This window comes from Podarcis liolepis (assembly GCF_965112155.1).
Source record: "Podarcis liolepis genome assembly, chromosome: 1".
Lineage (NCBI taxonomy): Eukaryota > Metazoa > Chordata > Lepidosauria > Squamata > Lacertidae > Podarcis > Podarcis liolepis.
The window spans coordinates 120,970,836-121,115,014 of NC_139554.1; the positions used below are offsets into that span (position 1 = coordinate 120,970,836).

Consider the following 144,179-nt stretch of genomic DNA (forward strand, 5'->3'; position numbering starts at 1 on the left):
TTTCCAGGGACAGTCCCCGATTTACAAAAACCATCCCGGTTTCTTTTCCTTAGGGCACCCGTAGTTCCATTGGATTAATGTTGGAGGGTATGGAGTTCTGCAACCCCTGAGCCAAGGAGATAAGTGAATATACAAACTTAAGGCAACCCTGTATAGGGAAGTTTTTAAATATTTTTATAAAGAAGGCTGATCGCCAAAGAATTAATGCTTTTGAATTATGGTGCTGGAGGAGACTCTTGAGAGTCCCATGGACTGCAAGAAGATCAAACCTATCCATTCTTAAGGAAATCAGCTCTGAGTGCTCACTGGAAGGACAGATCCTGAAGCTGAGACTCCAATACTTTGGCCACCTCATGAGAAGAAGAAGACTCCCTGGAAAAGACCCTGATGTTGGGAAAGATTGAGGGCACAAGGAGAAAGGGACGACAGAGGACGAGATGGTTGGACAGTGTTCTCGAAGCTACCAGCATGAGTTTGACCAAACTGCGGGAGGCAGTGGAGGACAGGAGTGCCTGGTGTGCTCTGGTCCGTGGGGTCATGAAGAGTCGGACACGACTAAACAACAACAAATATATGCTGGAAGCCACCCAGAGTGGCTGGGGCAACCCAATCAGATGATGGGGTATTATTATTATTAAATAAGACGTCCCTATTTTTGTCAGAGAAATGTTGGAGGGTATGCTGTAATAGGGGAGAGGAGAAACCAGGAAAGTCCCTCTACAAGACCTGAGTTTGCCTCCTGCGTTCTGTGGATCCAGCCCACTGATTTACCACATAATTTGCCGTTGCAGCTGTAGTTTGGCGATACATTGAGCATTTTCTCTTAAAAGATCCCTCACTCGTCTTTCCCCCAGCGCAAACTACAGTCGCCAAGGTTCCCTGGGAAGAGATAATAGCTTTTAAACTAGTTTTAAATATGTCATGTGGAGCAACACCCCCATTTCTCACTTGGGAAATGGGCTAAGTGGCATTCGTTTCGCAGTTCTGTCTTCTGCTTTGCATGGCTCTGCATCTGAGGAGTAAGGAGGGGAAACGCTTAGCTAGATGCCTGCAACAGCGTCTCTTGGGATAGTTATTTCAGCTGAAGGCAGGTTGCTCTATCAGGAGAAGGTAAAAGCTGTTTAAGCATTATGGATTGCAGAATCCCATTTCTCCAAGGGAGAAACAAAAACACAGTTTGAAAGAGACTGCAGTGGGCATTGATCCTCCAGGTTATCTGGAGATTATACATTATAATATTTTGTGATGCATGTATGTTTGTATGCTGAATATTGCTGAGTTTTAAATGCAATTTTTATCAGCTCTAACGAAATGTGTGTGCTTTTGTCTGGCTGGAATGTGTATGTGAACTCCAACCATTCCTCTTAACTTGCCTGAAAGGGGATGGAGGTGTGCATGTTTTGAACCCTTGACTTTTGTGTGGCTTGGAGGAGGCATAAGGTCCTGTTTTGTTGCTCTGGCCACACAGCCGTCGTTAGCCTGCAACCTTTGGAAGGTATCGCATGAGACAAAGTGGTTCTTGGCTTGAGAAAAGTTTCCCAACCTCTGTTTGAAAAGTGTTGGCTTTCCCTGGAGAGATGGCATACCCGCTAACATTTCTTAGATGAAAATAGGGACCTTCTCTTCAAAACTGGGAAGCTTCTCCTGTGTTTGATCTGCCACGTAGGTATACGTCATATATAGAATAGAATAGACTAGACTAGACTAGACTAGACTAGACTAGACTAGACTAGACTAGAATAGAATAGAATAGAATAGAATAGAATCATATCTTTATTGTCATTGCCCCCATCGGGGACAACGAAATTACTTGACTGCTCCATAAAAACACTAATTAAACAATACAGTATAATACAGCAAGGGAGATTAGATGACTTTCAAAGTCCAGGCTTCCCATTCAGGGCCGAGATCGCTCTGGAGAAGAAGCTGTTCTTAACACGGCTCGTTCTTGTCTTCATCGTCCTGTATCTCTGTCCCGACGGCAAGAGCTCGAAGAGACAGTGACCAGGATGCGATGGATCTTTTACTGTGTCCAGTGCCTTCCTATGGCACCTTGTGGCATAAATCTGCTCTAAGGTGGAGAGTGGGCAGCCAACAATGCTCTCTGCTGCCTTAACAACCCTGCACAACCCCATCCTGTCCTGGGTAGTACAGCTTCCGTACCACACACATAAGCCACATATACATATGAGGCTCTCTGACCAGAGTGGTGGGAGTCTGATCTTTCCACCACTTTTAATTGTTCTCTGAGATGAGGAGAGCAGGAAAAAGGAAAAGCGGAACATTCCAGGATCAAATCCGACACTGGGATGGTTTCTGCAATTCAGGGCTGCCCTGGAAAATTGTGAAGTTATGAGATGGCACAGGTATTGTGGTAGAATCAACCCTAATGACAATTTAGACTTTCAACCGGTGGGGTGGGGAGGGATGTTTGGCTTTGTACAGTCAAACCTCAGTTCCTGAACGCCTCTGTTTTGGAACATTTCAGCTCCCGAATGCCAAAAACCCAGAAGTAACTGCTCTGGTTTCCGAACAGTTTTTGGAAGCTGAACAGATTAAGATCGAAAATCGATGTTCCACTGTACAATTGTACCTTGGAAGTCAAACGGAATCTGTTCCCGAAGTCCATTCGACTTCCAAAACGTTCGGAAACCAAAGCACGGCTTCTGACTGGCTGCAGGAAGCCCCATCATACGTCCGGCTTCCAAAAATAGTTCGCAAACTGGCGTTCGGGAGCCAAAATGTTCAAGAACTAAGCTGCTCGAAAACCAAGGTAGTACTGTACTGCCTAGTTTGCTCTGTCCAGTGTAACCCATCACCATGGTCTCGCTGCCCTTAAGGAGGCATTCTGAAAATGCATGGAAGTTGGTCAAGATGAAGGAGCTTTTGAGAATCAGGAGTGGTGAGGAGGAACTAGAATAAATAGCAGTTTACACCTGCTATTTTTCTTTTTTCTTCTGTTATGGGGGGGGGGATAAGACACTCTTATGCGTTATGGAATTGTTTGCTCTTTCCTCCCCACCCCCCCCCGCTTGATTGGCATGAGATTTAATTTGAGCTAATCAGCTTGAGCAGGCAAAGTGAATGTGCAGCTCTTGCCTGATTGCAGCCTCGAATGTGGTTTGATTGTGAAGCACGGCAATATCTGCATTTTATGCACTTTTACAGTAGGATTTCAGGAAAGCAAACCAGCGGGGTCTGGGGGAGGAAAAACCTGCAACCCAAGGACCCAACTTTCATGTGCAACCCTCTGCAAGCAGTCAGTTGGGGTGGAAAATGGCAACATGGACAGGGAGATAGAGGGAGGGGAGATGGAGTAGCTCAGTGGCATAGCGTGGGTTGTCAGCACCCGGGGCAAGGCTAGTAATTTGCGCCCCCTAACCCATGGATTTGCGCCCCCTAACCCGTGGATTTGCGCCCCCTAACCCTAACCCCCAGATGTTGCGCCCGGTGCGGCCGGCCCCCCTGCACCCCCCACGCTACGCCACTGGAGTAGCTCAGAGAGAGAAAACTATGCAGAGGACTCATCTATATAGCTGCAAATAAAACGTTTTAAGTGTGTTTTACATGCAGTATACAATGTGACTCTAGATGGCGATGGTGAGCTTTATGGGAAATTCAATTTTAAAAAAAAAAGGTTAAGAAGCATTTTCAGGGCAGTTTTTATATGTGTCTATATTCCACCTCTGTCTACAATTTGGTTGTGAGACTTCTCATCATCTAATACACCCCTGGCTGACTTTCACCATGAGTCAACAGCCCTATGCTGGAAGTAGCTAGCTTGACTTTGCAAATTGATCCAAGAAGGAGTGCCAGGGACAGACAACAAGGAGCGGTTACTGCCTTCATGCTGTGATTGTAGGCATTGCCGAGTTTCCTGGCTGGACAATGCTGGACTGAGTGGAGCCTTTGGTCTAATAGGAGGGACGCAGGTGGCGCTGTGGTCTAAGCCACTGTGCCTCTTGCGCTTGCTGATCAGAAGGTCAGCGGTTCAAATCCCCGTGATGGGGTGAGCTCCTGTTGCTTTGTCCCAGCTCCTGCCAACCTAGCAGTTCAAAAGCTCACCAGCGCAAGTAAATAAATAGGTACTGCTGTGGCAGGAAGGTAAACGGCATTTCCGTGTGCTCTGGTTTCTGTCACGGTGTTCTGTTGCACCAGAAGCTGTTTGATCATGTTGGCCACATGACCCGGAAAGCTGTCTGTGGACAAACGCCGGCTCCCTCGGCCTGAAAGCGAGATGAGCGCCGCAGCCCATGAGTTGCCTTTGAATGGACTTAACCATCCAGGGGTCCTTTATCTTTAAAGGTAAAGGGACCCCTGACCATTAGGTACAGTCGTGGCCGACTCTGGGGTTGTGGCGTTCATATCGCTTTATTGGCCGAGGGAGCTGGCATACAGCTTCCGGGTCATGTGGCCAGCATGACTAAGCCGCTTCTGGCGAACCAGAGCAGCACACGGAAATACCGTTTACCTTCCCGCTGGAGCAGTACCTATTTATCTACTTGCACTTTGACGTGCTTTTGAACTGCTATGTTGGCAGGAGCTGGGACTGAGCAATGGGAGCTCACCCTGTCAAGGGGATTCGAACCGCCGACCTTCTGATCGGCAAGTCCTAGGCTCTGTGGTTTAACCCACAGCACCACCCGCGTCCTCCCTTTATCTTTACCTTTAGTCTAATAAAGAAAGGCAGTTCTGATGAGCAATGCTGATGTTCTGCTATGGTAGGTTTGGGAAACCATTCTCCCTCCAGATGTTGCCAAACTCCCATTAGCCCCAGCAAGCATGGCCAAAATAGTCAGGGATGATGGGAGCTGTAGTTCGGGAACAAAGGTTCCCCACGCCTGCCCTATGCAAAAAACCAACTTTTACAATATGATCGTTGATGGAATCATCAGCTTATTCAGGGACCAGTTTTATGTCATTTGTAACCAGAGTCCTTGGGGACTGCAATGGAATTCCGGTCTTTAAAACTATGGTGCTAAAGAACAGAAGTGTGTTTTCCCTGCTCTCCAACTTGTACAGAAGGTGGCAGTGGTTAGGAAACATTTTCTTTTTCCCTGGAACTCTGCCTGCATTTCTAGAACAGAAGAGAGATATCACACAGAACGTTTGATGTTTATTTTGAAAGCTAGGGGAGAAGGAGCCTGTTGCATAGCATAAGGAAGGCGCTTCTATCACACCCAGTGCTATTTTTCTACAAAAAGGGGTGCCGGAACTCACCACGAACACCTCCCTCCTTCTCCTACAGTGGCAATGGTGCCCACTAGAGAGGTGTTTCGGTGTGTTCCAGCTGAAAAAAAGCCCTGCCCACACCATACATTTAATGCACATTTAAATCACCTGGCTTTCCTATGTCGGGCTACCTTTGAAGGTGACCTGGAAACTGCAATTAATCCAGAATGTGGCAGCTAGACTGGTGGCTGGGAGTGGCTGCTGGGACCACATAACACCGGTCCTGAGAGATCTGCATTGGCTCCCAGCACGTTTCTGAGCACAATTCAAAGTGTTGGTGCTGACCTTGAAAGCCCTAAACAGCCTCGGTCCTGTATACCTGAAGGAGCGTCTCCACTCCCATCGTTCAGCCCGGACACTGGGGTCCAGCGCCGAGGGCCTTCTGGCGGTTCCCTCATCGTGAGAAGTGAGGTTACAGGGAACCAGACAGAGGGCCTTCTTGGTAGTGGTGCCCACCCTGTGGAACACCCTCCCTTCAATGTGAAGGAAATAAGCAGCTATCCTATCTTTGAAAGACATCTGAAGGCAGCCCTGTTTAGGGAAGTTTTTAATATTTAATGCTGTATTGTTTTTAACACTTGATTGAGAGCCGCCCAGAGTGGCTGGGGAAACTCAGCCAGATGGGCAGGGTATAAATAATAAATTATTATTATATTCCTCCCAAAGCATCCTGGGAACTGTAGTTTGTAACAGGTGCTGAGCATTGCCACTCTGTGGTGTAAACAAAAGATCCCAGCATTTTTTATTTTTTTATTTGGAGGGAAGTCATGTGCTTTAAATGTGCTGCAAATGTGCAGTGTGCTTTAGATTTAAATGTTGGTTTTGTGGCTGTAACATTTCAGTAGGAACATTCTCCCCGTCAGGAGTTCAGCCTACACACGAGTAGGACCCTGGTAGAGACACATGCCCAACTGGCATGTTCTCCCCCTCCTGGTCAATTGTTCGGGAGCTTCAAAAGCTTTCTTCAGCCTGAACATCACAGCGACCGATGCCCACCGACACTGGCGCACTTAGGAATCCGCAGAGTTTGTGTTTCATGCGTGACAGACCTCAGTAGCTCAGCATTTTGGCTAATCTACTTTATTTACATATAAACACACACGGAGCACTGCAACAGGGCTTCCTCTCTCTCTCTAGCGTCAGACAGCAAAGAGAAAAAGAACAAAGAACAATAGTCCCACTTCACGGAACACAGTAACACAAACATCCTGTCTTCTCCGTCACTTCCCACTTTGTGGAGTCAAAACATATACTGTCATGTGATAGACAAAAATCCCATGACTGCAATCATGGAGCAGGAATTCTAACACTCCCATGCGGAAGAGGTTTCGCTAGCTGGGAAGGAGAATGATACAGAGCACCGTACATTCCATCAAACTCTCCGCCCCCACATTTATAGCTTTTTTTTAATGATAAAAATGGTTGAAACAGAATCCCCTCAACCTCCAGGAGCCATCTGTTCAACATTGACCTTAATTTTCCGGATGAGTGCTTCAAACATTTTAAAGCCATGTCTACATTTCATTTAGCAGGAACCTCAGGTGCTGAGGAGTAAAAGAGTCTGGAGCGTTCTGAAGGCACACACACCATTATCCAGTAAATTGTTCTCTTCATATAATTTAGTGAATGGCTTGGTAAATATTTGACAGTTCTCTACTGGCTAGTTTAGCTTTAATCCTCTAATACATAGCACAGCACAAGCCCCCAGCATTCAGACGTTTCCTCCCATTTCAGGTTATAGCTTGACTTGTTCACATTTATGCAAGTGAGTTATATCAGTGATACGCCTCTTTTAGAGTACAATCCTAGCCATGTCTGATCAGAAGTAAGTGCTACTAAATTCAGTGGGGCTTACTGCTGGATACACAGGGTTAGGATTGCAGCCTTACTCTCTGTTTTATAGTGTCCATAAAATACGTGCCGTTAATATCAATCAAAATCTGACCTTGCCTTCTCAGGAAGCGCTTCCTCTCACACATTGAAGCACCCGATTCTCACTGTTCCTATATCTTGTATGTGGGAGGAAATTAAATATATGAATCCCTGTAGACCCACGTGTGTGGGTGAACAGCAAAAGAATCAGCTGGGTACCTGGATTTAAAATGCAGAGCTAGCACACAGAGAACTCCAGTAGCAAAAATAAGCAGCACAGTATGGTGTTTGGAATATAGGTTGCTAGACCTTTTTCTCCTGTTCAGCTGCACATAGCAGCTTCCCTCTTTCTACCCCTTTTGCAGTGAGCAAACTGCACACTGCTATGTAAGTTTAAAATGATTTACTTACAGATTCAAAGTCTCTGTCATGCATTGTTCCACACCGCAGTAAGGATAACACAGGTAAAATACTCTTGGGTATTTTAGTTCCAAACATGTGCTGTAAGCTTGGGAGCATGCTCTCACACATCCATCTTGTTACATGGTGCACAGAGAGAGAGAGGAAGGAAGGAAGGAAGGAAGAAGTTTTCACTTTCACTCCAGAAGAAAGTGTGACCTAGCTGAGTCTATCTAGCAATACAACTCTGTGGTTCTTTACCCCTTCATGCTCTAACAAGCAGTCGTGCATGTTTGACTGCAATCTCCCACACTGCAGTCCTCTGTGCCGTTTCCCATCATAGCTGTCAACCGTCTCTTATTTAGCGGGAAACTCCCTTATCCCAGCGCCGTTTCCCCCTGCTGTCCCTTATTGATGATGTCCCTTAAATTTCCTGGGTTTCAAAGGAAGCAGCTCCTCTCCCTCCCTCCTTGCCGGCCAGGGAGGAGGGAGGCTCCAACTGTGTTGCTTGGCTGCGTTGCTCACCCAATAAGGAGTCTAAGAATGACTGGGGGGTGGAGCTTGCATGCCTTGTGCCCGGCTGCATTGCCTGGGGACTCGCCTTTGCTCAGCACTTCCCAGCGGAGAGGTGACGGTAGTTTTCCTTGCTGCATCCCCTTTGCCAGGTTGCTGCGCTGTGGGAACCACCGCTTGAGGCTTTGTTTGGCTGCTGGCTGGGCTTTCTGCCTTTGGCTCGGAGGGGCTCAGAAGTTGAAAATACCTGTGCTTGGAATCGGATGGATATGTCATCGACGGCCCACTCACCCTTGCTGGGAAAAGGTCTGTCTGGAGCGGGGGCACATGGTGGGGGGAAAGGAAAGGAGCTGGTTGAGCACAATGGCGGGCGGCGATCTCATGGGAGGGGGGGCTTTTGGATTTGTTTTGGAGGCTCCTTCGATTGACTGTTATGGGGGAAAGGAAAGGAGCTGGTTGGCTAAAATCCCTTATTTTGGCTGCTGATCCCTTATTTTCGAGGCTGCTGGTCCCTTATTTTCAAATCTGTAAGTTGACAGCTGTTTCCCACCCTGTCCTCCTACCCTAAAGAGCAAAATTTTCAAGGGTAGTAGGGGGCTTAAGTGGATAGAGAAGTTTGGCAAAAACTGGCTGCTCCGATTGTGTGAGCGGAAGTACTTTTCTTTCCACTACAGAGGAGCTTCTCAAACCATTCTGGTCTGTGAGCTCCATTCAGAAAGTCTACCGAAAGATTGCAGAACTGTTGAGAATAATCTGAACTTGCCTTGCCTTCATGTTTTCTGATAACACAGATTGAGACCATGTTGTTTGAGTCTGTATTACTGAACAGGCTAACAAGGCCCTGGCTTTGTCGCTGTAATTTCCGTAATAATGGTGTTGTGATACCAGGAGACGGAGACAAAATGCTGTCTGAAATATATATCATTTTGCTGACTGAGGACAACTTCTTCGGTCTAGAATTAATAATGAGGGGAAGCAGGAAAGAACATTGCAAGCTTCTTTATCAGAGCAATAATGCTTGTTTATATTTACGAAAGGTCCTACTTCATCTGTATAAATATAAGAGAAAAATCACTCTCTGCTTCTTTATATGATTCCAGCGAGGTCTCGAGCAATGTCTATAAAACCAGAACTGATCACTGTTTGCAGGAGGGAAAAGCATTCTCCCCCACCTCCCACATTTGGTGGTCCTGCTCTAAAATATCTTCGTTCTGGGAAAAGCTTTGTTATGCAATGATTCATTGTTCCTTTGAATCCTTTAATTATATTGTTAGGATTTTAGAAGCAACGGCATACAAGGAACATTATGAGCTTGCTTAGAACTTATTGCCAGCGGCAAAAAAATCCCTGTTGACAGTATTTGCTGGAAGAAGAAGAAGAAGAAGAGTTTGGATTTGATATCCCGCCTTTCACTCCCCTTCAGGAGTCTCAAAGCGGCTAACATTCTCCTTTCCCTTCCTCCCCCACAACAAACACTCTGTGAGGTGAGTGGGGCTGAGAGACTTCACAGAAGTGTGACTGGCCCAAGGTCACCCAGCAGCTGCATGTGGAGGAGTGGAGACGCGAACCTGGTTTCCCAGATTACGTGACTACCGCTCTTAACCACTACACCACACTGTTGGTTGGCCAACATGTGACATATAGGGAGGAAAGAGTTGTCAAATGCACTAGACACCCCCACCCCCTTAACTTCAGTGTGCTCTAAGGCGGCAATGTGAACACACTTGAGGACTCTTTTCTCCTCCCAGCCCTAGATAGCATGGGCAAGGGGGTGGGACAATGGGAGGCGAAGAGACAATGGGGATCCAACAAATGGAAGGTCACAAGAAGATGTAGGGGAGCATGACCAATTTGGTTCACTGGGTGCCTAGCCTTGGGGGCGCTGCAGTGACATCACAATTAATATTTAGAATGGAGCACAAGAGGCAGGGCGGCGGCAAATTTGGGTGTTGTGCAGGGTGCCACTGAAATTGGAGACACAAGAGTGACTAAGTCAGTGATGGCAAAGCTTTTAGGGACCGAGTGTCCAAACTGCAACCCAAAACCCACTTATTTATCGCAAAGTGCCAAACGGCATTTTAACCTGAATTGGTGCATAATCTGCAGTAGCTGTCACTGCTCTGACTCCTATTTAGCCCTAAAGAAAGAAGTACAGTGGTATCGCAGGTTACAGATAGAATCATAGAATCATAGAGTTGGAAGAGACCACAAGGGCCATCGAGTCCAACCCCCTGCCAAGCAGGAAACACCATCAGAGCACTCCTGACATATGGTTGTCAAGCCTCTGCTTAAAGACCTCCAAAGTAGGAGACTCCACCACACTCCTTGGCAGCAAATTCCACTGTCAAACAGCTCTTACTGTCAGGAAGTTCTTCCTAATGTTTAGGTGGAATCTTCTTTCTTGTAGTTTGGATCCATTGCTCCGTGTCCGCTTCTCTGGAGCAGCAGAAAACAACCTTTCTCCCTCCTCTATGTGACATCCTTTTATATATTTGAACATGGCTATCATATCACCCCTTAACCTCCTCTTCTCCAGGCTAAACATGCCCAGCTCCTTTAGCCGTTCCTCATAAGGCATCGTTTCCAGGCCTTTGACCATTTTGGTTGCCCTCCTCTGGACACGTTCCAGTTTGTCAGTGTCCTTCTTGAACTGTGGTGCCCAGAACTGGACACAGTACTCCAGGTGAGGTCTGACCAGAGCAGAATACAGTGGCAGATGCTTCAGGTTGCAGACGCTTCAGGTTACAGACTCTTCTAACCCAGAAATTGTACCTCGGGTTAAGAACTTTGCTTCAGGATGAGAACAGAAATCGCACAGCGGTGGCAGCAGGAGGCCCCATTAGCTAAAGTGGTACTGTAATAAATTAAAATCTGCCCTTATTCCCTTATAGAGCCCTTTGTAGGTTCTCCATCGGTCGGAGGAAAAAACAGAGGCCAAACAGAGAGTATTGAGAAGCAAAGCAGCTTGTAAGCCTGATCTTTATTGGACTGTTGCAACAGGGTGCTCCTCTCGCACTCAGGAAAGGAGGAGGACCCAGAACCAAGGTGTCTCCGCCCTTATATAGACATTTTAAATTGCCCACCTTGGAGTCAAAGACCACCCCCAGAAATATCATGCCTACATCACAGAAAAGGCTGTCTGAAACAGAAATTTGAATGTTGTTTTTCTCCTGTCGTTGTTTATCTCCTGTCTGGCAGGTTACTTGATTGGATACCCTTCTTACTAGATTGGATTGCCTGGGGAACCTGGCCAGTCTTTTGTAATGATAAATACTTAGTTCCTGGGCCATGTCACACCCTATTCAAACACAGACATACCCTTAAGACAGGATTTGTGAAGGCACAGACAATGGGGAGGCTTTTCCATTTCCCTTGACTTTGCAGAGAAAACGTTTGGTCAGTTTGGGACAGTTTGGGAATCAAAAATGGTTCCAGGTCGGTCTTCCTGTGCTTATCTATGTACGTGCTTGGTTAGTACACTTATGAACATTTAACATATATCTAAGACCACAAAATTCCTATCACAGTACCTCAGGTTAAGAACAGTTTCAGGTTAAGAATGGACCTCCAGAACGAATTAAGTTCTTAACCCGAGGTACCACTGTACCTGGTTACCATATTGCATTGTATCTGGGGAATTTGTGTGAAGTCTAGGCAAGCTCTCTCAGTGTTCGCATTGAAAGAGAAGATGTACCATATTTTTCACTCCATAGGGCACACCGGACCATAGGGCGCGCCTAGTTTTTAGGGGGGGAAATAAAGGGAAAAAAATTATTTCACCCCCCCGCCCCAAAGACCAAAGAAGCCAAGACAGCGAGCGGGATCCATCCCGCCGTGCTCAGAAGGCTTGCGGAGAACAGGCTGCGTGAACATGGATTACTGTATTTTAATGTTTTGTTGAAAGCCGCCCAGAATGGCTGGGGAAGCCCAGCCAGATGGGCGGGGTATAAATAATAAATTATTATTATTATTATTATTATTATTATTATTATTATTATTGGATCAGAGTTTTCCTTCTCCTAGATGGACTATCTTCCCAGCTTGATATGCCCCTTATTTCTCTCTACAGCACGTGCAGAGACTGCCTTTTTGACCGTTGGACCCACCACTAGTCCTGGTCTCTCAACCCACCGGAGCCTGTCATCTCATGCAATGGAAACCCCTCACTCATTGAGGGTTTGAGACCCATCAGCTACCCTCACCAAGTTTAGCCAGCCGATTTATGCCATTTCTCAGAGTGTGTCCACTGTTACATGCTGATAACTTCTAGGAGCCACAGGTAAGAGCTGCGTGCAGAGTGGGGACCATAGATGGACGAACTATCACAGAAGGAGCATAACGTGCCCCCACCAGAGGTACTAACCCTCCTCTAACAACATCTGGAGGGCCCAAGTTTCACCAGCCCTGATCTAGATCTTTTAGCAAAGAGTACTACGTACAACTGAGTAAGATGGCAATCTTTTTACCTGTACATATCAAGTTTTCACTGCATTAATTGTGGTACCTTTTCTTTGCATCTTCCTTTTACAGTCCTTTTAAGTGGAGCAAAGAAAGGGGTTAATAGGAAGGTAATACCATAAAAGCATGAGTTTAGCATGACTGTGCTAAAGCGAATGTGACTTCAACGTTGATTAACAGCTGATAACAAAGTGTTCTCTCAGCACAAAAGAGTCAAGGTTTTAATATTCAGAATAGGAACAATAAATGTTAATAACTTAATAAGCTTCCCCATCCCCTTGCAGTAATATTAATTCCTCTTTTTCCCAGCATGCCGCCTGCAATACTTCAGTTACAGAAAAGGGGTCAACTTTTACTCAAAGTGTTAATTAAAACTAGCATGCTTTTCTCCTGTACGAAGCACTTGAAAGCAGCCACCAGAGAATCCCTCTTAAAAGCAGAATCGTCTCGTAGCAAATTGGAAGCTTTGTAGCAGAAATTTGCTTTGTAGCAGGCAGTGCGCGAGACATCCTTGCCACCAGGTATAGGGCTTGCATTCCACTCGGAGACCAAATCCTCAGTCTGTCAAGAAGAAGAATAGTAATGCACTTGTGAGTGAACACAGTGTCCAAAGATACATTTTTATTAAAGGAAACAGCTTTGGAAAAAATGTCTCTTGTGCAAAACTGAACACAAATATGTGCACAGTGGCACCTTGGTTCTCAAACGCCTTGGTACTCAAACAACTTGGAACCCAAACACTGCAAACCTGGAAATAAGTGTTCCGGTTTGCGAACTTTTTTCGGAAGCCGAACGTGCTCCGTTTTGAGTGTTATGCTTCCGTTTTGAGTGTTACGCTGAGGTCTGTCTGTTTTTGCTATTTATTTTATATATTGTTTTTCGTTTTTGCGGATCTTTTTTGTGTGACTGTGTGAAACCCAGTTCAGCTACTGATTGATTGATTGATTGTGTGATTGCAGTACATTGTTTATTGCTTTCATTTTATGAATCAATGGTCTCATTGGATAGTAAAATTCATGTTAAATTGTCATATCAGGGGTTGTTTTTAGAAGTCTGGAATGGATTAATCTGTTTGCATTACTTTCTATGGGAAAGTGTGCCTTGGTTTTGGAATGCTTTGGTTTTGGAATGGACTTCCGGAACGGATTAAGTTTGAGAACCAGGGTACCACTGTATATTTAAAAGAAGGGTGAATTTACACGAGCACTTAAAAGCCAAAAGCTCATATGGAAATGTGGGTAATTGAATTAGGAGCGGAAAAATGAGAAACCCAAATTGACAGGTTTGCCAACCCCCAGCTGCAGCCCTGCACTTTGTCTTGAACGACAACTCCCATCATCCATGACCACTGGTTGGGGCTGATGGAAGCTGGAGTCCACCAACATGGGGAAACCCCCAGGTTCCCATAGCCAGCACTTTGGGTGGTGCTTGGTGGAAAACAAGAAACCAGTGGAACTCTTTAGAATAGCAGAATATGAGCAGAACAAGAAGAATTCCAGTCAGAAAATCTGTCTTCCACATTCCGTACCAAATGGAGCTCCTTAACTACCTTGAAAGGCAGCCCGGCTCACATGTATATATAAATAAAATATTATAAATATATATATGTGTGTGTGTGTGCGTATGTGCGTGCCCACACAAAATGTCCTAGTAGCAAAATGTCCTGGGCTGGACCTGTTTCCAATCATAATCATAATAAATTTATTATTTGTACCCCACCCATCTGACTGGGTTTCCCCAGCCAGACTTGTTGGCTTCCAACAATATAAAAGCATAGTAAAACATCAAGCATTAAAAACTTCCCTAAACAGGGATGTCTTCAGATGTCTTCTAAAAGCCAGATACAGTGGTACCTCGGGTTACATACGCTTCAGGTTACAGACTCCACTAACCCAAAAATAGTGCTTCAGGTTAAGAACTTTGCTTCAGGATGAGAACAGAAATTGTGCTCCGGCAGCGCGGCAGCAGCAGGAGGCCCCATTAGCTAAAGTGGTGCTTCCGGTTAAGAACAGTTTCAGGTTAAGAATGGACCTCTGGAATGAATTAAGTACTTAACCCGAGGTACCACTGTAGTTGTTTATTTCCTTGACATCTGCTGGGAGGGCGTTCCACAGGGCGGGTGCCACTACTGAGAAGGCCCTCGGCCTGGTTCCCTGCAACCTCACTTCTCGCAGTGAGGGAACCACCTGAAGGCCCTCAGAGCTGGACCTCAGTGTCCGGGCTGAACAACGGGAATGGAGACACATTAGAAAACAAGAATCTGCTGGATCAGGTCAGTGGCTCCCCGTTTGTGGAATTTTCTCTCCAGGGAGGCTCTCTTGGCATCTTTATGGCATATCTTTAGGCTCCAGGCAAAAACATTTCTCTATAACCAGGCCTCATTAAACAATCTGTGGCCTTGGATGGGAAGATGACAAAGTCCTGACCAGAGACGAATGGTTGATGAAGATGATGGACTATGCCAAAATGGCGAAACTGACTGGGAAAATCAGAAACCAGGAAGAGAAGAACTTCAAGGAATGGGGGAAAATTATAATGTATTTAAGAGAACACTGTAAACAACTAAAAGATTTGAGTAATGCTTCTAATGTACTAAAAATGATGCTGAAAATGGACTATTTAAAAAGAAATAATAGAGAAAAATAAGAGAAGCAGTTGAATTTTTTTTGTTAATGGTAACCATGGAAGGGCGGAGGGGAGGCGAAGGATTTAGGGAATCCTGTATGATGATGTTGATGTTTAAGGTTTGAATTTTAATTTGCAATGTAAAACTTAATAAAAAATATTTGGAAACACAACAACACAATCTATGGCCTTTGAAATGTGTTTGTTGTATTGGCTTGTGTTTGCTTTTTGTTGTTGCATATTTTGCATTCTCATTTTGTATTTTTAATGTTGTAAACTGCCCTGTGGTCTCTGAATGAAGGGTGGTAGACACATTAAATGAATGAATGAATGAATGAATGAATGCCCAGCATCTTGTTGTGACAGTGGCTAACCAGATTCACATGAGAAGCATGTAGAGAGGACTTCAGAACATCCAGAGGCATGCCTCTCTTCCATCTCAACAGAAGAAGAGAGAAGAGTTTGGATTTGATATCCCGCTTTATCACTACCCTAAGGAGTCTCAAAGCGGCTAACATTCTCCTTTCCCTTCCTCCCCCACAACAAACACTCTGTGAGGTGAGTGGGGCTGAGAGACCTCAGAGAAATGTGACTGGCCCAAGGTCACCCAGCAGCTGCATGTGGAGGAGCAGGGAAGCGAACCCCGTTCACCAGATTACGAGTCCACCACTTTTAACCACTACACCACGCTGGCTCTTTTCAGGTGTGCCCAATTCACCACAGGAGGAAACAAGTGTATCCTTCCTGACAGGCAAGAGGCTTTGCGTGGACAGGCGGAGACCCCCCCCCCCAACCCTGGGTGACACCGTGTTATGTCAAGACAACGTGTTATGGGATTAAAATTTTGGCCACAACTTTATTAAAACTTCAGATGTAGGGAGACCTTGGCTTAGGCATTGGGCGTTTATCCCTCCCAGTCTCGGCCAGGGATCTGGGGAACAGGAAGTTTTGAACTTGTATAGTGCTAGAATTGACCCTGCTTTTTAAAAAAAAACACACAGAGAAAAACCAATCACCCATGCAAGTGTGTTCAGATGCTAGCTCTTCACAGCCCTATATTAAGTCCCTGAATGTAACACCAGGTAATCATTGGATTAGTGCTAATTAATGCAACTCTGAGTAATCACTGGATTAGAATTCATTAACGTTGCTACAGGTAAGCTTGGGCTTATTTTAATGAGAGTTTCAGAGTGAAAGATGAGAATGTAGTTCTCGACACACCACCTTTTCAGAGAAAGTGATTAGGTCTCTTTTCAGGTGTGCCCGATTCACCACAGGAGGAAACAAGTGTATCCTGCTGACAGACAAGAGTCTTTGCGTGGACAGGCGGAGACCCCCCCCCCAACCCCGGGCGACACCGTGTTATGTCAAGACAACGTGTTATGGGATTAAAATTTTGGCCACAACTTTATTAAAACTTCAGATGTAGGGAGACCTTGGCTTAGGCATTGGGCGTTTATCCCTCCCAGTCCCGGCCAGGGATCTGGGGAACTTCAGGGTTATCCAGAATGTGTGGGGATTGGGCTGGCTCTGGACAATGCCTGTTCAAACAGAGAGCCCACCCCCCATTACGCCTCCGTCGCAGGGGAGAGCAATGACAACCAACTGTCATCTGGCCAATGCCTCCCCTCAAAACAAGCCCTTTAACGGGGAACCCTGGGATCGCCGCAGCAGGGGGGTGTTGGTCACGGCTTCACGCCCCCCCCCCCCCGCAATTTAGGGAAGATAGACTAAAGGATTCCGCCCAAGGCCTGAAACCACCAAAGTTGTGACGTTTTGCTATGGGGAAGGCAAAACCTGCCAATGCTGGAAAATTCCTTTCCGGCCCTTCAACAGCGACCATAACGTAGCGGTGCCCGCGTACCTGTGAAGAAGAGGTTAACCTGCGAAAGAAGGCTTAACTGAGGGAGGGCAGGGTGGTGTAATAAAACATTTAATGTCTTATATATATATATTAACTGTTCATAAATGTACCAACCAAGCACGTACATAAATATGTGGACCACATGTTTGGAGCAGCACAGGAAGACAGTCCTGAAACCATTTTGACTCCCAAACTGACCAAATGTTTTCTCTGTAAGGAGAGAGGGGATGAGGGAACCTTCGCATTGTCTCAGGAATTGGGTAATCACCATTTCAAAGGAATGGCCAGACTACCAGGAAAGGCAATCAGATAAGGCATTCTCAGATAACCTGGCAAACAGGAAAAACAAGAACATTCAAATTTCTGTTGTAGACCACCTTTTTTGTGATGTAGGTATGATGTTTGTGGGGGGTGGTCTTGGGTTACATCCCTTCTGTGATGTATGTATGATGTATGGAGGGGTGGTCTTGAGCTCCAGGGCAGGGAATTTAAAATGTCTATATAAGGGCAGGCACACCTTCGTTCTGGGTCCTCCTCCTTCTCCTGCGTGTGAGGGGAGCACCCTGTTGCAACAGCTTTAATAAAGATCAGGCTTACTAGCTGCTTTGCTTCTCAATATTCTCTGATTGGCCTCTGTTATTTTCTCCTACCGATAGGGAACCCACTTAAGGACTCTATATGGGCTCTTGGATACCCCATAAGGGAAGAAGGGCAGATTTTTGTTTACAACAGAGGGAGAAGCTCTGAAGCTGACTGAGAACTCCCAGGTAAGTTCCGCCCACCATTGTGTGGGCAGGTCGATCCCTCCCCTTACCTGGCCAACGCTCTCCTGGTGCGCGACCACACAAAAGGCACCCCCCCATTTGATGTGGGGAGCGGTCATTCCATTTCTGTTCTATTCCATAGAATGTTCTATGTTGAGAATTTATTGTTCAGTTAGGAAAGGTGTTTCCATCACTGCTGCACACCTGAGCCTCAAATGGCTCCCCCTCCATTATTCCACATGCAAACACTGATCCACCGCCATTACTTTTAGGGTAGCCTTTGGTATATCAAGTTGCCATTGAAAAAGAAAATAAAAACGCTTCCGTTCCTAATTGCAGCAGATGAATGATGGGGCACAAGCCCTTCTTGAAATGACCATGTTGTAAGATCTGGACTCCCTCCCTGCAGACTGAAGGTGTAAATAGGTGAACAAACCATATTTCTTTCTTCCCCCCCCCAATGTTTCAAGAAGAAAAAAAACTTTTTTTTTGGCGCATGCACACACACACTTGTTTACATTAAACCATAGTCTATATCAGTACCTTTATAGAGTTCCCTGAACCCCCGAATTTCCCTCCCTCCCTTGGCTTCCAAAATATATCTTCCTTTTTTAACTGCATCTATTTGCATTTATCCAAATTATTATACTTCATTTTTATCCTTTGTTGTTTTAGAGATCCCGGGCCCTAAGGAAGTCAGAGTATCCTCCACCAGGGCCAGGGCCTTCTCAGTGATGGCTCCGACCTGGTGGAATGCTCTGTCCCATGAGACCAGGGCCCTGCAGGATTTAACTTCCTTCTGCAGGGCCTGTAAGACAAAGCTATTCCACCTGGCTTTCAATTTGAACCTGGCCTGATCTTTTGTTCCCCTTCCTTCCCTCCCCTCCCCTTTTTATGAAGATTACCCACTCTGGGATCCCACAGCTAATTCTCCCCTGGTCTCCTCGCTGGCCCAAATAGGACTAATTTAGCCAGCTAGCTCTGGTAATCATCTAATGTTTATTGGATGGATTTCCCCCCTAAATTTGATTTTTGAATTTATTGTTATTCACGTTTTATATGGTATTTTATGCTGTTTTTTGTTGCATCAATTAAGTGTTTTAAATTTGTTGTTAGCCACCCTGAGTCCGGTTTTTTGAACCGGGAAGCGTGGGGTATAAATAAAATTATTTTTATTTTTATTATTATTAAATTACAAGTGCTACGTCAATCCTGCTAACGTTTTTAGATATTTACAGTGTTCTTTAATATACTCTAGAAAGCTATGCCATTCTCTGTAAAATTTATTATCCTCTTGGGGACTGATCTTCCCGGTCAGCCTTGCCATCTCCTCATAGTCCATCATCTTCGTTACCCATTCTTCTTTTGATGGGGCTCTTTAAGAAACCATACTTCTTAAAGCTATGGCAGTCTCCGCCGTGTCTCAATTCTCCAAAGGACCCCAGACCCCGGGCGGGTGCCTGGAACCCCCCGGGATCTTGCTATCGCTCGGCGAAGAGTGGGGGAGGCACCTAACTTTTGCAACAACTTATATTTCTTTTCCAGTATCTTAAACAAACGGAGGTTTATTCCTTCCATCAATACATTACATCCAAATGGTGTCATTTCATTTCAGAATGGATTCCGGTCTATGGTAGGTTGCGAGGAAAGAACTATGTTAGAGTCGTAATTTTCTTCTTTGCCTTAGTGGGATAAGTGCTGTGTATATACTTGGAGTAAACAGTCCAATTTGGGCAAGGAAACAAGCACTGCTTACCTACCACTTTGACGTCTTAAAGCACTCAAGGAATGCTACCATCTAATCATCTCGCTCCCTCGTCTGGGTATTAAACTGAAGCAAAAAGTGCCTCTTTCCTAGACAATTTATTAACTTTGCCGGGTTTGCAAAAAATTGGGGGTCATGTTTTCTTCACCACTTGAGAGTGCACGTAAAACATTTCTCTTTATGTCTGTCATTAAAGTCATACATATTTGCCAAGGTATAAATAAAGAAACATCTTTTGACTTGCAATAAAACCTAGACTGGTACATTTCAGGAGATTTTTTTTTTTTTTTTGTCAAGACAAACCTTTCCCTCTTTTTCTTTTTTTGGAAAAAAGTTCTGTGTTAATGCCTTCAGTAGCCACAATTTCATTACCGAGGCCTGTATAGATGACTTCTCATGTGTGTTACCTTTAGTTCTGAATGTCCTTAGGGCCTGCAGGAACATTCCACGTTTTTAGGCCAAGTCTTAATTTGTTTTTGAGTTTCTGCAGCTCTCAAAGACGGCAAGGAATCCAGAGCTTAACTAGTGACTCATTGAAGTTAGTTTATCTTTTTCCTTGGAATTAGATATGCTGGTATTTTCGCTCCCAAACCTGCTTTATTAATTATATAGGAATTTAAAAAATGAAACCCAAGAGACACTTGGTGCGTCTGTTGCTGTCTCTTGTGTCATGATGGAGAGCAGATGAGACCTTGCAGCCGGAAATAGATTACAGCATCTCCAGAGAGCTAAAGGTGATCTGAAAAAGACTTCTCTGCTCATCTCCTACAGTTACTGGCAAGCAAGCTCTGTGGGGATCTTGATGTACTTCTGTTCTGTTGGAACAGAGATAATGACCGCTCCCCACATCAAATGGGGGGTGCCTTTTGCGTGGTTGTGTGCAGCCCCCCCCCCCCGATTCCATGTGGCACCTGGCAGTACAGACCTGGATTCGCCCCTTCCCCCGGCTTGACACCTGGAGGTAGCCGCCTACTTCTGCCAGTTACCCAATCCCAGCTGGGGAGGCCTCTCCTGGTATGTCCCACAGAGGACCTTAAGGTCCATATATAGCAACACCCTAGAGATCCTGGGCCCTAAGGAAGTTAGATTAGCCTCAACCAGAGCCAGGGCCTTCTCAACACTGGCTCCAGCCTGGTGGAACGCTCTGTCTCATGAGACCAGGGCCCTGCAGGATCTGATTTATTTCCGCAGGGCCTGTAAGACAGAGTTGTTCCACCTGGCCCTTGACTTAGAATCAGTTTGACTCCCTCCCTCTCTTTCTTTTTCCTTTCTCCTCCTATGAAGAGATTGCACCCTAATGTTTTAATGCTCAGAAGGTTAGGACTGACACAGCGAACCTTAAATAAATAAAGCAAAATCTCCCTGTACATCTTGCAACATGCTTGAGAAAGTCGCCAGCCTTCGGCGGAAAATGTTCCTGTAGCAGGAAGCCATTAAGTTGAAATCCATTTGTGGATTTGACGCTGTGAAACTTGGGTCTCGCTAGGAACTAGGAGTGGCTAGCTGACCGCAGGATGCAACTGTCCCATTGTTTGGTCTTTATGTATACTCTTTTATCTTGTTTTGGTTGTTCTTCCCCACTTGGGAGTGAGCCACATCTACCCTGAACCTCTTACTCTTTTGTTTCACAGAATCCTGTTTACATTTGTGCTCTGCAAAGTAACGCGAGTGACACATCTATCTTTTCCATCGCTGACTTTCCCAGACTTGCTTTGTAATAACACCCGGCACCTGTTTCTTTCTGTACCTGTACCTGTCAGTTGAGAGTAACATTTCATGTATCTGACAAAGTGGACCATCGTCCATGAAAGCTGGCGTCACAGTAAGTCTGTTGATCTTTAAGATGTTGCTTAGTTTGTTGCAGGAAAAACCAATGAAGAAGCTCATTCCACTAGAATTTGAAATATGATTTCATGTTTTAATATCATCTATCTATTGAGACTCCAATACTTTGGCCACCTCATGAGAACAAAAGACTCCCTGGAAAAGACCCTGATGTTGGGAAAGATGGAGGGCACAAGGAGAAGGGGACGACAGAGGACGAGATGGTTGGATAGTGTTCTCGAAGCTACCAGCATGAGTTTGACTAAACTGTGGGAGGCAGTGGAAGACAGAAGTGCCTGGCGTGCTCTGGTCCATGGGGTCACGAAGCGTCAGACACGACTAAATGACTAAACAACATCAACATCTATTGCAGGCATGGCCAAGCTTGGCCCTCCAGATGTTTTGGGACTACAACTCCCATAATCCCTAGCTGACAGGACCAGTGGTCAGGGATGATGGGAATTGCAGTCCCAAAACATCTGGAGGGCCGATGCCTGATCGATTGTCTAGCTATCATGTCTGAGGTCAATCTTTTAGCACATCATCTTTGGAACTCTTGAAATTAGACATTTCCCCTGATTATATTGCTTTAGACCCCTGCTGAAAACTTATTTCTTTCCATTGTCACCAAACCATCAAACTCAACCTCCTCATCAGCTACACCCACCATGACCCTCAAATCTTGTATAGGCGTACCTTGGATCTCGAACGGCTTGGTTGCTGAATGTTTCGGAAGGATCAAATACCAGAAGTGAGTCTTCCGGTTTTCAAACGATTTTCGGAAGCCAAATATCTGGCGCGGCTTCCACGGCTTCCGATTGGCTGCAGAAAGTTCCTGCAGCCAATCGGAAGCTGCGCCTTAGTTATCGAATGGACTTCTGGAACGGATTCCATTCAGCCAAGGTGCGACTGTATTAAAAACAGCTATGTTGCTTCCTATTAAACTGGCCACATCAATTTATGATTCTATTTACATATTGTGGGCTAAACTCTGGAGCCGAATAAAGGGACGGAGGCTTCTTAATGGCTTTTGTTTATTTCAACAAGCCTACCCTGAGATATAATTTAATAAAATGCAAAGGAAAAACATTATCAACAAAACACAGATAAAACCAACAAAAGCTTTTAAAAATGAATATGCATAACTATATTTGCTTTAAAACATTGTAGATTTTATCTTGCTTTTGTTGGTTTTTTTTAAAAAAAATATTGACACTGCTTAGAGTTTTCTGGTTAAGCCATCTAGAGATCTCTCTAAATAAAACAAATGCACCCAGGGCAATGAACCCCCCCCCAGCACTTTTAATTTCCCCCCAGCCTTGAATTATTCAAAAAGGAGGCAGGCGGGGGGGGGGGGGGGGAGATGTTGGAAAGTAAACACATATTCTCTGCAACAATGATACACATTGCATGGTGGCGCATTTGCTTTGCTTAATGTTCTCTTCCAAATTTACCTGATTCTGGCGCATGTGCCTGTAAACATGATAATGAGATGAAATTATAGGAGCTGTCAATTGATGCTGTCTGAATGGCTGCCAAGATGTTTGTTGATTGCTGGTGCACCGCCAGGCCTCTTTAGAAATTAAAGGATTCTTTTAAATCATAAAATTGCTTTGTATTGAGAGTTAATTATGAATGACTGCGAAGCATTTTATATTGAGCAAATAAGCCTATTTTCACTCCCTGCGCTGATTGGCAAAGTGTTTTGCATCTTTCCTGTAGCAATTACCACAGGCCCCATGCATATTAGGCCTTGTCCTCTGCTGTGCCGTGTGTGGAAAGCATCAAACCACTCTTGCTATCTGGCACCAAATTCTGGGAACTTTCTAGTAAAACAAATGTACCTTTAAAAAGTTAACTTTCTTTCCCTCATGCTCGTGAAGACTGACACGAAGCCATTTTTTTTGTGGAACTCTGCAAGAAAAACTGAGAGGCACAAATACAAGATGGGTGACACCTGGCTTGAGAGCAGTACATGTGAAAAGGATCTAGGAGTCTTGGGTTGACCACAAACTTGACATGAGCCAACAGTGTGACGCGGCAGCTAAAAAAGCCAATGCAATTCTGGGCTGCATCAATAGGAGTATAGCATCTAGATCAAGGGAAGTAATAGTGCCACTGTATTCTGCTCTGGTCAGACCTCACCTGGAGTACTGTGTCCAGTTCTGGGCACCACAGTTCAAGAAGGACACTGACAAACTGGAACGTGTTCAGAGGAGGGCAACCAAAATGGTCAAAGGCCTGGAAACGATGCCTTATGAGGAACGGCTAAGGGAGCTGGGCATGTTTAGCCTGGAGAAGAGGAGGTTAAGGGGTGATATGATAGCCATGTTCAAATATATAAAAGGATGTCATATAGAGGAGGGAGAAAGGTTGTTTTCTGCTGCTCCAGAGAAGCGGACGCGGAGCAATGGATCCAAACTACAAGAAAGAAGATTCCACCTAAACATTAGGAAGAACTTCCTGACAGTAAGAGCTGTTTGACAGTGGAATTTGCTGCCAAGGAGTGTGGTGGAGTCTCCTCCTTTGGAGGTCTTTAAGCAGAGGCTTGACAACCATATGTCAGGAGTGCTCTGATTGTGTTTCCTGCTTGGCAGGGGGTTGGAGTCGATGGCCCTTGTGGTCTCTTCCAACTCTTCTATTATTCTATGATTCTAAGATCCACGGAAGTCATGGAATTCTACTCAATATTGATCCAGAGCAGATTCCAATGTATAGTTAGCAGAGTAAAACTTAAAACACATTGCAGGATTCCCAACAAATAGACCAGAGGCAATTGTATTTCATCCAGTAGAGCTTTGCTGCTACTGAAGGCCAATGAGCATAATGGGGACAAATCCAATACAGTGGTATCTCTGGATATGAACTTAATTCGTTCCGGAGGTCCGTTCTTAACCTGAAACTGTTATTAAACTGAGGTACTGCTTTAGCTAATGGGGTCTCCCGCTGCTGCCAAGCCGCCGGCGCACAATTTCTGTTCTCATCCTGAGGTAAAGTTCTTAACCCGAGGTACTACTTCCGGGTTAGCGGAGTCTATAACCCGAAGTGTTTGTAACCTGAGGCGTTTGTAACCCGAGGTACCACTGTACAGTCAGGATTGGCACTGTCCATAAGAAATACAGTTGCAGCAAACTTAACTCAAACTTACAATAACTTATAATACAGTGGTACCTCGGGTTAAGTACTCAATTCGTTCCTGAGGTCCGTTCTTAACCTGAAACTGTTCTTAAGCTGAAGCACCACTTTAGCTAATCGGGCCTCCTGCTGCCGCCGCACTGCCAGAGCATGATTTCTGTTCTTATCCTGAAGCAAAATTCTTAACCTGAAGCACTATTTCTGGGTTAGCGGAGTCTGTAACCTGAAGTGTATGTAACCCGAGGTACCACTGTAAGTCTAAACCTTAACACTATAGCATACTATATACAGAACACCACACCAGAAGGAAAAGAGATAGAAAGAGAAAGTGAAACTTATAGTCAGCATGACCTTGACAGAAAGACATAAGAGAACCAGTTTAAGCCAGCTGAACTCAGTTTATCTGAAGGAATAACCCAAACATCATGAACCTTCTGCTTGCTTGCTTCACACAGAGAAGCTTCCAGAACCCTCTTGAATTAAGTAGAATAAGGGAAAGATCTCTGCACATCAGATCAATACTTTCTGCACTAAGAAATGCAAACTGAGGGACGGGTTCCGAAATGAAGTCAAGAGAGTGGGAGAGAGGCTGCTCCTAGCTCAGTCTTCCTTATTTGCAAGTAATTAATTAACTCCTCCCATAAAATAGATCAGGCTAATGCAGGAACAAGGTGATCTTTACACAAAAGGGAAGAGCTAGTTCAGCCTTTGCCATCTTTGTGTCCTCTAAATGCTTAGGACTCTTTCAGCCCCAGACAGCATGGCTGTGCTAGTCGTGCTGATGGAAAGTTGGAGTTCAAAGGCTGAGCTATAGCTCATTCCATCGTATTTGGCCAGAGCAGGGCTTCTCAAACTTGGGTCTCCAGCTGTTTGGGGGCTACAATTCCCATCATCCCTGACCACTGGTCTTGCAATGATAGTAGTATGAGATGAGGCCCTGATGCAACAGGTTTCTTGCCTGTGATTATTCCCAATAAAGCAACAGAGGGTCAGCTTGGATTGCCATTGGGCTGGACATTTCTGAAGTTCATTTCCAGTTGCAAGACATATCCCGGGGCTTGGAAAGGCTCAAATAGGTTTTTCTCCTTGCTGAAGGCTGCTCACGGTCACTATACACCTTCGATGGTTTCTCTGCTCATGACGGTCCAGCAAACAGCACATAAAGACTCTTCATCACAGGCATAACTCATCTTTCTCTGCCCTGTGTTTGTGAAGTAGTGGTGACAAGAAAAATTCTCACCTGCTCTTGTGGCAAAATATTTGGATGACCTGTTTCTGGGGCCGTGGTTTGCTGCTGCAAGCAGAGAAAGGAAACCACAGAGGAGAGTGGGTCTGAATCAGCTTACAGGGCATTTGAAAACAAAACCCCAGGAGATGCGTTCATCCCAAGAGAAGGTTGATAGCTCAGCCAGCAATGATTTGACTTGGTGCTCAAAGTGTTAGGCAAAAGTCTGGTGCTTCATATGTTATGCAGTCTGATACATCAGATGCTTTCGACTCCCTCTTCACACAGAATATCTGCGGCTACCGGTACTACAGAGAGACAAAAATGAGCCAGACACAATGTAGAGAAATGCTTCTTGGGAGATCCCGCCCCCCCTACCCTGGCACAATAGCATCCCTGCATAAATTTTCAGCAAGAGATTATCTGGATTAGAACTACGAAAGGTGATTCCTCTGTTAGGATGCATGTTGCAGCTGCCTCTGTGCCTTTCCCGTGTCTCAAGTAGGGAGCCTAATCATCTTGCTCTCTTCGATGGAGACACTTCAAAGATGCAAGATATTCATGCACTGACTGCAGCACGCTCTCTGTGATGTCTTCTAAGTCTCAGCCTGTAGTACAAGGGCAGGTCACACTGGGACTTAAGAGCTCATCACGGCACTCATGGTTTTAGCTGCTTTCAAACAGAATTTGATATGGAGCCACCAAATTGGCAGGCACAGAGAGAAACAGAGCTTCTTTCTCCCCCAGGGCAGTGTTGAAAAGGGAATAAATAACAAGACAACAGCTTCTGTTGAGAAAGACAGGATTCCTAGGTGTGGAGATTCTCATCCTTATCCAAGATTACAGTCACATAGAAATGGCCACCAGGAATATCATGTGACTTAGCCAGGTGGGCAGGTGACCCAGACCCTCCAAGTGTCCCTATTATCCAGGGATGGTCCTTGATTTACAGAAGCCATCCCAGTTTCTGATTTGATCCCAGATTGTCCCGCTTTCCCTTAGGGCATCCCTATTTTCATCAGAGAAATGTTGGGGGGGTATGGATTTATGTGACCCCTGAGCCGAGGAGGTAAGTAACTATACAACCTTTAGAAGACATCTGAAGGCAGCTCTATCTAGGGAAGTTTAAAACACTTGTTTTAAACAATGTTTTATTATGTTTTTATATATGTTGGAAGGCACCCGGTGTGGCTGGGGTAACCCAGTCAGATGGGTGGGGAACAAATAACAAAATGGTTGTTGTTGTTATAGAATAGGACGTCCGTATTTTCATTGGAGAAATGTTGGCGGGTATGTTATTTGAAGGCAGCCCTGTATAGGGAAGTTTTTCTTAAATGTTTTATTATGTTTTATATATGTTGGAAGCAACCCAGTCAGATGGTGATGATGATGATGATGATAATAATAGAATAGGATGTTCCTAATTTCATCAGGGAGATATTGGAGGCTATGGCGACCAACTAGTGGCCAGATGATAGCCATCTTCAAATATCTCAAGGGCTGTCACATGGAAGAGGGAACAAGCTTCTTTTCTCCTGCTCTGAAGGGTAGGACTTGAACCGATGGCTTCAAGTTACAAGAAAGGAGATTCTGACTAAACATCAGAAAGAGTTTTCTGACAGTAAGAGCTGTTTAACTGTGAAATAGTCTCTGTCGGGAGATTGTGGACTCTCCTTCCTTGGAGGCTTCTAAGCAGAGGTTGGATGGCCACCTGTCATGGATGCTTTAGCTGGGATTCCTACATTGCAGGGGTTTGGACTAGATGACCCTTGGGGTTCCTTCCATCTCTACAATTCTATGATTCTATGTTCCTATGTTCTAATATTCCAGAAGCATCAAAGTTCTCCTGCATCCAGAAGATGGCAGTATTGTCCTACAGGACAAGGTGCTCAGAGCTTCTCGGTTGTCTGCGAAACTGCCTATGCCAATGACCGTCTGTATATACATCCGGTGGTTTTCAAGAGTCTGAGCGGAATCTGATTTTTAGAGCAGTTTTTATGATGATATCATTATTTCTTTACAGCTACAAATTAACTGTCTGCTTCAATATGCCCTGTGTTCTTCATGCCTTGAGGGATCTCCTTGTCAGTTATGCGAGCTTCCCATTTTATGAGTCTGACATGGCACCAATGAGAATCAAGAACGATTCCATAAAGACATACCATTAGAGACGACAAGCCGGCGTAATACCTTTGGGCAGGAAACCCAGCACGCGCTGCTTTTGCCATTGATTCCCGGCAATTATATTACAGTTGCCTCTATGAACAAACACCCAGCCACGCTTGGCAAAATAAGTTTAGTTATTATGACAGCGTCGTTCGCCTCTGTCGCTGGTATTGTTTTGCTTTAGCTGTTAGACACCTAATGCGGAATGAAGGGGGAAAAGGAGGGGAATGTGTTGGTTGGAGGAGGATAATCTCGCTGATATGAACAGGCTACAAATGATTCTCGTTTTCAAGATGGCATGAGCAGCAGTCGGGATCTGCAGGAACAGATGGACACAGTGCTTCTGCGGTCTTTGAGCCCTATCCGTGGTCCACGTGCACGACCCTCATTTGATGACTGACGCACCAAGGTAAATGGACCACCACCCCACTGGTTGAACCTTCATTTTAACCTCCTATCGCCCTCTGCCAGTCACCAGGAGAGATCCAAATAGGCTTGCCTCATATAGGCATTGGGTGGCGGTTGGCATGGGTGAATGAAGTGCCTAACACTCGGGCCAGAGCATCCCAGTAACCCAGAGCCACTCACCTTGCTGTGCAACTTTGGATATTGAGTAGCCTTGCTGAGTCACCAAGCAACGTTCAAGCACGTATGAACGGGCCTAAAGACCGGTGGGATCAGGGTGAACTGCAGTGCCTACATGTCAGACTTTCCACTGCAGATTACATGCGCTGACAGGAAGGGACAACATGCTCTGGGTGATGCTCAAGAATGATGCTGAAGGCGGAGTGTACTTTGCACCAACTCTCATTTTTGTGTGTGTCGGTGCAACTCAAATCAGCAATGAGAGAAGCCGGATCCTATTAATTTATCCAACGTTTTTGTGTGTGCGGCTATGTTATTTTTATTTTGGAAAACACTTCTTACCAATAGAATGCCACCACAACAACCAGCTCACAGCTGCATGGGTGCCAACTTGAATAAAATATTGGGGGGAGACAGGTAAGCCCCACCCCGCATAATCAATCACACAATGCAGCACGCACAATGGGATGCGGGTGGCGCTGTGGTCTAAACCACAGATCCTAAGGCTTGCTGATCGGAAGGTCGGCGGTTTGAATCCCCGTGATGGGGTGAGCTCCTGTTGTTCAGTCCCAGCTCCTGCCCACCTAGCAGTTCGAAAACATACCAGTGCAAGTAGATAAATAAGTAGCGCTCTGATGGGAAGGTAAACAGTGTTTCCGTGCGATGCTCTGGTTCGCCAGAAGCGGCTTAGTCATGCTGGCCACATGACCCAGAAGCTGTACGCCAGCTCCCTCAGCCAATAAAGTGAGATGAGCACCGCAACCCCAGAGTCGCCCGCGACTGGACCTAATGGTCAGGGGTCCCTTTACCTTTACCTATCAACTGTAGGGCCCCCCGGCCCCCTCAAATATTTTATTTTTTTGGGGGAGGGAGCAAATGGACCTCGCCCCTGGGAGTTGGTTCCTATGCACAGCTGCCACACTTGTTTGATGTTTGCAGGAAGCTTGGCACATGGGCAAGCTATTTAAAACGAACACCACCCCTGCAGTTGAATTTGTATGATCTATTCTGCCCTCATTTTACTGCACATGTTGAGCAGACCTGCTTTTTCTTTTTCTTTTCTTTTGCAGATGAGACCTTCAGGGACTTTCTTACCACCTTACTCTGAGGAAGACACAGATGAGGATGTGATACAGGGAATAAGGTCTCTTCGTAAGCCCTTCTGAGAATGTGGCCCTTTTGCCTCCCTCAGACTCAGAAGCCAAGACCCATGCAACATGCCCCCCACCTCTCAGACAACTGCTGGTTGTGGGAAATTAACAAGGGTCTTTTAAGGAAGCATAGCTAGCTCCTCCAAAGCTAATTTCAGCAGTGTAGGCTTAGCCAGCCTTCTTAAGGTTTCAGATGGCTTCTCCATTGGGAGCTCTCCATGGTCCTGATTTAAGTAGGCCTCACCCATCTCTTCTTTAAAGAGAGGTTACTTACAACAACATCATTAGTTTTTTGTTGTCTTTTTTAAAGTGCAGTGGTACCTCGGGTTACATATGCTTCAGGTTACATGTGCTTCAGGTTACAGACTCCGATAACCCAGAAATAGTTCTTCAAGTTAAGAACTTTTCTTCAGGATGAGAACAGAAATCGCACGGCGATGGTGTGGCACGAGCAGGAGGCCCCATTAGCTAAAGTGGTGCTTCAGGTTAAGAACAGTTTCAGGTTAAGAATGGACCTCCGGAATGGATTAAGTACTTAACCCGAGGTACCACTGTACTGAGTAAAATTCAATGACACGATTAACCATTGTGGAATGATGTGTTATTAATTTCCTGCATAGGCCTGGTGGAGTAGAAAGGTTGTCAACAGGTGTTTAAAAGTTGGCGCAGAAAGCGCCCACTGAATCTCTATTGGCAGAGCATCCCTCAGTTGGGACCATTAGCATGAAAGACTTGGCTTCTTGCTGTTGTCCAATGAGTCTAACCAACTTGAGGAACGACCAGCGATGCTCCTGCGGATGATCTCAGTGGTCAAGTTGGGATAGAAGGATTCAGGCAACCCGAACTCCAGTTATAGTTGAAATACAGTTCCCATAATCTAGAGTTGCCATATTTTAAAAAGTGACAATCTGGACACAATCTGGGGCTCTTTCTTGGGGGCGGGGGGAACAAAGTTGCTGAGCTTTGGCTGACCTTAAAATCTTAAAAATGAGAGTTTTTGAGCTACAGTGGTACCTTGGTCCCACTCCAGTCTCCGGTTTATCAACAAGTGTTATTCTCTGCATGTTACAAAACTGTATAAATCCTTAATTTGTCTGACTAATTATTGTCAATAAAAAGTTTGTGATTGTTTATTCAAAACCTGCCAAGGAGTCCACTTCACTTTGTTGTTTCTTTAAGTACTTTGTAAAAGGTTCCCATTCATCTTTAAAAACACAGTTATCCTTGTCCCGTAGTTTATGTGTCGATTTTGCCAATTCTGCGTAGTCCATCAGTTTCTCTTGCCATAGTTTTTTAGTCGGGATTTCTTTATTCTTCCGTCCTTGTGCTATTAAGACTCTTGCCGCCATTGTCGCAAACATGAAGATATTTTTCAACTTCCTTGGCAGGTCTTTTCCTACAATCCCTAACAAAAATGCTTCAGGTTTCTTAACAAATGTTAGATGGAACATTTTCTTCAATTCATTGTACAATGGTACCTCAGGTTACATACACTTCAGGTTACAGACTCCGCTAACCCAGAAATATTACCTCGCGTTAAGAACTTTGCTTCAGGATGAGAACAGAAATCGTGCTCCAGCGGTGCGGCGGCAGCGGGAGGCCCCATTAGCTAAAGTGGTACTTCAGGTTAAGAACAGTTTCAGGTTAAGAACAGACCTCCGGAACGAATTAAGTACTTAACCCAAGATACCACTGTATATCATTTCCCAAAACTTTTTAATTTCATTACAATCCCACCACATAGGGTAAAATGTCCCCTCCTTTTCCTTACACTTCCAACACATATTTGAAGATTTAAGCGATTTCTGCTTAAATTTAAGCGATTTCCGCCTGGAGGCTGTTTACGAGGGTGAATACCAGCTATGTTCAGGAAATTCCGGACGTCTGGCAACCCTACCATAATCCCCACCATGCTGACTGTGGCTACTGGGAGTTGGAGTCCAACAAGTCACAGATCCACACACTCCCCCCGCTCTGAAACGTAACAGGTGTGCAAGTACCTGTTGCGATTGCTTTACGGAAGAAAATACATGTTTTTCCAAGTGGTGCAGACATTTAATCTGAACGAATCTTATTCTTATGGAGAAAAATGATTACATAGGCAAGCTTCATATCTTGCTTGGTGCATGCTGACATGAAGCCTTCTTTTCCAAATCATTATTTTTCACACATGCTAATCCAGATCTTGAGAAACACATGTTGAAACCAGGGCTGCCGCTGTATAATAAAGGCCCGCTGAGCACCTGAGCTCTTGAGCCCTGATGTGTTCAGGCCCTGACATGTTTGCAAGGGGGGGGGGGGAGGTGATTTTCATAGCTTGCTAGGCTTTGCTTATTGCTGTTGAGATGTCTGGCTGCTGGCTGATTCCTTAATGACAGGCTGGCTTGCGATTTCCCCCAAACGATAGGAATCGCTGGCAGGTCTTGCCCACGTTTTTTTTCTTGCATTCTTATCATTGGCAGTGAGTGACATACCGTGTTTTTCTGTGTATAAGACAGAATATTTTTCCCTAAATTTTTGAAGTTTAAAATAAGGGGTCGTCTTATACACGGATAGTGCATAGTGCATTTTCTTAATTTTGAGTCTCCCAAAATAGGGGGTGTCTTATACACACGGGTGCATTATACACGGAAAAATATGGTAAGCCTCGAATGGCGGCGATTTTGCCTGGACTTGCGGGGATGAACAGGCAGGCAAGGGAGGTGGCTTGTGGAAACTTTAAAATCTCTGCAACACTTTTTCTTAAAATATTTATACTTTTCCGATATTTACATTTCACTGATTTTACAATCATTCTGACATTTTAAAACTTAGTTTGCCTACCAGTGCAATACAACATTAAAAACAGAACAAAACATCAAACATTAAAAACTTCCCTAAGCAGGGCTGCCTTCAGATGTCTTCTAAATGTCAGGTAGTTGCTTATTTCCTTGACATCTGGTGGGAGGGTGTTCCACAGGGAGGGCGCCACTACCAAGAAGGCCCTCTGCCTGGTTTCCTGTAACTTCGCTTCTCGCAGTGAGGGAACCACCAGAAGGCCCTCGGAGCTGGACCTCAGTGTCCGGGCTGAACGATGGGGGTGGAGACGCTCCTTCAGGTATACTGGGCTGAGGCCGTAGGCCATGGGTAGGCAAACTAAGGCCCAGGGGCCAGATCAGGCCCAATCACCGCCTCAATCCGCAGACGGTCTGGGAATCAGCGTGTAAGTAGAATGTGTCTACTCAAATGCATCTTGGTTATTTGTGGGGTTATTTACATGAGTAGAATGTGTGCTTTCATTTAAAATGCACCTTTGTGTTATTTTGGGGGCATTGGAATTTGTTCATTTTCCCCCCTTCCAAAATATAGTCCGCCCCCCCTCCCCAAGGTCTGAGGGACAGTGGACCGGCCCCATGCTGAAAAGGTTTGCTGACCTCTGCAGTAGGCCCTTCTCTATGAAAAAAATGCCTGTGGATGCCCTTACGAACTGGGTGTGTTCGCTCAAAGCTTTTTATGCAGTAGACTTCATTATCTTGAATGGACTGCACCCCTACCCATGAGATGAGTGGACTGGGATCCAGGTTAGTGTGTAGTATTCAGCTCCCATTTCTTCTCAGCTGAGACCTGATTTTGTAGACGTCACATTTAGAAGGGTTTGCTAACGTCTGGTTCACACAGTCAACTTGGGGGGCCTGTTGCAAGAGGACAGATAATCACAAGCACACCCTGTTTGTGGGATGGAGCCACACCTTCTGCTCTCCAAATTTCTTCGCACTTGGACCACACAGGGAGCCAAAATGTGCATGCCGTAGAGTTCACAGAAACCGACAGGCAAGCACAAGCACACTTTGTGAAAGCAGAAAGAGACGGGCACTTTTTCTCGATCCTTTCTATTCATATAAGTTTATACGGAAACAATAAGGCCCAGGGCGTTTATTAAGTGGAGCTTGGATTTGTGCTCCTGTCCCTACACAGCCAGGAACTTGATGTGTGGCAAAACCCAACACTTGCCACCTCAGTTTGCTGTCTGTAAGGGAGATACATTAGCAGCTGTGTTGGAGAAAGAATTGTTTGTGAATGGATGTACACCGTGGCTTATAAAAATGATGGAGGATGCAGAAATGGCAAGGCTAACAGCCCAAAGTAAAGATAAAAATAAAGAAATGTTTTTTGGAGGAAGTATTTTGTAGAATATTTAAAGAAATTTTATAGTATTATGAAAACGCGAGCAGGATTTGAAAAAATGAGTAACAGCTTAGAAATATTAAGATGAATAATTTAGGATGATTAAATCAATAGATTAAGAATAAATATATATATGCAGCATTTAAGGGAATATATAGAACATCATATATAGAACAAGCGGAGTTCAGTGTCATGTCTCTAGAAAAATGTGTAAAATTTGAAAACTCAATAAATAAAATTTATTAAAAAAGAGAAAGAATGGACATCAGATCCACCCCCAAGATTAAAAGTGTTGTAAGAATTCAACAGCCTAAGACACTTGAAATTTAATATTCTGGGTGCCTAAACCGTTGTATTATAACCCCATGTGTTTGTGAACAGCTTGACCCTTCACTAGCCCTTTAATAAGAGACAGTTTTCTTTATTGTAAGTATTCATTAAAGCATTATTTTTAAAATTTTGGCAAATTTATTAAAGGAATACAAAGAAGAGAAAAAAGGCGGGGGAAATCAAACCAAAATTGTCATCTTATATTCACAGTATGATAAACATCAATACACACAATCTTAATTTACACATACAGATAGCTCTATGCCCTTCAAATGTCCCAGCAGGTGTTTATAGAAAGTATATTTAGTGTATTAAGTGCTTCAGGAGGCTTAGTTTGGTCAGAATTGAATATATACTTCCAGAGTTAACACTCAATACAAGACTTCTGGTAAATGAGCCATCATAGTCGCTAGAGGGCCATGAAAATTTGTGACCTGGTCTTTTTATTTTATTTATTTTATATAATTTATTTATTTGATTTTTAAAAAGTATAAACATGTGTCAGGGAACTGACATGGGAGCCAGAGGCGGAGGGAAGGCTCCCAAGTGATGCTGGAGAGGGACCCAGCAGGGAGAGAGGCAGCTCGTCAGCTGGGGAAGGAAATCAGCACAACACCAGGGATAAAGGGGGGCAGATGGGGGAATCGGCGAGAGGGCTCCAGGACTCCTCGCTGGACACCAGTGGGGAGAGCACGGGTCCTCCACTACCCACGCCCTCCCTGCGCAGAAGACTTCCGTGCAGGGAGAGTAGGAGGAGACTTGGCGTCAAACAGCTTTTATGCTGGAAAAGGTTTAAGAAACGCCCACTGACGGATTCTGCTAGCGACTGAGGCAGCCACGAAGTGAAGGGCTGTCCAGACAGAAAAGGTTTAACAAGGCAACATAGCCAGGAGTGGCGGCAACTTACGCACGAGCAACCCCTATATTCATTACAACATGTAACAAAAAACAGTTCTGAATCCCAATATTGATATTACTCTGAATCTCCTGACTCAACCCCCCATCCCTGATAATGATAATATTTACAACTGCATATCAATACTTATCCAAATTTTTATCCTTCTAAATTATCCATGCTTTCTGTTACTTTAAAAGTGTGATTCAAATCCTGCTAATGTTTCAACCTGCTAACAGTGGTCTCGTAAATAAATTACAAACTTTACCAATTCTTTCTTAAAGTTCTTGTCTTCTTGATTTCTGAGCTTCCCAGTTAATTTTGCCATTTCGGCATAGTCCGTCAACTTGGTTTGCCATTCTTCTCTGGTCGGGGTTATCTCTTCCTTCCACCTCTGGGCTAATAGCATCCATGCGGCTGTTGTCGCATACATAAACAATCTTTTCTGGTCCTTTGGATCTCATTACCTATCATTTCTAATAAAAAAATGTCCTGGCTTTTTTAGACTTGTCTACCCATGTACTGGGGGACATGGGTGGCGTTGTGGTCTAAACCACTGAGCCTAGGGCTTGCCGAACGGAAGGTCGGCGGTTCAAATCCCCATGACGGGGTGAGCTCCTGTTGCTCGGTCCCTGCTCCTGCCAACCTAGCAGTTTGAAAGCACATCAAAGTGCAAGTAGATAAATAGGTACCGCTCCGGCGGGAAGGTAAACGGCGATTTTGTGCGCTGCTCTGGTTTCACCAGAAGTGGCTTAGTCATGCTGGCCACATGACCCGGAAGCTGTATGCCGGCTCCCTCGGCCAGTAAAGCGAGATGAGCGCCGCAACCCCAGAGTGCTCTGCGACTGGACCTAATGGTCAGGGGTCCCTTTACCTTTACCTTTACCCATGTACTATCTGAAACCCAATAGGCACATTGGTTGCCAGTTGTGAATAATTCTTTTTTCCAGTTCTCCTTTCCCACTACTTGTCTCAGTCTTTGGTTTTTTCATGGTTCCTCCAGCCTTAAAAATGGGTCTGAAATGTGTACGCTGGGGCAAAGGGAAGCATTAAATTGCATGCATAGGTGAAAATAACATTCAAAGATCATTTCATATCACATTTTGGAGCGATCTTTACCCAAAATTCCTGGAGAGGAGCCTCCAGCACACAGTCTCAGTCTGGCTTTCCTAGGGTTCATATTCCGTATAAAGCCACATCTTAGATGTTTGCTAATACCGGCTAAATCTCTCGCTTTAGCTCAGGCATCCAGTGGCTTCATATCAGAAACTTTCTTTTACAAAGTGAACAATTGTGTAACAATCCCAAGAGGCTGGCAGAAGCTAAAAACAGGAAAGTGAAGGCAGCCCGAGCACCAAATGTTTCTGAATAAATATGTGAGAGTGCAGTTATTCCAGAGGGAGCAGGGAAGAAATTGCTCTAGCAGGCATGGCCTGTATTTCCAGCTACATGTGGCAGGTTGCTCAAGTGAGCTTGTTAGGGAAGTTAGCAGAGAAGGAGTCAGGCTTTCTCCCATCCATATACTGTATGTGTATATGTGTGTGTGTGTGTGTGTGTGTGTGTGTGTGTGTGTGTACACACACACACACACACACACACACACACACACACACACACACACATATTATATATATATATCTCTAATCAAAATCCCACAGGAGTAGTGGAGTAGTATTGTGACAAACCCACCCGCAGCAGGTCCCCAGCCCTCAACATCTATGCAACATCTATGCAACATGAGATGCTATATACAGTGGTACCTCGGGTTACATACGCTTCAGGTTACATACGCTTCAGGTTACAGACTCCGCTAACCCAGAAATAGTGCTTCAGCTTAAGAACTTTGCTTCAGGATGAGAACAGAAATCGTGCTCCGGCGGCTCAGCAGCAGCAGGAGGCCCCATTAGCTAAAGTGGTGCTTCAGGTTAAGAACAGTTTCAGGTTAAGAACGGACCTCCGGAATGAATTAAGTACTTAACCTGAGGTACCACTGTGTGTGTGTGTGTGTGTGTGTGTGTAGAGAGAGAGAGAGAGAGAGAGAGAGAGAGAGAGAATATAATATGCACTCCACACTGCACAGATTAGGAAATGTAGCCTTGTTGAGGGAAGGAATAGTCATACTGCTGTCCCAAACCACCTGAGGAGCAGCAAATTCTCCACCTGCAAAGGAAGTCTCTTTATGGGCTAAGAGTTTGCTGCTTCTCAAATGGTTTGGTTTAGAATCATAGAATTGCAGACCTGGAAGAGACCACAAAAGTCATCTAGTCCAATCCCCTGCAATGCAGGAATCTTTTGCCCAATGTTGCGCTCAGACCCACAACCCCAAGATTAAGAGTCTCATGGTCTACCGACTGAGCAATGCTGGACTATGTTAATAAGCTTCTAAAAGGAAAATGTCCTGGGAACAGAAGCTCTCTGTGGTCTGGGATGTGAAACTGACACAAAAAGGTCTGTTAAAGGGTCTCTAGTCAGTTTCATCTCAGTTCCTTTCAAGTTTGGAGGCAAATCCTGAAGAACCCGGTGGCTGCCTGCAACGATGAAACCGGCAAGCACGCCGTGAGACAAAGTCCCTTCTCAGTTTTCACAGTGGGAGGCGAGTGTTCAGACTTTGCTGCGAGATCAGTCGGCTTCAACGGCGTCTTTTATCCCCAATAATATCAGAGACCCTGTTTGACAGATGTCGGTGACATATCTCGCCATCGATTCCAAACACCACTCCAAAGAAGGACAAGGATGTGGGGGAGCGGCATTTCCACAGCGCGGCTCATGTGCTTGCATCCCTTTCTTGAAGGAACTTCCCCTTTGTGAATTTTAGAAAGCTTGCGTACTTTTTCTAGGAGGGAAAAGAGAACTAAAGGGTCAAACGACACACTCTGTAAATGTGAACTAAAGCCCAGTTCCTTGCCAAGGAAGTGCTTGTTACAAATCTCCTCTTTTTCCTATTGTGCCAACAACAACAACAACTACAGTGGTACCTCAGGTTACATACGCTTCAGGTTACATACGCTTCAGGTTACAGACTCCGCTAACCCAGAAATAATGCTTCAGGTTAAGAACTTTGCTTCAGGATGAGAACTGAAATCGTGCTCCAGTGGCGCGGCGGCAGCAGGAGGCCCCATTAGCTAAAGTGGTGCTTCAGGTTAAGAACAGTTTCAGGTTAAGTACAGACCTCTGGAACGAATTAAGTACTTAACCTGAGGTACCACTGTACTACTACTACTTATTGTTTAGACATCGCCCATTGGGGTGGGTTTCCCCAGCCACTTTGGGCAGCTCCCAATAGAATATTAAAAACACGATAAATACAGTGGACGCTCGGGTCGCGAACGTGATCCGTGCAGGAGGCACATTCGCAACCGGCAGCGCCGCATCTGCGCACGTGTGGGTCGTGATTTAGCGCTTCTGCACATGCACGAGCACCAAAACCCGGAAGTAACCCGTTCCAGTACTTCCGGGTTTGGTGCGGTGCACAACCCAAAAACTCGCAACCTGAAGCATATGTAACCCGAGGTATGACTGTACATCAAACATTAAAAGCTTCCCTAAACAGGGCTGCCTTCGGATGTCTTCTGAAAGTCAGATACAGTGGTACCCCGCAAGACGAACACCTCGGAAGACGAAAAACTCGCTAGACGAAGGAGTTTTTCGTTTTCTTAGCCGCTTCGCAAGACGCATTTCCCTATGGGCTTGCTTCGCAAAACGAAGCTTGCCCCGCAAGCTCCGGGGATAGCGGGGAAGCACAGCGCGTCTTCCCCGCTGTCCCCGGACCTCTTTTGAAGCAAGGGCCGGCAGGGAGAAGATCGCCTCTCCCCGTTGCCAGCCCCGCAATCTCCGGGGACAGACGGGAAGGCGCGCGCGCCTTCCCCTCTCTCCCCGGACCCCTTTTGAACCAAGGGGCGGCAACGGGGAGAAGCAATTCTCCCCGCTGCCCCTTCCCCTGCTTTAAAACAGGTCCGGGGACAGAGGGGAAGGCGCGCGGCGCTTCCCCTCTGTCCCCGGACGGTCTCCATAGGAACACATTGATTGATTTTCAATGCATTCCTATGGGAAACTGTGCTTCGCAAGACGAAAAACTCGCAAGAAGAAAAAACTTGCGGAACGAATTAATTTCGTCTTGCGAGGCACCACTGTAGTTGTTTATTTCCTTGACATCTGATGGGAGGGTGTTCCACAGGGTAGATGCCACTGCCAAGAAGGCCCTCTGCCTGATTCCCTGTAACCTCACTTCTCACAGTGAGGGAACCACCAGAAGGCCCTTGGAGCTGGACCTCAGGGTCCGGGCTGAACGATGGGGGTGGAGAATCACACCTCTTGTTTCCCCCCCTTCTACGTCGGGGCCTGCTCACCACAAAATACATGGCCATTGGACGTTTGTCTATGAGGGAACAGGTCCCAGGGGCTCAAAATGTCCCTATTTATTTATTTATTTTTGCAATCTTCAAAGAGGTCGTCACTCCAACAAGTTTTGCTTACCCTTCGTAGCCTAGAATGACTTTGTATCGTGGCAGAGATAATCAATCTGGCCCCAGATTGAACTCAGGAAAGAAGTACAGCTTCTACGCACTGATTGTGGTCTCTGTCTGGTGACTGCAACAAATAGACCAGGATGCAGTGTCAATAAATCTCTATCACCAAAATACCAACTGAACCATAGGGACCCTGAGAAGCAATTTTTTTTTTAAAGGCGCAAAGTCCCTTTGACTAGCTCTGTGGTTGTTTCTAGGGCTGGGCGATATATCGATAAATTGTCCAAAACTGGTTTGAAGTCCATATTGTGATATTGATTTCATAATTTTTCCTGGCAATATATCACGAATCATGATGTGTTAGGGCTGAGTGATATATTGTCCCAAACTGGTTTGAAGTCCATATTGTGATAGCGGGTTCATACTTTTTGACCTAGCGAATCGTGTGTGTGTGTGTGTGTGTGTGTTTGTGTGTGTGTGAGTGCTATGGAAAAATCACAACGTGGTGAAAACCATGAAGCCAGCCAAAGCTTCTACAGAGCTCCATACTTATTTCAGACATTGTGATATACAGTGGTACCTCGGTTTTCAAATGTCTCTGTTGACAAATGTTTCAGAACTCCAGCACCATAAACTCGGAGGTAAATGCTTCTGTTTTCGAACTTGCCTCAGAAGTCGAATGGCTTCCGCTGAGGTACCACTGTCTTTTTCTCAATTTTCTCTATCAAATTTGCAGACCGTCCTTTGCGCCTCGGTTTTCAAACATTTTGGAACTCGAATGGTCTTCCGGAACTGAGCACGTTTGAAAACCGAGGTACCACTGTATCTATATATTGTGACGTTTAGTTGATGGCATATCGCAATGTGGAAAACCAGATGTTATGTACTGAGTTGAATAGGATCCAAAATGCAGCAGTCCGATTAGTCCTAGAACAAGAGGATTCAGAATGCAGCAGTCTGATTGGTCCTAGAACAATGCAGCAGTATGATTGGTCTGCAGGAGCCACCCAATCCAGCTCCAGGTGGAAGTGAATCTGCAACCTGATTGGCCTACAGGAGAATCCCGGAATTAGCCAATCAGATGCGGCCCATTGTGTAAATAATGTATATAAAGCAGATATTTGGGGGGGAACTTCCATTCCTCCTCACCACTATGAGCTGATTAAAGAGCATGAAATCCACTCTCGACTCCGAGTACAGTGGTGCCCCGCAAGACGAACGCCTCGCAAGATGAAAAACTCGCAAGACGAAAGGTTTTTTCGTTTTCGAGTTGCTTCGCAAGACGAATTTCCCTATGGGCTTGCTTCGCAAGACGAAAACGTCTTGCAAGTTTGTTTCCTTTTTCGTAAAACCGTTAATACCCAGGGTGCATTGCTTGAAGAGGTGCAGTTGCGACTTGACTTTGAGGAGCAACACATTGCACGCGGTGTGGTGGCCTTTTTGAGCTTTTTAAAGAGTTTGCTGAATTTTTGAAGCTTTTCCAAAACTTCTTTTGCAGCTGTTTGGTAAGTTAAACTTTTAAAACTTTTTTGGGGGGTTTTGGATTTTGGGTTGGGGTGTTTAGAATTCAAGGACTTGGTGTTGGGGAGAGGTTTGCAAGAATCTGGGAGCTTGTGTGGTTTTTTTCTGCATTTTTATGATTTTCTGTGACCATTGGGCCATGTTTATTTTTTTTTGAAAAAAAAATCTGGGTTTGAATTTCTTTGTGCTGGGTGGGTGGGGGAACAGCTGGGGAGGGGTTTGCAAGAATCTGGGAGCTTGTGTGGTTTTTTTTTTTTTTGAATTTTTATGGTTTTCTGTGACCATTGGGCCATGTTGTTGTTTTTTGAAAAAAATTCTGGGTTTGAATTATGTTTAGAAACTTAATTTATTGTTCCTTCAGTTTTTGAAATGCTCTTTAAAGTATGTGTGACTTTAAAGAGCAGTTAATAAACTATTGTTGTACCAAATATGGCTTTGATTGGCCTTTTTTTTGACCATAGGAACGCATTAATTGAATTTCAATGCATTCCTATGGGAAACCGTGCTTCGCAAGACGAAAAATTCGCTAGACGAAAAAACTCACGGAACGAATTAATTTCGTCTTGCGAGGCACCACTGTATATTTCACCAGATATTGCCCAGCCCTAGTTGTTTCTTACTCCTGTCTCAGATTGTCTTGAGTTCTCTATCCTTGTTTCTTACTATGTTTCCCAGATGTAAAGACTGTGAATTCTGCACCCTACTGTCTTCCTCCTTCCCAAGGAAAGTGGATTCGTAGGTTACCAAATAACAGCTGCAGCTCTTATTTGAACGCACGCAGCTGCTCTTGGGGATAATCTGATCATCTGAAGAATGGCAACAGTGGGAGGCAAGCAGAGAGATGTCACTGCCGCTGATTCTATAAATTAACCCACACACAGAATGTGTGCAAACCTGCTCTTAATAATACACCCCCCCCCCAAAAAAGGAGACTGGAAGCCCAGGCCATCATCATCATCATCATCATCATTTTTTATTTGTATTCCGCCTTTCCACAGTTAAAAAAACAATGCTCAAGGCGGCTTACAGCATGACAAGATTTACATAATTAAAAAAGCCATAAACAATAAACAAACCACATAAAAAAAAAAATACACAACCAAATGGGAAACAATTTCCACATAAATCGAAATCTAAAAGTAAGAATACAGTATTAATATCACAGTTTAAAATGACATAGGTAAAAAATAACAGCAATTTAAACCAAAAACAAAACAAAACGGAGCCCTCTCTGCCCAGCAGCAGCAGTCCTTTACAGAGCCCATCAGGCCCTGCCCTAGGCCAGGTGGCGAGTGGCAGGATTGGGGCCCTCAGGCGCTGAGCAGGGGAGTCCTCCTGGGTGGGAGCAGCCGCAGCAGTTCTTATAGGCCTCTCTGCCCATTAGATCCTCTACTTTCTGGGATATCTTCTCTTATATACTGAAGTTCGCACCCTGGGCCAGCAGGGGGATACTGTAGATAGTTATGCAAATGAAAGATCGAAAGTGACATTCAGTGATTGGATAGTTTGTATGCAAATGAAGGATCGAAAGTGACGTTCAGTGATTGGATAGTTTTAGAAAGTTGCTACAGTTATGTTGTACTGGAGCTCTATATAAGCAGGCTGACTGAACCCTTCAGTTCAGTTTCTTTCCTGGCCTGTGAATAAACAAGAACTGTTTGAAGAATCGCTGTGTCGTCTGATATGTTCGCCCACAACTTAACATCTTCCTTCTCCTCAGCCTGCCCCAGTGACATGTGGTCAGTGGACTAGGGGAACTAGGCTAGTCACCTAGAAGTTCCCAGCGGGGTCCAAAAGCCCCCCCCAACACCTTCCCAAAGGCCTCCAGCAGGGCTCCAGCATTGCGTCAGAAGCCTGGCACCTGCTTCCCAAAGCCTAGGAAGCTTGTGCTTGGCTTAGGGAGGGAAGCGCAATGCTCACACACGACATCACGATTGTGAGGGACTGGGACTTGGGCTCGGACTCGGAACCAGAGGAGTCTCAGTCTGCACCGGATCTGTTAGGTTGTGGGTGAACATATCAGACGACACAGCAATTCTTCAAACAGCTCTTGTTTATTCACAGGCCAGGACAGAAAGTGAACTGAAGGGTTCAGTCAGCCTGCTTATATAGAGCTCCAGTACAACGTAACTGTAACAACTTTCTAAAACTATCCAATCACTGAACGTCACTTTCGATCCCTTATTTGCATAACTATCTACAGTATCCCCCTGCTGGCCCAGGGTGAGAACTTCAGTACATAACAGGATCCTTTGCCTCAGGCATCATCTGAACCAAGTCTGGGGCCTGACCCTGAAGAGTTCCAGTCTGCACAGGTTCCCCTGCAACAAACACCAGCTGGGCCGAGTCAGGGGCCTGAGCCTGCCCTGGCTCCAGATACAGGGATTACCTCGTTGCCTTCAGCTGGCCATCACTTACAGCTGCTTCACTACCGGTTTGGTCAGGGGAGGCTGAGGCGGCCCCTGGGTCTAGTAACCCACCGACGTCTCCCGAGCTGCAGAGACTAAGGTCTGAGAGAAGGAGAGACCTGAGTACTTGCAGGAGGAGTGCTCGTCTTCGGGCGAAAAAGGGAGGTGAGTCACCGGGGGATCAGGACCAGCCGTTACCCCGACAGAGATAAAAGGCTGTCGGACCCTGCCCCAGGTTGCGGGAGCAGCATTGCTGTATGCCAGATCCTGTACCCATCCTTGCCTGGTTTCCTGCCTTGGCCCTGTCGGACTGACTCCTAGCCGAACCTTCGGATTCTGGACCGGTCCTGGACTACGTTTCACAGGTTACCCCCGGGCCCAGCACAGCGATATCACACGCACAACATTGTGTGTGTCCCCCAGTCTTCCTTGCCCCTGGCTTGCCTCATGGAGCCACTCATGTCCCTAGAATCCCAACCAAACTGACCATTGCCCTTCCCCTCACAGAAGCTGGACTGGAAACACTGAATTCCACCACCGGCTTTGCTAACCAAGTGGTTGGTTGTGAGCATTCCAGCTTTACAGTGGCTCAGCCAATGGATTCCAGAGACTTTATTGCCATTAGACAATATAGTGTCCTGTGCTCTACTGAATCTCATCACCCTACGTATTTGCCATTGCAGAGCCTCATCAGGTATTCCTGGAGGCTTTCTGTCTACTGCAGGTTAGCTCCTGTTCCTTGCACTGAGCCCCCGAATCGGTCTAGCCAGAGGCCCAAATAAATGCAATTTCTAATGAGGGTATAATTGGACCGAGTCCGATCATTTCTGAATGGAGCATCCTACAGCTGCATATAATCTGGCAGGGACCTATAACGTAATGAGGTTTCCTGCAGGGCTGTTATGAATTAGCCCGTGGGGTAGCCTTATTAGGTAGCAAAAATCTGGGAGCTGCTTCAGTCTGCAACTCTCAGCTCCTGAACGTGATGGGCGCGGTCAAATGCCAAAATTAAGGTTCTCCTTCTCCCTCCTTCCACATCAGAGCACTCTTGAGGAGAGGGAGTCAAAAGTGGCTGAAGTCAAAATGATGCAGATCACAAGAATATATTTTGAGATCTCCAGGCTGATCATAATTAGAAAAAAAAAGTCTTCTGCAGAGAAATTGTGACTCATAGTTTATGTTCCCCGGAGTGTTGCTATGGCAAAGGAAGCTTGTGCCAACCGCCGCACAGATATTAATCCTCAATTTGAAAGAAAGATAAATAGACAAACTTTACTTTAGCCAGAAGCCAGCCTAACTTTCTATCAACAGTGGAATGCATCTTGCTGGAACGGGCAACCCAGACGGGCAGAAGAAACTCAAAGCTTTAAATCAAAAGGACTGAAAGTACAAAAGGTTTTTGAAAGGAGAGCTAGTTCCTTTATCCGAAGAGGGTGCACACCCAGAGACTGGCAGGAGGGAGAGGGAGAGTGTGTGTCAGCTGGTCAAGAAATAAATAACTTGTTATGAAAATGATATACAGGTGGTACATGACCCCAGTCAAGCTTGCAAAAATCTATCATTTGCCCGATAATAAATGTTGGAAATGTAAAGAGACTGAAGGTACATTCTTTCACCTTTGGTGGACGTGCCCAAGGATCAAGGCTTTCTGGGAAATGATATATAATGAACTGAAAAAGGTAATTAAATATACCTTCCTGAAGAAACCAGAGGCCTTTCTCCTGGGCATTGTCGGCCAACTGGTGCCAAAGAAGGACAGAACTTTTTTTATGTATGCTACAACAGCAGCAAGAATACTCATTGCAAAGTATTGGAAGACACAAGATTTACCCACTCTGGAAGAATGGCAGATGAAGGTGATCGACTACATGGAATTGGCAGAAATGACTGGCAGAATCCGAGACCAGGGAGAAGAGTTGGTGAAAGAAGACTGGAAGAAATTTAAAGACTATTTACAGAAATATTGTAAAATTAATGAATGTTAGAAGGATGTTGGATAGAAACTAAGGGGTTTCCAGCTGTAATGCTTTAGGAGATACGAAAAAAAGGTTTACAAATGGGTAAAAGCTTAATGGTAAGGATTTGCTGAACTAACAAATTGAAGTGGAATACAAAGAAGGGAGGTATGAGGAGGTCTGGGGAAATAAGCGTAAGGAAGATATGTTATGGAAAATTATTTGTTTTTAAACTGTTTTTATGTTGTATTTTGTATTTTTTTAAATTTTTCATTTTCATTGTTATATCTTAAAAACTTTAATAAATATCTTTTGGGGGAAAAAAAGAAATAAATAACTTGTCAGGTGTTAATACAAAGGCAGAAGGTATATGGCGTTTCTGTGCGCTGCTCTGGTTTTGCCAGAAGCGGCTTAGTCATGCTGGCCACATGACCCGGAAAAACTGTCTGCGGACAAACGCTGGCTCCCTCAGCCAGTAAAGCGAGGTGAGCGCCGCAACCCCAGAGTTGTTCGCGACTGGACTTAACTGCCAGGGGTCCTTTAACTTTTTGAGGGTGTTTCCATATGAGGCTTAATTCACGTTTTGAGCCCCTCTTTGCTCACTATCTGCATTAAAAGCCGATGATAATTGTGGACGAGAAAGCTGGGGAGAGGCTTTGGAGAGGCAAATGAACACCCCAGCCCAATTCATGCTGGGCGGTGGGTTGAAGCAACCTACCTCATGTGAGAAGTTGCACACCTGAAACGACACTGGGAACAGTGAAACTTGTAACAAGCTATGAGCGCATGCACATCCGAGAGAGTCAATTTCATGTACAGTGGTACCTCGGGTTAAGAACTTAATTTGTTCTGGAGGTCCATTCTTAACCTGAAACTGTTCTTAACCTGAGGTACCACTTTAGCTAATGGGGCCTTACACTGCTGCTGCACGATTTCTGTTCTCATCCTGAAGCAAAGTTCTTAACCCGAGGTACTACCGTATTTTTCGTTCTATAACACGCACCCGACCATAACACGCACGTAGTTTTTAGAGGAGGAAAATCCGTAGGCATGCCACCCATAGGCATTCCCTCCATAACACGCACAGACAGTTCCCCTTACTTTTTAGGAGGAAAAAAGTGAGTGTTATGGTGCAAAAAATACGGTATTTCAGGGTTAGTGGAGTCTGTAACCTGAAGTGTCTGTAACCCGAGGTACCACTGTAGTGGCTACAGCACTGGGCTAAGACTACATACACTCCAACATTTCTCTGATGAAAATAGGGAACTTCTATTCAACAACAGCAACAATTTCATTATTCATACCCTGCCCTGACTGGGTTGCCCCAGCCACTCTGGGCAGTTTCCAACACATATAAAAACAGAATAAAGCATTAAACATTTAAAAAAGCTTCCCTGTACAGGTCTGCCTTCAGATGTCTTTGAAAAGTTGCATAGTGCTCAGAAATCAAGATGACAAGAAATTTGAAAAAAAGAATGGAAAATGTTTATTATGAATTTGCAAAAGTTATAAACAGGTTACTACATTGGCAGGATTTTAAGAACACTTGTAATTTTAGAAAGAGTATAAGAAATTTGAGGTAGAAAAAATAATTTGGAGTAGAATGAAATGCACCTGAAAAGGAAAATTAAGAAACCAGGTGAGGGGGAGAAGAGTCGCAGGATTTGGAGAATCCCATTTTATGGATTTGATATTGTTTTTGTGTATATTTTTCTTTGTGTTTGTTGTTGTGTTTGTTGAAAATTTAATAAAAATATTGCATAAAAAATAAATAAAGGTTGCATAGTTACCGTATTTTTTACACCATAACACTCACCTTTTTCCTCCTAAAAAGTAAGGGGAAATGTCTGTGTGTGTTATGGAGGGAATGCCTATGGGTGGCATGCCTACGGATTTTCCTCCTCTAAAAACTACGTGTGTGTTATGGTCAGGTGCATGTTATAGAGCGAAAAATACGGTACTTATTTCTTTGGCTCGGGAGTCACATAAATCTACATTCTCCAACATGTCTCTGATGATAATAGGGACATCCTATTCCACAATCATAATACTAATAATTTCATTATTTATACCCCACCCATCTGACTCCGTTGCCCCAGCCCTTCTGGGTAGCTTCCAACATATATATAAAGTAGGGCCATCCTAAGGAAAAGGGGGACATTCCAGAATCAAATCAGAAACCGGGCGGCTTCTGTAAATTTAGGGCTGTCCCTGTCAAACAGCGATACTTTGAGGATCTGCATTGGGATAAGACTGGGGAGGGTCAGGTTTAAATCCCCATTTATCTGTGAAATTCATTGAGTGACCTTGAGCCGGTCATTAACTCACCACCTAAGCTCCTTCAACAGGGTTATTGTGAGGATAAAAGGAAGCAGGGAAGAGAAAGGAAGCAGGGAACCAAGTCTGACTCTGTACTGCTAAGCAGTGTGAGATGGCACATTAAAAAAGTGTAACTTTTCCTCATACGAAAATCCATTGTGATCTGATAAGTGAGGGTGTGCTGCCCCGGGCTGAATGCATAAAAAGAGCCCTGCTGCTGGGGCATCTAAGTATGACACTCTGTGCCACACAGTGCCTGGGGAAACTGTTCCCAGAAAGCCAGCCAGCGGACAGGAACCAAACAAAAGGCAAAAGTATGGTCCCAGCCCACGCTCTTCAGAAATGTACTCCCTTCCATTTACAAGGCAGGGGATTAGGAAGTGGAGAGGCAAAACCTATGCAGTCTCTGCACAGGTGTTAGTGAATATTGTTGACTAGTGGGTAGACATGGCAGACGACACAGCGATTTCTCCAAAGCAGCTCTTTATTTTGTAAGCTGGAACAGAACTGAACAGCAAACAGCTCAGCCGGCCTGCTTTTATAGGCAGCCGGCTGTCAACACTGTAGCAACAACAACCCAGGGTTTCTTGCCTAAAATAACTGACGTGGACCTGAGTGAAAACTATCTACAGTATCCCCCTGCTGGCTCAGGGTGAGAACTTCAGTACATAACAAATATAGCCAATGCAATCTTCCATGCTTTCAAAGACGCACCGTGATCAGAAAACTGGTTTTTCTAATATGATACCTTCCCATTTCACGCACTCCTTTCCCGCCAGGTCACAGAATGAAGCTTCTATATGTATCAGAAACTGGAATCCACAGATGGCTTTTTAAACCAAAACAGAAAAACCAACCGGTCTCCTCTTTTCAGCGTTGCCAGTAATGGGGCAGAATAAATCCTGTGTTTCCGCAGTAGCGTCTGCTGTGCTTTGCAGACAAAACCAAACCTTTTGATTCCACCCATGAGCTAAGCGTAAAGGATTAGGGAGATGTAATGCAGTGTTGGTTGTCCTGTGTTCTTGCCCAGATCTCCATGATACTGACCGGTGTGAGGGACTTTGCAGAGTCCTGGTCAATGGAAAATCTATGTCGTTGCTGGAAGCTCAGTCACTGACGCCACTGGGTTTAGAAGCGGTCACATTCTGGGGGGACATGTAGGTTAAAACAGGATTTGTTCTCTCGGTGCATTTTTCTGACACTATACATCCATCCTCCTGTTTATTTATTTGCGTGACTTGTAGCAGCCTGCACTTCATGATGTGTTTTCTGCTTGCAAAATACGGCATTAAATGCAGCCTGCAAGGATGTAAAAGTGCTCTTTCATACATGTGTGTGTGTGTTTGAAGACTTTCAAATAAATAAACAGATGCCCCTTCATACAAATACCAGCATCTATTTGCATGGAGAATTAAGAAACGTGAGCATCCATTTGCAGGCTGAAGTGGTAGTATTCAGACACGGGCTTAGCACCTCAGCTAGGCCTCTCTGATGCGCTGCAATTCTCATGTGCTCTGTGGCAAAGCAACCTCTCTTATGTTTTACCTGAGCAAGGTGGTATACACCCTGCTCTGTACATGCCCTCCAACATTTCGCCAAGGAAAATAGGGACATCCTGGCACTGTGGGTTAAACCACAGAGCCTAGGACTTGTCGATCAGAAGGTCGGCGGTTCAAATCCCCGTGACGGCGTGAGCTCCCATTGCTCGGTCCCTGCTCCTGCCAACCTAGCAGTTCGAAAGCACGTCAAAGTGCAAGTAGATAAATAGGTACCGCTCCAGCGGGAAGGTAAACGGCATTTCCGTGCGCTGCTCTGGTTCGCCAGAAGCGGCTTAGTCATGCTGATCGCATGACCTGGAAGCTGTACGCCGGCTCCCTCGGCTAATAAAGTGAGATGAGCACCACAACCCCAGAGTCGTCTGCGACTGGACCTAATGGTCAGGGGTCCCTTTACCCTTTACCTTTATTCAATACTACTACTACTAATTTTATTATTTATACCTTACCCATCTGACTCTGTTGTCCCAGCCACTCTGGGTGGCTTCCAACATATATAAAAACATAATAAACATTAAGTAATTTCCCAATACAGGGCTGCTTTCAGATGCCTTATAAAGGTTGCATAGTTACTTATCTCTTTGGCTCAGGGGTCACATAACTCCATACCCTCCAACATTTCTCCATTGAAAATAGGGATGTCCTAAGGAAAAGTGGGGCATTCTGGGATCAAATCAGAAACTGGGATGGCTTCTGTAAATCCGGGACTGTCCCTGGAAAACAGGGACACTTGGAGAGTCTGGGAGATTTCACATCCTTGAGACGTGCAGAGTGTGTCTCATTCAAGAGTTGACAAAAGCCTGATAAAATAGGCCTGAGGACTCCCATTTCTCTCCCGTAGTACCGTTGTTTGACTTAAAGCTACCAGGAACATAAACAATGCAGGAATAGCTGGGAGTGAAATGCAAACATGATGTTCGATTCCCTCGCAAGTGCTAAAGGGCTGCTGGAAGTTGACAGCTATCCCATGAAGGTTAAACATACATGCTTTGGCCTGTCAGTAAAATTAAGTCTTCTAGTGGCTATGCAGCAATGTGCATGACACAAGTGTCTCTGTCTGAATAAACAGAGCATCCGCTTCAATATGTTTCTGCTGGCGGAGCTCTTTAAAAAGCTACCCTATTAAAAAGTCTTGCACGATACAATAGCAAGTGCAGACAGATCCGTCAAATGCATTGGGGCTGGCAAGGTACAACTCCCTTCGAAACATGGTACTCTGATATCTGGGAGGAATAAGACGAAAGGGAATAGCATACCCTCCAACAATTCTCCAATGAAAATGGGGACGTCCTTAATAATAATAATAATAATAATAATAATAATAATAATAATAATAATATTAATATCCTGCCCTTCTGACAGGGTTGCCCCAGCCACTCTGGGCGGCTCCCAACATATATAAAAACAGAATAAAACATTAAACATTAGACAACTTCCCTGTACTGGGCTGCCTTCAGATGTCTTCTGAAGGTTGTATAGTTACTGATCTCCTTGGCTTGTGGATCACATAACGCCATACCTTCCAACATTTCTCCGATGGAACTAGAGATGTCCTAAGGGAAAGTGGGATGTTCAAGAATCACATCAGAAACCAGGGTGGCTTCTGTAAATCCAGGATATTCCCTGGAAAATAGGGACACTTGGAGGGGTCTGGAATAGAGGCAAATGGACTGTAGGACTGAAGCTGTGGGTAGATGTACCATTGAGCTATGACATTTCTTTTTGAACAAGGAGCTCAAGGTGGCCACCCACCCTTGTATACACAGTAAAACTCTGAGGTAGGTTAGGAGGAGAGATAGCGACTAGTTCAGAGTTATCTAATGGGTGACTGGAGATTTGAACCCAGGTCTCCTTGGCCGTAGTCTGATACCAACCCCCAGTGGCGCCATGTGTGAGGGGACCACAGGGGCAGTTGCCCCGGGTGCAAAATTGTTAGCGGCGGAAAATTTCGACACCCGGAGCAGCCTCAGTACAACCGTGTGCTTGCGTTGCTGGGATCCATTGAAAACGGCTTCTCCATGCGAACCAGGAAGTGACCTCTCCAGACAACAGAATGACTCTTCTTTTCTTATCTCCGTGGCCGAGATCTCCTGGGTGATGCGGCCGCTTTTAGGCAGTTGAACGCGCCTGTGTTCTCCATCCGTTTCCCTCCCTCCGTGTGACCCACACAACATCACTGCCAACCAACTATACTACAATAGCTGTTGTGTAAGGATGGGACGCAGGTGGTGCTGTGGGTAAAACCTCAGCACCTAGGACTTGCCGATCGCATGGTCGGCGGTTCGAATCCCCGCGGCGGGGTGCGCTCCCGCCGTTCGGTCCCAGCGCCTGCCAACCTAGCAGTTCGAAAGCACCTCCGGGTGCAAGTAGATAAATAGGGACCGCTTACCAGCGGGAAGGTAAATGGCGTTCCGTGTGCTGCGCTGGCTTGCCAGATGCAGCTTGTCATGCTGGCCACGTGACCCGGAAGTGTCTGCGGACAGCGCTGGCTCCCGGCCTATAGAGTGAGATGAGCGCACAACCCTAGAGTCTGGCAAGATTGGCCCGTACGGGCAGGGGTACCTTTACCTTTTAAGGATGGGGCGGGGATTCAATTTGGTTCTCATTTAAAGGCAAAACTGTCAGATTTGCACTTTAGCAAACCAAAATGCGAACCATCCTTCAAAATGTGCACTTATCTGAATTTTGCAATGTAGTTCTCCAACCGATATTTACAAACATGCATATCTTACGGGAAAGTGTGCCTAAAAATGAAGATACTGTTGAAAAAAACCACAAATGCATTCTACTAGGGAAAATTGCTTATACATGAGTCAAAACTGTGTACAAAAATGTGTTCTTTGGGAGAAAATGGCATGAAAACCCTGATGAATTTTTATGAGGATTTTTTATTTATTTGCAAATTGTTTTTGAAGGGTGGAGAACTGAATAAGATTGAAAAATGTGAAACTAATGTGAAACTAAGAGAACCGAAATTGCCAGATCCTTCTATCCCTCCTTGCCATAGCTGTCAACTTACACATTTGAAAATAAGGGACCAGCAGCCTCGAAAATAAGGGACCAGCAGCCAAAATAAGGGATTTTCAGGGCACAGGTATGTTCAGCTTCTGAGTCCCTCCGAGCCAAAGGCAGAAAGCCCAGCCAGCAGCCAAACGAAGCCTCAAGCGGTGGTTCCCACAGCACAGCAACCCGGCAAAGGGGATGCAGCAAGGAAAACCACCGTCACCTTTCCGCTGGGAAGCGCTGAACAAAGGCGAGTCCCCAGGCAATGCAGCTGATTTGATCGGCACAAGGCATGCAAGCTCCACCCCCCAGTCGTTCTTAGACTCCTTATTGGGTGAGCAATGCAGCCAAGCAACACAGTTGGAGCCTCCGTCCTCCCTGGCCGGCAGGAAGGGAGGGAGTGGAGCTGCTTCCTTTGAAACCCGGGAAATTTAAGGGACATCATCAATAAGGGACAGCAGCAGGAAACGGCGCTGGGATAAGGGACTTTCCTGCCAAATAAGGGACGGTTGACAGCTATGCTCCTTGCGTGGGCATTTTGTTCCTTCAAAGAAGAACATGAGAGAGGATTTTGAACAGCAAAGCAGCGGGAAGGAGTGCTTCACCCTTTTCCTACTTGCCTGTTGGCTTATTTTCTTTTTTGGCTTATTCCCCATAGGATGAAAACATGCATTTTGAACGTAACAGTGGGAAAAGCCACTGGGCTGAAAGGGTAAATCTTCCAGCCACTTCTCTGCTCAAAACCCTCCCTTCAAAATAATAATAATAATAATAATAATAATAATAATAATAATAATAATAATTTATTTGTACCCAGCCACTCTGGGCGGCTTCCAACAAAGATTAAAAATACATTAACACTTTGAAAACTTCCCTGAACAAGGCTGCCTTCAGATGTCTTCTAAATGTCAGGTAGTTGTTTATCTCTTTGACATCTGATGGGAAGAATAAGAAGTCTTGGCTTCCTATTACATGCATTTGGCCATTAAAACTTTCATAGTACCAGTTTCATGTTCATAGAGTTGGAAGTGACCCTGAGGTTCATCTCATCCAGCTGGCCTATACAGGGATCGAACCTGCAACTTTGGTGTCATCAGCACCGCACACCAACCAACTGAGCTATCCATCCTGAGCTTGTAGTTAGCTCTTCAGTCTCCACCAGCCTCAAAAGGCCCAATCAGGCGAGCTGCTGCAACCCCTTATGGAGAGGCACTTCTAAATATGCATGTTTGCAGCTATGTATGGAGAAGACTGGGACACGGGTGGCGCTGTGGTCTAAACCACTGAGCCTCTTGGGCTTGCCGATCAGAAAGTGGGAGGTTCGAATCCCTGCGACGGGGTGAGCTCCTGTTGCTCTGTCCCAGCTCCTGCCAACCTAGCAGTCTGAAAGCACACCAGTGCAAGTAGATAAATAGGTACTGCTGTGGCGGGAAGCTAAACAGCATTTCCGTGCGCTCTGCTACTCGTCAGGGTGTTCTGTTGTGCCAGAATCGTCCTGCTGGCCACATGACCCGGAAAGCTGTCTGTGGACAAACACCAGCTCCCTCGGCCTGAAAGAGAGATGAGCGCTGCAACCCCATAGTAGCCTTTGACTGGACTTAATTGACCAGGGGTCCTTTACCTTTTTTTTTTAATGGAGAAGACTTTTTCTCTGCATGAATCTCCTTCACTGGACTAAGAGCCAAGCAAATGTTAGTTGCCTCTTAGTATTTAAAGGGCAGGTTTTTTTTGTATTATTATTAATTTTTAAACACAAACAGCATAAAGAAGGAGATTGCTGCCAGTAATCACAAAGGACATGAAGATGGAATGTAACTCCTTCGTTCGCTGTGATTTTGGGGGAAATCCTTCATTTGAAGGTGCTATTTGTATTGGGAGGAAATCCCCCAATGACACCACTTAAAAGCATGCTAATTTGGCTCCACGAATTACATATCAAAGGATTTGTTTGCCCAGCTCTACAATGATTTTGTCCAGACAAGTGTAATTTAATGCAACTTGATTTTTATTTACTTAATCACATCTGTGGTTAGTAACAGGCATTGTTGTTAATTCAAAATAAGATGAATCTGTGTGGATAATATCACAGTTATTTCTACTGATTGCAACTCTCTCGTAATATTGATTTTTTTTTAAAAAAAGTTTAACCATCTATAGCCCTGCTCAAAAAATCAACTCTGATCAAACATCCAGTGACACTTAAAATGATTGCGCGAAGCTCTCCACACGGGATAGCTCACTGCCATCAATAGATTTTCTTAGACTTCTTTAATTTGCATTTCTAAATAATATATTTCAAAAAAGAAGAAGCAACGCTTTAGTGCAATATTATGCAAAAGCAGACTTATCAGTATTAAAAGGGGGAGGGGGAAGATTGCATATAAAACAAAATACAATTGTCAGGCACTAGTTGGTTTACTGCTGGTTTACGTTCGCGATTGTAAAGTGGAATGGAGGATTTGAAAATAAGGTGCAAGAGGAATGCAGTTTCGTTTCTGAAGATGTCCAGATTTTGGTTGAAAAGCGTAACGTTTGCAGGAAATTCAAATGCGGTATCATTGTGAAGTCCACTACATACTTCAAGATGCAAAAGATTGCAGATGTATCTCCGCAACGGTATTAACATTCAGCCTGAACAGAGGAAAATCCCTGGTGGGTTGTGTTCATTGCCATTTATATCTCATTTCACACAATACACAAAACAACACACGCAACAAAATGTAACATCTTTTGACATCACCCGCGGAAAAAGCAAACATTCCACACACTTTTAAAGGACCACATATTACCATCTGAAGACAAATCTTACACATCACAGTGAACGTTCAAAATCTAGGAACTTTCAAAAACGGCAAGGGCGTGTTGACGATCCCTCATGCGTTTGGCTCACGTCCAAAAATATGAAGATGGTCTAAATTCATTAGACTACTACTTAATGGCCCTTATCAGCATTCACTGGGGTCAGTCCATCCTGTTGGACATTTGCCACATGTGTGGAGGTCATCATTTCCTCGTGTTTTCCAACAATCTGCATATTTTGGACGATGGCCAATGCAGCTACGCATACTCAAGTCCCACGAAAATCAAGGGGGTTAAGGTACATGTCATTTTGTGCTGGAATGTAGCCATCTCCTGTACACACACACACATTAAAAAAATAAGTTTTCAAAATAACCTTGCTTGTCATCTGGTGCAGGTGTAGAATGAATATATATATATATATTTCCAGAATGGTTCATGTGTACTACTTAAGTGTGTTCTTCATTAGTCTAGTTTGTATCGACTAGCCCCTGTTTCCCCCATCATGTGCTCTCTTTCCTTTTATCAGATTATATTGCAACATGGCGATCTGTCCCTCACATTGCACTCAGCGATACAGTAGTTGGGTCCATATATATATGAATCTGTTTCATTATCTATTTCCACGATTACAGTCCTACCTCTCCCTTTTGCCATTTCGACGTAGTAGATTGCATTAAGCAAATAGCATCTTTTAATAAAAACAACAACAGTTCTCTCTTAACATAGAACAAAATAATAATAATAATACATATATATGCGTATATACATTCATTACTGAATCAGCATACTTGGAACAAAGGAAGTCAAATAAACTAGGGAACATATGTAGACATTGCTAAGCTTACACATAAAACCAGTTTGTTTTCATGATCATGCCTCACCTCTTAAATATTGCCTGGTCCAACATGTGGTAGCTCTCCTGTGCAACGTGAACAAAATACAAAGGAGTACAACTTTCCCAATGGATAGGTGTGCCCAGGGACAGCATCCCCCCCCCCTGTCTAAATAATCCTAAGGAGTCAAAATATACAAGAGCAAGATCTTATTCCCACTGTACAGGGTGCTTCATCCTAAACCAACCAATGCAGTCTGCCTAAGGTTTAAGGGAACCACAGGCCTGGGGGTCTGAATGCGGTCCTTCAAGCTTTCCGCCAGGACACACCCCTCACTGGCTCTCCTTTGTACCCTCTCAAGTGCTTTTGGCCTGAATGGAATGAGGCCTTGTTCTCATTCCATCATGCTTGTCTGGATGATGGGCTGAGAGGGTGAGTATGTGTACTGAGGTAAACTTTACATATATATATATATTTTGCTCCACTCACTTTTGCATATGGAAGGTAGCTGAAAAGGGGTTCCCCACCCGTCCCTTCAGGTAAGACATGTATCTTGCTGATGTCCATGGGTTTATGTGCAAAAAATGTCATCTCACCAAGCCAAGGCACCATTTTCCATAGAGGGGGAGATCCATGGAATAGATGCTTATTACATCATCTGCCATTACGTTCAGCTAATATACCAGGGCTGCAATGCTATACCTGCTTAAGCGCTACTGAACTCAATGGGACTTACTTCTGAGTAGACACGTCTAGACTTGCACTGTTGCTGTAGGAATGCTAGATATTTTTTCTCCCCTGAGCAGAACAGGGGCGGATCAAATGAAATTCTCAAGAGTAATGAACTCAAAGACAGTTATGGTGTTGATCCTGTTAACAGCCCAACTATTCTGTCTCAGTAGTTACTAACAGTAAAGCAGCTAAGATTCAATTCTCATAGAATAGTAGAGTTGGAAGGGAATCCAAAGTTCCTCAACACCCTGAAATGCCTATTTCCCATATTACTTTTCAATGTGGCAAAACCACCACATGGGAATCTTTTTTTTTAAAACCACCTCAATTTGTACAAGGTCAACACTAAAAAAAAATTAAAATGTGTTGCATCCTGGTGGCTCAGTCGCATCAAATATTAACATGAGGAAACGAACTGAAGTACTTTATCGGGAGGGGAAATAGGTGGAAACTGCACAAACAAAACTACAGGGAGAAAACACACACAGAGGAAACGGCTTTATACAGAATCAGACCACTGGTCCAACTCTTCAGTATTGGGGCAATCCCTCATTAAGCAAACCTGATTCTGCCACCTTCCAAAACCCTACCAGCTTGGGTCGTGGCATCAGCCAAAAGAAAATTAAAAAGTGCTGGGGTTGGAGGAGGAGAAGAAGAAGAAGAGGAAGAAGAAGAAGAAGAGGAGGAGGAGGGGGAGGAGTTTGGATTTGATATCCTGCTTTATCACTACCCAAAGGAGTCTCAAAGCGGCTAACATTCTCCTTTCCCTCCTTCCCCCACAACAAACACTCTGTGAGGTGAGTGGGGCTGAGAGACTTCAGAGAAGTGTGTCTAGCCTAAGGTCACCCAGCAGCTGCATGTGGAGGAGCAGGGAAGCGAACCCGGTTCACCAGATTACGAGTCCACCGCTCTTAACCACCACACCACACTGGAGGAGTCCAGCGCCCTGATGAGGAAACGAATTGCCTTCTACCTGGTCATCAGAGCAGCTATCAGATGAGCAGAGAGGGAGCAATAAGATCAGCTGAAGAGGGGAGGTTTGGGGACTGTGTGTCTCCTTGTATTTGTGCTATGTGTGTGCCTACATTGACCGTTAGTGGCTCTCCAGGGTTTCAGACAGGATTGAACCCGGAGAACATGTGCTCTCTGTCACTGAGCAACAGCCCTTCCCCACAGCTTACCACCCACAGTTCGCAGCTTAAAAAACAGCAAGCGGGGACACACACACACAAACACACACTTCATTAACTCACAAAGAAGGCAATACAAGCACACTCTCCCAGTCAGCAGTTCTGTGGACAAAAGGGCACAGCAAGCAAAGTGGAAGGCAGCTCTCGTCCTCTGCAGTGTAAACTCGCTTTTCCCAAGCAGCGCACGGCTAGGAAAAATCACTGGGGAACGCATTTGAATGAACTTAGCACTTAGGAGAGCTTTTCACCGATGAAAATCGTGCCTACAAGGCAGACCCCCCCCCCCAAAAAAAAAGGTTTAATAGCCTCCCCTTTTTTGTCCTGGGAGTAGAAGTTTCCTTAGGGGAAAAATCTCTGAGAATTCTCAGCACCCTCTCTGAACTACAATTCCCAGATTCTTTGGGTGGAAGTGAAACAGATATCAGCCTGATTCAATCTGTAGGGTAGTGCTGCTTTTAAACCGGTTCACTTAAATATATCTCCATCTGCAATTGATTGCAGCAAATTGAAATCGATAACCAATAGATGTGTGCAATAGAAGTTGGAATGGACTTCAAAATGCAGCAGTTGCCTTTAAATTACCCCATTTCCCATCTAAGTGTATGAAATTAGCCTTTTGTGGAAACCTAACTGTCCAAAAAAGAACCACTCCACCTTAGGTTACCGTTGCCCCTTGTTTATTGTGTAACAGCCCTGTTTTACTGATGTAACTACAAAAAAAAGCATATAGAAACATAAAAGGCGGCTCAGACGATTTATGCAGTTTGGTTGACGTGGAGGACAGCGGCCTGGCTTGATTCTTCGTCGGAGTGCTCCATCTCCCCGCTGGTCGGTTTGCTCCTTTCATCGTAGAGTTCCTGCCTCATTTCGAGCGAAGCCCTATAGTCATCTCCTTCTTCAACGATGGCGAGCTCGATGTTGTTGTTGACCACTGCATCTCCTTCACTCCCGTTTTCTCTTTCCAGGGAGTCAGCAAAGGCTTTCCCTTCCTCCGCCAGAGAACTGGGAGAGGCCAGGTCGGAGTGAATCTCGGTGAAGGATGTCTCCTCATCATTTGCAGTGTGCTCACTGCCGGTAGCCTCTGCCGGCTTGTCTTCCGTTTCTGCGGAGGGATCTCCATCCCGAACTTTCTTCACGTTGAACGTGAGGGGAGAGACCTTGAAAGATGAGCTTTTTGACGAGGAGGACTTTTGGTGGTTAGGGGTGAGGGACTTCTTAATCTTCTCCCTCCTCTCATGAGAGACGATCTTGGTGCTGAACTTGTTCATCTTCTTCTCGATATTTTGGCGGGAAAACGCTTTCTTCAGGCTGTCCACCTTCTTGAGGCTGGACCTCTTGATTTTCTCAGCTCTCGTCTCCCCAGTTTTCTCATCCATGCTATCGTCTGCCCCCTCTTCATCATGGGGTGCTTCATCCTCCGAGGAAAGCTCTACAGTGTGCAAGGTTTCCTCCAAAGTTTTGTTCTCATCAACAGGCTCTTCCTTCCCGTCAGTAATACTGGGAACAGGCTCTTTCACAAACACGCTGGCCGGGATTTCGTTTTCTTCCTGCAAAGAGTTGACATCGTGTTTATTCAGTGTTCACATGGCACAGACTTGATAAACAAGGCACGGCCCTCAACAACATCAATATTTTTCTTTCGAATAAGGCGGTAAAGGAAGTTTGTTTTTTCTGCTGTTGCTGCCACAGTATATTTAACCAGTAACAATCACTCCCCGTGGAATTGTTCGGTTACGTGCTGTAAGAGTAATGGGCTTACGAGCTGTCAACTGCATTGTAGAAGAATTCATTTTGCTCCACGTTTAGGCCAGTGTAGATCTAACCTTGCCAATTTCTTAATGCAGTTGAGAGCAAGATGCAGGATCAATTCCTGTTTCCCCTTCACACCCCCCTCCCTGATGGCCTTAACAGCAATATTAAAGATGGTTATGGCTAACTAGGGCTCCTGGTCACGTTTAACCCATAGTCTGAAATTGGCTCCAAACCACCGTTAAACAATTGGCAGCGGCGTATCTCCACTTGCCTCAGAAAGGCTAACCAGGAGATTGTTCTGAAAGTCCACTTCCCTTCCCGGGGGGCAGCACTGAGGGGAATCAGGACCTACCAGAGACCCAGCTGTGGGTGGAGGGATGCCACCTGCGTCATAGGGACCCCTGGCCTCGTCACCCCCCTGGCTGACCAATCGGGGTAGCCGGGGAGCATGGCCGCTAGCCAGTTAAACAGCGGCACGGCCGGGGGGCAACCTCCTTTCGCCTCCTTGCTGGATTTCCCAGCCCACCGACCCTCTTTTCATGCATTGCTTGACAGCGGTCTTGCTATGGACTAAGGTCAGCCACCATATTGTTGGGGCCAGGTTGGAATTTTTTCCACTTGGCAAACTGGCACCAGCCATTTGGTTTTCGCCTACCTTGTAAGCCTTGTTTATGGGAGGGGAGGTTGTTGCCTCTGTCTGCCCCTCCTCGTTAAGGGTATCTGGGGGGCATGGTTCCTGTCCAAAGCCTGGGCATGGGCCAGGGCCTTAGCCCGACCCCATCAGGTACCCTGGGGGTGCCCCAATTTGATGCATATCATAGGGCTCGCCCAACCAGTGGTTTACCCTTATGAGACTCCCTGCATATGGGCAGGAGTCAAGATATAGTCCGGTTTCACCCAATGCCTAAGCCAAACTGCTCGCATCTGTAACCAATAAAGTTGTGGCCTATTTTATCCCATTAACCTCAACTTTACAGGTATAGGCAAACTCGGCCCTCCAGATGTTTTGAGACGACAACTCACATCATCCCTGACCACTGGTCCTGTTAGCTAGGGATGACGGGAGTTGTAGTCCCAAAACATCTGGAGGGCCAAGTTTGCCTATGCCTGACCTAAACATTCGTGCCCGTGTGTTTATTATCTAAGGGAACTGCGGGGCCCAGAGCCTTGCCATGCAATGCTCTTTACTCGTCATGAATCTGGGAGCTTCAAACATGCAAAGTAAATGCTCTACCAATGTGCTGGTGCACACAAGACACTCGCACATCCTCCACTCATTTTTACTTGCTGCAAAACCAAGCCACAACATGGAACAACGGCGATGTTTTTGTATGTGTCATGGGCCTTAGGGAAAACCAAGTGGGGAAGTGAAATTGGAACTGCCTCCAGTTACAAATCAGGCAGGCACCATCTCCTGTTGTCCTTTTGGCGCCTTTCAAAGACAGTCCTTCTCCGACATGCCTTTCAAGTGGAGATGTTTATCCCAGTTTGAGTATTGGACTCAAAACTGGTTTTCATGCAAGTTTAATCGCTATTGTCCTCTTTATTATCAAATCGCTTTGGGGTGTTTTAAGGTAATCCATTAAAAAATAGTTCAATGACAAAGAATTATCAGAATTGTAGGTGCTTGTCGGGATTTGTACACAGAATTATGAGAGTTTTTATTTATTTATTTTTAAATGCTCGGCCTGGAGCATTAACACTCCCCTGACAATAATATAAAGCAGGACTCATGAAGACATATCCCAGGTTAATTGAGGATAGTTATTTATGGCTGAGGAGAAAGACAATGTTGCATGCAGTGCATGAGATCCGGCCTTGGGGATATGCACATTCTTCTGTGAAATTTGCTTTAGTTGTTGCAATAACTGTATTTCATAAAGGCGCTGGTTTAATGCCATCTGTGCCTTATGCCTCTTGTATCATTCCACCCCCCCCCCCCACTTTGTATATTAAATAAACCTTAAAAAATAAGGAGGGAAATATTCCATGGCCACCAGCTCCGTTGATACCAAACCCACCTTTTTGACTATTTGATGCATCAGACTAAGGCATACTGAAGAGCAGGTCCATTGAACTTAACAGGCTCAACTGTTTCAAGTCTGCTGATTTCAACAGGTACACTCTTAAATATGACAAAGTTGAACACAACCCTCAGTGCCCTAAACAATGAAAGTGGTCTTTCATTGCGCTCTACCTTTGAAGGTGACCAGGAAACTACAACTAATCCAGAATGCGGCAGTTGACTGGTGACTGAGAGTGGCCGCCGAGACCATATAACACTGGTCCTGAAAGACCTACATTGGCTCCCAGTATGTTTCTGAGCACAATTCAAAGTGTTGGTGCAGATCATAAATGGCCTCAGCCCAGTATACCTGAAGGAGCATCTCCACCCCCATCATTCAGCCCAGACACAGAGGTCAAGCTCCGAGGGCCTTCTGGCAGTTCCCTCACTGTGAGAAGCGAAGTTACAGGGAACCAGACAGAGGGCCTTCTCGGTAGTGGCACCCGCCCTGTGGAATGCCTTCCCATCAGATGTCAAGGAAATAAACAACTATCTGACTTTTAGAAAACATCTGAAGGAAGGCCTGTTTAGGGAAGTTTTTAATGTTTGATGCTTTATTGTATTTTTAATATTCTGTTGGAAGCCGCCCCGAGTGGCTGGGGTAACCAGATGGGTGGGGTATGTAATAAATTATTATTATTATTGCCAACAATGGTAACATGGCAAGGCATTATGAAATGCACAGAACACCTTTAAACAAATATTGGAAAGGATGTGATGGCTTGGGTGCCACAAAATGTCTATGATGGGTGTGATGAGTAATCAGTATGTAATGACAGAGGATGGCTAAAGAAATACAAATCATCACTCACCATCCCTTCATCCATCCTAGACTTTGTTCAATATTTTCACAATAACCTCTTGTGTGATGTACTGATGACATATGACATGGGTAGGCAAACTAAGGCCTGGGGGCCGGATCTGGCCCAATCGCCTTCTAAATCTGGCCCACGGACAGTCCGGGAATCAGCATGTTTTTATAATGCTTTTATTTAAAATGCATCTCTGGTTATTTCTGGGGCCTGCCTGGTGTTTTTACATGAGTAGAATGTGTGCTTTTATTTAAAATGCATCTCTGGGTTATTTGTGGGGCACAGGAATTCGTTCATTTCCCCTCCACCCAAAAAATATAGTCCGGCCCCTCACAAGGTCTGAGGGATAGTGGACTGGCCCCCTGCAGAAAACGTTTGCTGACCCCTGGCATATGAGCTTGTTTTCCAAAAGCAGCATGAAAAATATATAGGTAAGCTTTGAATGACCCCCCCACCCCATTCATGGTATATCCATGGTTCTGAGATGGAGGGGGCTTTCAAACTGTTGCTCTTTTCAGGTGGGATTCAGTCACACACCCAACAAATTCAGGTCTGCAATAAGTCGATCGGGAGGTCTTGTGCCAACAAACCAACTCCCCCCCCCAAAAGATTGGACTTTTTGTGATAAGAAATGCGAAGGGAAAACGTACTGGAAAAGGTGAGGTTGTGCTTGCTTTGATGCAACATCATCTAACACCTCACCTGGAGTACTGTGTCCAGTTCTGGGCACCGCAATTCAAGAAGGACACTGACAAACTGGAACGTGTCCAGAGGAGGGCAACCAAAATGGTCAAAGGCCTGGAAACGATGCCTTATGAGGAACGGCTAAGGGAGCTGGGCATGTTTAGCCTGGAGAAGAGGAGGTTAAGGGGTGATATGATAGCCATGTTCAAATATATAAAAGGATGTCACATAGAGGAGGGAGAAAGGTTGTTTTCTGCTGCTCCAGAGAAGCGGACACGGAGCAATGGATCCAAACTACAAGAAAGAAGATTCCACCTAAACATTAGGAAGAACTTCCTGACAGTAAGAGCTGTTCGACAGTGGAATTTGCTGCCAAGGAGTGTGGTGGAGTCTCCTACTTTGGAGGTCTTTAAGCAGAGGCTTGACAACCATATGTCAGGAGTGCTCTGATGGTGTTTCCTGCTTGGCAGGGGGTTGGACTCAATGGCCCTTGTGGTCTATTCCAACTCTATGATTCTATGAACACCCCAGCTAGCAAACCAACATGAATACTCAATATAGGCATCGTTGTCTAATCTTTCTGCAAACGAATCAGGACGAACGCTCAACAAACAGGCTGCCTGGAAGCACCCTGATTGGCTATTCAGTGAGTGGGTGGGAAGACTCATACTGGGGTATATGGTCTGAAAACCCGCCCACCTACTGAAGCTAAGCAGGGTTGGGCATGGATGGTGCCTGGATGGGGGACTGCCTGGGAACCACACTGCTTGGGGTTTCCTGACAGAAGAATGGCAATAAAATAATTAACTAACCAAAATACAGCTGTCTGGCAGTTTCGTCAAACCAAAAGCAGCCTCCACCAGAAATGGCTTGCGTTCAGCATGTACACGGAACAAGATCAGACCTCACCTGGAGTACTGTGTCCAGTTCCGGGCACCACAAGTCAAGAAGGACACTAACAAACTGGAATGTGTCCAGAGGAGGGCAACCAAAATGGTCAAAGGCCTGGAAACGATGCCTTATGAGGAACGGCTAAGGGAGCTGGGCATGTTTAGCCTGGAGAAGAGGAGGTTAAGGGGTGATATGATAGCCATGTTCAAATATATAAAAGGATGTCACATAGAGGAGGGAGAAAGGTTGTTTTCTGCTGCTCCAGAGAAGCGGACACGGAGCAATGGATCCAAACTACAAGAAAGAAGATTCCACCTAAACATTAGGAAGAACTTCCTGACAGTAAGAGCTGTTCAACAGTGGAATTTGCTGCCAAGGAGTGTGGTGGAGTCTCCTCCTTTGGAGGTCTTTAAGCAGAGGCTTGACAACCATATGTCAGGAGTGCTCTGATGGTGTTTCCTGCTTGGCAGGGGGTTGGACTCGATGGCCCTTGTGGTCTCTTCCAACTCTATGATTCTATGATTCTAAGATGCTTCTACAACTAAACGTTCTAACTTCTGGGTTTCTTAATCCTGTCGGTGTTGTTGACAAAGAGAAGTGTGCTTTTGCAGTGATGCTTGTGTGTGTGCTTAAAAACAACAACACTCGTATTTATAGTGACTTTAAAAAAATTACTCAAAGGAAAAAAGGAAAGGAAAGAAAGAGGTGCTGTTTAAGTAGGTATTTATGACTGATTGCCTTATTACCTGGGACTTAAATCAGTTTTACTTTAAATTGGCTCCCAAGACGAATATAGAACCTACAGCGGCTGCAAATTATTTCTTGCCTTAATATAGCATTCACATGGGGGGGGGGGAGTTGGAAATGAGAGAAAGCTGAAATCTGGTGCATTTGGGGGCATTATATAGAAGGGATGCTGTGAGGTACTTAAAGGGCTTTTAGTACGAGCCCATGGCTTTGCGTAACATTAGGGTTGCCATAAATTCAGAATTTCCTGGATATACCCAGAATACTGCAGTTTGCAGTCAGACGAAGTGTCCGGGTGGAAATCGCCCCTGCTGGAAAAAAATATCAGGGAAAATCCGGACGTATGGCAAGCCATGCCGGCAGTGTCGTTTTTGCCGATTTTGCTTAAAAATAGCTCCAAACTCCCCCCCCCACAAAGTTCAACAATTTTGCGGGGGGAAATTGTGCCTGGATTTTCACTTTTTGAAATACAGTGGTACCTCGGGTTAAGAACTTAATTTGTTCTGGAGGTCCGTTCTTAACCTGAAACTGTTCTTAACCTGAAGCACCACTTTCGCTAATGGGGCCTCCTGTTGCTGCTGTGCCGCTGCTGCATGATTTCTGTTCTCATCCTGAAGCAAAGTTCTTAACCTGAGGTACTATTTCTGGGTTAGCGGAGTCTGTAACCTGAAACGTCTGTAACCTGAAGCATCTGTAACCTGAGGTACCACTGTATGGCAACCCTACATAATGTTTGACTATTATTTATTTACTTATTGCATTTATATCCCCTCTCCCAAGGCAGCATACATGGTGTCCCCCTCTTCCTCATTTAATCACAAGAACAACAACCCTATGAGGTAGGCTAAGCTGAGAGTCAGTTGCTTGCCCAAGGTTTACACAGTGCGCTTCATATCTGAGCGGGGATTCAAACCCTGGTCTTCCAGATCCTCGTCTGACATGCTAACCACCACACTGGCTCTCATATGCTGCTAATCGTATGCATAAATGACTTGGGGAAATGAAGAGGTCAGGTAGGGCACTCATCCTTCCTATAAGCAAATTAATAAAATAAAATAAAACCAAACTTTTAAAAAGGTGGAAGGGCAGAAGTGCCAGGATCTAGCACAAAGGACCACCTCCTAACAGCCTCTCATACAAGATCTGGTTTTGTGTGTGTGTGTGTGTGTGTGTGTGTGTTTTACTGAATGCTGATGTGCTGTATGTTTTAGTAATAATAATAATAATAATAATAATAATAATAATAATAATAATAATAATTTATTTATACCCCGTCCATCTGGCTGGGCTTCCCCAGCCACTCTGGGCAGCTGGAGTTTATTAAGGAGTTTATTAAGATGGGCACATTTTCTTTCTTTCTTTCTTTCTTTCTTTCTTTCTTTCTTTCTTTCTTTCTTTCTTTCTTTCTCAATCATTTTTAGCTGCCCGAATCCTACAATGCCAGCCATCACTCCCCAAGGACCTACTGAGCTTTGGATGATGCGATGAAGCATTTTTTGAGAAGAAAGGAGATTGAAATAAACTGCCCCCGGGCTCTGCTGTTGGGCCTCCCAGTAGGATATGTGCAAACAGGATGCTAGAAGAGATGGACTCCCCTCCAGTCTGATCCAGCAGAGCTCTTCGTATGCTCATACAGCTCCTCCAAAGTGCTTTAAATCAGATACACTTTCTTTTTTTGGGGGGGGGTGTCAAGGGACAATCTGGTCCATGATTCCTTTCATAATGATAATTGGTCCGCCTACAGGGAATAACTAAAAGTATAAATGAAAGGCTGCACTGATTTTTCTATTGCTGTTACCATACCATGTCTATTTTAGTGTTGATAATGATGAACCCCATGGATATAGAAATAAATACTGTACTATGGCCTTTTAAACTCTCTCTCTCTCTCTCTTTGTGTGTGTGTGTTATTTTTCTCGTTGGTTACTATGCTATGTATTTTTGTGTTTTTATATTGCAAACCGCCCTGTGATCCTTGAGTGAAGGGCAGTCTAGAAATCTAATAAGTAAATAAAATAGAAATAAATAACTATGGGATATACAGCCCCTGACTCAGAAGCCTAGACTGGGATTCAGCTTAGGAGTCCCATCAACAGAAACCCTGTGGAAAGACTTCTTTTTGTGCTCAGGGCTCCCCCTTCTTCTTCCCCTGTGCCCCCCACAACTGGCTCACAGTCAGCTGTCAGGAGTGTGGGTAACTTGTAGAAATCAGCTAGTTGTTTGCCACACCTCAACCTCTAAGATATATCAGCAGAACATGGAGAATCCCAGCAGAGTCTTCAGAGATTTCCTTCTCCCGTCAGACAACTTATTCTAGGGGAAAACTCCTCTCTTGCACAGTTCCAAGTAACAAAGTGCTTATTGTTTCCAGACACAAGACAAAGCTAAATACTACGATCTAGCAGGGCTGGGAGATACATCCATATATCGTCCAAAACCGGGTTGAAGACCATATCGTGATATCGGATATTGGCTAAGAGACAAATGATACACTCAGGTGTCCCAAGAGTGGACTCACAAACTGAATACACACAAAGACATCCCCACCTCCCCGCTTGCGGAAAAGCAGCACATGAAGGAGAATACTAAGCTAGAGTCGTTTTAATGTTGGTCAACAGTTAGCCCTGGTAGAACTTAGCCGGGAGGAGAATAGGGACAGAACTGGGATGAGTCTTCTCTGACTATCATTGGTTTTGACTCTGCATACTGTTTTTCTCTCTCTGCTTTCTGCCTTTCAAGTCCCAACGGTCAACGGCCACTACTGAACGACGCTGTAGATGGAAACCGATACCAATCCGAGAGGAAATAAAACCCTACAGTTAGAAGTCATAATAGCAGCCATTCTTCACAGCTCTGGAACGGAATGCGGTGGGTAACATTCACAGCCAAGAAACTTCAGGAAAAGCAAATATTTCAGAAGGAATCTCCTCCAAACAAAGAAGAGGTTATGGAGGACCAAGCAAAGTCCTTCCTTCAGAAATGTGCGCTTATAAAAACATCACAGCTCCGCAGGGTATGTCCCAGAAGCTTGAAATGAACTGGGCAGCAAATTGGCACAGGGTTGGGGCTTAGAAAAATCTAGCAGTTTTGACATTTCTGAAGTTCTCTCCCCACTGCAGAAAAAGAAAAATTCTGTTGCCATTTGCAATATCTGCATTTTTCTGTTTGCCTGTGTCAGGGTTATATCCTTAGTTTATCATTTTGAACGAGATGTTCATGAGATAAATTTGCCTCCACACTGAGAAGGGTGGCGGTGCAGCTGAAATGCTGCAATTGTTTCAACTCTGTTCCCAGCAAGAAGCAGATTGCAAAACGTGGCAGATATAATGTAGCTTTTGAACCCGTCAGCTGTTGGTGAAAAGAAAGCGCAACCCCTTCTTCAGAACGGTTTCCCGGAGGAAAGGTTATTGGCAAAGTTGCCTCAGGGTTGAGATTCTGAATACCATGTGCAGATGCCATCTTGCACTCAAGTAATCGCTTAAAAAACAACAAAAAACCTCACGGAAAACACCAGATCAACATTTCAAATTTTTAAAAAGATACACTGTTAAGGTCCTGGTGTTTGTTTCACAATGTTCAAGGGAGCCATTGTGTTCTGAAATAGAGAGATCCATCATGTCCTACAGAGCCTGGGAGTTTCCCATCATCTGTTTCATTAAATGACATCTTGGGAAACAAGGCTGTTGTGCTCATTGTGCTTTTAGTAGAGAAAATAATACAAAAAATGGTTTTAGGTTACTTGAGACCCAGTGAGCCATACAACGGAATGGTGAAATAGGTAAAGGGACCCCTGACTATTAGGTCCAGTCGTGTCCGACTCTGGGGTTGCGGCGCTCATATCGCTTTATTGGCCGAGGGAGCCGGCGTACTGCTTCCGGGTCATGTGGCCAGCATGACTAAGCCGCTTCTGGCGAACCAGAGCAGCACACGGAAACGCCGTTTACCTTCCCGCCGGAGCGGTACCTATTTATCTACTTGCACTTTGATGTGCTTTCGAACTGCTAGGTTGGCATGAGCTGGGACCGAGCAATGGGAGCTCACCCCATCGCGGGGATTCGAACTGCCGACCTTCTGATCGGCAAGTCCTAAGCTCTGTGGTTTAACCCACAGCGCCACCCGCATATAAACGTAAATGCGTACATACTTAAGGCACTTGCAGATCATGGGTTCCAACCATCTAATTTAGGGGCAGTGGAGTCTTTTAGTTGTTGCTCTTATTAAGCAAATTGGAGTCATAAACCCTTGCAAGCCTACTGTGGATAATTTAGCAAACGGCCCGTGCGTCCTGATCTGCCCATCCCCAACTGAAAATATATGGACAATGAACTTTAGACCAGTTTAGCTGCAGAGTGATTTGAATTTGCATTTCATCAGCCCTGCCACTGTAGGCAAACTGGAACCTAGAATTTAAGAAAGGTGGGGCAACATACGAGAACCTCTTGCAACAACTTGCTGGTTCTTCGCCCTAAGGAAGAATGCAACACTGAAAACAGACTCAAGCCTCAAATATCTGAAAGACCACCTGCTTCCAAAGCTTGACTTGGCTCCATTTCTAATGAGACAGTTCACTGTCTACAGTGCAGATACACGAGGACAAAATGCCAACAATTCATGTATACATATTGTTATTGGCATCCATCTGTCTCAGGAGACAGTGAGCCATTTGGGGTAATTTTGGAGAGTTACAGCGCCTGCTGTGGCTGGCAAGAGTGATGAGGGAGAGCTATTTTATTGCAGCTACGAGGGCGACTTCTTTTGCTGCTACAGGTGCACCATGGTGTTTCTCCTGCCTCTTCCCAGTAATCATTCCTCCCGCCTGGCATATATGGGTAGGCAAACTAAGGCTTGGGGGCCGGATCCGGCCCAATTGCCTTCTCAATCCGGCTCGCGGAAGGTCTGGGAATCAGTGTGTTTTTACATGAGTGTGTCCTTTTATTTAAAATTCATCTCTGGGTTATTTGTGGGGCCTGCCTGGTGTTTTTACATGAGTGGAATGTGTGCTTTTATTTAAAATGCATCTCTGGGTTATTTGTGGGGCACAGGAATTCATTATTATTTGTTTCCAAAATACAGTGGTACCTCGGGTTAAGTACTTAATTCGTTCTGGAGGTCCATTCTTAACCTGAAACTGTTCTTAACCTGAAGCACCACTTTAGCTAATGGGGCCTCCCGCTGCCGCCACGCTGCCGGAGCCCAATTTCTGTTCTCATCCTGAAGCAAAGTTCTTAACCCGAGGTACTATTTCTGGGTTAGCGGAGTCTGTAACCTGAAGCATCTGTAACCTGAAGCGTATGTAACCCGAGGTACCACTGTATAGTCCAGCCCCACCACAAGGTCTGAGAGACAGTGGACCGGCCCCCTGCTGAAAAAGTTTGCTGACCCCTGTGCTAAGCCATACTCAGAATAAACCCATTGAAATAAGCAGAGTTGATTACCAGAAGCCCATTGATTTCAAGCAGTCTCATTTGAGTATGACTCATTCAGAAGCAACACCCTGTCATTGCTTGTAGAGAATGCAAACAAGCAGGGGTTGGATCCATTACTAGCATGCACTTTAAAGGGGAAAGCTGCAGGTGAGACGCCCAAAGCGAGACTGTACCCAGGTATGTATACCTAAACACCGAAGGGTATTGTTAAAATCGGCCTCAGAAGTTGCACTGAGAAAGCATTTTGCATCATTCTTTTCAGGTCCGTTCCTCATCTGGGCATGTTTCTTGATGGGTATCCAAATAAACCTTTTTTTGGGAGGAGCATTTTGGATACCTAGCAGCTTATTGTCCTTCGTGGGAACCTGTGGAATCAAGGCAATGAAACAGTTTCTTCTGTTGGCACACTGCCTTGAGGCCTTAGTCTGGGTTATGGCTAACTCCAATTTGTTTCTGAATCACAAATTCTCTCTCCTTACATGGGCAAAACTCTCTCTGACTTATGCTTGGCAGAGGACCAAGCAGAGCCTTTGACATCCTACAAGAGAGTTTTTCCAAATAAATAAAATTTCGCACAGTGTGGTCAAATCATCTTGACGACACAGAATGGCTTGATCTTCTTGCAAAGTGATGTCGGCTCATTGGTAATTGGTCTCTTTCTTCGTTTACAAATGCTACGTACTGAATACAAGGGGCCCACCATTAATATCCCGATAGCTTGCAGGCAGGGGATGCAATCCTGTATCCCTCCAAAAGGCAGTTATATTCCAACTCCAGTGGCGTAGCGTGGGGGGTGCAGGGGGGGGGGGCGGCCGCACCGGGCGCAACATCTGCGGGGGGGCCTGCTTGCACTCGCAGCTCTCTGCCCCTAGGGCAGAGGGGGCGCAAATTACTTGCTTTGCCCCGGGTGCTGACAACCCATGCTACGTCACTGTCCAACTCCCACCAGTTCCAGCCAACATGGCCAATAGGCAGGTTTGATGGGAGCTGCAGTCTGGCAGCATCTGCAGGGACACAGGGTTCCCTATTGTCTGGTATTCAGAAGTATGCTAAAAATTAGTCAGCAATAAGCTGTCAAAGATAAAAGCTCATTATGTGCAATGAGCACTTGGCACAGTCATCTCACATGATAATAGAGTGGTACCTTGGTTCTCAAACGCTTTGGTACTCAAACACCTTGGTTCCCAAACGCCTTGGTTCCCAAACGCCGGAAACCCAGAAGTAACTGTTCTGGTTTTCGAACTTTTTTGGAAGCCAAACATCCAATCCGGCTGTCGGCTATTTGTTTCCAAGGCATCTACACCAATAAGAAGCTGAGCCTTGGTTTTCAAACATTTTGGAAGTCAAACGGACTTCCGGAACGGATTAAGTTCGGCACTTTTGTTTTTGCTATTTATTTTGCATTTTTGTTTTGCAGGCTGTTTCGTTGTTTGTTTGTTTGTGTGTTTTTTTTTTGCAACTGTGTGGAACCCAGTTCAGCTACTGATTGATTGATTGATTGTGTGACTGTGGAAATGGATAAAAGCCCCCCAGCCAAACAATGACTATCATCAGTGCAGGTAAGGAAAAATAATAATTTTTATCATCTACAATACTGTCTTATTTATTTCATAGTACAGTACACTGATTACTGCTTTCATTTCATGGATCAGTGGACTCGTTAGATAGCAAAATTCATTTTGAATTGCTGTTTTAGGGGTTGTTTTTAAAGGTCTGGAATGGATTAATCCATTTTGCATTACTGTTCTATGGGAAAGCGCACCTTGGTTTTGGAACGCTTTGGTTTTGGAACGAGCGTCCGGAACAGATTAAGTTTGAGAACCAAGGTACCACTGTACTGCCTCATAAGCACTTGGGAGACGACTGTTCCACCTCTTCCACTGAAAAAATCTGCATGTCACTGTAAACCATGGTTAGTGGTTGATTGTGACCACCTAGTTGGGCACTCTTACTCCTCTCTATTGCTATGGAGAGTTAACAAACCGCGATCCCTCCAAATAAACCACGTTCAAGAACAATCAGTGGCTACAGATTGTGGTTTCTGGGAAAAGAAATAAACCACAATCCTTGGTTTGGACCTAATGCTAAACCCGGGACTGTGGCTTGCTTCTCTCTCCAGGGCTAGCAGGAAGAAGCGCAAAGCGGGAGTGATCAACCCATGTACAGTACGCTATTGGTTTATGGCTGACTGTGATGTGCAAATGGGAGCCCTGGACGTGGAAAAGCCGAATGTTTCAGTGAGAAGGTGAGCTCATCATTCCAAGGCGGCAGAGATCTGTGACAGGACTGTGATAGCATGTCTGAATTGGTTTACGGTGGCATAAACTCTAATGGTCTCATAAGCTGCTTCATCAGTTTCTTTAAGACACCATTAAAATTTTCTGCGTCTCTGGCCTCCTGGCCCCACTTCCTCTTGATTTTTGAGCTGGCAGGTTTCTGAGCTGGGAGTCTCTTGGTATTCAAGCAGCACGAAAGGCAGCCGAACAATGACATTTCTTGGTGTTTTTCTCCTCTTCTGGCTCCTTCCATTTTAAGATCAAATATTTACTAACTGGAGTGGCACTGAATACCAAATTCAGTGACCCCTAAGCTCTCATTTAATGGGGTTTTCCTGGTCCCCATATGCTATTAAACTGCACATTGTTGTTACTGTGTTTTGCTTTTTTTATTTTAATAAAAAAGACCCGTATTTCTCCGTTTTCAGTGGCAACACGAGCTTGCTCATTTGCTGTGGTGCACGATTGGCTGAATGACGTTTCTTCTGAACCAAAGCGGGGCGGGGGTGGGGAATCATGCAGGTCATGTGCTTCCAACAAAGCAGAAAGGAACAATGCCAAAGCTTAATAAGGCTTTGCAAACAGTCATTTCTGTGTTTTGTTAGGTATTCTGTGCCGTTTGCAATTTGTAACAACTCCTGCAGCCACATTAGGAAGAAAGGGAAGCCAAGCTTGGGACGGGACAGTATATCTAAAGGAGAGGGAAACAAGAGGCGTGCAAAGGTACAAACGTTTTTCTTTTAATAAAGAAAAAAACAATGTATCAAGAGCTCTGCTGGATCAGGAAAGGGTCCAATCCAGTCCAGCATGCTGTTCTCACAGTGGCCAACCAGATGCCTGGGGGACGTTTGCAACATAGCTGTCAACTTTTCCCTTTTCTTGTGAGGAATCCTATTCAGAATAAGGGAATTTCCCTTAAAGGGAATTTCCTGTATACCTGAAGGAGCGTCTCCACCGCCATCATTCAGCCCGGACACTGAGGTCCAGCTCCGAGGGCCTTCTGGCGGTTCCCATATTGCAAGAGGTGAGGCTATAGCAGTGGCGTAGCGTGGGTTGTCAGCACCCGGGGCAAGGCAAGTAATTTGCGCCCCCTAACCCGTGGATTTGCGCCCCCTAACCCTAACCCCCAGATGTTGCGCCCGGTGCAGCCGGCCCCCCCTACACCCCCCACGCTACGCCACTGGGCTATAGGGAACCAGACAGAGGGCCTTCTCGGTAGTGGCGCCCGCCCTGTGGAACATCTTCCCATCAGATGTCAAAAAGATAAACAACTACCTGACATTCAGAAGACATATTAAGGCAGCTCTGTTCAGGGAAGTTTTTAATATGTAACGCTGTACTGTTTTTAACACTTGATTGGGAGCCGCCCAGAGTGGCTGGGGAAACTCAGCCAGATGGGCGGGGTATAAATAATAAATTATTGTTATTATTATTATTATTGTTTAAAAAAGGGAAACGTTGACGGCTATGGTTTACAAGTGGGATCTGAGGGCAACGGCACTTTTGCTCCCCAACGGTGATTCCCAGAAACTGGAAAGTGACATGCTCACAAACCTAAACCATATGCATTTATTTTCACTTCCATCTTGGGTAAGGGGTAGGAACGGTCTTTCTGAGGAACACAAAGTATCAGATTTAATCAGCACTCTTTTTCTAGGAAAAGAGGTGCCAGAACTCACCACGAACACCTCACCCGTTCTTTTAGAATGGCAATGGCGCCCAGAAACTGAGTTCCGGCAAGTTCCGGCTAAAAGAAAGCCATGGATTTAATCTGTCTGGGTGCTGTTGTTGTTTTTTGGTAATCTGAAAGCTAATGCAGAAACCTCAAACTCTACAGGTTCTTACTGTAGAGAAACCAGAGGTCAAGATTGTTTTGGGAGATTTTCGCTCGTTTCCGGGAGATTTTTAAAAGCTCGTTGTTCACTAGCGAATGAAACCGCACACATTAACGACGGGATTTTTTTCTAAAAAAGCTTTTCATCCTGTGTGTACAATACTTTCCGCTCGCCTCCTTTTTTAAACTAGGGAGTGGACAAAATAATAATAATTAATAGGTCTTTTCTTCATCAAGGTCATATAAGAGAGATCTCTGTGAAGACTTTTGCCTGGAAAGTCCTAGAGTGGATGGGGGGGGGGGGAGACCTGACATGGCGGCTATGTTTTATGATCCGTTCTAGGGTGTGGCGAAGTTGTTCCCTAGATGTGGACATTCTTGGCAGAGAAAGTTGTGCAGCCTGCAGGGCTGAACATCTCATAATTTTGCGAGTGCTTTGGGGCTGAAGTGAATGAGGAAAGCTTTATCTATGGGCTAGCCTCTTTGTGTGTACACGTTCGCATTGCCCGGCTATCCCAGTATGGCGAAAATGCAAGCAGTGTGGCAGAAGAGTGGAAAGCTTTTTGAGCACGGCCACAGGGCAAGTGGGACTCCCTGTTTGGCTAAGTGCTCCTTGTGATCCAGCATCAGCTATAAAAATAGGCCTGAACGCGGTGGTAAGCGATGCATTCCAAAGATTCTTAAACCCTCTGTCTCAGGAGCTACAGAGGCACCCAGGGTCTGGGATGTTGCCAAGAAGATGGGAGTGGTTGAGACATTCAGCCCTGGAGGCAATATGGCCATCCCCACATGTGTGTTTTGTGTAAAAACAGGCCTAAGGGAGAACCATTTCCCAGTGCGGAAAACTTTGGCTGGGACTTCCTAAGCTCCTAGTCCAGGGGTCAGCAAACTTTTTCAGTAGGGGGCCGGTCCACTGTCCCTCAGACCTTGTAGGGGGCCCGGACTATATTTTGAAAATAAAAATGAACAAATTCCTGTGCCCCACAAATAACCCAGAGATGCATTTTAAATAAAAGCACACATTCTACTCATGTAAAAACACGCTGATTCCTGGACCGTCTGCGGGCCGGATTTAGAACACAATTGGGCCAGATCTGGCCCCCGGGCCTTAGTTTGCCTACCCATGCCCTAGTTCCTAGTTCCTAGGTCTGCAGTTGCAGGTCTACGATTCGTAATTTGAGAGCTCAGAGGACATGATGACTTCCCAGGGTCTGACCGTAGCCTCTTCGTGACGCCAAGAATTTTGTTCCTGGGTTTCTGATCAGGTCCAAAGTTCTCCTCACCACATGGCCAGGAAGATCTTAGGGATGGGGGGAGGTGACAACCCCAAACAAACAAAAAAAATCCCCCCTGAATTAAGGCGCTCCCTTTTCCCCACCAAAACCAGTGGCGTGCAGTGAAATTTTTCATAGGGGAACAGTTAGGATCAGAGGCACCAGCTTGTGAAGGCAAAGAGGGGCGGGGAGACAAATGTGTATGAGCATCGTGCTTCCTTCCCTGAGCTGGGTAGAAGCTTCCTGGGCTTTGGGAAGGAGGCACCAGACTTTAATATTGTAATACTCTAATTTACTGGGAACATTTTGGGGACTAGCCTAGCTCCCCATGTCCACTGACTGCATGCCACTGACCAAAGTTGATCTCTATTGCCTGGATTCTTTTGAGACCAGTAAGGAACTCTGAGAATTGCCATTAAATGGGTTTTCTAGAAAACACGGATATGAAAAGCCTGAGCAATTAAAAAAAATAGCAACCAACCATATTATATCCCTGTATCTTTCTTCTTAAGAATCCTGTTATCTTGGCAGCACAGCACCTTGCCAACTCTTATAACACCAATACTACCTCCCTTCTTTTGCACTTCTTCAGCTTCTCTCGTGACCTTTTAAACCTAAAACCTACAACTCCCATCATCCCTCGCTAGCAGGGCCAATGGTCAGGGATGATGGGAACTGTAGTCCAAAAACAGCCGGAGACCCAAGTTTGGGAAATGCTGGTTTAGGGCATCCTTTCTCAACCTTGGGGCCTCAGAAGTTGTTGGACTACAACTCCCATCATCCCTCGATAGCAGGGCCGATGGTCAGGGATGATGGGAATTGTTGTCCAAAAATAGCCAGAGACCCAAGTTTGGGAAACGCTGGTCTAGGGCATCCTTTCTCAACCTTGGGTACTCAAAAGTTGTTGGACTACAACTCCCATCCTCCCTAGCCAGCAGGGCCAAGGATGATGGGAGTTGTAGTCCAACAAGGTCTATCTTGTCTATGCAGAGCCTTTGATATGGCAGCAAGATGGAGCACTTCAAAGTTTGCTCTCGGGGCAAAGCATTAAAAACTGGAAGGCAGAACCTGCTAGCGTGCCAGGATCCTTTTCCTCCTCTGGTTTTATAATACTGAGAACTGCACAGCGAGCAGAACAATGAGCAGCAAGGTGGAGTCTTTTCCTCCCTGAGGGAAAGGACAGGAGGTTAGCGAGCTAGCGAGCAACCTGAGCCAAATGTTTTCCACCAGGCCTGCTTGATTTATTTAAAGTATTGTCATCTAACGGTGCAAGAGATGTTTAACACGAAAACATCGTCGCACACATACCCCTATATTAAACTTGGCAAAACCAAACAGCTTTCTTTCCCTTCTCAAAGCCGCATGGTTCCCCCCTCCCATTTTTTAAAAGAACTGAGTGGAATGTCTTGTATAGTTGATTCAAATTTAGATTTTGTGCACTCCAGACCACTGCTAAAAAAGGGGATGGAATGCACACTGCTGATTCTATTTTTAAAAAAAAGACAAAGAAAAAGAAAAAGTTTGGTTTTACAAGCAATTCTGCCCTTCAACTCCCTTGCCCCTTGAGCTCCTCTTCTGAACGGATCGGATTGGGCCTCAAAAGTTTACGACTGGCCCTCTATCCAGAGTTAACAGTGTTGATACTTGAAAACAAGTCCAACTTTTAACCAGTAAATGGCCAGACTGCATTATGCAAGAATTCTTAGCAGATTTTTTTTTTCTAGCAGAGGAGGGGTGCAGAGTTGCCTGGGGGCGTAGCTGCTGAAAGCCCTCCCACTGACTTAGAGCTCGTGCTTGAAGACTAGATGACAACTAGTGCGAAGAGAACAAAAATGTACAGCCTTGCAAATAAGCCTGGTAGTTACTAGCCTGACTTGCATGTGACACATTATACACGAGATGCACCAACTTCCTGCGAGACATGAAGAACCAACCCTTTTCCATTTTACAAATGCTTTGCTGCTTAGTTGCCTGGCAAATTGTGCTTGCTTCTCATGGGCAACACGGCAAGAGGAGCCGATCTACCGTATTTTTCGCTCCATAAGACACACTTTTCCCCTCTTAAAATCTAAGGGGAAATGTCTGTGCGTCTTATGGAGTGAATGTATGGTCGGCTTTCCCCATTGCCAGCCCCACAAGCTGCAGGGAGCAGCGGAAAGCTTCAGCGAGGCGCCTTTCCTGGAAGCCTGCGAAAGAGAGGCGCTGCGCAAAGAGGGAGAACTGCGCAGCGCCCCTTCAGCGAGGCACCTGTCCTGGCTTCTGCCTTAGCCTCTTCTGGGCAGGGGGAGCCTTCATCCCACTGCCCTGAAGAGGTTTGGCGCGGTTATCCCAGAAGACAGAACAGCCACACAGTATCCCAGAAGCCAGATCCCTCTTGCTGTTCTGGCTTCTGGGATTCAATTTTTTCTTCTTCTTGTTTTCCTCCCCCCCAAAACTAGGTGCGTCTTATCGTCTGGTGCGTCCTATAGAGCGAAAAATACGGTACATGGAATCAGAGCAGAGGAGTGGGTAAAGAGATGTGGATGCTCAAGCTCTGGATTTCCTGCATCATAGAACCGTAGAGTTGGAAGGGACCACAAGAATCATCTGGCTCAACCCCTCTCAATGCAGGAATCTTTTGCACAACGTGTGACTTGAACACACAATACACAAGAGTCTCATGCTCTACTGACACGTAGCTCCGGGCTGGACTTCAACTCCCATCAGCCCCTGCCAGCAGGGCCAATGATTAGGGAGGATGGGAGTTGGAGTCCAAAATCTGGAGAACCACAGATTCTGCATTTCTGGCTGATCCTGCCTTCCACAATTGTTATATACAGTGGTACCTCGGGTTAAGTACTTAATTCGTTCCGGAGGTCCGTTCTTAACCTGAAACTGTTCTTAACCTGAAGCACCACTTTAGCTAATGGGGCCTCCTGCTGCCGCCGCGCCGCCGGAGCACGATTTCTGTTCTCATCCTGAAGCAAAGTTCTTAACCTGAAGCACTATTTCTGGGTTACCGGAGTCTGTAACCTGAAGCGTATGTAACCTGAAGTGTATGTAACTCGAGGTACCACTGTATTGGATATATTGGAGTGGTAATCAAACGCACCATGGCAACTGTCCTAAACTCACCGTGGGAAGAATGAGATAAAAATGTAACCAGTAAGTCAAGATATTCTCTGTGTACACAACAATTTCAAGAATTAGCAAGAATAGCCCATATGCAAAAATAACCCCAAAACACCCAGCATCAATGTATCCCCTGACATATTTTCACTTCCGCAAATCCCACATGCAAGAAAGCAAAAATGGATCACTCAAGGAAGGTACTGGTTTGCCATTTTGGTATACAGTGGTACCTCGGGTTAAGTACTTAATTCGTTCCGGAGGTCTGTTCTTAACCTGAAACTGTTCTTAACCTGAAGCACCACTTTAGCTAATGGGGCCTCCTGCTGCTGCTGCCGCGCTGCCGGAGCACAATTTCTGTTCTCATCCTGAAGCAAAGTTCTTAACCCAAGGTACTATTTCTGGGTTAGTGGAGTGTGTAACCTGAAGCGTATGTAACCTGAAGCGTATGTAACCCGAGGTACCACTGTATTCTCAACAAACTGCGATTGCTGGAAAACGATACACAGAAGCCTGCAAAGATACTTGTTTCTGCCACTATTCTAATCTGCAACATACGTACCCCATGTGATTGCATTCTAGCAAAAGCGGAGATGAATAGGGTTTGTGTGTGAGCAACGATGTAGAAAATGGAACATCATCCGCTAAGCAGGGGGATGGCGTACACAATACAAACATTTCTTTCAATGCTCACCCTTTTGATAGCTTTGGGCTGATTGGGAGCCTGCCTGTCTGCAGTTCTGGCAGGGAGGCAGGAGGAGAGAGCAAATCTTATAATAGATTCCTGATAAAATATTGATATACGTGGGAAAACAAACTGAATTTGAAAACCTTGCTTAATTCATTTTTTTATTACACTACCTGGAACACAAAGCTGTGTTTTCACTCTCACTAACTACTACAGGATACTTTTTTAGAGAGAGAGAGAGAAACAAACAAATACAAACCCCGTAAGAATCAAATCTCGGCTTTTTCATAAGCTTACTAGGTGCCTTAAGGAAAGGCATTTTCTCTCTACCTGAGCAGCATCTACCCCCATTCCCGGTCTGTAAAATGGAGATGATAACACTGACTTTATGGGGTTGTTGTAAGGATCACAGAGATGATACGGTGGTACCTTGGTTCTCAAACGCCTTGGCACTCAAACAACTTGGAACCCAAACACTGCAAACCTGGAAGTAAGTGTTCCGGTTTGCGAACTTTTTTCGAAAGCGGAACATGCTCCATTTTGAGTGTTATGTTTCCGATTTGAGTGCCACACTTCCGTTTTGAGTGTTACACTGAGGTCTTTTTTTTGCTATTTGTTTTTGCGGCTCTTTTCGTTTTGTTTTTTTGTGACTGTGTTGAACCCAGTTCAACTACTGATTGATTGATTGTGTGGCTGCAGTACATTGTTTATTGCTTTCATTTTATGGACCAATGGTCTCGTTAGACAGTAAAATTCATGTTAAATTGCTGTTTTAAGGGTAGCTTTTAAAAGCCTGGAACGGATCAATACATTTTGCATTACTTTCTATGGGAAAGCGTGCCTTGGTTTTGGAACACTTTGGTTTTGGAACGGACTTCGGGAACAGATTAAGTTTGAGAACCAAGGTACCACTGTATATGGGTAGTGTTTCAAGTACTCAATAAAGGTTATGATCATAGCGTCTCTCCATCGTTTCTGGTATGGTCACCTCCAAAGGGAGGGTTCATATGACACCTGCCATGTTGAAAGATGGGTTGAAAAGGGATCCATGTGGGCTAGCCTTGCTCCCGGGAAAATGTGTGCCATGGCCCTATGGAAATTATTCCCAGTCATCTGCTCCTTTGGCAGCAGTGGAAAACTAGATCTACAGGTATACCGATGTAGAGATCTTCCACCCAAAGGAAAAACCTAACTGAGGAAGATTTCTGCTCCCTTCCTTTCTTGTAACTTGAAGCCATTTCAAGAGAAATTCACAGACTTCTTCAGCATTCCAGAAACAACAGCACGAGACTATCGCTAAACGGGCAGAAACAGACACGCTGGCCAAGTGTTACAAAACACCAAGGTAGAAATGTCACTTGCCGAAAGCAAATCTCAGTCATTGTCCACAATGTAATGTTTAAGAGATCACAGCTGTCTCTGCCGAGGGGACCTCGAGACAAAGGCTGCCTCTTAAATCACACTAGAAAAAGCTGAGGCAATTGTCGTGACTGCAGAAATCACACCGTCCTCCTCGACTCCTTCAAAGACAAAGGCCTGAAAACGGCTGAGCTGTTTCTGGGGTTTGCAGTTCACCAACCTGTCTCGAAAGCAGTTACTTATTTAGGCAAGATGGCTGCCTTGAACTTTGGACATGGGAGTGGCATGTAGAAGTTCTCCCCGTCTCTTAAAAATGCAGTACTGGATGTAATCTTAAATATGGTCAACTAACAGCCCAAACTTTTGCATATTTGCTGGGAAATATGTCCCACCGGGCTTGGTGGGAGAAACTCCCTCAACATTTTCCACAGGGCTGCAACCTTCCTGTGGTATTTTCTTGCTGATAAGAAAATGTCAAGATTCCTGGGCACATTTCTCTGAGGCACAGGGGGCAGGTTTCTCATTGCAATCTCTCTGGCAGCTTGCCTGGGGTGTTCTTTCTGGGTGGTGGAAAAAAGAAAGCGAGAACGTTGCCTGCTTCCTCGAGGGTCCAACACAGCCCATTGAGTTAGCTGGAGCAAACTCACTTACACAGCTCTGAAGCATGGCTCAGTATTCGTTCCCATAATTTATTCTCGACATCGTGCATAGATCTCTCTAAATACGGGCTTCTTCCCCCCACCCCTTTAATAGCTTGTTAACTCGTTACATAATTCATTACTTGCTTTAAGCTCTTTGCAATGTTCAAAACAGGTTTTTTGTCACATTTCCTGCCTAGGAAAACACTAATCTGCAATTTGGGTGGGGTTGACATTTTTTTTTTTACTCTGGACTTTGAGCATCTCCTGCTGATTTTAGAAAAGAAACACCCCATACGTTATTATCTCTGACAAGACAGGCAGCTGACGGTGCTGTACATTTGTGTACGAAAGACTAGTTTTGTCTATCTGCTCGCCTGTGTGGGAGTCACAGATGTGCGCTCCTTCCTACACCGCAGAAACCTCTCAGCAGCCCTGGAAAAAATTGTGTGGCTTCTCCTCTCTACACGAGGGGTGTGCTAGGGTGGTGAAGAGCCAAAATGTGCAGGTGTAATGTGGCAATTGGGAAGCGGGTGGCGCTGTGGTCTAAACCACTGAGCCTCCTGGGCTTCCCGTTCAGATGATGGTCGGCGGTTCGAATCCCCATGACGGGGTGAGCACTCGTTGCTCGGTCCCAACTCCTGCCAACCTAGCAGTTTGAAAGCACATCAAAGTGCAAGTAGATAAATAGGTACCACTTTGGCGGGAAGGTAAATGGCATTTCCATGCGCTGCTCAGAAGCGGCTTAGTCATGCTGGCCACATGACCGGCTCCCTCGGCCAATAAAGCGAGATGAGCGCAGCAACTCCAGAGTTGCCCACGACTGGACCTAACGTCAGGGGTCTTTTACCTTTAATGTAGCAATTAGGGCATGAGGAAGCTTTGGCCCTCCAGGTGTTGTTGAACTACAACTCCCACCAGCCCTAAAACAGCACGGACAATGGCCTTGGATGATGGGAGTTGTAGTTCAGCAGCATCTAAATCTCACTGAGCAACCTGGTTCACATGTCACACTGAACACAAGGACAAGCTGTCTGTACAAGAGTGCGCACCTGTTGCATTACTTCTCTCAACCACGGTGTGCACAAAACTGGCACCCTTTGAATGCCACGTGTGAATAATTGCACAAGTGCACAGCTCTACTGTTTGCATACACAAGCTGCACACTCGTTGAAGCACCCTTACCTCTTTGCCTAGCCTACTTTACAGGCTCGTTGTTGTGAGGGTAAACAGAATGGAAAATATGCATGCGCGCGCACACATGCTATCTTGCATTCCTGGAGGTCAGGCAGCATATAGACCCTGTGATCATCTTCTGAGGCCCTCCTTCGTGTGCCTCCTCCTCGAGAGGTCCGGAGGGTGGCAACGCGAGAACGGGGCCTTCTCTGCAGTGGCTCCCTGTCTGTGGAATGCTCTCCCCAGGGAGGTTCTCCTGGTGCCTTCATTATACACCTTTAGGCGCCAGGCAAAAACGTTCCTCTATCCAAGCTAGCTCCACGGGAGCAGGCTACAGCGGGGGTGGGAGACATTTTTCGGCCTGAGAGTGGCATTGGAAGGCGGGCAGCATATGCCAGAACTGGGCGTGGCCAGAGGGAAAAGTGGGTGGAGCACTGATAGGAAATCTCACTTTTGTAGAGTAGACAAGTTTCTACACCTGCCCACTGGATCTCTCTATCCCCTGCCCAGGCAAGCCAGAGGCATCATGCTAGTGGTGTAGCAATAAAACTAGCTAGCACATTTGCAAAGCTAAGCAGGGTCTGGTCTGGTTTCCAATTGGATGGGAGAATATGTGTTGAGATTCCTGCATTGCATGGGGTTCGACTAGATGACCCTCAGCGCTCCCTTTAATTCTATGATTCTGTGATTATCACAGTTCAAGGACATTCCACCCAGGCAGAAACATTCAAGGGGGTTTTGGAGCCTGGGAGACAGACAGAGAAGCTTAAGAGGGCTTCTACATTTGGACCAGAGGCATGAGATGTCCCACTCCTGTTCTACAAGAACAACAAACGTACCGTATTTTTTGCTCTATAAGACTCACTTTTTCCCTCCTAAAAGTAAGGGGAAATGTGTGTGCGTCTTATGGAGTGAATGCAGGCTGCGCAGCTATCCCAGAAGCCAGAACAGCAAGAGGGATTGCTGCTTTCACTGCACAGCGATCCCTCTTGCTGTTCTGGCTTCTGAGATTCAGAATAATTTTTTTCTTGTTTTCCTCCTCCAAAAACTAGGTGCGTCTTCTGGTCTGGTGCGTCTTATAGAGCAAAAAATACGGTAAGTGCTGTCGAATACGAAGATGCTTTAGCACAGGGAGAAAGTCAGATCTTGGGAGGAGAGCACTTGATATACTTTGCAGGCCCACAAATCAAAACGTTACTGGAGTGTCTATATTGCAGCATAATATATTTAGCAACATCAAATTGGAGGCAGATGTCCAGGAAACCAGAGCTCAAATTTTGTACACAATGAAGAACGGGGCTTTATCAACAGGCACCGATGGCTGCAGAGCGACGGGAAAAGCTTAGGCTGGCTCGATGCATAAACCCGTGGGGAGGGAAGGAGTGGGGTGGAGAAGCCAGAAGAATTTGCTCAGGGTAGCAAAGTCCATTAACTACTTTTTAACAGCCAGGAGCTAGGTGTGACTGTTTTTTAAGCAGGTAAGTATACACATGCATACCGTGTTCTCTCTCTTTTTAATATTTTAATATTTAATATTTTAATATTTTTTAATATTAAAAAAAATAAGGTGCCCTATCTTGATAAAAGTGCTGGGAGTACCAGAACAAAATGACCCCCGTGGGCAGCGAAAAGAAGAGGGTGCGATGCTCTGTACAGGTGAGCACTGTCACAAAAAAAGCCTTGCTGCAAAACAGGTGAGGGTGAGGCTTGAACTCATGCAAGGACTATGGATTTTTCAATGGCGACTGCTTTGCAGGAAGGGGTGGGGAACCTGTGGCTCTCTGAATGTTGTTGGGCTACAACATCCATCAATCCTGACCAGCGTGGCCAATGGCAAAGCGGGGGGACGGGGGACGGGAACATCCGTGAACCACACGTTCTCCACTTCTGCTTTCCAAGTAACAACACCATGGATAACTGCTTGTAAGTTCGACACAAACTTCTGATCTTATTTCTCTGGAGGGTGGAGCGGTCCGATACTTCGATATCTGCTGACCACTGGTAAAACTACGCAGACAGAAAAAGCATACAAACCAAAGTGGTGGTTGTTGTTGGGTTTTTAAAAAACTAACCATATAGCAGATGCCGTGCCAGTTTTTGAAAGAGAGGTTCATCTACTTTTAAAACACATTTATCACTGAACTCAAGCAAAGATGCATTTGCGGCTGCAGTCCTGTGCATAATTCACTTGGGAGTAAGACCCAGTGGGATTTAGTTTTGTGTAAACATGCACAGGAGCAGACTCTAGGACTGTTTCGCTGGCTTAGCTGCATATCGGAGCTGACAATCATTTGCTGCAAAGGAACTAGGTAGGATTCAGTGGGAGGCGTGTTCCATCGGCAGCACCAATCACAGGGCCAGCAGCTAACGGATCATTTTTTCCAGACTACATAAATAAGACCTGTGTTTGCTCAGTGGAATTTGGGAACACAGATCTGATGATTCATACCAATTTCAGTTTTGTGAGTATGGCATGCAGCAGGCATGATGTTTAAGCACTGAAAACTGGCAAGGCTGAGTTTCAGCCTTGGCTTTACCATGGCCTCAGGATCCTGTTTTCATGTCTAGACTCAAACCTGGAACCTGTGAGGCAACCATCAGGACTGTGCCTCTGAGCATGTGCTGATAGTAACCGCAGCACACATCTGGTGGGATTCCTGCTGCAATGGGTTTCCCAGCAAGACTTGACCAAGGGCAAATATTTTCTTTTTGCCAGATCTTGGCGTGTGTGAGCAACGGGGAGTGGATGAGAGAGTAGGAAAAGCACAATGATAAATGAATACAGTCTGTATGGCAGGAAAAGGACTGCTTGGATGACTAGTTTATATTCCACATTTCCTTCAGAGAAATCAGGGCGTCGCAGGTTAGGTTAAGTTTTTGTAAACCTCTATGAGGTTTTCTACAACCAAGAGGCATATGAATTTTAGGAAATAGGTTAATGAAGTGTTTCCCAAACTTGGGACTCTAGTAGTTTTTTAAACTACAATTCCCATCACCCCCAACCACTGGTCCCACAAGCTAGGGATGATGAGAATTGTAGTTCACAAAACAGCCAAGTTAAGGGATAGTGGTTGGCCTAGGCTTGCCCAGCACACTTGATGACCCAGTGAAAACTGGAACGTGGGTTTTGCCCAGGATAGAAAGGCACTCTAACCATTGCACCACCCTACCTCGGAGGTCTCTGGCAATTGCTGAACAGTGGCTGGCCGAACATTTCTCTGGGGCGAGCCTGTCCCTGTGGCCCCAATCTCCCCTCGTCTCACCCCCACCCACAGGAGCCAACTCTGAGGGCTGAGGTCCCTTTATCCCCCCCCATAAAGTATTTGCGGCTGTTGAAACCCCTCCCCCCCAATTGATGGGCATTGCCATTCAAATGGTGTCCATGTGCCACGTCTTGAAATCAATTATTTGGGGTGGGGCTTACCTGCCCCCCCCCAGTGCCAGTTACCAAATAGAGTAGGCACCAGTTTATGGGGATTTTTAGGGGCCCCACGGCAACAGATCAAAATAATATTGATTTGATCCCGAAGGAAAAGTGCAATCAAGCTTTCTTGGTTTTAGGAGATTATTTGCAAGCCCCCCAACCCCGCCCCCCGAAGAGTTTGACTGCTGCCAATATTTGATTCGAGTTGGCACCCCTGTCCCCAGACCCCCCGGCCCTTTCTCTCCAGACCCCCCACCCCCGACCTACCTGGAAGATGAGGACCTTGAAGTGGTTCCTGCGCAGCAGTTGCGCGTGGTTGTGCTCCAGCCGCTTCACCTGCGCGCACTGGCGGTCCATGCGCTCCCGCACCTCGCGCGTGTTGGCGCTGACCTTGCGCGACTTCTCCAGCAGCTTGGCCACCGTGTTGCTGGTGGACGTGTGCTGCTTGCACAGCTTGCTCAGGTCGCTCTGGATGCCTTTGACCGAGCCCTCCAGGTCCACCTGACGCTGCTCCATCTTCTGCTGCTTCTCCTGCACCGAGTCCAGCATGTTGACCAGCTTGTCCAAAAGAGTCAGCACCGTGATGGCGTTCACTTGAGAGCTGTCGCGGACCGCCTCGCCCGGAGCTCCCGGAGCCCCCGTCGCCGTCGGCCCCGGCTGCAAACTGGGGCTACGGCTGCCCGACGACGGCGCCGGACTAGGGCTGCCGCGATCCAGAGGCCCGTCGGGGCTGGACGGCGAAACGTACGCGCTGCTCTTCTCCACTTGCATCGCGTCCATCGCGGGAGGCTGCCCGGACGGCCGCGATCAGCCACTTCTGGGTGCTTGGCTGGGTGGGGGGTGCCCTTCTGCTTGGGTGCTGCTGCTGGTGGGGCGACTGCAAGAGCAAGGTCCGCCCCGGGAGCGAGCGCCTTCCCCAAACCTCCCCGCCGTCGGTGGGACGCAAAACTTTCGCTCCTCCCCGACGCAGGAGGAAGCCCGGTTCTTGCAGGGATCAGGCCTCCTGTAGCTTTAACTCCGCTCCTCCGCCTCTCTCTCTCGCCCCCCTTCTTCCAGCCCCTCCTCGCCCTCTTACTTTATGAGAGGAATGCCATATTTCCCCCATGACTTCATTGGCAAAGGCGGGGAAAAAAATAAAACAAAACAGGCCCTGGACGGCCATTGGTGCAAAGCCTGTAAACTTTTCAAACAGCCTGCGGATGCAGCGCCAGGGACTCTCCCTCTCCCCCCTCCCTCCCAATGTTCCTTTCCTGTGTTGGGTTTCTTTTTTTTTTTCCTTTTTCCTTTTCTCCCCACCCTAAAAGAAAATGACTTTAATGGAAAGAATTGTTTGCGTTTATCCTGAAAGCAAGGAAAGGGAAGGGGGAGAGAGAAGCAGTTGAGAACATCTTATTTATATTCTGCAAAGGGTTTTATTCTGTTCTCCTAAGTTAGCACCTCCGTCCTTTTGCGTTCATGCCTCTGATGCAAAAGAACTTCTTCCCCACCCCACTACAAGTGGGGAGGTGCCCATGGTGGGCCCCCGGCTTGCTGGTGGGCTTCACAGAGGCATCTGGGCATGATGAGAACAGTGTGCCAAACCTGCTAGGCCTTCCGTCCGAGATGGCTTTTAGGCTTTTGTTACTCTGGAGCAGCAGTTCTCAAACTTTTCTGGGTTGATTGTATGAACCCATTCTGAGTGCCCCTTAGTAAAGGTAAAGGGACCCCTGACCATTAGGTCCAGTCGTGACCGACTCTGTGGTTACGGCACTCATCTCGCTTTACTGGCCGAGGGAGCTGGCGTTTGCCCGCAGATAGTTTTTCCAGGTCATGTGGCCAGCATGACTAAGTCGCTTCTGGTGAACCAGAGCAGCGCACAGAAATGCCGTTTACCTTCCCGCCAGAGCGGTACCTATTTATCTACTTGCACTTTGATGTGCTTTCGAACTGCTAAGTTGGCAGGAGCAGGGACCGAGCAACGGGAGCTCACCCCGTCACGGGGATTCGAACCGCTGACCTTCTGATCGGCAAGTCCTAGGCTCTGTGGTTTAACCTACAGCGCCACCCGCGCCCCTTGAGTGCCCCTTACCCTGCTCTATAAAAAAATTATTATTCAGAGTAGGGGTTTGCACGACCTACAGTGCCAGATTTATGTACAGTGGTACCTCGGGTTAAGAACTTAATTTGTTCTGGAGGTCCGTTCTTAACCTGAAACTGTTCTTATCCTGAGGTACCACTTTAGCTAATGGGGCCTCCCACTGCCGCCGAGCCACCGGCGCACGATTTCTGTTCTCATCCTGAAGCAAAGTTCTTAAACCGAGGTACTATTTCTGGGTTAGCGGAGTCTGTAACCTGAAGCGTCTGTAACCTGAAGCGCCTGTAATCCGAGGTACCACTGTACAGATATAAGCGAAACAAGCTAAAGCTTAGGGTCCCACTCTCTTAAAGTAAAAAAAAAAGAAGTAAAAAAACAAACACAAAACTCTGGATGTACATTTCCAAAATATAAGGTAAAAAAAAATTACTGGTTTGCACATTTCTATATATAGGGTCTCCTGCCAACCTAGCAGTTCGAAAGCACATCAAAGTGCAAGTAGATAAATAGGTACCGCTCCGGCGGGAAGGTAAATGGCGTTTCCATGCGCTGCTCTGGTTCGCCAGAAGCGGCTTAGTCATGCTGGCCACATGACCCGGAAGCTGTACGCCAGCTCCCTTAGCCAATAAAGCGATATGAGCGCTGCAACCCCAGAGTCGGTCACGACTGGACCTAATGGTCAGGGGTCCATTTACCTTTTTATATATAGGGTGCCTACATTCTGCATGGACTGGTTGCATGGCAACATGGGCAAACGGCTTTAGATACCTATTAGGTCCATAAATTACCATGCAGCATATATTCAACACAAAAAACAGCGGCAATTTGTTGTTGACAAAGGACAGCTGGACATATAAAGGGCCCCATTATCTTCAGTAGCTTAGGGCTTCATCAAACCTAAATCCAGTCCTGACTGGATTGTGCCTCTGGGCTTAATCCCAGAGCCTCTTTTGAGTGTTTTCAAGTGCAATAAGACAGTGCCTCTAAGTTTATGCAAAGTGCATTTCTTGCATAGCCAGTTTCTCCTAGTACACACAATACACACTCGTGCACATACACCTCACTGTCCCTGCCACACATTCAGTGCTTTTGCTTGGCTGAAATCTGTCCTCTACCTCTGGCTATGCCTCTCACGTGCCTCAACGGAGGGCAGAGGGACCAAGTAGTAGTGTGTGGGCAAGCCAGGATTTGCCAGGGGCACATGGGCTTTGGAAGGCTGCGCAGAAGGAAATTGTGGCAGTTTGGTCTGATAAAAATGTTCCCCATCCCCGGCTTTAAAGACATAAATGCATCATTTCATTTCATGAAATGATATATAATGAAATGAAAAGGATGTTTAAAAAACCAGAAGCTTTTCTTTGGGGAGTTATAGGGACAGAACTACCTAAAATGTATTGAAGCTTATTCATGTATACAGCGGCAAGAATGTTACTTGCCCCCAAATGGAAAGAAGCAGAAGTCACAGCAAAGGAAGAATGGATACAAAAACTTATGGAATATGCAGAAATGGCGAAACTTACCGGAAGTATAAGAAATCAAGGTAACAATTTATTTATTTTTTACAAAAAAGAGGAAATGGTTTATTGATAAATTATAAACAGATAAAAACATTGGCAGGATTCTTGTAATAACCTGCAGTTTTATAAGAGTATATATATTCAAAGAAGATGAATATATGAGTAAATTAAGTTACTTTAGATATGCAGAAGATATTAAAAGCAAATGTTAGGAACCGCAGAAAGAGGGGCAAAGAAGTCGAGTTTTGAAATGTCAAAATGATTGTAAAATCAGTGAAATGTAGAAAATTAGTGAAATGTATAAACTTGAAAAGTATAAAGAAATAAAAGGAAAAATATATAAAAAATAAAGACATAAATGCACGTGTTTGTTGGCAGTGGGAACAGTGATGGGTTAAATGAAGATTCAAAGATGGCACTCAGATGAACCAGAGACAACACCTTTTATGACATATTTAGCTGCTGTTTTTAGAAGAGAGGGGACCAGATCTGACCAAAATGATAGAATTGCAGAGTTGGAAGGGACCCTGAGGTCCATCTACTCTACTCCAACCCCTTGTGGTGCAGCTGTTCCATACCAGGATTGAACCTGCAACCTTAGCCTTATCAGTACCACACTCCAACCAACTGAGCTATCCATGAATATGGGGGAATCAAGAGCTTGCAGATTTATCAAGGTCCTCTTCCCTCCCACCCTCTCATCCTCCATCCCCTACAATTCCATCAGTGTTCTAATCATTATCAGTTAGTGTGTAGACCAGTGGTTCCCAAAGCAGATAGCACTATCCCTTGGGAGCAAATCCTCCAAGTGTCTCTGTTTTCCAGGGAGAATCCTGGATTTACAGAAGCTGTCCTGGTTTCTGATTTGATCCCAGAATGTCCCGCTTTTCCTTAGGACGTCCCTATTTTCATTGGAGAAATGTTGGAGGGTATGGAGTTATGCAACCCCCGAGCCAAGGAGATAAGTAACTATGCAATCTTTAGAGAACATCTGAAGGCAGCCCTGTATAGGGAAGTTTTTTTAATGTTTAAAGTTTTATTATGATTTTATAAATAATAATTTATTATTTATACCCCGCCCATCTGCCTGGGTTTTCCCAGCCACTCTGGGCGGCTTCAAACAAAATATTAAAATACAATACTCTATCAAACATTAAAAGCTTCCCTAAACAGGGCTGCCTTCAGATGTCCTCTAAATGTCTGGTAGTTGTTTTTCTCTTTGACATCTGGTGGGAGGGCATTCCACAGAGTGGGTGCCACTACCAAGAAGGCCCTCTGCCTGGATCCCTGTAACTTATATGTGTTAGAAGCCGAGCAGAGTGATTGGGGCAACCCAGTCAGATGGGCGGGGTATAAAATAATAATAATAATAATAATAATAATAATAATAATAATAATAATAATAGAATAGGACATCCCTGCTTTCACCAGATAAATGTTGGAGGGTATGTGGAAGATCGTGGGCTTATTTATTTATTTATATTTGTTTATTATTTTTTAAAATTATTTTTGTTTGATTTTACATACAAAAAGTTGTAACAATACCAAATATATAACCGTATCTTGAGATTTCTCTGAATCTCCCGACTTCCCCCCTCCGTGGGTCCAACCGTCAACATCTTCAACTACATATTGTTTCACAATCCATATACTGTATTTCTCTATATTTGTCCACAGTATTTGTTACATTTAAAATGTTAAAATTCTGCTGATGTTTTTATCTACTTACAGTGGTCTCCTAAATTTTTCCCATATATTCTTAAAAGTTTTTGTCTTTTTGGTTCCTGAGCTTTCCAGTCAGTTTTGCCATTTTGTCATACTCTAATAGCTTAATTTGCCATTCCTTTCTGGTAGGGACTTTGTCTTCTTTCCATCTTTGGGCTAATAACGTCCTTTTCTGTTCCTTTGTTATGTCGGTACCTACAATTCCTAGTAAAAATGCTTCTGGCTTTTTTTAAACAAAAGTTATTTTAAACATTTTTTCCCCAATTCATTATATATCATTTCACAGAATGCTTTTATTGTTTTATTTTATTATTTTATTTTATTTTGTGTTTCAGTAATTTTTTATTTTCTTAGCAACAGAAAAATCTGCTTATTTTGTCTACGTTGGTCAGATTCTTTGCCTAAGGTGGATGGAAATGTTGACAAGCTGACATTTTCAATAGACCAGAGGCACGAGAAAGTGTGCCTTCATGTCACAAATATTGACAATTCGGCATTTTTCATACCTTGAAAAACTGAGTGAAGGAAGTTTTTCAAACCTTGAAAAACTAACTGAGTGAAGGAATCTGCCAAGTATTGTTTTTGTGCCATTCCACCCTTGGCTATCTTGAAGGCTCTGGGATCACAGCTAAGAACAGATCCATTTCTTTAATATTTGTACAACATTGTTAGTTACAAATAGTAACTGACTGCAAATATTTAGAATGTTGCTTCTTTTTTCTTTCTTTATTTTTATTCACATAATATACATTCTTTACAACAAACAACTCCAAAATAAGCAGACAACTTCAAATTAAATCATATGTAACAAAAGCATAAGTCTCATGTTTTCATTTACACTGATCTCCTCTCCCATACCTTTACTTGATATTTTTTGCTACTTTCTGCTTTCCTTATAGAATCTTTACAAAAATTTAAATCTCTTCAATCCTATACCAATCTTTAACAATTTCAACTAATCCCTTCACCTCCCTCCCCCACGCCCTCTTCTTTACCTACTATTATTTTTGTTACTGTTGCATTATTCACTTTATTTGTTATTCCATCCTTGGTATATTATTATCCTATCTCCTTGCGCTTTTAAACTTTTGCATATTAGTTTTTAAACTCCAGCACTGACTTTTTCCATCTATTCCTTAACACATTCCCACTCTTTATTAATGTTTTGATTAGAGTAGCCTCTAATTGATGCTGTTAATTTTGCCATCTCCACGAATTCAATAAATTTGGTTCTCCATTCTAATAATTCTGGTAAAGAATGCTTTTATTACCTTACAGGACCACCACATATGTTGAAAGGTGCCTTCTTTCTATTTACATTTCTGACAGGTTTTTGTACTTAAACAATTTTGCTGGTTTCCTAAGAGTCAAATACCACTGGCACATCATTTTCATACAGTTTTTTTTTCAGAGCACAGCAAGCCGTAAATTATTATCATTTTATTTGTTTATTAAATTGGTATACAGTGGTACCTTGGGTTACATATACTTCATGTTACAGACGCTTCAGATTACAGACTCCGCTAACCCAGAAATATTACCTCGGGTTAAGAGCGTTGCTTCAGGATGAGAACAGAAATTGTGCGGCGGCGGCACAGTGGCAGCAGGAGGCCCCATTAGCTAAAGTGGTGCTTCAGGTTAAGAACAGTTTCAGGTTAAGAACAGACCTCCAGAACAAATTAAGTTCTTAACCCGAGGTACCACTGTACTGCCCTATATCTGCAGGTCTCAAGCTGGTTTACAAGATATGGTGGCACTAAGAGCCAAGGGGACGACAGGAGGGCACTGGAAGTGTAAATGAATATCAGACTTTGAAAAGAGGCTCTGGCTGGGTCAAGTTCAGCATTTTTTTTTCCAGTAGTTTCACTTAGATTTTGAGTAAATGTGCAACTCATTGTCACTGTTTTGAATTTTATTATTGTCCTCCTTAGTGGGTGGTCAGGGCTGGATTTAGGTTTGATGGGGCCCTAAGCTACTGAAGGCAATGGAGACCTTTTTATGTCTGTCTGTCCTTTGTCAACCACAAATTGTCGCTGTTTTTTGTCTTGATTATATGCTATATGGTAATTTATGGACCTAATAGGTATCTAAAGCCATTTGCCCATGTTGCCATGCAACCTGTCCATGCAGAATGTAGGCACCCTATACAGAATAATAATAATAATAATAATAATAATTTATTTGTACCCCACCCATCTGGCTAGGCTTCCCCAGCTGCTTTGGGCGGCTTCCAACAAAGATTAAAAATGCATTAAAATGTCACACATTAAAAACTTCCCTGAAGCTGCCTTCAGATGTCTTCTAAATGTCAGGTTGTTTATCTCTTTGACATCTGATGGGAGGGCGTTCCACAGGGCGGGTGTCACTACTGAAAAGGCTCTCTGCCTGATGCCCTGTAGCTTTGCTTCTCGCAGTGAGGGAACCGCCAGAAGGCCCTCTGCGCTGGACCTCAGTGTCCGGGCTGAACGATGGGGGTGGGGACGCTCCTTCAGGTTTATGCCTTCAGGTATATAGAAATGAGCAACTAAAGAACAACAAAGTGATATTTTAGGGAGCAGGCTAGCAGGCGGGGCCCATTACTTCCATCATAGGAGCCTGCACAACACAAAACACTGTTGCTGTATGTAGGTTTTTTTTTATATGTTATATTTTGGAAATGTACATCCAGGTTTCCCCCCCCCCCTATAGCTTGTTTAGCTTATACATAAATCCGGCACTGCTGGCAGGAGAACGAGTGATCTTTTCTCCAGATCTGCTGGGATGACTGCCCTTAACAACTGTACATGACTAACTTTTCTATGCATGCACATTCTCCCTGGTTGTTGCTGGGCAGTAGGCCAGAAACGGGTTTCCCCCCCACTTGTTGGCAGCGAGAAGGCAACTCCACTCGTCCACAAAAAAATAGATCCAGGCATGTGGAGCCAGGCAAGCCTGCACCTCCCTCCCTGTGGCTAGTTTCAGGTGGAAGGAAGACCCCTCTAGTCTTCTCACATGGCACCTATTGGCATATGCAAATGTTATGCAAATCTCTGTCCTGTTCTGGCAGCTGATGGCTACAGCGTCCTCCCCTCCATTCTCCTGACTGCCCCTCCTTTGGGGGCGTCTAGCCCATAGAGGCAAGTGGTGCGGGGCGCCAGGGCGCCACGTTCTGGAGGGCGCCAGGGAAGAGGCGGAAGCTGGGCACGACGCCTCCTGGCATCAGCTTGCCACCCTCACCCGCCTCGCTGAGGCAGCGTTGCACCCAGAGCCTCTGCCTCTTCCCTGCTGGAGCAGACGCCCTCCAGCTGCTGCCCACCTCCTACAGCCCCGCAAAGCTGCCGGCAGCGCCGTAAAATGTTGGCAACTCTTGGAAATGGGGGGGGGGGGCGCCGTCGCTGTAGGGATCTTTGCACCACGGCGCCGGGTATACTTAAGACTGCCCTTCCTCACCTCACCCTTCCTGGCTGGGTAATTTAAGAGGTGAGTCTAAGGACCAAATGAGACGTGATGTGGGAAACATAGGAATGGCATCTTCCTGTGCCCTTTTTTCCCTGTTGGGTGGCGAGTCCCGCCTCCCCCCTTGGAAAATAAAGACACAAGACATTCCCCCTTGGAAAATAAAGACATTTAAGGTTAATGGGCGGAAAATGCCACAACTTTATTGATTGCAGGAATTGAGTGGTATTGGCTTAGGCATTGGTCCTATCGACTAACCGGCTTCAGCCTGATTGCATGAAAGCCGGCAAGGGTTAACCACCAGTAGGGGGAGTCCTGCTGATGCACATCAACTAGGAGTTCCCCCGGGGTCACCGCTTGGGGGCGTGCCGTAGATCCACACCTCCATAGGTTTAGGACAAGGCGATTCTCCTGGAATCCTTTACCTGGCTACCCTTCGATTTGGGGGGGGGGAGGTGATGGTGCTTCCTTCCCCGCTTTCATCTGCATGACAACACCCCTACCAATGCCTAACCACCAATGCCGAGGAAGTTGTGACGATTTGCTATGAGGTAGGCGAAAAACCAAATGGCTGGTGCCAATTTGCCAAGTGGAAAAAATTCCTACCAGGCCCCTTGACGGCGACCAACTGAAGTCCATAGCAATGTCAGAGAGCCAAACCTAAGGGCGGGCAGGGTGGTAAACCGGAGCAGCTGGAGCGAAGAAGAGAGGGGAATCCTCGGCCGCACCGGCCCTAAATAGCCTGGGCCACGCCTCCCTGGCCAGCCGATTGGCTGGACAGGGAGATGACGTGCCCGAGGATTCCCCCAGTCTCGTGGGGGCTGTGAGTCAGCCCCCATGTGCGTGGGGAGGGCGTGGGCCCACAACTCCACCCCCTCTCCAGCTCGGAAGTGGCTTTGTGGAAAACAGCCGCTAGGGCAGAGTTTGCCCAAACTTGGCTCTCCAGCTGTTTTCGGACTGCAGTGCCCATCGTCCTTGAACACTGGTCTTGCCAGGGATGATTGTAAAGGTGCTTTGGTGATCGTAAGGATCGCACCAAAGCGCCTTTGCTCTGGCACAACGCTTACGATCCCCAGGCACCTCCCCAGAAGCCACTCTGGCGATCGTAAGGGTCATGTCAAAGCACCTCCGGGAAGCTGTGCCTGCAGCCACAAGAAGCAGCAGCGATGAAGGATGAAGTAGCGACATAGGAGCCAAACCCTAGGGGCTGTGGAGGCTTTGCCCCACCCCCCAATAAAATATTTGAGGAGGCTGGGCCCCCACTAAGTTGATGGGCATTGCTGTTCAAATGGTGTGTGTGCACTGCATCATGTGATTCATTATGCAAGGCGGGGCTTATCTGGGCCCCCACAATATTTTATTCAAGTTGATACCCTTGGGAAGTGGCAAAAATGCAGAGGGGATGAGCATGTTGTGGGGTGGGCAAGCGGTGGCGGGGGGTCTGGTGCATACTGACACCTATTTTTCTTTTTAAAACCCCCCACAGTATATCTATCTATTATCTATATCTATCTATCATCTATCTATCTATCTATCTATCTATCTATCTATCTATCATCATCATCATCATCATCTATCATCTCTATCTATCTATCATTTCTATCTATCATCTATCATCTATCTATCTATCTATCTATCTATCTATCTATCTATCTATATCTATCATCTCTAGCTATCTATCATCTCTAGCTATCATCTATCTATCATCTATCTGTCTGTCTGTCTGTCTATCTATCTATCTATCTATCTATCTATCTATCTATCTATCTACAGTCATACCTCATGTTACGTTTGCTTCATGTTACGTTTTTCCAGGTTGCATCCCGCGGCAACCCGGAAGTACCGGAAAAGGTTACTTCCGGGTTTCGCTGCTCACGCATGCGCAGTAGCACTAAATCGCGCTTCGTGCATGCGCACAAGTGCCAAATGCTGCGCACCTGCGCAGATACGGTGCTTCAGGTTGTGGGCTTTTCATGTTGCGAACGGGCCTCCGAAACGGATCCCGTTCTCAGCCAGAGGTCTGTCTGTCTGTCTGTCTGTCTATCTATCTATCTATCTATCTATCTATCTATCTATCTATCTATCTATCTCATCTATCTATCTATCTATCTATCTATCTATCTATCTATCTATCTATCTTCTATCTATCTATCTATCTATCTATCTATCTATCTATCTATCTATCTATCTTCTATCTATCTATCTATCTATCTATCTATCTATCTATCTATCTATCTCATCTATCTATCTATCTCATCTATCTATCTATCTATCTATCTATCTATCTATCTATCTATCTTCTATCTATCTATCTATCTATCTATCTATCTATCTATCTATCTTCTATCTATCTATCTATCTATCTATCTATCTATCATCTATCTATCTCATCTATCTATCTCCATCATCTTTCTATCAATGCTATCAAGATGAGTACCAATAAATGCAACTTTTCTTCTTCTTTTCCAGATAGGTTCAGAGGATCATTATCCAGCCAAAGTTCAGTAGAGGACATTCGCCTCCCAAGCCCACAGGATAATCTCCATTTTTTGTTTTGTTTTGATGCTCCCAAAGGCTACATCACCTTTCCTGCATAGTGACAGAAGAAGGAACACCTTTTCTTGTTTTTCTCTTTAATACGGCACCTGCCAGCTGCATTTTTGTATGTTATTAAAATAATTAACAATTAAAAACAATAAAAAATCCTGCTGCCAGATTCATTTTGTGGGCCCACCTGCTTAAATCAGCTGTTTTTTCTTCTTTTAATTGACTCATCTCGCTGAATAATCCGCAAAACTGTTTCAGCCCCAGCAGTTAGGTGCCTAATTTGTGGAAGCAAAGTTTGAAGACCTCGCTGTAAATCTTCTGCCAGTCTTGGCACTCGCCTCTGCTTGGTGGGAGAGCTGCAATGGCATGCATGTGACGGCTGTATGGAAAGCTGTTCTGCAAGTTCTGTCAGCTTTCCACATAGGAATCCGGTTCTGGGTGGGATTTGTTTTTTTGCACTTGTGCTTCGCAGTTGCCCTGGGGTTAGGGATGGGTGGGAAAGATCAATTCCTTCGGTCGATTTCCCCTTCAGAGGCTTGGCGGATAAATTTCCCTTCACGTTTCCCCCGTAACCATAGTTGCTATCAGGGAACAGAAAGAATCCTCTTTCTTTCACAGGCCAAAGCAGTTAGTCACCAAAGGGCTGTGTTTCATTGAAGGGAACAGCGTTTTCTTTGCTTCTCCCTCCTCTTAATTGTGACATACTCATCTCAAAAAAGATGGGACGCTGGTAGATACTGTGAATTGAACCCTGAGCCTTCTGCTTGAAAGGCAGATCTTCTGCCACTGAGCTGTGACCCTTCCTCAAAGGGATCTTCTGATTGGCTAATGCCGGGATTCACCTGTAGGCCAATCAGGTTGCGGATTCACTTCCACCTGGGGCTGGATTGGGTGGCTCCTGTGGACCAACCAGACTGCTGCATTCTGGGTCCTATTGTTCTAGGGCCAATCAGACTGCTGCATTCTGAATCCTATTGTTCTAGCACCAATCAGACTGCTGCCTTTTGGATCCTATTCAACTCAGTACGTAACAGTTGGGGATAGGACACCTGTGGCCCCCTAGGCGTGGTCAGACTGCAGCCCTCATAATCCTTGGCCCTTGGCTCTGTTGGCTGAGGCTGATGGGATTTGGGAGTCCCTCAACATCTCAAGCGCAACAGTGTCTCCCATCCTTGCTTTGGGTATTTGAAGAGTTTGATAACGTCCCTCCTCTAAACTCATTCCTCCTCTGAACCAGTGTTCTTCTGAACATTCAGTGATAGGTTGCAATGACCCGAGACGGAATCCTGACAAGATGGGGGAATTGTGGGTAGGTGGTCCTGGCATCCAGGAATTGGTGAGCAGCAGGCAGAGTCCGCGCTGCAAGGCACGGGATCGCTTTAAAAAAAGCTAAATGAAATATACTTGGAGCTGAAGCCTGGATACACGGTGCGAGGCAGCGGTGCAGCAGGTGGCGGTGCTGTGTGTGGCAGTCAGCTCAACAGGATCCCACCTTCGTTGCCAGTGAAATATACTCAGAGTCGAGTGTGGATTTCATGCTCTTTATTCAGCTCATTCAGCTGAATATTCAGAGGAATGAAAGTTCCCCCCAAATATCTGCTTTATATACATTATTTACACAATGGGCCACACGTGATTGGCTAATTCTGGGATTCTCCTGTAGGCCAATCAGGTTGCGGATTCACTTCCACCTGGAGCTGGATTGGGTGGCTTCTGCAGACCAATCATGCTGCTGTATTGTTCTAGGACCAATCAGACTGCTGCATTCTGGACCCTATTGTTCTAGGACCAATCAGACTGCTGCATTCTGAATCCTATTGTTCTAGGACCAGGACCAATCAGACTGCTCCCTTTTGGATCCTATTCAACTCAGTACATAACACTGAACAACTCTGGCTCCCTCCAAAAAGCTCAACAACTCTGCCCCCCCCCAAATATGAAATAAAGTCAAACCATTTTTGCAGGCAAAAAATAATAATAATTTCAATGTGTGTGTGTGTGTGTGGGGGGGGTGACAAGAAATTTTCCACACCGGGTACCACCTGACCTTGCTATACCACTGAGAGTGGGGCTGCTCTTTCTAAGATTCCTGCATTCCAGGGGGTTGGACTAGATGACCCTGGGGGATCCCTTCCAACTCTGCAGTTCTGTGATTCTGAGCGGGGACATTTCTCCACCTCACCCTCTGTTCCCCTTGCCACTATCCTTAGGGGTGTTTGAGCAGGATCTGTGCATCTGGCCTTCCTAGGAACTCTCAACATATAATTATAAACAAATCACTGCACTGCCGAGCCAAACTTCAGACTTCGCCCTTTGAAAAGGTGAGCTTTCAGAAAACCCCTGTCATGGCTAGCAGCATTGGAAAATAGAGGCCTTGGCTTTTCAGCATTTGTTCCTCTCTGCTCGTTCCCCCGCTCCCCGGCACACCTCCTCAAAGCCGAGCCAAATTGCTTTAGTTTTCCTTGTTATTTTCATGTGCTCATTAGAGAAGAGCCATTAGAGTGTGTGAGAACAGAATGTCTCCTGAGCTGCGGAGGGGAAGTGAAGGCCAAATATTGGACCCGTTTCAAGCTCCGAAACAATACCACCGTCCGACCGGAGAGCTGTGTATGTGAGTTTGGCCAAGGGGGAGAGGAGGTCAGGGGGAAAAAAGTTGCCTCGGAAGATTCCGAACCTTTCGCCAAGCCCTGCAGTCCTTGGCAGGACTCCTGCTGATCTCCTGCCATCTCCCTCGATGACCTGAGGAAAGCAGAGAGAACGTCAGGGCTGCATGTCGTTCTGCATGTCAGTCTCAGGTCTGCAGGAGCGCCACGACCGCCATCGCCCAACCAGGGCCGTAAGCAGTGGAGGCTGGTCTGCTGGGGCGAATCAGGCCACTGCCCCACCACCAACTTCAGTCGCCCCACTCAACAAGTCCCCACCTTCCTATTTGCACCCAGTCCAGGGGGTGGGCCTGCCTGTCAGCTTCCTCTTCCTCCTTAGCTTAGTGATACCCTCCTTCAGGAAGCAGGATGGTGACAAATCTGGAATAAGCATATCCTCAACAACAGGGACTAAACCACAGAGCCTAGGGCTTGCCGATCAGAAGGTTGGCGGTTTGAATCCCCGTGATGGGGTGAACTCCCGTTGCTCGGTTCCTGCTCCTGTCAACCTAGCAGTTCGAAAGCACGTCAAAGTGCAAGCAGGGCTCCCTTCAGATGTCTTCTAAAGGTTGCATAGATATTTACTTATCTCCTTGGCTCAGGGGTCACATGCCCTCAAACATTTCTCTGATGAAAATGACATTACAGGATCAAATCAGAAACCAGAATGGCATCTGTAAATCCAGGACTGTCCCTGGAAAATAGGGGCACTTGGAGGGTCTGGAATAAGTTGGTTCCACCTGTCTTTGGCTCTGGATCTGCCTTCTGCCTGGACGCCTTTCCTTCCACTCTACCAGCTGCAATGAGCATTAGCCACCACTGGCAAGAAAGGAGGACCAGAAGCCTTCCAGATGTGGCAGGATTTCAGTTCCTATCAGCCAGCCAGGCAGCCAGCCGGCTGGGAACTCTGCAATGCAGCCGACTCCTGCTTTCGGCAGGGATCTCACCTTTGCAGCCCAGCTTGGGCTGAAGCTGCACTGCAAAGGAAGAAAGAAAAGAATCGGGAGGAGATTGGAGTGCACTCCCAATTATTTCCTTTCAAGTTGGGTCGCCTGATTGACCGGCGAGCAGTGCTGCCCACCTGTCAAAATGGCCTGGGAGGACAAGGCCTCAGGATCTTTCCTCCACCTTTGCCATAAAGCCCTTATCTGTGTTCTCCCAACACTACAATTCTATGATTCTATGTGCTTGACAATCTCACTAGGAGAAGGAAACCAGGAGGCTTGTTGAGATCTTGGTGGGCCATCCAGGGGTGGAGGAAGGGGGCGTGCGGTGGGGGCTGCCCACCCCGGGTGTCACCACTGAGGCGGGTGACAAAACGACGGGCAGCGCTCACTGCGGGGCCTGCAGTGCGCCCGAGCCACACATCTCAACTTGGGCACCTGCAGGCTCCCCGCTGCCCCAAATGGTCCGCCCGCCGCCTCCCCCTCAGCAGTAGGGTGGCTGAGTGGGAGGAGGCAGGCAGACTCCTCAGAGGCCCTGGCTGGCCCCACCCCTGGGCGCAGGGCACATGCAGCGCCCAAGGTGCCCAATCAGCTTGCTCTACCACTGGGGCCATCACATACTCGATGGGCCAGCTGGATTTGTCTCGAAGGGTGAAAATTGCATTGACCTGCGTTGTAGAGGTGCCAGGAAGCTAGACCAGAGCTTTATTCCCTCCTTTAAGGCAAGAACAGAATGGCAACAGGAAACTCCAGACTCCAGCCGCCTTGTGATGTTTATCCACACACAGGCTTTTCTTTGAAAGAAAACATGCTGAAGAGTTTTGCTCTCCGTTCAATTTTCTTTTTTGCTTGGATTCATCTACAGTGCAACCTCAGGTTACGTACTGTCCTCCTTACGAACACTTCGGGTAACGAGCTCCACTAACCCAGAATTAGATGCTCCTGGTTGCGAACTTTGCCCCAGGATGCGAGTGGAAGTCGCATGGCGGTGGCGTGGTGGCAGTGGAAGGCCCCATTAACGAACATGCGTCTCATGTTAAGAACGGTTTCGAGTTAAGAATGGATCTCCGGAATGAATTAAGTTCATAACCGAAGGTACCACTGTAGTGCCATCAGTATACATGGTTCTTAACAGACTAGCATTATTTTTTTTTTAATCCAGGTTCTTTATTCCAAAGAATTTACAGCTTACATTTTTAACAGTGGATAAATCAGCAAAGGGACAAAAGATATGGCCTGTTAATTTTTAAATGTGCATATTGAGTAATGTGATAAGGCTGCAGAAGAAGTGGACAGCCGGGCTGCCTCCAAAGTTACCGTATTTTTCGCTCTATAAGACTCACCAGACCACAAGTTTTTGGAGGAGGAAAACAAGAAAAAAAATATTCTGAATCTCAGAAGCAAGAACAGCAAGAGGGATTGCTGCACAGTGAAAGCAGCAATCCTGTCTTCTGCTTTGGCAGTTCTGGCTTCTGGGATAGCTGCGTAGCCTGCATTCGCTCCATAAGACGCACACACATTTCCCTTTACCTTTTAGGAGGGGAAAAGTGAGTCTTATAGAGCAAAAAATACAGTACATTGTTTCTGGGTTTTTAAAGGCTGCATTCACACAGAGGTTTATTCCATTTCCCTTACATTTCCCCCATTGTTAATTTCCACATGATATCTGAGCTTTCACACGATGTGAAAAGCCACTTCTGTGAAATTAATGGAATATAATTAATTCATGTTACTTGGTTCCAGGAAAGAAAAGCATGCTTGCAGCTCCCTTAACTGGAAAATTGTGGGAGTAAAGTGACAAAATTTGGGATGGCATACCACCAGACTGTTCTTTCCTGCTGTTTTCATTGGGCATCAGGAAGGTGGGGCAGTGGTAATGTCTGATGACACATGTCCACACCACGCCCACTGGTAGGAATGAAATTTAGCGCAACACTGTGGTATGTCGAACACAGAGCAAGCATTGCACAACACAACAGGAACTGCAGTGTGAAAGGAACATTTGAAAACTAATGCAATATTTTCTGTGTGTCTGAATGCACCCTTAGCTGCCTGCCACCACCAGCTTAATCCAAAATTACTGCTTTCAGCTATGGATGTCAGATTCCTGTTTGGAGTGGCTTACATTGCTTGGATGACCTGCTGCACATCAATGTCTCCTGCAACACCGTTAATGAGAAGCCCATGCAGAAGCCTGGCTGGGCAGCCACCCCATCTGTATAATGTCAGAACCTCCAAGTGTCCCTATTTTCCAGGGACAGCCCTATGGGAATGTTCAGGGAGGCAGGAGAGGATTTTTTAAAATTAATATCCTTCCTAACTTGTGCTAGCAAGTTCCTTTACTTAGCAGAGTTTTACATTCCCCTTTTAAATGCTCAGCAGGTAGCTGGTTGAAGAAGAAGAAGAGTTTGGATTTGATATCCTACTTTATCACTACCCGAAGGAGTCTCAAAGCGACTAACATTCTCCTTTCCCTTCCTCCCCCACAACAAGCAGTCTGTGAGGTGAGTGGGGCTTAGAGACTTCAGAGAAGTGTGACTAGCCCAAGATCACCCAGCAGCTGCATGTGGAGGAGCGGGGAAGCGAACCCGGTTCACCAGGTTATGAGACTACCGCTCTTAACCACTACACCACACTGGCTCTCAGGCTTGTTGCAGGCTTGTGTAAGCCTCTCACTGTTAGGTTCCTGGTAAGATCTGTTATATCCCTCTTAAAAGAATAAACACGCCACAATCTTATTTAAAGTCAATAAAAGAAGTTTACTCACATCATCATTTCACAGTTGGATCCCTGAAGGCAGACTTAGTTACAAAGTACAGTGGTACCTTGGGTTAAGTACTTAATTTGTTCCGGAGGTCCGTTCTTAACCTGAAACTGTTCTTAACCTGAAGCACCACTTTAGCTAATGGGGCCTCCTGCTTCCGCCGCGCCGCCAGAGCACGATTTCTGTTCTCATCCTGAAGCAAAGTTCTTAACCTGAGGTACTATTTCTGGGTTAGCGGAGTCTGTAACCTGAAGCAGTCTGTAACCTGAAGTGTATGTAACCCGAGGTACCACTGTATATACATGTGGAACTATCCCATATGGGGATAATCCCAGTGTCCTCTGTTGGCTGAAAGCAAACAGAGCATCTCTAGCTAAAAGCTGCTTCAATGATGGAGGAAGTCAAAAAGAGAGAGTGTGCTGCGTGCCTTGTGCTTTTGTTACCTGAACAGGTAAGGTCACGCCCACCTCTAGTCACATGCAAAGGAAGTATGTCCCAGCCCAGGAGGAAACAGGAAGTTCCGACTGGCTGGACCAAACACCCCCTTGCATGTCCGCTCTAGGAAAACAAGGAATGTTGCATTTGACTGCTGCTTATGTATCACATTCCACAAGTCCTGGATTTACAGAAGTCATCCCAGTTTCTGATTTGATCACAGAATGTCCCGCTTTTCCTTAGGACATTTCATAGGAGAAATGTTGAAAGATGTGGAGTTATGCGATTAATAATAATAATGATGATGATGATAGGATGCCCCTATTTTCTTCAGAGAAATCTTGGACGGTATGAAATTTGTAACACAACTGTGGATCCCCAACAACATCCAGAACTGGAAGCTGGACCTTTATTCCTTGACTCAGCCCTTCATATCAGTTCATCTCCTTCCCTCTCCGAAGATGACAAATATATTTCCCCTACGTTACCTTCCTCAAGAGTGCTTTGCTTAAAACAATAATGGTCGTAACAATCAAGGTTCAGCATAATGGGAATTAAATTGTTTGGGCCTCTCTCCAAAATGGGGGCGTCATCCTTCCTAGAAGACCAGCCCTGGAAAGTGTGAATTGTTATGAGATCTGGAGTCATTTCCCTTGCTTTCTAAATAGCCATGCAGCTGTGTACATGTTTTATTGCTCATCGCAAGGGCAGTGTTATCGCAGCTGCAAAATCAGGTTTTTTACGGACAGTATGTCCTAAGTACGTTCATGCGGTGGCAATCAGTGTGGTAAACCACTGTGGATGCAACCCTAAAAACAGTTGTGAGGGAGTACAGTGGTACCTCGGGTTACAGACGCTTCAGGTTGCAGACGCTTCAGGTTACAGACTCCACTAACCCAGAAATAGTACCTTGGGTTAAGAACTTTGCTTCAGGATGAGAACAGAAATTGTGCGGCGGTGGCACGGCAGCAGCAGGAGGCCCCATTAGCTAAAGCTAAGAACAGTTTCAGGTTAAGAACAGTTTCAGGTTAGACTATATGGAACTTGCCGAACTGACTGGGAGACTCTGAGACCAGAGAGAAGAGACGGTGGAAGAAGATTGGAAGAAGTTTAAAGAATATTTGGAAAAAAATATGCTAATATTTAAATCTTAGAATAGCTTCGGAAGTGGATATAGGCTGTAAGGTTAGAAGTAGAAGATAGTGTGTTTTTAAAATAGTATTATTTGTAAGGGATAAAATGTGATAATATGGTAAAAGTTGATAAAAAAATGGTTAAAATTATGATATATGTAAACTGCTAAAGATGAGGTAAAATGAAAATCAGATGGGGGGACTTGGGGAAGCTCACCTAACAATGTTTAGAAAAAAATAAGGATAAGACAAGAATCTGTTTGTATTGTTTGTTTTTCTGTTTGTGTTGTTTAGTTGTGTTATAAAATGAATAATTTTTTTTTTTGAAAAAAAGAGAACAGTTTCAGGTTAAGAACGGACCTTCAGAATGAATTAAGTTCTTAACTCGAGGTACCACTGTAATACATTCTTCCATGTAATACATTCCTCCATGTGATGCATGGGTGGGGAATGTTTACTAGCTCAAAGGTTTTCAACAAAACATCATGATGATACTTGAAAGCACATTTTAATCACATTCTTTCTAAAAAAAGAATTCTGCGCTGTGTAGTTTAGCCCTCACTGAGTTACATTTCCCAGCAGCCCTTAAGAAACTACAGTGCCCATAATTCTTTGAGGGAGAGAACGTGCTTCAAATACGCTTTAAAGTCACACAGCCTTAGGAAAGAGACTTCTAGACCCTCCAAATGTCCCTATTTTCCAGGGACGTCCCTGATTTAGAGAAGCCGTCCTGGTTTCTGATTTGATCCTGGAATGGCCTGCATTTCCTCAGGATGTCCCTATTTTCATTGGAGAAATGTTGGAGGGTATGGAGTTATCCAACCCCTGAGCTGTGTGAAGGCAAAACTGTATAGGGGTATCTCGGGTTAAGTACTTAATTCGTTCCGGAGGTCTGTACTTAACCTGAAACTGTTCTTAACCTGAAGCACCATTTTAGCTAATGGGGCCTCCTGCTGCCGCCACGCCGCCGGAGCCCGATTTCTGTTCTTATCCTGAAGCAAAGTTCTTAACCTGAAGCACTATTTCTAGCAGAGTGTGTAACCTGAAGCATATGTAATCTGAAGCATATGAAACCTGAAGCACATGTAACCCGAGGTACCACTGTATAAGGAAGGTTTGTTTTTAATGTTTATCATTTTATTATGTTTTGATATATGTTGGAAGCTGCCCGGAGTGGCGGGGGCAACCCAGTAAGATGTGTGGGGTATAAATAGTAAAATTATCATTATGGAATGGGACGTCCCTATTTTCATTGGAGAAAGGTTGGAGGGTATGGAATTCCTGGTGCCACAGTGCTTGAAAAAACACATGTTTGTGTCAGAGTATGCTTTAGTGCATGGGGATGTGGCACCATCAATAGCTCTTCATCCACAGATCGAAAGGAGCGAGGAAAGATGGGGGGGGGGGGCAGCTGGCTTTTCACATAGCCCCAATCTAAATCCATATGGGATTTCCTTTGTACAGCAGTAGCAAAATCTCAAATCTAACTCCTGAAAAAATGGACAGCAAGGGAGCGCACCACTTTCAACAGGGGATACATACGCAATGCACTGTGAGCTCAGTCAGCCTCAGACGTTTCTCCGTGAGAGCATAAAACGATCTAATGTTAGAATGAGCTAAGGTGACTGGGAGCGGCCGCCGAGACCATATAATACCAGTCCTGAAAGACCTACATTGGCTCCCAGTATGTTTCCAAGCATAATTCAAAGTGTTGGTGCTGACCTTTAAAGCCCAAAACAGCCTCGGCCCAGTATACCTGAAGGAGCATCTCCACCCCCATCGTTCAGCCCGGACACTGAGGTCCAGCTCTGAGGGCCTTCTGGCAGTTCCCTCACTGCAAGTAGTGAGGTTACAAGGAACCAGGCAGAGGGCCTTCTCAGTAGTGGTGCCTGCTCTGTGGAACACCCTCCCATCAGATGTCAAGGAAATAAACAACTATCTGACTTTTAGAAGACATCTGGAAGGCAGCCCTGTTTAGGGAAGTTCTTAATGTTTGATCTTTTACTGTGTTTTTAATGTTCTGTTGGGAGCCGCCCAGAGTGGCTTGGGAAACCCAGCCAGATGGGTGGGATATAAAATAATAATAATAATAATAATAATAATAATAATAATAATAATAATAATAATAATTTATTACTTGTACCCCACCCATCTAGCTGGGTTTCCCCAGCCACTCTGGGCGGCTTCCAACAAAGATTAAAAATACATTAAAATGTCACACTTTAAAAGCTTCCCTGAACAGGGCTGCCTTCAGATGTCTTCTAAATGTCAGGTAGTTGTTTATCTCTTTGACATCTGGTGGGAGGGCGTTCCATAGGGTGGGTGCCACTACCAAGAAGGCCCTCTGCCTGGTTCCCTGTAGCTTTGCTTCTCTCAGCAAGGGAACTGCCAGAAGGCCCTTGGTGCTGGACCTCAGCATCCTGGCAGAACAATGATGATGATTGCATCTGGATTATTATACACTGACCCGGATTATTATGAACATTGGCTTTCTGGCAATCGAGCATTCGAGCCTGGGCTGCCTTCCCTTGCCCACCAGCCTTTGCTATTTAATTGGACTTCAGCAGAACCTTCTGCATATCTCTTCATTAGAAAGCCATTCTTTGTTTTGCTGCAAAGAGGAAGCATCCTTGAAAGAGAGTTTGGATTTGATATCCTGCTTTATCACTACCCTAAGGAGTCTCAAAGCGACTAACATTCTCCTTTCCCTTCCTCCCCCACAACAAGCATTCTGTGAGGTGAGTGGGGCTGAGAAACTTCAGAGAAGTGTAACTAGCCCAAGGTCACCCAGCAGCTGTATGTGGAGGAGCAGGGAAGCGAACCCGGTTCACCAGATTACGAGTCCACTGCTCTTAACCACTACACCACACTGGCTCTCTACACCACACTGCTCTTAACCACTACACCACACTTGCCTAACGTCAGATTATCTGCTTTGTTTGCAGAGGGCTGCACGTTCAATATCCAGTCTCTACCACCTCCTGGTAGGGCTGGCACCATCCCCTGCGACTGAAGCCCTGGAGATCTGCTGCTACGCAGAACTCATCCACACTTCTGCTTATCCTGTGCCTAGAAAGCACGGGTTTGAGCAGGGTTTTTCCTTTCCTTTTTTTCTTTTGCTTGTCCCATGCTTTTTAGGCACTGTTCCAAGTGGTTTTCTGTTTGCCTTGGAAGATTCCGAACCTCTCGCCAAACCCCGCAGTCCTTGGCAAGGCTCCTGTTGATCTCCTGCCATCTCCCTCCATGACCTGAGGAAAGCGGTGAGAACGTCAGGGCTGCTGCATGCAGTTCTTCATGTCAGCCCAGACACTGAGGTCCAGCTCCAAGGGCCTTCTGGTGGTTTCCTCACTATGAGACGTGAAGCTGCAGGGAACCAGGCAGAGGGCCTTCTTGGTAGTGGCACCCACCCTGTGAAACGCTCTCCTGTCAGATGTCAAACAGAGAAACAACTATTCGACTTTTGGAAGACATCTGAAGGCATGTTTTTAATGGTTGATGTTTTACTATGTTTTTAATATTTTGTTGGGAGCTGCCCAGAGTGGCTGGGGAAACCCAGTTAGATGGGCGGCATATAAATAATAAAATTGTTGTTGCTGTTGCTGTTTTTATTATTACAGAAATGCAATGGCAAACCAAGGCAATAAGCAGCGGAAGCTGGTCCATTGGGGCCAATTGACATTTGCGCCAATTCAGAGGGTTTTCCCTGGGGAAAAGCGGTGGGACAAGCCGAAGTATGGATGAGTCTTCAGTGTAGACGGTACAGAGCTGGATAGATCAGTGGTCTGACTCTGTATAAGGCAGCTTCCATGGTGACGTGCACCGCCTCCTCCCCATATTATCATCACAACAACTCTCTGGGGTAGATTTAGCTGAGATGAAGGGACTGGCCCAAGGTCTCCCGGTGAACTTCATGGCTGAGTGGGAATTTGAATCCCTGTCTCCCAGGCTCTAACCACTTTACCACGCTTCCCTCTCGCTTCCTCTGAGCATTAGAACATTGTGTCCCAGATGAGCACTTTCCTACCAGTGCAGTGAAAATGCATCCCTGCGTAAAGTTCTTCCCTAGACGGTCACCTGCAGTTGCTTATTCAGGTATGTGGCCCAAAGTAAAGACAGCCATTCTCATTGGCTCCCAGAGTCACACTGTTACCTGTGACGCCTCCTGATTGGGCTGTGACCTGAATGGATCAGATGATGAAGGGGCTGCTTGCTTGTCTAATAACCTCCAATGGCTCTCTCAAGATGATGGGCTTTTTGACCTGACGAGAATCCTGTTTTGAGAAACATCAGTTATGCGCAGGCAAGTCAAACATAATAGAAACCTGCCTTTTAAATCAATAAGAGAACAGATGACATATTATGCTGGGCTGCACTGTGGACATTTCTGGTGTAAAATGTGTGCTTTTTTGTTCCTGCCTAAGAATGTAAGAAGATCCTTGCAGGATTGGGTCAAGTGACTCGTTTGGCCCAGATTCCTGTTTTCACAATGGCCAATCAGAAGCTTGCAAGCAATACAGGAACACAAGGGCACTTTCTCCAGCTGTGGCTGGAGCATACTGTCTCTGACTGTGGAGGTACAATTTAGGCAGTGCTATTTTTCTTGAAAAAGAGGTACCGGAACTCACCACAAAGCCTCCCTTGTTCTCTTAGAATTGCAATAGTGCCACCGGAGAGGGGCCGGAACTGGGTTCTGGTGGGTGAGTTCCAGCTGGGGAAAAAGCCTTGGATTTAGCCATCATGACTAGTAAAAGCTAAAAAGGTAAAGGACCCCTGGACGGTTAAGTCCAGTCAAAAGCAACTATGGGATTGCAGCACTCATCTCCCTTTCAGGCCAAGGGAGCTGGCGTTTGTCCACAGACAGCTTTCCGGGTCATGTGGCCAGCATGACTAAACCGCTTCTGGCACAACGGGAGACCGTGACGGAAACCAGAGCACATGGAAACGCCGTTTACCTTCCCACCACAGTGGTACCTATTTATCTACTCACGTTGGTATGCTTTTGAACTGTTAGGTTGACAGGAGCTGGGACAGAGCAACGGGAGTTCACACTGTTGTGGAGATTCGAACCGCCGGCCTTCTGATTAGCAAGCCCAAGGGGCTCAGTGGTTCAGACCACAGCACCGCACACGTCCCATGACTAGTAGTCCACATGACTAGTAATGAGAGCCTTATCCTACATGAAGTTATCAAATCCTCTTTTAAAGCCATCCGAGTTGGTGGCCATCTCTACCGCTTGCGGGAGCGATCTCCATAGTTGAAATATGCTCTGGATAAGTAATTACTTCCATTTGTCTGTCCAGAACTTTCCAACGTTCAGATGTATTGGATGTTCCCGAATTCCAGTGGTATGAGAGAGGGAGGGTTCCCCATCCCAACCACTCTCTCCATAAAATGCATACTTTTGTACTCTTCTTTCATTTCATCTCACACATGCCTTTTCTCTAAACCAAAAAGCCCTGGATTTCGACGTGCCCAAGGATTAAGGCTTTCTGGGAAATGATATATAATGAACTGAAAAAGGTATTTAAATATACCTTCTTGAAGAAACCAGAGGCCTTCCTCCTAGGCATAGTCGGCCAATTGGTGCTAAAGAAGGATAGAATTTTTTTTATGTACGCTACAACAGCAGCAAGAAGACTCATTGTAAAGTACTGGAAGACACAAGATCTACCCACCCTGGAAGAATGGCAGATGAAGGTGATGGACTATATGGAACTGGCAGAAATGACTGGCAGAATCCGAGACCAGGGAGAAGAGTCGGTGGAAGAAGATTGGAAGAAATTTAAAGACTATCTACAGAAATAATGTAAAATTGATGAATGTTAGAATGATGTTGGATAGAAATTAAGTGGTTTCCAGCTGTAATGCTTTAAGGGAATATGAAAAATGGGTTGTTAATAGGGAAAAATCTAATGTTACTATTTTAAGACCAAAGATTAGGATGGAGTCGGTGGAAGAAGATTGGAAAAAATTTAAAGTATATTTACAAAAATATTGCAAAATTAATGAATGTTAGAAGGATGCTGGAATGAAGCTATATGGTTTTAGCAGAAATGTAATAAAGAATTAAGTAAAAGCTGATTGATAATGGGCCAAAATGAAAAAATTTAAGGTTAGACCGTTAAGATAAATTATAGAACAAAAATTGAGAAAGATGGAAAGAATTTGCTGAAATAGTTAATTGAACTAGAATACAAAAAAGGGAGGTGTGAGGAGGTCGATGAAACAAGTAAATGAAAGGTAAAGATATGGAATATTGGATGTGTGTTTTAGTGTTTTTGTTTCTTTTTGCTGTATTGTTGTACTGTTTTTTATGTTTTTCTTTTTATGTATTGTAATGTATGTTCTGTTAAACTTTTTATTGTTTTCCTTTTTTCTTTTTTCTGTAATCTTTAAACTTCTAATAAATATCATTTTTAAAAAACAAAACAAAAAGCCCTGGATTTCACAACCTTTCCCAGAGTTGGATTTAGAGGGGCACGGCCGGTTTGCCCACAATGGATGCCAAGCTGAGAGGGCACTATGGGGCTACTACAACATTGACAAAAAACAGAAGGGGTGGGATGTGTTGTCAAGGCACCACTGAAATTTTAAAGCCACTGACCTTTCCTCTTGGGGAGTTTCTGCACCCCCTCAATGTTTGCCCTTTTCTTCCATCAGCTTCTTCAGATATTCATATTTCCCCCTTGTACTTATTCATATCTGCTGCTGCTTCAATGGCATTCCTACCCACACCCCCTCTTCAAATAGGGGTTCTTTTTCATTCACACTATGATCCCTACCAATCAGAGAGCTTATAGTGAACATGACACCACAATCCTATGTAGCCTATCACATTTGACTGTGCTACGACATCACCGAGAGCAAGCGAAGGTCACTGAGAGTGAGGGCAGTGATTCCTGCCCTGGTCACATAGGTGATCCCAGCCCTTACTTGAAAGTGGCTTCATGGGTGAATACTTTTATGCCACTTTTGCCGCAAACCCCGCAACATCACCAAAAGCGGCTGAGTTTTTCACTTCTGCCAAATGTGCTCCTGAAAGCACCCCACTTTCAGTTCAGCCCTAGTGTTGTTTCATGCAACAAAGGTGCTTCCGTAGCGCACAGTTAGGTAATTTTTTTGGGGGAAAGTTTTTATTGTTGAAATAATTCAGCATTAATACACACATATTGCGAATATACAAACATACATTTCATACAATCCTTAAAAATGTTCAAACATACCTACACTCAATCCCACAGATAATTCCTTTTCCCATCACCATCCACCACCCCTCACCCCACCTTTGTGTTAGACTTCCAATCTCCTCAATTGCAATTTCTTTCCACTTCTGTTACTTTCTCCCACACACCTTTAACCCAATTTCATGCTTCTTTTTCTATTACACATTGTTATCCATCCTATTTAGTATTCCAGTATTTAAAACGGAACTTGTTTACTCAAATAGGAGTTCTGATTTTTCAATATGGTTTTGCAAGTATCCTTTAAACACCTTCCAGTCCCTGTCTATCTTCTCTTTTGAGATCCTTCCAATTTCTCCCATTGTTTTGGATATATTGCAGTACAGTGGTACCTCAGGTTAAGTACTTAATTCGTTCCGGAGGTCCGTACTTAACCTGAAACTGTTCTTAACCTGAAGCACCACTTTTAGCTAATGGGGCCTCCTGCTGCTGCCGTGCCGCTGGAGCACGATTTCTGTTCTCATCCTGAAGCAAAGTTCTTAACCTGAAGCAATATTTCTGGGCTAGCGGAGTCTGTAACCTGAAGTGTATGTAACATGAAGCGTATGTAACCCGAGGTACCACTGTACTCCAATAATTTGACAGTTAGGTAATTTTTGGTGCATCTTGCATTGACAGAACTATCTGAGGGCTGGCGGCTGTAAGCTGTGGCATGGCTCACTCTCTCTCTCTCTCTGTGTATGTGTGCGCGCACGAGAGAGAGACAGCCGAGCCAAAAAATGCTATATGATTAGGACATCATTCCTCTAACCAGCACGAAATATCAGGATGTATGGGATATGACTCATCCCTTGCTACTGTTAATGTTCTTTGACCCTGAAAGAGGAGGTCAAATTCCTCCCAAGGTGTAGCTGTGCAGACTTTGATAGGCACGCGTTGCGCCAACTCTTATCGCAAAAGGAACATCTAAACGCAGAGCAAATCTTAGCAGTGGGGAAAACATAAACAAGTGCAGAGGATTCCGTCCGATTGTGGGTGCAGCTGATTCAGAAATGTTTTTCTTAAAGTCACGTCCAACATTCCTTCACACACAAGGCATTTCTTCTGTACAACGGTCAACTAGCAGGTTTTCTACTGCATGCATGTCTGGCAGAAACTGTAGTCAACTGCAACTAGCAATTTTGACAAGTGTCTACATGGGTTTCTGCAGTCTCTGAGTGCTCAGTGCTTATAGGTTGTACGAGATGACATGAGTCTAATTTTTCAGTGGCACCAACAGGCTAGAAAAGAAGTTACACTTAATAGCTCTGTCTAAGGTAAAAGGTAAAGATAAAGAACCCCTGGACGGTTAAGTCCAGTCAAAGGTGACTATGGGGTTGCAGCGCTCATCTCGCATTCAGGCCAAGGGAACTGCCGTTTGTCCACAGACAGCTTTCCGGGTCATGTGGCCAGCAGGACTGGTGATAGAAGCCAGAGCACAGAGAAACAGTGTTTACGTTCCTGCTGCAGTGGTGCCTATTTATCTACTTGCACTGGTGTGCTTTCAAACTGCTAGGTTGGCAGGAGCTAGGACAGAGCAACGAGAGCTCACCCGGTCGCGGGGATTCAAACCGCCGACCTTCTGATCAGCAAGCCAAAGAGGCTCAGTGGTTTAGACCACAGCGCCACCTGCCTCCCTTACTGTGCCTTAGTGTGGCATGATGACATACCTCCAACATTTCTTTGATAGAAATAGGGACGTCCTATTCTATGATTCTTATTTTCATTCTTATTCTTATTCTTACCCGCCCATCTGACTGGGATGCCCCAGCCACTCTGGGCAGCTTCCAACATATATAAAACCATAATAAAACATTAAAAAACTTCCCTCTACAGGGCTGCCTTCAAACTTCTACCTGCGACCATAATCTGTTCCAGAGGTCCGTCTGGAGATCGAAACGGGTCTCTGGGAGAGGCGCCGCTGTGTGCATGTGCGAGTGCCGATCGCCGCTTCTGCGCATGCGTGAATGGCGATTGCCGCTCCTGCGCATGCACGGCCGGCGGCAAACCTGCCGGTTACTTCTGGGTTTGCTGTGGACGTTGGGCGAAATGGACGCAAGCAGAGGCGGATGTAAGAAGAGGTTTGACTGTACTTATCTCCTTGGCTCGGGGGAGGGGGTGTCACATAACTCCATGCCCTCAAACATTTCTTTAATAGGGACATTCTAAGGGAAAGCGAGATATCCTGGGATGAAATCAGGAACCTGTATGTCTTCTGGAGAATAGGGACACTCGGAGGGTTTGAGATCACACTCTGTAGGCATGCATGCAGAGGAAGTTTTTCGTTGCAAGCCAGCCCACGTGGAAGACTGGGTGAGTCATAGAGCAATGCAGATCACATGAGAGAAAGCTGCAAAAAGTAAATGCCAAATGTGCCACGAACTCTTCTCCCCCTCCTGCTTTCAAATTGCAGTGTAACAGACAGCCCTGGAAGCCTCTGATCTGCACAAGAACAGGATGAGTTTTCAAAAATAAAACGAACAAATGGAAAGAAAAAGAGAAGCTAAAAAATTCAAAAGCTCCCATGCATGATGGCCATATAAACCATTAGGTGGCGGGGGAGGGGGCTGTTGTTTTTGTTTGTTACTATGTTATGTATTTTTCAGTTTTTATACTGTAAATTGTCCTGTGATCCTTGGGTGAAGGGTGGGGTAGAAATTCAATAAATACATAAATGAACAATAAAGGATACAATATGAATTGTTATGTATTTTTTGGGTATTAACAGACTGGCTGTATCTCAGTATCTGCAAGAATACTGTTGTTTCCTGTTGTTGCTTCTTCCTCGATGCAAGAATGAACTGCCTCTGGGCATGTACAGAGAGCTTCTGCAAAGGTCTGCTGTTTCATTGTATGATCCATGGGGATCTTTCATTCAGGTGCTGTTTTCTCTAGATCAGGGGCCATGTGCACAAACCTTAAATAGAAGCACTCTTTCCAATGAAGGATCCAAGTCTGTTAACAGCCTGTGCACTGGTAACGAAAACTCCAAACACATATTTTTGTTCCTGAATTTACATCCTCCAGATCTGGGTGCAGGCCAGGTGGGTGAAATTCCAACCGAGCCAGTGAAATTCTGAAGGCTGCGAGTGGATTGCCAGGACAAACCGCCATGGTGACAATTGGTCTGGCTCAAGCTGAACATGAGTCAGCATCAACGTAGTTCTGCAAAACTTCATTGTGCTTTGAGCCCCAAAACCCATCCCGAATGGAAATAAAGACACAGTGGAGACAGAATTTAGTTCAAATGTTAATGGGCAAATTTTGGCCACAACTTTATTAAAATACACAAATGTGACTGGTATTGGATTAGGCATTGGTATCAAACTATATCTGGCTCCTGCCCACCCTGCAGGAAGCCTGGAAGGTTAAACAACCAGCAGGGGGAGTTCCATCAACCAGTATATTGACTGGTGTTCACCCCTGGGGTTCCTGGCATGGCCCTAGCCCCTCTCCGGGCTTCGGACAAGATCCAGACCCCCGGATTCCTTTAACGGAATACCCTATTCATTGGAGGGGCAGGTGATGGCCGCACCTCCCCTCCCCACATTCCCCTAAGCCAATGCCTAACCGCCAAACCTTACAAAGTTGTGACCATTGCTAAGAGGTAGGCAAAAACCAAGTGGCCACAGCCAATCTGCCACATTGGAAAAAATTCCTACCCGGCCCCCGTTCTGAAACAGGTGACCAACCGAAGTCCAAAGCAAGGCCAAACACAACCTAATTAATGGGTGGGTGGGTGGGTGTTCGGCAGCGCAAAGCAAAAGGAGGTCCCTACATCGCCCTGCCAAATAGATACCCCCAACCTTGCCACGCTGCTGATTGGCAATCCACTCACAGCCTGCTGATTAAGGCCATTGTCATAACTGTGGCACCACCGGCTTGGAGTGGGGCAAGCTCCGCCCACAAGCTTGTTAGGGAAGAGTTTCAGGGCAGAGCACAACATGGACCCTCTGTTAGGAGGATCCAACTTGCGTGTCCATGCTATTTTAAGGTGTTCCGTCCCCCGCAAAGGCTGTTAATTGACTTTATGATCATCCCTTGGATGCTTTCAAAATAAGGCTGGACAGGGATCTACTGGGGGGGCAGATTCAGCAGTAAGCCTCATTTGATTTTGGTAGATATTGCTCCTTAGAAAACATGACTTTGGGTCACCAGTCATGTGTGCGTCTCATAACTACGTCCCTTTGCAATTTATGAGAGCTACACTGCAGGAATTGACTGACTATTGGAATTGTCTAAAATGGCAAAGTTAATATGTTGAATTAGAGGGAAATGATTACGGACATTTGTTAAGGGTTGGAAATTTCTTAGGGACTTTTTGCGTGGACTTATTGGAATGGGAGACAAAGGATGATCAAGTAAAATCCTCAATGATACACTGGGCAATAGATATGGGTCATAATATAGATATGGAAGCATGGGAATGATTGTGGAATATGGATATAAAATTTACGGCATGTTATGGTTTAAGAGACAATTATATGAAAATACTATATCATTGGTATCTAACACCGAGGAAACCGGCAAAAATGTATTAATCTAAAACGAATAAGTGTTGGAAATGTAAAGAGAAAGAAGGTTCTTTGTATCATGTGTGGTGGTCTTGTAGTAAGTTTAAAGCTAACTGGGAAATGATATGCAATGAACTGAAAAGGATGTTCAAAATAACTTTTATAAAAGTAACTTTGCTGTTACTTTGTACTGTGTCTTTAAACTTGGTCTCCTTGTTATTAGTATCACCTGGGGTTGGCTGTATATATTTTTCAAAAAATGTTGTTAGTAACAGTGACTACATAATCCAGAGTATTTTTCTTTCTCATGTATATTATATCTATTCGAAAAAAGCTTGGGTATGTAACTTTTTATGTTACAAGTTTATAATTTCTGCGCTGTTTGAAGTTGTTGTTATGCATGTGCAGGTCATCATTTGAATATTTTATTTTCAGTTAATGAATATCTTTCTACGTACGAGTGTTGAACTAATTGGCTGATGAAGAATTCAGCAAAACAGTAGTTGTTATCCAGAAACACTGTTCAGCAGAGTTCAGAGTTGGACATCAGAATTGGACATTTTGCTGATTATACAAAGCTTCACAGCTTGTTCTCCACCGGGTAAAGTCTGGCACCGTGATTTAGTTAAGGACTTTCAGAGACTTTAGTTTGTTAGTTTTGATGTTTTGAATTATTCCATAAAGTTTCTCATATTGTAATTGTTTCTGGCCATCGTGCTGCTTTTGATATTGCTGACCCAAAGTGGAAAGAAGCAGAAGTCCCAGTAAAGGAAGAATGGATACAAAAACTTATGGAATATGCAGAAATGGCAAAACTTACCAGAAGTATCAGAAATCAAGATAACAAACTTTTTATAAAAGAATGGAAATGGTTTATTGAATATATACAGATAAATTGTAAACGGAGAAAAACATTAGCAGGATTATTGTAATAACCTGCAGTTTCACAAGAGTATATATTTACAGTAGATAATTAAATGAGCAAGTTAAATGAATACGGATATGGAGAAGATATTAAATAAAAAAAATTAAGGAACTGCAGAAAGAGGAGAAAGGAAGTCAAATTTTGAAATGTTAAATTGATTGTAAAACTAATGAAATGCATAAACTTGAAAAGTACAAATAATTTAAAAAAATATATATTAAGGAATAGCACTGAGCAAATGAGACCTACAAAAAGTAAAGAATAAATAAATCAAAACCAAAGCAGAATGGATTTCTGCTTGATTGGGATGGTCATGATGTTTTGCCAAAATCTAATGATGATTGAACTGATCCTGCTAATGAATGAATTAGGAAAGAGAGAGGGGAAAATCCACATTCGCTTGCCTCTGCACTTTCAGTAGATGGCAGGAGACACCACCGAATTCCAGCTAGAGACTGGATGCCAAGTCTCACGTCTCCCTTTCTGTGGAGCGTTAGGAAAATATGATTCACAGACTGCCACACATTCTTGTTGATGCCTGGGGAAAATTATTTATGAGTATGGATCTGTGTTAAACTCTTCCACTGCGCACTCCCCTGCCTAATCTAGAGAGGTTAAGGTAAGTATTAAAACAATATTGGAATGGCTCTCCGTCCCGGAGAAAAGTACCTGGGCCCTATGATTAATTGTCCCTGTCGTGAAAATTAATTCAGCGCCATAAATTGTATTAAATGGATTCTCCGCACCTGGGTGAAGAAGGAATGGTGGCCTTTATTTCCACAGCACTATCGGGGTGGGGGCGGGGAATGACCCAACAAAGTTGTGATGTCACAACCTTTCGGGTCAGTTTCCCCTTAAGACTGAACAAATAAGATAAGTGCATTTTTAGGGCATGGCTTGGAACAATTTGTTATCTAACTATTTTGATGCTCTTGAGCAAAAGTCCAAGAGAATGGTTTATTTAGGCAGTGTGTGTATTTCTTTTTTAAATCAGGGGCCATCTGTGCAAACCTTAAAACAGAAGTTCTCCTTAAACAGAAGCTTTAAACAGGCTAGGATGTCTGTGTATGGGGGGGGGGGGGAGAGAGAGAGAGAGAGAGAGAGAGAGAGAGAGAGAGAGAGAGAGAGAGAGAGAGAGAGGAGTTTCATAGAGCAGAAAATTCACCAGGCAGAAGCTTGCAGCCTGCAAATTGGCAGTCTGGGGTTTCCATTTCCAAGGCTCAGTTACTTACCCCTCCTATACCAGCCTTTCAAAGAGTGACATGTTTATTTTGCCATAATTTCAAGCCCTCAACAGGGCCAACATTGCAATTGCATATTGTCATTATTACGTGCAGTGTAAATAAATATGTCAAGGATGAAGAATGGGAGCGAATTTCATTTAGTTTTAACAATACACTGGTTGCAATCCTATACTCACTTAAACTGGGCGTTGGGATGGGGCAGACATTTGATTCCGTTCACATTTAAAAGTGAGCTTACATTTTCTGAAACAAGAAGTGAACTGAAATCCCAGCCATTCTTTGATATGCATTCTTCTTTGAATTTTGCAATGCAGATCTCTAGCTAAGTAATGTGTGGCAAAAAATGCATATACTGACGTATGCATAAAATGCTTATACAGGTACTTACTTCGCTAAACCTTTCTTTGTTGTTGTTGTTGTTTAGTCGTTTAGTAGTGTCGACTCTTCATGACCCCATGGACCAGAGCACGCCAGGCACTCCTGTCTTCCACTGCCTCCCGCACTTTGGTCAAACTCATGCTGGTAGCTTCGAGAACACTGTCCAACCATCTCGTCCTCTGTCGTCCCCTTCTCCTTGTGCCCTCCATCTTTCCCAACATGAGGGTCTTTTTCCAGGGAGTCTTCTCTTCTCATGAGGTGGCCAAAGTATTGGAGCCTCAGCTTCAGGATCTGTCCTTCCAGTGAGCACTCAGGGCTGATTTCCTTCAGAATAGATATGTTTGATCTTCTTGCAGTCCATGGGACTCTCAAAAGTCTCCTCCAGCACCAGAATTCAAAAGCATCAATTCTTTGGCGATCAGCCTTCTTTATGGTCCAGCTCTCACTTCCATACATCACTACTGGGAAAACCATAGCTTGGCCATCATAAAACATCCATATATAATTTTTTTAATTATAGACAAATAAACAGCCATGTAAAAATATGTGATAATGAGGATTTTCTTCCTGCTAAATGGTGCCATTCAGCACTCTGGGAGGTACTATTGATAAAAACTCAGCTACTTTTGCAGTTACTTCCAGATAGAATCTGATTGTACATTGGACAGTAGAAAAGAATATGTTCTGCTGTGAAAATGTTCATATTAATGACAAGAATATGCAAAAATATAATAGGGGAAATGCATGCAAAAAACTGTGTATGTTTGGAGAGATTTGCACTAAAATAAGGACTTTTTATGCATTTCCCCCCTCTTAAACTGATAAGGAAATGTGTGGAAATGAACATACGTTTGGAAGAATGCGAAACTGAAACCCTACCTCTTACCACTGAGCTGAAGGAGACTCCCTGCTCTGAGTAGATATGCCCAGGATTGCTCTGCCAGTGACTTAAATAAGATGCCCCACGCTTTAGTGAGCAAGGTTTTAACAAACAGATCTGCTCCTGTGCTGATGGAGCCTGCAAGCTCTGCGTCTCGGGTGAAGAGGTGCAATGCAAAGAGATGTCAAGAACTTGTGAAATGTGCTTGTCAACGGAATTCGTCGGGCCTGCCAAACTTGAGAAACCTCGTGGAAAATATGCTTAGGTTTCCAAATATGCAAGCACAGAAAGGAGTGGGCATATTTTTAAGAGGGAGAGAGAGGCCCAGGCGATTCCAGCCTGTCCTTTGTTCCTTGGCTGCCTGCAGAATGTTCCCAACCATCAACGTAATAAACAAATAATAATAATATTTTGAATAGGGAACATACTTTCCTGTTCCTCCTCCAGATGAAGAACCACATCCCAATGCTCATTTTGGACAGTACATCCGATTCCGGTACATCTTGCATCTTCTATTACTGCTTATGCTGTAAATATGCAACAAGTATCCATCCCAAGGTGGTTATACATCTTCCTGTTAATTATGATTAGCGCCATACTTTTCAATGCTTTTCTATGCCACTTTCCTAACCACAAAAGTCTGCTGCTTTTTAAAAAAATAAATTTGTTGCGCTATATCAGCTGTGCGCTTTCATCTGTTTAATTGCGCAAACCAAGGTTTCTTAGGTGTTCGAATCTTTCCTGCTAAGCACTGACAGTCTGGAGCAGGGGTCAGCAACCTTTTTCAGCCTTTTTCAGTCCCTCAGACCATGTGATTGGCTGGACTACATTTTGAAAAATAATAATGAACGAATTCCTGTGCCCCACAAATAACCCAGAGATGCATTTTAAATGAAAGCACACATTCTACTCATGTGAAAACACCAGGCAGGCCCCACAAATAACCCAGAGAAGCATTTTAAATCAAAGGACACATTCTACTCATGTAAAAACACGCTGATTCCTGGACTGTTCGCAGGCCGGATTTAGAAGGTGATTGGGCCGCATCCGGCCCCCAGGCCTTAGGTTGTCTACCCCTGGTCTGGAGGCAGCTTGTCCATGAAGTTAACTCTTTTTTCAAGGAAACAGCATGCAGCTCAGCAGCACTGCCCAGCTCGTCTTGCCCCTGTAGTGCAGAATCCAGACCCTCCTCCCAATCTTCTCCGTCTGACAGGAGAGCCTACTTGGCCCCCAGGTAATGGGTGCTCCGTGCGTGTGATGTCATGATGTCACGTTGTGCGGTGACATCATGAGGTCACACATGCCCCCAGCCTTGGAACCTGACTTCCTGTGCCACCAGAAGTCAGGTTCTGAGACCTCGCGAGATACTTTCTGAGACCTTGCGAGACCTCAGAACCCGACTTTTGGTGCCACGAAAATTCAGGTTCTGAGGTCTCGCAAGGCCTCAGACAGCACCTCTGAGGTCTTGTGAGGCCTCGGATGTGACTTCCAGTGCTTCATGAGGCACCAGAAGTTGTGTCGGGGGTCCTGCGTTGTGGGTGCTGAGTACCCACAACAATTTTTTTGTGGGGGCTTTGACACCCAGAGCTCCTCATAGTTACTAGTTACCGCCCCTGCCTTCTGACCTTTCCTCAGTGTCCTACCACCAATCCCCTGGCTCTGAGCCTTTTTCCGCTAGGGTTTCCCTTGGGGTTCCCAGCTGCTGCCTCCCAACACTCCTCTTCATCCAGACCAGGGCTCGGCAACCTAAGGCCCATGGGCCACAAGTGGCCCACAGGGGTTGTTTAACTGGCCCACAAGCTGCCCCTGAACCGAGCTGCCTGCTCAGGGAGTCCCCATGCGCTGTGCTAAACCGGCGCAGCGTGGCGGAGGGACTCACTTCCATGGTGCCAGACATTGTGTTTGCACAGACGCCAAAAATCACACCTGCGCAGACACAAACACCAGAAATCGCGGGCATGTGCGTAATCTGGCCTACAGAGAGATCTCCGCTGCTGTGAACCAGCCCAGGTGAGGTAAACCTTGCTGACCCAATTCAGACAGTCCCCAGCAGAGACCCATGAGCATTGAACTCGGTTTGTTTGGGAATTGCTCCATGGCAAAGAGGGGATGAATGGAAGCAATGTGATTCTCCCTCAGGAGGAAGGAAATGTGAAGAAGGGGAGGCCCAAACATGGATCAAGATGGAGTAAACAGATGGAAGATAGATCTGACTATTGAGCGAAACAACCATGTGTTTGTGAGTGTGCATGTGAATGCACACATTTGTGTGCGATACATGATTCTGGAGACGGTTGTGTCTTTAATATAAACAATAAATACATACATACATACATACATACATACATACATACAGAACTACCAAAAAAGTAAGTTTAATAACATTGACATTCCAAGATGTTCCACCCTTTTTTTTTGAGAATTAGAGGTGGTATGATGAAGCTGTGGCCTAGAGTGTACACAATCATTTCTTGCATCTTTCATCTGCAGGGTTGAAAGTATTTGAGGTGTGAAAGAAACCTGAAGGTCCATTTGACCAGAGACAAACTGGGGCATACACACCCACAGGTCTCAGTCGTACCCCCAATTCTCTGGAAAACATCAAAAACCAGCTCTCACCTGCCCTCCTCCCTTGGTGAAGTTGTTTGACACTAAAGAACCGAGAATGCAGCTGTCTGCGCTTCCTGCCCACGAGTCTTCTAGACTGATTGGATCTATGTCCCTGTAGATACAGTCTAACTTTCACTTTGCCTTTTCACCTTATAGCCCTTTGGCGCTAATGGCTTCCTCGTTCTGTCAGCTGTCACTCTCATCGCTTTCTGCTCTGTCTCCCTTACAGTGTGAAGGCTCTTGTGCATAACCCAACTGTTTTAACCCCCTAACTTCATAGCCAGGGGACTGCAGCTATTTAATCTTACTTATTTATTTACTTATCACATTTCCATTCCACCTTTCCCCCAAGAAGCTCCAGGTGGCACAAATGGTTCTTTCCCTCCTCATTTTGCCCTCATAATAACCCTATGAGGTAGTTTAGCCAAGGAACAGTGATGGACCCCTTCAAATATTTTGTTGGGGGCCCCGAAGGGACCTCAGCTTCTATTATTATTATTATTATTATTATTATTAATATTATTATTATATCGCCCTATACTCGAAGGTCTCAGGGCGGTTCACATAAAAAGATCACAGAATATAAAATAAAAATAAAAACAATAACCCAATAATATCCTCCCCCAAAAGAGCCACATGTAACTGTTGTATTTTCTTGTCTGAGAGAAAGCCCCTTGAAATTAGACTCCCCCAACCCGAAGTACATATGTATAGGATCACAGTATTAAGCATATCCTTGATTCCCTCAACGGACTTTGTGACTTCATTTCACTTTCAAATGTACCCCATGTAGTTCTATGGAGTATGAAATTTTGTATAGGAATTGGTCAAATGGAGCATGAGACCTTTATGTATTTGCCACAGCGGGTGGCGCTGTGGGTTAAACCACAGAGCTTAGTGCTTGCCGATCAGAAGGTCGGCAGTTCGAATCCCCGTGATGGGCTGAGCTCCCGTTGCTTGGTCCCTGCTTCTGCCAACCTAGCAGTTCGAAAGCACGCCAGTGCAAGTAGATAAATAGGTACTTCTCCGGTAGGAAGGTAAACGGCGTTTCCATGTGCTGCTCTGGTTCGCTAGAAGTGGCTTAGTCATGCTTGCCACATGACCTGGAAGCTGTATGCCCGCTCCCTTGGCCAGTAAAGCAAGATGAGCGTCGCAACCCCAGAGTCGTCTGCGACTGGACCTAACGGTCAGGGGTCCCTTTACCTTTACCTTTAACGTGCTTTCAGAGCAGAAGGTCCCAGATTCAAACCCTGGCATCTCTAACTTGAAAGGGACCAGTGACGTGAAAAATTATTGCCTGAGCCCCAAAGAGCAATTTCTGATCAGAGAAGATGGACAAAATACTTTGACCAGGCATGAGGCTGCTACCTCATGGGTGGATAGTCACATTTTATCGCACCGATGTTGTGGAGAGGGGAGGAGAACCCCACAATAGTAAATGGGTGGATCTGGCAAGATGTTTTTGTTGCCCTCCCCTCCAGAAAACCTCTTCCTCCTTTCGTTTGCCGACTCCTGCTCATTCTCCCAGAGTGTGTGGCAGAGCCGTCTCTATCATTAGGCAGAGTGGCTCAGCCACCTCAGGCGGCCAATTTTGGGTGTCATGAAAAGGTAGCAAATGGTTACGTGTTTATTATTGTTGTGTTCTCACTGCCATGGAAGAGGAAAGGTGCTTGTGGAATTCCCTGTCTCTGATGCAAAAATAATTCAACTGGCATCTTGATTTGAGACGAGTTTTCAGATTCGCCTCAGGCGGCAACATGTTTTAAGCTGGCCCTGTCTGACGGGGAGGCGAGCAAAAGGAGGAAGAGTGGCGAAGTGACATGACCGAGTCTGTGTGATTTGAACTTAGATACTCCCTTGTAGGAGGTGAGGACAGGTGACCCCACCTAGGCCCGAAGTCACCCCCCACCAAAGCAGGCTCAAAGCTTCTCAAAGCTTTTCAAAATCATTTTTCTCAGCAGCTAAAAGGCATTAGCTAAGCATCAGAAACATTTCGCTCTGCTGTAACAAAGGTCGCTTCTCAGGCTATAGTTGACCTTGCCAAACAGTACATTTGACTTGCAACTTTCTCTCCGGGAACCATGCCAAAGCACAAGAATGAAACAACGGGAACACTCTGAAAACCCCCTCACCCCCTTCCTGGGAAAAGTCCAAAAATGGTCCCAATACAGCTTTCTGTTCATGCTCAGGGGAACTCATGGGCAGGACTCTGGAGAAAGGGGAGGGAACTGGAATGGGTATATAAACTCTGTGCACATCACTGTGAACGCTTTTTGTGAGTTATCACACTTGCTCCTTCTACCAGTTCATGGATGGTAGAAATAAAAGCTTTTTCTCCGAAACTATTCCTTGAGTGTCTGTTGACTCCCATTTTCCCTTTCCCGGGCGCAATATTTTCCCCACCCAAGGGCAAAGCCCCATAAGGCTACACCTGTCAGGAATCCCTATGAATTTGGGGCTTCTAGAGTATAGTAGCATTTAATTATATGCAAAGACTCTCATGGTTGTTTTAGGGGTCCTGTGACCACTTATTGTTGAACTGGGAATAAATTAAAAATGAGGAACAATGGAAACAATGGAATTTTATTAACAAGCACTTTATGAGGGATAAACTTAATGGCTCTGCTTGCAAAGGCACAATTGTTTCAGTCAAAACTTCTTTTACAGATGTAATTAAAAACTTTACTTATAACTTCCCTCTAAAAGATTGTTTCTCATAAATCCAATTCCTATGAGAACGGGCTGTCCTCTTTACCCTGCATGTAAAATGCCTCCAGCCCCTTTCTTAAATCTCTTCCTTTCCCTAAGGAAATTAAACTGGTTTAATTTCAACCCCCTAACCACCCATCTACTTCCCTAGCTAGGCCCTATTTGGCAGTTAAACTGTCAAATTATACCTTTTTACTCTCCACTCCCTCCTGATTGGTTGTTTCTCCATGATTTGCTACGGGGTTTCCAGAAGGGTGACCCAAGGCCTGTCTATCACACCCCGATTCCTGACATTCTGGTAGAATCACAATCTCTTGACAATTTTTTTGAATTGCTAATCGCACTGAGGTATTTTGGGTTTGGGAAAGCAGAAAACTGGCTGTTGCTGTGTCAGATAACCTAGAATCATAGAATCATAGAGTTGGAAGAGACCACAAGGGCCATCGAGTCCAACCCCCTGCCAAGCAAGAAACACCCTCAGAGCACTCCTGACATATGGTTGTCAAGCCTCTGCTTAAAGACCTCCAAAGTAGGAGACTCCACCACACTCCTTGGCAGCAAATTCCACTGTCAAACAGCTCTTACTGTCAGGAAGTTCTTCCTAATGTTTAGGTGGAATCTTCTTTCTTGTAGTTTGGATCCATTGCTCCGTGTCCGCTTCTCTGGAGCAGCAGAAAACAACCTTTCTCCCTCCTCTATGTGACATCCTTTTATATATTTGAACATGGCTATCATATCACCCCTTAACCTCCTCTTCTCCAGGCTAAACATGCCCAGCTCCCTTAGCTGTTCCTCATAAGGCATCGTTTCCAGGCCTTTGACCATTTTGGTTGCCCTCCTCTGGACACGTTCCAGTTTGTCAGTGTCCTTCTTGAACTGTGGTGCCCAGAACTGGACACAGTACTCCAGGTGAGGTCTGACCAGAGCAGAATACAGTGGCACTATTACTTCCCTTGATCTAGATGCTATACTCCTATTGAGCAGCCCAGAATTGCATTGGCTTTTTAAGCTGCCGCGTCACACTGTTGGCTCATGTCAAGTTTGTGGTCAACCAAGACTCCTAGATCCTTGATCCTAGATCCTTTTCACATGTACTGCTCTCAACCTGTTTAAATTGTTCAAAAATTATGCAATAATCTAATATCTGTTCATAGGAAAAACCACCACCATAACTCTCTGCTATTTTAGTAACTCCTGAAAACAGCTGAGATGGTTGCACCAAAATTTGTGGGTGCCCAGCCCCTTCATGGGAATTTTGTGGGTGCTCAGGAATGCAGGGCCACAGGGAGCCAGTATGTGTTTTAAAACTCTCATAGCCCAAAGGGACAAAAGTCAAATCAGAAAACGAACCAACTCTCCTTTGGTATATCGCCAATTTACCGAATGAGGAGCAAGACTGTGTCATTCAGTTGTTCTATGTTTGACTCCTTTGCTGCACAACAAAAATGGTGCTAAAATCTTAAGCTTGTTACCAGGCTTAATTGAAAAAGAGGCGCAGAAAGGACCTTGTTCTGCTGTCATCTTTCACATGGTTTTGAACACAATTTCTTTTACAAAAGGTACAATGTAGGCAGTTAAAATATTGCCTAAGGTGCTCTTCTAACAGAGATTCTTTGAAAATACTTCTGTATAAAATATGTATACACACACACACACACACAGAGAGAGAGAGAGAGAGAGAGAGAGAGAGAGAGAGAGAGAGAGAGAGAGAGTATATACTCTGCAGCTCTGAGAGCTTTTAAGTCAGGAATGCTGAGTATTATAGTATACTGAGGTCAGAAAAAGTGTTACTGGGTATGTGTGCATGTGTGTGTATGAAACAGAGAATGTGCCCCCTCTAGTTTGAGCTACATTCTTCTGGCATGTATTGATATGTTATACCATAGGTAGGCAAACTAAGGCCCGGGGGCCGAATCCGGCCCAATCACCTTCTAAATCCAGCCTGTGGACGGTCCGGGAATCAGCATGTTTTTACATAAGTAGAATGTGTGCTTTTATTTAAAATGCACTTCTGGGTTATTTGTGGGGCATATAAATTTGTTCATCCCCCCCATATAGTCCGGCCCCCCACAAGATCTGAGAGACAGTGGAACGGCCCCCTGCTGAAAAAGTTTTCTGACCCCATGTTATACAGTTGTACCTTCTGGCGGTTCCCTCATTGCGAGAAGCAAAGCTACAGGGAACCAGGCAGAAGGCCTTTTTGGTAGTGGCGCCCGCCCTGTGGAACACCCTCCCATCAGATGTCAAAGCGATAAACAGCTACCTGACATTCAGAAGACATCTTAAGGCAGCCCTGTTCAGGGAAGTTTTTAATGTGTGATATTTTAGTGTATTTTTGGTTTCTGTGGAAGCCGCTCAGAGTATTATTATTATTATTATACCTTGGTTAACTTAATCTGTTTCGGAAGTCCATTCGACTCCCGAAACGGTTCGAAAACCAAGGCACGGCTTCCGATTGGCTGCAGGACTTCCTGCACTCCATCGGAAGCTGCGTCGGACATTCAGCTTCCGAAAAACATTCACAAACCTGATCACTCACTTCTAGGTTTGCAGTGTTTGGGAGCCAAAATGTCTGAGTACCAAGGCGTTTGAGAACCAAGGTACGACTGTATTACAGTTCACTTACAGTTCACTCATATTGAGTTACTTTATTTTGTGACAATTTGTAATTTGTTAATATGGTGAGTTATGAAATTATTTCAGTGGAGCCAATGTGGTGTAGCGGTTAGAGTGTCAACTAGGAACTGGGAGACCAGGGTTCAAAACCCCACTTAGCCATTAAGCTCACTGGGTGACCTTGGGCCAGTCACTGCCTCTCAGCCTTAAAGGTAAAGGGACCCCTAATGGTTAGGTCCAGTAGTGGACGACTCTGGGGTTGCAGCGCTCATCTTCATTTACTGGCCGAGGGAGCCAGCGTACAACTTCCGGGTCATGTGGCCAGCATGACTAAGCCGCTTCTGGTGAACCAGAGCAGCGCACAGAAATGCCGTTTACCTTCCCGCTGGAGCGGTACCTATTTATCTACTTGCACTCTGATGTGCTTTCAAACTGCTAGGTTGGCAGGAGCAGGGACTGAGCAACAGGAGCGCACCCCGTCGTGGGGATTCGAACTGCCGAACTTCCAATCAGCAAGCCCTAGGCTCTGTGGTTTAGACCACAGCGCCACCTGAATCTTACCCAGTGCTATTATCTCAGCCTTACCCAGTGTTATTTTTCTAGAAGAAGAGGCGCCGGAGCTCACCACAAACTTCTCCCTTGTTCTCTTAGATTGGCAATGGTGCCCACCTGAGAAGTGCCAGAGCTAAGCTCCTGTGAGCTCCTGCTGGGAAGGCCTTACCTACCTGTCAGGGAACTGACATCGGAGGGAGAGGTGAAGGGGAGGCTCCCAGATGATGCTGGTGAAGGACCCAGCAGCAGGGGGAGAAACAGCTCAGTAGAGGGGGAAGCCAATCAGCGCAACACCAGGGATAAAGGGGGGCAGACGGGGGAATTGGAGAGAGGGCTCCAGGACTCTTCACTGGACATCAGTGAGGAGAGCCCAGGTCCTCCGCTACCCACGCCTTCCCTGCGCAGAAGACTCCCGCGCAGTGAGAGGAGGAGGAGACTGGGTGTCAAACAACTTTTATGTTGGACGAGGTTCAAGAAACGCCCACTGACGGATTCTGCCAGTGACTGAGACAGTCACGATGAGAAGGGGCTGTGCAGTCAGAAAGGGTTAACAAGGCAAATTAACCGAGAAAGGCACCAGTTTACGCACGAGTAACTCATACCCATTACACTACCCTATAGGGTTGTTGTGAGGAAGATATGGGGAGGAGCAGGACTATGAACGCTACGCTGAGCTCCTTGGAGGAAAAGTGGGGTATAAAAGTAAAAATTATTAAATAAAAAATGCTCTTGTTGAAGCACCTCTCCTACCAAGTTCTTTGTTTTGTGCATTGCCTCCTTGGCACCTGTACATTAAGGCCAAAAACAACTGGAAAATATTTGGCTCATACAAAGGACCTTCCTTTTTTGAGTGTGACAAAAATATTTGTCCAGTTTGTGGGGGTTGTACAGTGGACACTCGGATTGCGGACGTGATACGTGTGGGATGCATGTTCGCAACCCACAGCTTCTGCACATGTGCGGCCGCTGAAACCTGGAAGTAACCCGTTCCGGTACTTCCGGGTTTCGGGGGTCCGCAACCCAAAAAAACGCAACCTGAAGCGTCTGTAACCCGAGGTATGACTGTACTAGCTTACTTCACCAATCATCAAAGCATAAGACCTTTCTGGCTAGGCAGAGTGTGCTCTTGTTAAAAAGAAAGAAAGCATTTGTGTTTTGTTTTTTTAAAAAAGTTAAACATATTAACTTCACCCTGTCCTGAAATACAAGTCCTGGGCTGTTTTCATGAGAAATCAATGTGCATAGATTTATATTGACAGAAATTTGCAGCTACTCCTAATCACATGATGCTCAGGACAATAAATGTTTTATGCGAGCGCATTACTGATAATTTATTGGGCAGCGAGTAAGAGGTAAAACAATAGGACGGGGGTCTGAGGAGTTGTAAATGGAAAAGGAAAGAAATAAAGGCTAGATTCATTTACCAACCATCCAATTATTTCAGGAGGCTGTTAGCAAAGATAACTTTGATCAGGCGGCTAATACGTTGCTGGCGTTCCAGCTAGAACATTTGGGGCCATGTTGCTAGAAGAGGGTTGGAATGCATCCTTCACAGAGAAGACAGCGTATAAAGAGGCAAAGCATTTGGTCAGTTCCCATGTCTCTCTCTGTAACGGCGGTGGTATTTTTGCCCTTCCCTCTAGGACTACTGTTTTTTTGCCCACTTTCCAGGGCCATAGAGAAGTACCCAAGCCTCAGTTAAGGTATTATTCCATTTTTATTCCTCCAGAACAACCCTATGTGGTATATGTGACTGAGGGTAAATTCAACGGCCGAGTGGAGATTTGAACACAGTCCTCACTGATGCACTGGCTCTCCAGAGGTTTGTACACGTTTCACCAAATATAGTCACAAGCTCTCTACACATGAACAACTGTTTGTGTGAGTTTGTTGATTTGAACTGTACACTCATTGAGAGTTACATGAGAATAACAGTTACAGATAGGTAGCCGTGTTGGTCTGCCATAGTCAAAATAAAAAAAATCCTTCCAGTAGCACCTTAAAGACCAACTAAGTTAGTTCTTGGTATGAGCTTTTGTGTGCATGCACACTTCTTCAGATACACTGAAACAGAAGTTGCCAGATCCTTCTATATAGACCTATTGCAGTCGTTAAGAGTCGTCAACAGGCTCATCTCAGCTATCTGCCAATCTCCCATTCCCACCACCCTTCTGAGTAATACCCCTCCCCACCTTCACACTATATAGAAGGATCTGGCAACTTCTGTTTCAGTGTATCTGAAGAAGTGTGCATGCACACGAAAGCTCATACCAAGAACTAACTTAGTTGGTCTTTAAGGTGCTACTGGAAAGAATTTTTTTATTATGAGAATAACAGTATCATATGATATGAGGATGTAGCTCAAGAATTAGTGTGCACTCTTTGACTACAGTGTGTGAACTGTTGTGTTGTAATATATAGTTACTTACTCACACTTGCAAGAACGAAAGGGTTAACCTGAGCCCTGAGCTCAAGTTGCCAGTGAGTGTGACTTAGCAGGAATCCAGCCCCCTTTGCTTCCCTTGCTTTCTTTTCTCTCTCGGTTCCTGGAACGAGCAAAGAAGGAGCCATACGGGTTGGCTCCCAGCTCAGCAAATGCTGCATGCAAATGGAAATTCTCTCTAAAAGAAGATTTCTACAGCCTGCATCTTTGCTAACCCAAAGATCGCATGATCCCTCTATAAGGAAACCAAATTATTTTCTTTTGAAAAGTCATTTGTAAGATTTTTTACTTCTTTGTTTTACTGCCAATTGTTTGCTGTAACTTCTGAAACTCTGGAGTAAAATCTTCATGTATTTGTCAAGCTAAGCATCTCTGATTTATTCTCGCCTAAGTATTACCATAGGGCATGTTTGTTTAAAAGCGAATGGGGGCAGATGCAAATCTAACCACAGGTTAATGTGCTTGGAGCAATTGCCATTGTGCTAACTCTGCTATGAGGGAGTAAGGATCTCTCTTCCAAACATCTCTCTCCAGCATGAACACCCCTTAACAAAGCATGAACAGTGGAGTGTTGTTGTGCTTGTGTCTTACAGGAACGCAATAAGTAAAAAGCGGAAAAGAAGAGTTTCTTTCTTACATTCAATGTACTTTGGGATGCTTGCATAAAGAGCACAGCAGCAGCAGCAGTTGGGACTTATACCTAACACAGTAAGCACCCATTTACTCAAAGGGGTCCTCTCTAGACATTGGATGCCACAGAAATATGACCAAGGAGTGCTACATAAAACCAGTCATCTGGAGTTCATAGCCCAGGTCTTTTTGGTCTGGGATGACTCAGGGTTGCTGTTATTATTTATTTTTTTAAAAACCACAGAATTATGTGAAAGATCACCTTGGATGATGTCAGCTTGTCTTTGATTTCTTCTTTAGCAGCAGGAATTAAGCAGAAGGCAAAAATACATTGCTTGCCACCAATCTGTCAGTCAATTTTGAACGCTGCCTTTGTGTTATTTATTTCCTCCTCCTTTTCTTAATAAATAACTAACCAAATACATATCCTTAATACATCATGAGTATGTTATGGTAGATGCAATCAATTCTAATTTCCTGATGCTGTCATCACCATCATCACTGAATTGAGCCTCTGTGTGTGTGTGTCTGTGCTTTTTGTTTCTGGATGAGAACAAAACAGCCAGATTGCTCTGCTAAATCTGTCCCAGTGTTGGAACATCTACAGACGCTCCCTTTGCATTCTCCATGCAAGGCTGGAGAGATTTTGATCTCTGCTAATGCTTCTCTTCTGAGTGCTTACTGAACCTGCAAAATACAGAAATAAAAATGCAGATAGAATATGAATTTCTAGCTTCATTGAGCTACTTTAAAAAAGCAGCCCCATGAAGGGATGAATGAACCTATCTGTTCTGGATTCTGTTGGTTTCTTATATTTTCATTCTTACGTTCAGTTATGTCATTTCCACATGACACTGAATTTCCCCCATGAAAATGCTTCAGCATTCTAGTGCCAATTTATCCTATTAAACACATCTTGGGATGCAATTTTGCCTAATCTGCATGAGTTATGTCCCTCTCGGTTAGCTCATTCACCTCTGCTTCCATCTAGGGCCAGTGTGGTGTAGCGGTTAAGAGCGATAGACTCGTAATCTGGGGAACCGAGTTCGCGTCTCCGCTCCTCCACCTGCAGCTACTGGGTGACCTTGGGCCAGTCACACTTCTCTGAAGTCTCTCAGCCCCACTCACCTCACAGAGTGTTTGTTGTGGGGGAGGAGGGGAAAGGAGATTGTTAGCCGCTTTGAGACTCCTGAAGGGGAGTGAAAGGCGGGATATCAAATCCAAACTCCTCCTCCTCCTCCTCCTCTTCTTCTTCTTCTTCTTCTTCTTCTTCTTCTTCTTCTGCAATACAGCATGTCAGGGAACTGCCATCGGAGGGACAGGTGGTGGAAGGGCTCACGGAGGCTGAGAGAGACCCAGCAGCTGAAGCAGGAACCAGCAGGGGGAGAGGTGGGTCTCTGAGGGAAAGCGAGCAAGAGGGATGGCTCAGAGACACTTCCAGCGAGAACAGTGGGGAGGTTTCTGGACCTCCTATAGGGACACCCACTCTGCGCCGGAAACTGTCACGACGTGAGTCCAGAAGACGTGTTTCCGTTAAGGAGCTTTTATGTTGGAAGCGATTCCGAAAGCAACCAGTGTCGGAATCTGCAAGTGACTAGAGCAGCCATGTCTGAGGGGTTCCGTCACAGACAGAGGTTTGTGGACTTGAACAAACTCTGAGGGACTACGATTTTACACACAAGCAGCTCATCATCCCATCACACAGCATTATATAACATACCCTGCAACATTTCTCTGATGAAAATAGGGACAGCCTATTCCATAAAAGTAATGTTATACCCCACACATCTGACTGGGTTGCCCTAGCCCCTCCGGGCAGCTTCCAACACACAGAAACATAATAAAACATTAAACATTTAAAAACAACAACACCTTTCTTATACAGGGCTGCCTTCAGATGTCTTCTGAAGGTTGGATAGCTACTTATCTCCTTGGCACGGGGTTTGCATAACTCCATACCCTCCAACCTTTCTCCCATACACTCCAACCTTTCTCGGATGAAAATAGGGACATCCTAAGGAAACACAGGTGGCTCTGTGGTTTGCCAATCAGAAGGCCGGCGGTTCGAATCCCCACAACAAGGTGAGCTCCCGTTGCTCGGTCCCTGCTCCTGCCAACTTAGCAGTTCGAAAGCACGTCAAAGTGCAAGTAGATAAATAGGTACCACTCCGACGGGAAGGTAAACGGTGTTTCTGTGTGCTGCTCTGTTTCGCCAGAAGCGGCTTAGTCATGCTGGCCACATGACCCAGAAGCTCCTTCGGCCAATAAAGCGAAATGAGCACCACAACCCCAGAGTCGGTCACGACTGGACCTAATGGTCAGGGGTCCCTTTACCTTACCTTTAAGGAAAAGCGGGACATTCCAGGATCAAATCAGAATCTGGGACAGCTTCTGTAAATCTGGGACTGTCCTTGGAAAATAGGGATGCTTGGAGGGTCTATTCCTTTCATCTTACTGGGAGATATGGTGATCCGGCGAAGAGGTGGAGCTAGCTGCTCAGGCACCCAGAGCGGCACACATGCTGTGCACCCAGGGGTGCGGCTAGCCACCCACAGGGTGGAGCTAGCCGTCCACAGGGGTGGGGCTATCCACTCATAGGGATAGGGCAAGTGTCCCAGGGGCCTCCGCCTGCGACGAACGTCCAAGGGGGGAGGCATGGTGATGTCACCCCCCTGGGATGACACTGAGGGCGGGCCACACCCACTGCATTCTCTTTCCTCCACCAGTGATGACCTGGTGACCTGTGAGCCTGCTCGGTTTTGCTGGGCTAACTGTGGATGGGCAACATCAAGTTTCCAGCTCCCTCTTCTTAGCATTCTTTATTTTTAAATTGGATCTGGATGGCACAGATGACGATGCACAGCCACCCTAAGGAATGATGTGGTGCAGCAGGGACTCCACATGAGGACTGTGTTGTCATCTGGGCTTTATCACAGCACAGAGATATGATCGCTTCACCACCTCTCCATTGACTTCACACTGCCAGAAATAGTCTCTGCGGCTTGGCATTATACCCTCCGAAAAAAATGGGTCATATAAATTGGCCCCAGAGAGACATTTGCATTTTCACCTCTCAGAAGTTTAAGACGAGGATTTAGAAACGGTGGGATTTTAGAATAAAGCAGGTGAGGTGAATTTCTATGGATTGAGCAGGTTGCATCCCCCGGTCACTTTCTTTTTGACTTTGGTTGGGGCAGCTGGAAGGGAAGGACGGCTCGGTGGGGAGCAATGGGTGTGTTAAGTGATAATGGGGTCAGGCAGAGAGTCGGTGTGCAGACATCCTATCTCCCCAGCTGTTCTCTGATTCTGAAGCTTTGGTCTACAGTATCTAGCCATTTGAAATTTCCCCCCTCTGTGTTACAAATTCCTTTTTTGTTAAGAGTGTGGAAAGTTGAAGAAAATAGTTCCAAAGTGTCTCTCCCTCCCTTTGTATTGTAGGAAGTCATTAATTTTGATTTGTCTGTCTTGGGTGCCTTGTCATCACATCCAGGTGACTTATCTAGGCCATAGAGAGTCCAAATAAACAATGAAGATTCTCCATTAATCATCATTGTATTGAGGAGATGGCTGGGTGGGAAGTGGGGGCAGGATTCATTCCTGTAATTATTTTCTTTCTTGTTTTGGAGAGAGAGAAGATTTTGCTAGTTTAGAGTTCTGTAACAAAGAGAGATAAAAAAGAAAAACACCCTCATGTAGGGATGGAAGCGAAGAAGAAGAGTTATAATTCATCAACAGGTCAAGTAACACCAGAGTCCAAAAAGAGATAAATGGCACCGTGAGGTGTCATATTCATTTGTCTCGGCGATGAAAGTTCAGACAATTGACTTTGCAGAGAAAGTTTCACTGGAAGGAATAAAGTGTGCAACATCTTCCTGGGGCCCACAAGAGACTCGTAGAAGTTTCCGCTGCCTGTATTCAGTATATCATGCCAGTCCTTAAATTGCCCATAGCAGTCTCCCAATTAGGGGATACAGGTGGGAAGGAAACTACTCTGTTAAAAAAGAATGGCAAAGGTGACGGAAGGAAACCGGGAGATCAATTGGAGGAATATTTTTTGGTTCATCACCTCATTGCTTGAAAACTGTCTGGCTGAAAATGTAGTCTTGTCTCTCTATAGTCTTCTTGCACACTTGCGGGTATTTGTACGCACAACCCAACTTCTTCAAAGATTCCTTTTCCTGGTCAGCGATCCCAACCGTCGCACGAAGGCTGTGTGCAGACTGTGCCTTTGAAGTACACTCAAAGTTCACCCTTCCCCTCAAATAATTCTGGCCACTGCAGTTTGTGAAGCGTCGCTTGGGGATTGTAACTCTGTGAGGGGTAAACTACAGCGTTTGGGATTTCTTCGAGAAGGAATGTGCTTTGAGTATGTAAGTAGCTGAAGACACCTGCTTTTGCAGTGATATTGACGGCAACACGGCGAGGGAAGCTAAGTAAAACCTAAGGTCAGAAACAGGCTTGTTACATGTGCTTTGGAATCTATAGATGTCAGATTATCTCAGGAGTCCTTTGGCATTTTGCCCCTCACATTAAATAAATAAATAAATAAATAAATAAATAAATAAATAAATAAATAAATAAATAAATAATACCCCACCCTCCCCAGCCAAGATGGGCGGCTAACCCCAGGTATAAAACAATTGATTAAAATGCAATTTAAAAACAAGATTAAAATACAACATTAAAATGCAGCCTCATTTCAGCAGAAACTCAAATCAAAAACTTTTTGGGGATGAAAACGTCAAATCTTCACCTAGGCCAAGTATCCAGACTGGTCCTACGTGGGCCAGAAAAAAGCCAGGGAAGTCCCCAATTAGGAGTTCCATCACAGAAGGAGAAAGGAAAAAGGAAAGACCAGGAGGGGATCAAGTTGATTCCAAGCCACAATAATGAGGAATAAAGTGGAAGGAGTCTGTGGGCATCTGCCACCCTCCATGTATGGGGTGCATGCGAATTTCCCCAGTGGGACCCCATGCAGTTTAGACCCATGGAAGTGTGGGGAGCATCAATGAGTACAAAATGGAGGGGGTGGGACCAACAGTCTTGTGCCTTCCCTCCCTCCCTCAATTCTAATCGCATGAAGGGAGAACGACTGAACAGGGCATGGGATAAAAAGACAAGCCAAACGACGCAGACACTATGGCTTAGTTGGTTAGAGCTTGGTGCTGATAACGCCAAGTTTGCAGGTTCTCCACTTTTGTTTTGTGGGTGAGCGGCTTGAGAGTGATGGCTGCATCTCCGTGAACACTGAAGAAGAAGAAGACAGTGAACACTGAAGAAGAGACAGTGTTAGATGACTCTCTCTCTGAACGCAATAGAGGAGAGGAGGGCCAATGTTTCTGTGTGAATGTATCTTGCAGAAAGAAGTTGATGCTCTCCCAAAGAAGACGTAAGGAGAAGACTGCTGGAAGGAGAAAGTGGGAACGTCTCAGAAGGAACTGCGTGGCCTGGCTGGGTCACGGGCAGAAGGTTGGGTGCAAGTCCTGGAAAGAGAGAAAGACGCAGTTCCTTTGAATTTTTAAGGAAGAAGCTGTAAACTTCAGCTAAGAAAAACCAAGCCCATGCTTGGATAAGCACGTGAAGGTAAATACTTTGCATATATTCTTCTTTAGTTATATGTTCTGCGAGTAAAAGCTTTTGAATATTTTAACAAGTGTTTGGACATTGTTTTGATTTCAAGCAAAGAGTCAGTACAGTGCATGATTTGGCTTCTGAGTTGCAATTAGCTAGCCTGCTAACATACTGTATTTAGGTATGTGGGGGAAGCGGGTGGCGCTGTGGTCTAAACCACCAAGCCTCTTGGGCATGCTGATCGTAAGGTCGGCAGTTCGAATCCGCACGATGGAGCGAGCTCCTGTTGCTCTGTCCCAGCTCCTGCCAACCTAGAAGTTCGAAAGCACACCAGTGCAAGTAGATAAATAGGTACTGCTGTGGCGGGAAGGTAAACGCCGTTTCCGTGCGCTCTGGCTTCCATCACGGTGTCCTGTTGTGCCAGAAGCGGTTTAGTCTTGCTGGCCACATGACCTGGAAAACTGTCTGTGGATAAATGCCAGCTCCCTTGGCCTGAAAGCGAAGATGAAGGCCACACCCCATAGTCGAATTTGACTGGACTTAACCATCCAGGGGTCCTTTACCTTTACCTTTACATAGGTATGTGTCCCACACACCAGGCATGCTTCCTCAGTTTGCCCTTGCCTTGGCTTCATTTCTGTGAAGAGACATGGATTTCAGTACTGTATTACTGGGACTTTGACGGCGATTATTCCTAACTTCTCCAGACACTGTCACTGATTAAAAAGCACTGGCCCTGCCTGAGGGCTGACAATTCAAGAGACACAACATGGAAGGGAAAGGGGGTGGAGAGAGGACATTAATGCAGGAACCAACCCAGAGTGCCTTCTCTGGCCTCTGGAAATACCTTAGAATGGCAGCACACAGAGAGAGAATCAGCGCTGGCTTCATATTCATGATGCAATATGCAAAAATATATCTCTTCAAAGCAGAACAAACAGAAGTAATACTGCAGGGTCCCCCACTGAGGAGAAATTGAAAACTTTAAAACAAAAGAGATAGGCATTGTACAACATGAAATAGATGATATTCAAAGGATGGGAAAACTACAGTTTCATTCTCTGGCAAGCTTGGCATCAAGGATAAGTTAATATGCAAAGAAGCAATACAATTTCACTTTATCAGCCAGACTGAATCATGCAGTCCACAGGAGAATTCCCTCTTTTTGCTTCATTCGAAATAACAGTAATTCAGAGTAGCATAGGAGACAAATAAAATAAAAAGCCACAATTCCCCCCCCTTTACTTTTTTTTTTTTAAAATCCAATACGTATCAGATATTTCTGGCACATTTTCCTTACACATCTGAAGAATACAGTAATAAAACTCATTTTTCATATAGAAGCGAATTAGGTAAAAGATTAAATATCCACAACAGAGGGGGTAAATTTGTTTTAGCAGCGCCTTGCAAGTCCCAAGTTTGGGACGTCAAGGCATCTTGCCCCTGATGACATTGTGATGTCAGGTGTTGGACAGGTGGGTGGTCCCAGTCACCTGTCAAATTTGGCCTGTGAGATCAATCCTGATAAGCATTTGACCTGTGGGGCCAAAAACAGTTCCTCACATATTCATCTGTGATGGCTCCCTCCACACACATATGCTATCCTATGGAGGATGGATGGTGGCTAACAGATTGAGGTTGAATCCTGACAAGAGAGAAGTACTGTTTTTGGGGGACAGGAGGCGAGCAGGTGTGGAGGATTCCCTGGTCCTGAATGGGGTAACTGTGCCCCTGAAGGACCAGGCGCGCAACCTGGGAGTCATTTTGGACTCACAGCTGTCCATGGAGGCACAGGTCTAATCTGTATCCAGGGCAGCTGTTTACCAGCTCCATCTGGTACGTAGGCTGAGACCCTATCTGCCTGCGGACTGTCTCACCAGGGTGGTGCATGCTCTAGTTATCTCCCGCTTGGACTACTGCAATGTGCTCTATGTGGGGCTACCTTTGAAGGTGACCCGGAAACTACAACTAATCCAGAATGCGGCAGCTAGACTGGTGACTGGGAGCGGCCGCCGAGACCATATAACACCGGTCTTGAAAGACCTACATTGGCTCCCAGTACGTTTCCGAGCACAATTCAAAGTGTTGGTGCTGACCTTTAAAGCCCTAAACAGCCTCGGTCCAATATATCTGAAGGAGTGTCTCCTTCCCCATCGTTCTGCCCGGACACTGAGGTCCAGCTCTGAGGGCCTTCTGGCGGTTCCCTCACTGCGAGAGGCGGTTACAGGGAACCAGGCAGAGGGCCTTCTCGGTAGTGGCGCCCGCCCTGTGGAACGCCCTCCCATCAGATGTCAAAGCGATAAACAACTACCTGACATTCAGAAGACATCTGAAGGCAGCCCTGTTCAGGGGAGTTTTTAATATGTGACATTTTAGTGTTTTTTGCATCTTTGTTGGAAGCCGCCCAGAGTGGCTGGGGAAACCCAGCCAGATGGGCGGGGTACAAACAATAAATTATTATTATTATTATTATTATTATTAATCACTTGAAGTTGTAGTGCACGAACAATGTGCATGTATGTCTGAACCAACCCCGCTTGCATAGGACTTCTGGACTGATTGTTCCTGGGACACCCCTTGCAATGCATGTATTCCGTGCTTCTCATTGGGATTGTCCTGATGGGTGGTTTCAGGATGCTGTCAGCTCCTCCCGGCTGGTTGCCAGGAGGTTATAAAGACAAGGAAAGGCTTCTTACAGCCTTTTTTATTTCAGAGCCTGCAGAACCCAGAGTACTGTATGATGGCGTTGTCTCAAGTGAATCTCCACCCCCCATCTCTCCCACTTCCTCATTCATCATCATCATCATGATCATGATCATCATCTCCTCTATGGGTACACTCTGTCTACGAGCTCTCTGCTCTCCTACTTCTAAGGCTCGTTTTTGAGTGAATCAGACAACCTCAGAATTTTGGCAAAAACCATGACCTGTGGGTAGGGGCACCAAGGGCTCCTTTTTTGGCCTAACTGGAAAAGCGGCGTATTCAGCTCAAAACAATTTGCAGGTGTTTTGCACCGATTTTGAGTGAATTGGACAATGTCAGAATTTTGATGAAACTGTGCCCCGTTGGTAAGGGCACCAAGGGCTCATGTTTTTGCCTACCTGGAAATGCGGTGTTTGCAACCCCAAACGCTGCATGGGGCAATTTGCAGGTGTTTGGCACCGTTTTTGAGTGAATTTCACAATTTTGGAATTTGGGTGAAAATTGAGGGCTCGTTTTTTGGCCTACCCAGAAACGAGCCGTATGCAGCAGGGGGCAATTTGCAGCTGTTTGGCGCCGTTTTCGGGTGAATTTGAGAATGTCGGAAATTTGGCAAGAACCATGACCCGCAGGTAAGGGCGCCAAGGGCTCAATTTTTGGCCTATCTGGAAAAGCGGCGTTTGCACCACCAAAGTTGCATTGCGCAATTTGCAAGTGTTTGATGCCGTTTTCAAGAGAATCGGACGATGTCAGAATTTTGTGGAAAACCGTGACCTTATTACTCTCTCCTTTGTCTTCTCTCCTGGAATATTATCTGGAGTTGTGCAAGTGAATTTCCACAAGTTATCTTTTGCTGCAAAAGTTGCACAAATGAAACCTACCCACACCAAAGTACTTCAAGAAAACTGTCAGAAATGATATCTGAGAAAAATCTTCAGAAGTGATGGCATCTGAGACAATGTTTGTTCACAGCTTTCCTGTGTGAAAGGTGTCACAACCTGAAGGAAAAGTAATGTTTCTTTTCTGTTCCAGAGAGACTGGGTACACAATATTACCCCAGTTTGGCTTCAGTTATTTAAAATGCTCATCAAGTCACACTTCTAAAAGATAATCTTGCGTAGCTCTCTAGGCTGAAGAGAGATGGAATGTTTCAAGCATGTTTGTGTGTGCCTGTTTTTGTTGGGTCTTCATAATGTCGCCATTGTCCACAATACATAAACACACACACTTCCCCCTGTAGGGGTTTGGTTTTTTTTATACGGTGCTATAGCAGGGAAAACTCAATTCCGCCTACAAAGATGAGAGACAAAGTCTGATTCGACTGTTGCATGTATGACTTTTGCAAACACCTATTGGCTAGTGCCCATTACATCACCAGAGACACTTATTTGTCCCACTTCATTCCTGGGACAGTTTTGCAATTGTTGTAAGGAGCTAAGTTTGGGTTTCCTTTCCTTTTTCTTTACAAAAACAGTTAAAGGATTTCAATTGTTTGTTGCTATTACCATGGTCCATAAATGCACGTGCAGCTCTATTTTCTAATTGCATTTTAACTGTTTCTCTCTCTCTTTGCAACCAGGTACTACAAAACAATGGAAAGCAATAGTATTGGTTTTGCTATATTCACAGTTCTCCTTTCCTCCAAGGAGTTGTGATAGGAGTTGCTTTATTTACAAATTTCTCTATTGGCTTAGCATAAGATGGAAGGTTCACAGTACTAACCACTCCAACAGATCCTGCTCCCCCTGTTTCGGCCACCTGAACTATAGGATTCTTCCAGAGAGCAACTTAGCTTTCTATGTCCCCCTGGGCTGATAACCACCGACCCTCCAAGTGTCCCTATTTTCCAGGGACAGGCCCAGATTTACAAACGCCCTCCCAGTTTTTAATGTGATCCTGGAATGTCCCGTTTTTCCTTAGGACATCCCTATTTTCATCAGAGAAATATTGGAGGGTAAGGAGCAATGCCTCCCCCGAGCCAAGGAGATAAGTTGCGACGCTCATCTCGCTTTATTGGCCAAGGGAGCCGGCGTACAGCTTCCGGGTCATGTGGCCAGCATGACTAAGCCGCTTCTGGCAAACCAGAGCAGCGCACAGAAACGCTGTTTACCTTCCCGCCGGAGTGGTAGCTATTTATTTACTTGCACTTTGATGTGCTTTCCAACTGCTAGGTTGGCAGGAGCAGGGACCGAGCAACGGGAGCTCACCCCGTCGCGGGGATTCAAACCGCCAACCTTCTGACCGGCAAGTCCTAGGCTCTGTGGTTTAACCGACAGTGCCACCCTTATACATACATATATATATATATATATATATATATATATATATATATATACATACACACACAAAGATGCAGTGCCGGATTTACATATAAGCTAAACAAGCTATAATTTAGGGCCCCACTCTCTTGCCCTCCCAAATATACTTCTTCTTAATTGTATTTCACTATTAATATACTTATTCTAAATTGTATTTCAGTTCAACAATTACTTTGATGAAATACATATTTTGTTATGTGCAAATGGCTTTAGATAACCATTAGGTCCATAAATTACCATATAGCATATATTCAACACAAAAAAAACAGCAACAATTTGTTGTTGACACAGCTGGACATATAAAAGGCCCCATTACCTTCAGTAGCTTAGGGCCCCATCAAACCTAAATCCGGCCCTGTATATATGTTGGAAGTCACCCAGATGGACAGGGTATAAACAATAAAATCATCATCATCATGGAATAGGATGTCCCTATTTATTTTCCATTGGAGAAATTTTGGAGAGTATGTTCCTATCAGCTAAAACAGGACCTACCAGGACAATGTCCCCCTGTAGTGGTTGGGAGTTACTCGTGCGTAATCCTGCCCTGTTGGGCATTAGATTGCCTGGTTAAACCCTTCTGACTGCACAGCCCATCTCAGCGTGGCTGCCCTTAGTCACTCGTAGAATCTGTCTGTGGGCGTTTCTTAAAGCCCTGCCAACATAAGAGCTGTTTGACGCCCAAGCGTCTCCGCCTCTCACTGCGCGGGAGTCTCCTGCGCAGGGTGGGCGTGGGTAGCGGGGTGCTTGGGCTCTCCTCACTAACTTCCAGCGAAGAGTCCTGGAGCCCCTGCACCTCCATGTCCCGTTGCTCTCCTGGATCCCTTATCCCTTACACTTATTCCCTTCCCCTTCTTCCCAGCTGAGTCTCCCCCTAGCGCTGGGACCTTCTCCTGCAGAATCAGAGACCCTCTCCTTCTCCCGTGCCTCTGATGTCAGTTCCCTGACACCCCCCTAAACCGCTTTTCAGAGAATAGAATATAATTGTAGAATGGGAAGGGACCCCAAGGGTCATCTAGTGCAGGAATTTCAATATTGCGTGGCGAGTTCTGCCTCCCCCCTCAGAAATAAAGACACGAGACACAAGAATTCGAATTAATGGGTCAAATTAGGCCACAACTTTATTGATTACAGGAATTGAGCGGTATTGGCTTAGGCATTGGTCCTAACAACTAACCGGCTTCAGCCCGCTTGCTTGAAGACCGGTAAGGGTTAGCCACCAGTAGGGGGAGTCCTGCTCATGCACGTCAACTAGGAGTTCCCCCAGGGTCACTGCTCGGGGGCGTGCCATGGGCCCACACCTCCATAGGCTTAGGACAAGGCCACGCCCCCCCTGGGAATCCTTTACCAGACTACCCTTTTGTTTTGGGGGAAGGTGATGGCGCTACCTTCCTCCCCTTCATCTGCATAACAATAGAACAATACCCCTACCAATGCCTAACCACCAATACCGAGGAGTTGTGACGGATTGCTACGAGGGAGGCGAAAACCAAGTGGCTGGAGCCAATCTGCCAGATAGAAAAAATCCTACCAGGCCCCTTGATGGCGACCAACCGGAGTCCATAGCAACATCAGAGAGCCTAGCCTAACGGGTGGGAGGGGAGGGAAAAACCTGGCAAGCTGTAGAGTGAGAAACAGGGAGACCCTCGGCCGCGCCAGACCTTAATACGGTGAGGCCACGCCCCCCAGGCCAGCCGATTGGCTGGGCCGGGGATGACGCGCCCGAGGATTCCCAGGTATCGCGGGG

General features: G+C 45.3%; 1 protein-coding gene and 4 long non-coding RNA genes across 5 annotated transcripts; 2 read left to right on the forward strand and 3 right to left on the reverse strand.

Moving 5' to 3' along the window:
* Window positions 1-54,182: 54,182 nt before the first annotated feature.
* CAVIN2 (caveolae associated protein 2) lies at window positions 54,183-87,069 on the reverse strand. The gene is made up of 2 exons (XM_083469364.1): window positions 86,174-87,069; window positions 54,183-59,299 (listed from the first exon to the last, which is right to left on the reverse strand). Exons 1-2 carry the CDS (start codon window positions 86,684-86,686, stop codon window positions 58,508-58,510), a joined length of 1,305 nt encoding a protein of 434 aa, XP_083325490.1. The 5' UTR covers window positions 86,687-87,069; the 3' UTR covers window positions 54,183-58,507.
* LOC310691242 lies at window positions 64,489-72,778 on the forward strand. The gene is made up of 4 exons (XR_014518422.1): window positions 64,489-65,913; window positions 66,029-67,716; window positions 70,214-70,306; window positions 72,249-72,778. It is a non-coding gene; the product is annotated as an uncharacterized lncRNA (long non-coding RNA).
* On the reverse strand, window positions 72,885-77,044 carry LOC310691395. The gene is made up of 2 exons (XR_014518489.1): window positions 73,863-77,044; window positions 72,885-73,334 (listed from the first exon to the last, which is right to left on the reverse strand). It is a non-coding gene; the product is annotated as an uncharacterized lncRNA (long non-coding RNA).
* A 12,145-nt stretch (window positions 87,070-99,214) lies between the features above and the next one.
* Window positions 99,215-112,670, reverse strand: LOC310691303. The gene is made up of 3 exons (XR_014518457.1): window positions 111,727-112,670; window positions 109,273-109,393; window positions 99,215-99,943 (listed from the first exon to the last, which is right to left on the reverse strand). It is a non-coding gene; the product is annotated as an uncharacterized lncRNA (long non-coding RNA).
* A 17,225-nt stretch (window positions 112,671-129,895) lies between these two features.
* LOC310691248 lies at window positions 129,896-132,267 on the forward strand. The gene is made up of 2 exons (XR_014518425.1): window positions 129,896-130,592; window positions 131,807-132,267. It is a non-coding gene; the product is annotated as an uncharacterized lncRNA (long non-coding RNA).
* Window positions 132,268-144,179: the final 11,912 nt, after the last annotated feature.

What these genes read in the sequence shown, in the direction of transcription:
- CAVIN2 (XM_083469364.1), bottom strand. Translation starts at nt 86,686, where the DNA reads ATGGACGCGATGCAAGTGGAGAAGAGCAGCGCGTACGTTTCGCCGTCC. An exon ending in TCAAGGTCCTCATCTTCCAG is followed by an intron (nt 59,300 to 86,173) that starts GTAGGTCGGGGG and finishes AACTCTTTGCAG; the next exon opens with GAAGAAAACGAAATCCCGGC.